The sequence below is a fragment of the Strix aluco genome, chromosome Z (genome assembly GCF_031877795.1).
Source record: "Strix aluco isolate bStrAlu1 chromosome Z, bStrAlu1.hap1, whole genome shotgun sequence".
NCBI lineage: Eukaryota > Metazoa > Chordata > Aves > Strigiformes > Strigidae > Strix > Strix aluco.
Window position 1 is genome coordinate 623,342 of NC_133971.1, and position 143,441 is coordinate 766,782.

At 45.8% G+C, this 143,441-nt stretch overlaps 3 protein-coding genes and 1 long non-coding RNA gene across 14 annotated transcripts; 2 read left to right on the forward strand and 2 right to left on the reverse strand.

Moving 5' to 3' along the window:
- Positions 1 to 14,817: 14,817 nt before the first annotated feature.
- MELK (maternal embryonic leucine zipper kinase) lies at positions 14,818 to 36,735 on the reverse strand. The gene is made up of 19 exons (XM_074812532.1): positions 36,714 to 36,735; positions 36,177 to 36,278; positions 35,790 to 35,875; positions 35,202 to 35,318; positions 34,600 to 34,743; positions 33,096 to 33,164; positions 31,886 to 31,978; positions 30,853 to 30,951; positions 27,969 to 28,037; positions 27,345 to 27,443; positions 26,287 to 26,373; positions 24,812 to 24,940; positions 21,754 to 21,897; positions 21,205 to 21,207; positions 20,804 to 21,029; positions 19,043 to 19,136; positions 18,407 to 18,575; positions 16,312 to 16,415; positions 14,818 to 15,192 (listed from the first exon to the last, which is right to left on the reverse strand). Exons 2-19 carry the CDS (start codon positions 36,238 to 36,240, stop codon positions 15,015 to 15,017), a joined length of 1,974 nt encoding a protein of 657 aa, XP_074668633.1. The 5' UTR covers positions 36,241 to 36,278; positions 36,714 to 36,735; the 3' UTR covers positions 14,818 to 15,014.
- Positions 36,736 to 37,134: 399 nt separating this feature from the next.
- On the forward strand, positions 37,135 to 51,001 carry ERAP1 (endoplasmic reticulum aminopeptidase 1). Its single transcript, XM_074813597.1, is given in 10 exon segments — positions 37,135 to 37,382; positions 39,027 to 39,604; positions 40,768 to 40,807; positions 41,329 to 41,501; positions 41,850 to 41,990; positions 42,029 to 42,174; positions 43,021 to 43,152; positions 43,665 to 43,796; positions 50,277 to 50,333; positions 50,495 to 51,001. Coding segments are annotated over 9 exon segments (927 nt in total). The 5' UTR covers positions 37,135 to 37,382; positions 39,027 to 39,564; the 3' UTR covers positions 50,561 to 51,001.
- CAST (calpastatin) lies at positions 48,373 to 107,135 on the reverse strand. Of its 10 annotated transcripts, none has more exons than XM_074813586.1 (29): positions 106,980 to 107,133; positions 101,297 to 101,362; positions 92,154 to 92,225; positions 75,299 to 75,352; positions 71,219 to 71,269; positions 70,383 to 70,499; positions 69,578 to 69,664; positions 68,973 to 69,074; positions 68,128 to 68,208; positions 67,982 to 68,035; positions 67,310 to 67,405; positions 67,075 to 67,170; positions 66,297 to 66,395; positions 65,070 to 65,153; positions 64,056 to 64,103; positions 61,523 to 61,627; positions 61,147 to 61,248; positions 60,373 to 60,474; positions 59,703 to 59,786; positions 58,871 to 58,918; positions 58,602 to 58,697; positions 57,948 to 58,046; positions 56,929 to 57,030; positions 55,318 to 55,410; positions 54,483 to 54,536; positions 53,990 to 54,079; positions 51,402 to 51,481; positions 50,238 to 50,304; positions 48,373 to 49,587 (listed from the first exon to the last, which is right to left on the reverse strand). In XM_074813586.1, the coding sequence occupies exons 1-28, from the start codon at positions 107,028 to 107,030 to the stop codon at positions 50,247 to 50,249; spliced, it is 2,271 nt and encodes a 756-aa protein (XP_074669687.1). In that variant the 5' UTR covers positions 107,031 to 107,133; the 3' UTR covers positions 48,373 to 49,587; positions 50,238 to 50,246. The 10 variants fall into 10 exon arrangements, with proteins under 10 accessions (XP_074669687.1, XP_074669688.1, XP_074669689.1 ...); XM_074813587.1 differs by having other exon boundaries at positions 57,948 to 58,043; positions 75,299 to 75,355; XM_074813588.1 differs by having other exon boundaries at positions 51,402 to 51,476; positions 75,299 to 75,355; positions 106,980 to 107,132.
- Positions 107,136 to 107,229: 94 nt separating this feature from the next.
- Positions 107,230 to 111,564, forward strand: LOC141918881 (uncharacterized). Of its 2 annotated transcripts, none has more exons than XR_012621819.1 (3): positions 107,230 to 107,370; positions 110,412 to 110,612; positions 111,423 to 111,564. It is a non-coding gene; the product is annotated as an uncharacterized LOC141918881 (long non-coding RNA). The 2 variants fall into 2 exon arrangements; XR_012621820.1 differs by lacking the exon at positions 107,230 to 107,370 and adding an exon at positions 108,020 to 108,406.
- Positions 111,565 to 143,441: the final 31,877 nt, after the last annotated feature.

Sequence of the window (143,441 nt, forward strand, 5' to 3'; positions counted from 1 at the left end):
TCGTTTGTGTGCAAAAGGCAGGCAGACAAAGCTGCTACAACACGTGGAAACCGGTATTTATTAACCACGGAGCCATGGCCCCCTCAGGAGATAAAAACACGCATCAGCAGGTCAGGAAGTGCTGGCTGTACACTCGAGTGTTCCGGCTCCCACCCCCATAAAGTCGGGGTCTTTGCCCGCATTTAAAGATGGCATATGCTGCAAGGTAACTGTCTGCTCTCTCTTGCCTATTTTTAGCTGCTTTCACAGGACAAGAATTGTAATTTATTTTGCAGAACACCAAATGTCACATCCTATGAGTACTTTGTTGTACAAAATGCAATATAGTAGCTGGAGAAAAGTGACCTTCCATAATGGAAGTGTCCTATAGAACTAATAGAAAATGATAACCAATAGGTTTTACCAGATAATTATATCCCTCTTCTAGAACAGTTTTAAAAGCCAAGGACATCTCTCTCCATAACGCTGTGCAGTTCAGGCTTGTTTGGTGTGGGCTTTTTTCTTCCCCCCCCCTTCAATTCTGTTAGAACCAAATTCTTTTAATCTCTGGCCATGTCTAAGAAAATTTGTGCTAGTGTTGTGCGGGATTCAGAAGCATAACTTAACCCTTTAACTCTGACGAACCAGCCCATCCTCTGCACATACCACAAGCTTACAAGATCTACGCAGTCTTCCAAATCCAGCTTAAACGATCTTAAACCTATTACGTTTTATTTTCATGGGAATTGGTGAGCAGGTAACAAGTACAGACTTCTTTATATATGGCTACAGCCACACGTGAATGCAGACTTTATTTCTCCTCTACCGCTGTGGGGTGCCATCCTGAACTGAAGCGTCTTTTGTGAGGTCTTTATGGTTTTTTTTTGAAAGATGTTAGCAGCTGCACGAGGTAATGATATTGGTGGAAGTGCTCTCCTCCTGACACACGATTATCCATATCAGAACACACTAATAATTTATTCTCCGGGAAAGTACAAAACACTTTTAAGGAAAAAAACCCCACTGTTTAATACATGTCCACTGTTCAGTCCCACTACACCTCACTGAAATAGTAAACATGTCTTCGCATAGCAGCAGAATGAGGACAGAAGAACGAAGGTGCTCACGGCATCGTGACAGAAATGGGCACTCTTGCTTTGACAAGCTTAGCCAGGGGATGGAAACAGATTTCCATATAGACCTCACTGGAAATGTTTGTACATTTTCCAAAGAAGGGCCAGAATAACAAAGTACAACAGGTGTCAACAGTCTCATTTTTTCCATCACAAATGTGTGCGTGTCCACGAGCACAAAACTTGGAGAGGCCCCTGGTTTCTGTCACAGATTTTAATTTTTTTCATGATACTTAGTACTACTTTGTTTTGGGGGAAAAATCATTGTTTTCATAGAACTACCAAGTATTGTACACATATTCTTTCTCTCAGCAGTCTCAGTAACCCACAAGTTGCCCCATTCCTGTCTGAATCAAAGTTTTTCTATTCCCTTAGAAATCCCAGTAGAGTTATTGCCTCTCTTGTAGAAAAAGGTTAAAGTTTCCCTAAATTGATCTTTCAGTGAAAATCCAGGGCAGGATCTCAGAATGCTGGAGGTTGGAAGGGACCCCTGGAGATCGCCCAGTCCAACTGCCCGCTCCAGCAGGGTGACCTAGAGCTGGTGACCAGGACTGTGACCAGTTGGGTTTTGGACATCTCCAAGGATGGAGACTCCACAGCCCCCTGGGCCACTGCTCCGTCACCCTCACAGTGAAAAAAGTGTTTGCTGATGTTCAGGAGGAACCTCCTGTGTTTCCACACAGTCCTGTCTCTGGGCACCACTGAAGAGAGCTTGGCTCCCTCATCTTCATTCCTCCAGTTACATATTTATACATGTGGATAAGATCCCCCGGAGCCTTCTCCAGGCTGAGCAGTCCCAGCTCTCTCAGGTTCTCCTTGTAGGAGAGATGCTCCAGCCCCTTCATCATCTCTGTGCTTCGGGGAGTCCCAGAACTGGACACAACACTCCAGATGTGTCTCACCAGAGCTGAGTAGAGAGGAAAGCTCACCTCCCTCGACCTTCTGGAGACACTGCCCACGATGAGTCCTGCCTGCTTTGCTGGCGCATGGTCAGCTTGGTGGCCATCAGGACCTCCAGGGCTATTTCTGCCATCTGCTTTCCAGCTGAGCACATACTGGTGCCTGGAGTTGTTCCTCTCTGAGGCAGCACTGGGCATTTCCCTTTGTCGACCTTCATGAAGTTCCTCTCTGCCCATTGGTCCAGCTTGTTGATATCCAGACAGAATAAAAAAAAAAAAATCTCTAGAGAGGGATTTAATAACTGGAACTTGTGTTTGTAGCAGTCAGTGACAGAAAGGTGGTTCTACCTGAGGTGCAACACTGTACGGATAGGATGAGACGTATCAATCTGCACACTCAGAAGAACACGCGTGGAGCACGTACACATATGGACTGTATAAGGTCACAGCCCCTCACTGGGCCCGTGGTAGTATATCCTCCCTGTGTACGTACTCGGTCCTCCGTCAGTGCTGACCAGCAGCTGAGCTGGCCCGGTTCCACGGGAAGGAGTTGGGCAGGGACGGGAGGTGCTGGTGCCGTCGTCTCCACGGGGAGCCAAGGCTGGGGGCATTGAGAAGCGTCCCTCTGAGCAGCTGGGAAGTAGAGCAGAATCCAGAGCTCCTCTTCTGGCATGTGGGTACTACCAGCTGGGTGTGAAACAGGCAGCTTCAACATTTTTCTACCCTTTACACCCAGAGGGGTCCCAGATCTTTGTGTTTCCCAACAGCTGACACGTCCGGAGGAATGGCCTCTCCCAAATGGACCTTGGCTGGGGTCTCCATCCGCAGACCTGGGCTCAAATCCTCTCTGCTTGGTGTGCGTCAGAGCTAAAGCCTGGGACCATAACTGGTGCCAGGAAGTGTTAAGAACCAAACACTTGGCAGTGTTAGCTTTACAGCTAGACTCGATGATCTTAGAGGTCTTTTCCAACCTAAATCCTACGATTCTAAGAAGGCTGGTCTTTCAGGAGTGGTACAAGAGATGCCCATACCAGCCCCTAGTGACCATCAAAGGAACAGAGAAATAGAAACTAAATAAAATAACAGTTATGGAGAAGAGTTTGCAAAGGACATGGGAGTTGCATTACCATTTGGATTCTGTCACAGATACAACACCTAGAAACAAGAGGCCACTGCAAACCATTTGCATGGAAAAAACCTGCAGCTTCTGCCCTTCTGGCTGCTGTGGGCATTTTGCAGTCCTGTAGCCCAGCACCTGATCTCAGCCCCCGGGGCCGTCAGCCCCTTCCCCAGCGAGGCTGCAGGATGCTGCTGCCTGGCACTGCACCCTCGGTCTTGGGAGAAATCATGAGCTGTGGGCTGCTGGGAGATGTTAGAGACGAGCCAACAGCGACGGACGTGCTCTCGGGAGAACCACAGCGTGGTGGAGGCCTCTCGGACAAGCACGAGGTGCACACGGTTGTCCCTTCTCCCCATACCCACCACAGTTGTCCCCAGGTGTCAAGGAGCGTCTCCAGCCTGGAGCTTCCCCAGGTCTGGCTCAGGGGGATGAAGGCCACAGTGGAGGATGGACATCTCACACCTCCGAGCCAGCGCAGCCTGACCAGCCGGGAAGGGACAGAGCACGTGGAGATAATGATTCTTCTCTTTGAAAATGCAAAAAAATCCATTGTAACTTCAAATGTGACAAAGTCCTGGTTGCCTCCTTTTGGCAGCGAGCTCAACGATGAGATTAGAGAAGCTGTGTCCAAGGCAATATTCAGAGAGCTGGTTGCAGAAAATACAACATATTGCTCAGCATCCTTTGGGGCAAAGGTTTGGCATGCTGCTGTTAAATGAAGTTCTACTAATTATTTACAAGGCATATCCTTAAAGATCTATTCTATGATTAAATTAACATAAAATGTATTAATACATGAAAATCACCAAACAGGATGTATTTGCAAGCAATTTTTTTTTTTTTTTGTTTACATTTGATAGGACATAATGAGGCCATCTTGGTGCTAATTGTGTCTCTGCTAAAGACATGATTCAAGAGCACAGCCTACCATTGTTGAATGAAATTGCCCAGAAAAGTAATTGCTTTTCAGGATGAGCTTGTGCTCATTTATATGATTATGATTTGTTGATTAACCTTTTTTTCTTTCTTTCTGTTCTGTGCATAGTAAGCAGGATCTTCTCCTTTTGTAACTTTATCATTTTAATAAACCTTGGCATGCCAGCAGCAACCCAGAGATCATCGTGACCTGCCCATGACCACCTGAGCCCTACTTAATCAATTTAATTAATTTACCTTATACAATCCTTGATATCAAGTTTAATCAATTCCATTTGATACACCAAAAACTCACTGGCCACTCTTGTTACAGTTTGGGGGTGGGGAGGGCATGGGTGGTAAAAGCTCTTGAGTTTGTCTTTTTAAGAGGAAATTAGGGTTTTCACAGAATCACAGGATCATCTAGGTTGGAAAGGACCTTGAAGATCATCTAGTCCAACCGTTTTCTCTAAGACCATTGCTAAATGAAACAGTATACGTGAAAAGCAGTTAAAACAACTTCTCTCAGCAAAGGAAAAAATAAGAACTCTGTTGCAGAGCAGGTTTCCTTTAAGTATTTGGGTAGTTTGATTTTTTTATTATTATTATTAAATCACCCACTGTAGGTATATTGAAATGACTTCTCTCCTGCTACTGCGTCAGCTCCTTTCTGAGGGAGATCTGTCTGGAAGTCAAGATACGCATTTCTCTTCTGGTTGAACAAAACATCTCCCCTGACCCTGAAAACAAAGTCAAGAAGAATCATGTTCTGCTTCCACCCAGAATTATCTGCGGTGGCTCCTGGCTAGCTTTTCACGGGGAACCAGCAGACCAGGCGCTCATGAGCTGCACGGAAATCCTGCCAAGGAGCGAGTGCCGGCACTGGAGGAGCCCAGTGACCCACAAACCCTCTCCCCACTGCTTGCCATGTCACTTGGCCACCCCCGTTCCACCACAGCCCGAGCAACCAGCGTGCGGGCAGCGTCCCCCGCCGTGGTCACCACCCCAGGCTCCGAGGGGACAGGTCTGAGCTCAGGGTTCACGACCACGTGCTGGACCCCTGTCCTGGTGCCAGCTCTTGGCGAGAGGGAGAAGTTATTTTATAGAAGCTATACTATAGCAACAGTCTTAGAGAAAAAGCTAATTTCTTCTTAAAAAGGCAAAATTCACACCCTTGCACAGGCATCGCATTGGCTCAAAGCACCATTGCTGCCATGGGGGCCACCGGCCCCTTCTCAGAGCTGTGTGCCAGCATCAGCTCGCCCACCACGTCACCCCCTTGGCTTCCCCACCCCTGGGGACCCCCCATCAGCAGCACAACCCTTTGCCTCTGGGTGAGCGGAAAAGCAGGATCCTGCTCCCAGCTGCAGGGCACCCCCTTCCCCTCCCACCTTTCCTAAAACACCTGTCAGCCCCCGAGCGAGGGGGGAGCCCCCAAAACCCCCAAACCCCATGAGCTCCTGTGAGGGGATGGGGGGGTTCCACGTCGGAGGTTGCCCATCTGACTCCCCCCAACGCAGCAGGTCGGGACCCCCCCAACACCCCGTCAGGCCCCTCCCAGTGCAGTGTCCCTGTCCTTTCCGTACGCTCCCGGCAATCACCCGTCGCGGGACTTTTTCTCTAAAACGGATTATTTCTGCGTAGCGGCGTCCTGATTTTCGCTTTAGTTTTATTACGTAGGTGCGTACTGAACAGGATTTTATTACAGCAGCCCAAATCCTAACGTTAAACCTCTTTTTTATCGCAAAAGTTAAACAAAACTGAAAATCTATTACTACACAATTAATTAAAAATGGATGAGTTTCTAACTGCTGAGCTTTTAATTAAAAGAAAACCTGTATTATCCTGAACATTTTCATTAGGAGGCTGTAAAGTACCACTGCGCAGCGATACTGAGAGAGTTTGGAAGATTCAGCTGTGGATCTCCACGTTTCAAAATGAAGATGCTGCTACCAACAGCAGGAAGGCACCTCGCTGTTCCCCATTTGGGAGATTTGCTTTATCTTAGCTAGATTTCCCTTTGCTTGCGCTCAAGGCCAACACATCCAGCAACTCAGTTACTTTTTCCCAGCTGGCCTGTGAAGCCGAAACCCTGGAAGTGACTTCTGGAGCAAGGCTGAGTATTTTCCACTGCTTCCTCCTTTCACAGATAGCTACAGGTTTTCATGAAAACCAGTTTTCTGGGGAATTTCAAATTGCAAACAAATATTTAATTTTCACAATTGGTAGCACCGTTTTGCAAGGCAAATCTCTCACGCCGAGACAAGATTTATTGCTTTTCCTTCTGCTGCAGGGGCATCTTGACCTAATCACGCCAGCTTCTGTGCTTGCTCCTACGCTCCTCCTCGAGCTCTTGAAACTCCTCAGAATTTTTGTGGCGTTTCCTGAGTCCTGTGAGCTCCCTGCCCTGTGCTGACAAGCACCTGCTCTGAGCCTGAATGCTGGGCATCCTCCCTCTGTCCAGACCTTTTCGGGGACACCCAGCTCTCTCCCTGCAGGGAAAAGCCTGGTACAGGTCGAGAGGTCCCACACTGTCCTTCAGCTCACCACTTCCACTGATGTTCATCACCCATGCACATGAGCAAGCCCCATCCTGCCCTGGGACAGACATTGCTGCTCACATGTGGTTTTATGAGCGTGGTGGCACATACCACAAAATAAGGCTGTAATACTTCCCAGCGTCAGCAGCAAGACACGGGAATTGCCTCCTGTAGGGAATCGTGGGGTAACTGGTTTTCTTTTTACAGCTTCTGCAACCCAGAGTTGCTCCTTAGGATTGTGGTGTCTTCTAGTGATCTGAAGGTTCAACCTCACCTTTCTATTGCAGCCAACAGTCTGTCCGAGACAGCAATTTCTCTTCCTACCAGCAGATAGAACTGAGATTTTTGCCCTAGAAAGGATGGTCATTATCTCACTTTGTGACTATCCTCTTCAGAAAAGGTGGCAACTGCTTCAGAAGACTCAAGCCTGGGACCAGGGGTGTGGGCAAGGGAGAATGAGAGCCTGGGAAACTGAAATCCGTGAGAAGCGGCAGAGGATGCAGAGGGGACGTGGGGTGTAAGGGGCATCCGGGGAAGGGAGCGCAAGAGCAGGATCCATGGGGAGGCTTTGGGTGGGGGTAAAGGAACTCAGAGCTTCCACAGATGGAGAAGGTCAGAGACTTTGGGAAGAAAGGGAGAACTGCTGGAGCAGGCAGGAGGAGGAAGAAGGTCATACAGGTGTGAAGGGTCTCAAGGCTGTGGGGCAGGATGTGTTTGGAAGGAAAAAAATGCATTTAGTGGAAAAATAGTGCTGAGGGGGGAGAAAGCAGAGTGTAGCCTCTCCAGGGCTGTGATCACTGATGATACCTCAAACCCCAAGAGCTACCCCTGAGGACAGGGATCTGCAGGTGTTTCTGTCTCAGAAGGACTTTGAAAACCAGGGTGACCCCGTGTGAACCCAGGGCTTCCCTCGGGGGTCTCCGACTGGGGCGGGCACCATCTCCCCGGGGCAGGAGCTGCCCCTCGGTTCTTCCTCCCCACACCCCAGGGCTGCCCAAATCAAATCATGACGTGGGTGATGCAAGAGACAAACTGCTCGACCAGTTTTTGGGAGTTGCTGGGTAAAGGTTTATTTTGTGTCACGATGACTCAAGGCAGTAGGAAGGGCTAAAGAAAGGCTGCTTGTTAAAGCACGATTATTGCTCCTCTGCTATGGAAACGCAGTGAAATTCTCCCATTACTCTCAGTGAGACCTTTTTTTCCTCCCCTTTCCTGCCACAAAAAGAAGTTCCTTGAATTAATGTCATGTCAAAATATAAACACACTTTATTTTCCCAACACTTGAACAGGCTTATTGTTTCCACCATTTATATTTAACATTAAAGTTTAATCATGAAGTTGTTAACCATAAAAAACTATTAAATGAATACAGAACATTAAAAAAATTACTAAGTATTTCAGAATGAGCACTTGAAAAGAAAATTTATGCATAGAAACAATGGAGAATTACAATTAAGAGCTCTAGGGATCTGAGAATGATTTGTCCAGCCATTACACAGTCATTTCAATTTAAATTAAAATTGTAACTATTTTCTAGTCTACTAAAAATATGTGGTGTCACATTAAGAGTTTTAATGGAGCTTTCTCTAGGGAATGCAGAAAAGCTAGTTAGTAGCACATAAATAACTATATATTGGAAACTGAATAAATTCTCTGCCAAAAACATAATATGATAAAAACAAAAATGACGGTGGATTATTCTATTTTCTCTAACGAAGTGCAGCCCTCGTATTAAACCAGAGAAGCAGTTCACAGGGTGTCTGAGTCTACATGGTTTTGCCAGAGCTGACTGACAAAAATGAATAAATGTCTGCCTGATGTATTTTTTTAACTTGATGAACCCCTGTGTGAATTACGCTGCGTACTTCACAAACTGTGACAGTGTCCTCTAACAGCACAACCCTCCCTCCTTCTCCCAGAACACAGGGAATAAGTTGCTATGGTCTGTCCAATATCCCTGACGTTGGCAAAATTAGCTTAGTCAAAGTGTTAACCACTGCAAAACATTTTTTTCAGAAACAGGGTTTTTTAGCGAGTCATTTTATTCAAGTCTACTTAAACACAAAGATCTGACAGAAAAAAATGCACCCGTGCCCCAAGCCAAAACCAGCTTTGCTGTGCACCTGGAGGGCTTTTGCAGTTCAGAAGGTACCTGAGGTCTGGGAGCAGCACGCTGCTATGCTGGAAGTGAAAGCCAGGTTTAACAAAAACCAGGACAATGTGTTTTGCTTGCTTTGCTCACCAGAATTGTACCTGGATTTCAGACAAACACAAAGAATCTGGAACTCCCCCGTCCGACTCTCAGCGGTGCTCAGGGACAGGAGAAGTCCTGTCCCTCGGACTGCACAGAGTGCTGCCCACCTTCACTCCTGTGCTCAAAACGTAGAGGAATCCACCCAATTACCCTCCACAGCTGTCAGACCAAGCTAGGGACGGGTCCGTGAGGCATCTCTTCTCGTCCCATCGGCAGCAGATGGGTGCAGATGCCCACAACCGCCGTCCCTGCACCCTCACAAGGGAGCGATGTGCCTGTGGGACGGGTGGCAAAACCCCTCTCTGAACCTGTGGAGGTATTTTGAGGTCGTGGAAAACATCTCCCAGGGGTTAAGTAGGTTTTGGGGACAGGACAGTGTAATGCAAAGCTGTTTTGAAGCCCGTTTACTATTACAGCTCTCAAGCACCCAGAACTTAAGGCTGAAGGATCTGGCAGCTACTGCCAAATATATTATAATAAAGCAACTAAAATTTTGTTGTCTGTCCCTCCCAACGAAAGTTGGTGGTATTTAGACATTTGGTAGGTTTTCTACGGCATTCCTGCCTGTTTTTTCAACTTTTCACTATTTTCATAAATTACAGATGTCAGAGCAGTAATTCTCTTAGTTAGCATTGACTTTAATTAAGTAAAACAAAGGGCAAGGAATTAAACTAACAGCCTCAACCCTGACCAAAACCAGGTCTGTGTGTTTTTATTTTGTTACATCTATACTGAATCTCACTCTATAGACTCAATAACTAGCTTAGCTTCAATATGTAAACATACTTTGATTTTCCCTTAAAACGTAATTGTTTTTGTCTGCTCAGATTACACAGATCTGCTTTAATCTTAACACCGACCAGCTGCAGTTTCTCAGCCGGTTTCCTATTACCCTCACACTCGAACTGTCCACCAGCCTGCTCCTCCGCAAAACCCCCTCCAGGACAAGTTCTGAAGAAAAGAGGCAGGGAGAACAAAAACAACGAGAGCGTGATATTCTCTATGAAAAATATCTGCTGGGTTATAATTTTAAAGCAGGAGCTTTAAAAAGGATCTTTACATAAAGCTTTAAATGGAAAAATAATTTAAGCATGTGAACAGATGGGCCGCAGGGGTAAAGCTTTGTTTTCTGCTCCTCAAAATAAAATCAACATACAACGTAGTTTTGTTAAAATATCAAAACTCATCCAGCCCTTCTTTGGGAGCGGTTTTTCTAAACAATACTGAGCAGAACTGCAGTTCTGAAGGACACTTCAAACTGCAACAGATAAGAAATATGCTTACTCTGGGAAGGACAGGGATTATTCCATGAATTACAAACATAAGGGAGTCAAAGAGATGGCAAGTGATCTGCTGAAGAGGGGAGAGCTTCTAGGAGGTTTTTCAAGCATTGGTCTGTGACTACTCTTGTTAAATAGCTTTATTCGTGGCCTGGACGCCATTTGTAGGTGGTGTTACAGAAATTTGCTGATAGCATAATGTTAGAGAAGAACGATGGGGAACAGAAGGGAGGAACTGAGAACACCTGCAATGGGAAGAACATGAATACCCATAGCACAGTACCAGGAACAGTAGTTCTGGCAGAAAGAGGACAAAGAGCGCTGCTATTGCATGGAGTCCATACAGGGACTTATAAGAACAGGGACTGTGTGATCCCCTGCTTTCAAAGGAATTGAGATCAGTCGGGGGAGTATTCAACACCAGGAGGATGAAATGGGGAGCCAAGAGGAGGCCCCAAAAGCTTGGCTAATTCACAGCATCTCAGAACCATCTGGGTTGGAAAAGCCCTTGAAGCTCCTCCAGTCCCACCATGAACCTCACCCTGACCGTTCCCAACTCCACCAGATCCCTCAGCGCTGGCTCAACCCGACTCTTCAACCCCTCCAGGGATGGGGACTCCCCCCCTGCCCTGGGCAGCCCATTCCAACGCCCAACAACCCCTTCTGCAAAGAAATCCTTCCTAAGAGCCAGTCTGACCCTGCCCTGGCGCAGCTTGAGGCCATTCCCTCTTGTCCTGGCACAGGTTCCTTGGCTCAAGAGACTCATCCCCCCTCTCTGCACCCTCCTTTCAGGGAGTTGCAGAGGGCCATGAGGTCTCCCCTCAGCCTCCTCTTCTCCAGACTAAACCCCCCCAGTTCCCTCAGCCGCTCCCCATCAGACCTGTGCTCCAGACCCTGCACCAGCTCCGTTGCCCTTCTCTGGACATGCTCGAGTCATTCAATGGCTTTTTTGGAGTGAGGGGCTCACAAAATCTCACAAAACACATGTCAGCAAGTCGTGGCTACTCATACACTCAGACAAATGGTAGGGTCATGGAGGAGTAAGACTTAAGCTCAGTGGTAGCACCAGGAACACATTCATGTACAGTTGTCGTGGGTTAACCCCCTCTGGCAGTTCAGCCCCATGCAGCTGCTCATTCGCTCCCCCCTGGGGCAGGTGGGGTAGAGAATCAGGAGGATAAATGTGAGAAAACTGAGGTAAAGACAGTGTAATAAGTAAAGCAAAAGCTGTGCAAGCAAAACCAGGAATTCATTCGCCATGTCCTGTGAGCAGGCAGGTGCTCCCCCATCCCCAGGGCAGCAGGGCCCCATCACACTTAACGGTGACTTGGGAAGACAAACGCCATCGCTCTGAATGTCGTCCGCCCCCCTCTTCCTCCCCCAGCTTTACATCCCAAGAGTGGTGGCACACGGCAGGGACACCCCTTTGGCCAGCTGGATTCCAGCTCCTTGTGCACCCCCGTCCCGCTCACTGGCCGGGCAGCAAGAGAAGCTGAAATGTCCTTGACTTAGTGTAAATGCAGCTTAACAAGAACTAAGCCATCTGTGTGTTATCAATGTTATTCTCATCTTGAATCCACAACACAGCAGCGTGCCAGTCACTAGGTAGGACAAAAACTATCCCAGACAAAACCAAGATAATAATGAACATAAATGACGTTTAAACTCTAGAAGAGGTTCCTCACCAACAGAACGAAGTTAGGACAGCCTCATGGGTGTGGCGCAGCAGTTGGGCTCAAGACTGACCGATGACATGCACGACTTTGTACAACCTGGCTGCCTGCCAGAGGAGCAGTCTGCGTGCGGGGAAGCCAGACAAACCTCCGGGCCCTGCGTTCCTCAGTGCAGAGGCTTCAGCAAGCTTGGCACACAACCCGTGCTCCTCGTTATCCACACAGCTCCTTTATTTATTAACCCTTGGTTTTGCCTGCCTCTGAGTTCCACCTGAGATCAGCTGAAATAGACTTCCAGCAATCTCAGTAAAAAAAATTACTGATAGTGTAGCAGCAGTCTGGTTTCAAAAAAAGCACGAACGAATCTTGCTTCTTGCCCACTCTGATTCCTATCACCAGCTGTCATTCATTCACAGCAAGGAATATTAGCAAAAAAAGTCAGGACGGCAGCCTATGAAGAGGAACCTTATTTCACACATCAGAGCTTGTAAGACAACTTGAATCAATTATCTCCCAGTTGTTTTTAGCTTAAAAAGAAGGAAGGAACAAGACATCTTAATTACTGTTTGTCCTTTCACAAGTCAGTCTTGTCACCGTGGGGAGGAGATAGTTACTCACACAGAATGTGCTTCTAAACAGCAGCAGTTCAGGTATTTCAGGATACTTTTGTAGTCATTCCTGAAATTAAAACTCAAGGAATGCAAAAGCAAGTGAATGTTTCAATTCTTCAGCCCCTGGGCTTTGCAGTTGCGATTGGTGATGTAAAACACACATCATGGTAGCGATCAGCTAGGCTGTTATCAATACGCCTCGTTCAACCAGCCCTTCCATCTCCTACCCTTATTTCAATTCAGATCAAGTCCCAGGCAGAAGCCAAACTCTCGGGGAAAAGTTTGTATTCAGACAAGAAGCGAAAAGCACCAGAGCTCGCAGGGTACCGCAGCGCTCCGGCGTCCGCAGCTGATTTCCAGGCCGTGTTTAGCAGACTCAAATTTCAACATCCAAACCCCAAACGAGTCTCACCCTGCAGCTAAAGGAGTTGGGTACAGACAGTATTTAAGTGCTGATATGAAGCTTTAAGCCATAATTTGTTAGAACAATAGGTCAGGTATGTTTTTGTCGACACAAACCCTTCATTCACGTGCTGGTCACGTACCCCATGTAAGATCAGGGCTGCGCCGGCGTCACCATGTACATTTTTCTGTATTAGCAGTTAAGCCTCCTCCAGCACCCCTGCCCAGCCCTCTGACCCCCCCACGGGTCCCCTGCTCGCTGCACACCCATCCCACGGGCACCCCACGCTTGTGGGACCCCCACAAAACCTGCCCAGACCTGGGGCCTCCTTCTCCATCGGGGTTCGCCAGCGAGCACCAACGCACACCCTGTGCACACCCGGCCTGGGGAGGACACAGACACTTGCCCCCTCCACAGCCGGCACTGGGCACTGGGCTGTGACCCCTGCGCAGCGCCTGGTCCCTCCCCCCACTCCAGCTTGGTCCCCCCAGTTTCCAGCCTCGTCCGCTGCAAAGTTCTGGCTCAATGCAGCTTCTCCAGAGCCCAGCCACCACCACCACCAACCAGGTTGGTTTGTTGTCTTTCTGTCTGTTTTGCATCCCTCTGTCTTTTATTTCTTCCCTCCCCCTTCTCCTGAGATCCCATTTGACAAGGTCCTTGATCAGATAACCTTTCCAAAACAAACCCGACCACATTCCACACACCCTTATCAATTAAAGCAAGTGACCAGCTCTGGTTCTGTTACTGCCTCTCTCACCCTCTGTCAGTCAGGTTTGTGTCATTCTGTTGGTGTTGATGTTCTCCCTCTTTCCTTATTGCCCCCTTCTGCATCTGAAGTGTTCTTGACCAGAAACCCTTCCAGGAACAGCAGCGCTCTCCTTCCACATACACTTCCAAACATTTCTACCTTTTCTTGAAATTCTCTAAAAATGTCCCTATTCCTTCGCCTGTCTAAAGAGCAGCAAAGGGACAACTTGGCATTGGGAAAAAAAATGACACTTCTCCTTTGGTCAATAACTGCTTTAACAAACAAATCTCTCTGGTTACTGCACTAAGGGTCACAGATAGGAAGCAGTTTTAATTAGCAGCCGTATCTCGGGCCTGTTGCTGGAAGTTTCGAACAACACTCAACTCTTCACCTACAAAACCCTTCGATGGATGAGCCTCAGGCTTCAGTTCAGGAGCAACAACCTGGGGTTTACGTACAGCACAGGCCACCCTTGTTCAATAAGAAAAATCCACAGCACATTGTCAAGTTGTCTAGGACATCTCTTGTCTGGGCATCTCCTCCAGAAAGGCTTCCACAAACATTCACCCCAGGGGGGTTGCTGCTGAAGCAAGGCTAAAGGTGTAAATAGTGCTGCAGGACAGACACGTGCCTTTCTCTAAGGGGACACCCCAACACCCCAGCCAGCTCTGACGTGCACTTACCAGTTCTGCATATTTCAAGTTTTATTTCTAGTGCTTAAGTTCCGTGCCCGGTCCTGTTCGAGGTGTCACTCTGAGCTCCCTGCAGGCAGTGAGGGTTGCAGATGCCTCCTCCCTTCACAGCAGTTCAGAGGTGCTGCTGCTCCTAACACCTGGTCTGATGATCACTTAACACAAGAGCATCAGAAAGCACACACACTTGTTAAGTGTTACTGAGGCTCAGTAATGAGCTACAGCGATGTCTTGTATGGGATCACAGTTTAAATCCTAGCACTCTTGACTTCACATTTATTGAAGACAGTCCTATTTTGTACCACATTGAGCATATAGTGTAACTCTGGGAACCACAGCTGTGACTTAGTTAATGATCTCAATAAATCCTACTTAAGCAGAGACAAGAAGAGAATTATGCAAATGACTATTTCTGTACCAAATGTACTTGATAACTGGAGACATACCAAAATAAGCTTCAGCATACAAACACAAATACTTTTTTTTAACCCACCTACATGAAAAATATGCAAGAGGGGGAACAGCTTACAGAATTCCACTGCAGAAGAGTTGTAGTTGCAGAACATTTATTACAAACTTGATATTAAAGGACATACAGAAAGAGGCACATGTACAAAGAGGAGTGGTTAAAAACCCAAGAAAGGTGACAGATTTTTCAAATACAGCTGTGAATGTGACACAGAATTACTTTTCTGAACAGACCTTTCCAAAACATGATGATTAAGGCCTCAGCACAATGCTGCTTTCTCAGCACGTGCATCAGCCAGTCACACTTGGCAGCTAGATAAGATTTCTTCCATCAGTCTCTTGTAGACCCAGGCATCACCTTTAAGCCGCTGTCGCCGGATACCCACCACTTCAGATTTACCGAGTTGACACACTTCTAACTCAAACTCCATAGTTACTTTGCCAAAATCCGACCGTGTTCGACACTTCAGGGCATATCTGTACAAAACAAAGGAGAAAAAGAATAGTCACTGAACTGTTTAACGTTTGTTTTGCAATGCAATTTTGAATTAGTAAAAGCACTTCACAGAAATTATCCCACTGCTACCCAGAATACTGCAAAACAACCTAGAATTTAGCAAACTGAGAGCCTTGAATACTTTAGTCCCAGAACACTATCGTTATGCCCAAGTACCAACCTCCAACCCAGCCATAGGAACCACTGCTAGCCACAGACCCCCCTTCTCAGGGTGCAGAGCTGGAATGATGGAGATGTTCCTACATTTCTCCTCGACAAGGCATCGCTGCTGAGAGGCTGGCTATAGTTCAGCTGGTGTGAAAAGTGGAAAAACTGAATGGAAGGTTTAAATCATTACAATGGGAGAAGGTACTTCTATGCAGTTCAGTATCCTTCCAGATTCTGAGCTCAGAAATGCATCAGAGGTTGAAGTGTAATCTGACATTCTACAATGCCCATCATTTAAATATTCAACAACTTTAGAAAAATGCGTATTCATAAGTGAACACATTTCTTTTCGTGCATTATGAAACTAGGAAACAGACATTAAGCTTTGATCAGAACTGGGAACCAATCCTACTAACTAGACTAAGGTACCTAAAGTAAAGCCTACAAATTAAAGACAAATCCTATAAATTAAAATAATCTCACAAAGGTGTGTGGCTTCCGAGAAGCTTTTAAAATATACCGATCTCTTGGCTACATGTTAATGTCTTAGCTGCCAAGAATGAGGGTTATTCCCTCATTGTCTCCCAAAATTGTCCGAATTGGCCATGTGACTGTACTCTAACAAAACTTTTGTGTTTACAGCTTCACAAGAGATGGGCAAAATTCATATCAGCCTCTAAGAGCTGCCTCACTATTATTGGATCATATCTGTCAAAAAGCTCTATTTATTAGACCTCACCTAACATTGTTCTGCACTGTGTGGACAAGTTTTATTGCACACATTCATGCTGTGCTCTATACACTTTCTATACAGTTACTGTATTTTACAGTGTGGGGCTAAGAAAGTAAGTTTAAAAGCTTCACTTTATCAAGGATTGGAGTACTGACAATTTAGACAAATACAAGTTGAAGTCATCATATTTTACACTTACCCCTTCTGAACGTATTCCACATGCTTCTTTGAAAGAACAGTGATTATTTCATTCAACACTTGGTCTGGATTCAGTAGCTGAGTGGTGGTAACATTATAGTGTGCCTAAAAGTAGTTAGCTCATTAAAAAGAGTCAAGAAAAAAAAAAATCATTCTCCTAAAACTGAAGACACTACAAGAAGACTTCATAAAGAAAGCTTTGGAGCAGCCAACCATAGGGACAAATGCTTCAACTTCCCCATATTATCATAATTAAGACATTGTAGTGGCAACAGGAACACTAAAGAACTGCTGGGCAATTAATATCAAAGCATGTCCGAGCTATAACCCGTCATAAAATGTGGAGTAGCAGTGATGGGCAGGGCAGCACGGAGGCTATTGGAACTCTCTGGTGCAGCCAGAGGTGGGTTCTGGAGAGGTCAGCAGAAGACGGGCCCGCGCCGGCAGCATGTTGCCTGGCTGAGGCTGAGCACTCCCGTGTCAGGGAACAGGCATGGCTTTTCTAGGACCATGTTTGAAGAGAAAAGGTAACTTACTACTCCTAGGTTTACTGTTATAGGGGTTTTATATCACATCTAATACTTCATATCGCAGACTTGTCCAATAAGTGACTTCTGGAGCAGCTTTCAGACACCCATATGTAACGAGAGAAAGGTGTGTGCCAACTGAGATATGCCAGAAACGCTCTCTGAAGTCACAGAAGCAGATGAGAGAAGACAAGGTCATAAAACAGCTTGAGCAATGAACATCGGTCAAGGATGCAAAGTCAGAGTAAAAGACTGGCTCTTACAGCTCTTACTCAGTTTAAAACATACGCAACTCCCTGCCGTAACTGCTGCAGCCCTGTGAAACAGTTCTACCTTCCCCTGGTGTACCCCAGCGTCCCTTGACATGCGTCAGTCATTTTGCATATACCACAGACAAGGGAAACTGCTGCAGAAGGATAAAAGCTTTTAGAGACAGAAGATCAAGCTTTTGTTTCCAATCACTGAATTATTTGCACAGTCTGGACTCCACTCCAATCAGTTACTTGGGCTTGTGGCCCAACACACACCCTGAACTTGTACGACTGCCACCTTGCCCCTGACCAGTGCCTCTGGGAGAAGCTTCCAACTGGAATACAGCTGCTGAATCCCATTTGCACAGACTGCAAAGCACAAAGTGGTGCTTTTACCGACAGGCAGCTCTCCCTGCACAGCAGCTGCCCTGACCGTGGCAGCACCAGGAAGCTTCACTCCTATGGAGCTGGTTACGCCTCAGTAACAGACTTCCCTCTTCCTCCATAATCACGTTTTTCAAACATCATCTACACATTCAAGTACAAACTACTCCTCGTGTAACTTCTGAAGTACACCAGTTGCTTTGGAGCAACAGACTGAATTCTGCTTGGTGCACTAGTATTACACCAATGACACTTGATGTGTATCCCACAAAGCTGATATTAACCTCATGAGTCAATTTTGGCAGGTACAATTTATTAATGTAATTTTAATGCACTGAGGAACTACTTTTTCTATGGCTACTTAAAGAATAATTAGCCCGCTGGCTCGGGCGCAGTGACATCAAAACTTTAAAAATCAAGATTATGCTGACAGTGTCAGAAATTCTTCCATGAGGTGTAGCTGTTTAGGCTTTAAGTTTAACCTCAGGTTCTCTTGACATCTATAGACTACCTTGGAACAGACATATCACTCCCAGACTACACCAATCTAATCCAGGAATGTTATAAAAATTTTTTTTTTTAGTGGGAGAGCTAGCAGCATCTCTATACAAGTTACATGATTAAAAATTTTCACCTAGGGTTCCTTTAAAACCATCCTGCTTCCCTCACATTTGGTTTAGATGGGATATAAAAAGCAATGGCCAAACTCCTTCCCTTGATCTGTTGGTGACTTGCCTGAGCCCAGATTAAAATGACATCTCTTGGTGATAACCAGGACATTGTCATATTGAGAGATGCCATAAGAGCAACTGCACTTTACTGCAGAACGCAGGCAAGTCAGATCACAGAAGTTTCCACAAGACCATTTCTAAAGGCATTGGATGTTTTCTATAATGACACTTCTTTTCACGTAAGATTTTTCCAGCAGCTATACCTTAAGTTTCCTTGGGCAATCTCTTGAGAACCGTTTCCTTTTATTCGGCGTAAGCATTGTGATCACTTTGTCTAGGCCTCTTTCAAGACTTCCAAATATTTTGGCTTTTCTCTTCTTTTGGATGCTATCCACATGAGCTAGGTTGAGATCTAACTCCAGAGAATGACACCTGTTACACAAACAAATTAATCAGTTATTTTTCCTGAGTGTTTAGAAATTAGTTATTTCAGGTATGAAATATTACCAGACCTGCCAGAATGAAGGAAACCAAAGCAAGTGCAGTGTATTATGAGAATTTCTGTTTGAAAGTTGGTTGAGATTTAAACCCAGAGATATATATAGAAACTGCAGCCCTCTGGGAAACTCAAATAAGAAGGAACTTACATTATGGAAAACAGGAATATATATTCAGAAGATAACAGAGTTACATAGTTTTAAAACATTTCTTTGCCTTCAGTATTTACTGAAGAGTACATTCACTTCATATCTAGTGAATGTAGAAGGAGGTTTTAGGAAGGTTTTTACCAAGAGAAAGGAAATCACAGCTTGCTGTTGTAACAAGGCTTTCTAGGCAGTACATGGGTTAAGGTAGTCCTGATCTAAATAAGGAGTATACACAAATAACTGGACATTTACCTTGTTTCCGGAAGAGTCTCAGCTGCTGTCAATTCATCTGTGTTTGTTGGGTTTGTGGGTTTCTTAATTGGGGTAACTGTAGTGAACTGGCTCTCTGAAAGAAAGCATCCATGCCGAAGCAGGTATGTTTTTGCATACAGAATTTTCTTCATCAAGGATTTCTCATGATTAACATTTCTAAAACCAGCCCCCTTTTCCACCTCAGGTCTGTATCTTCAGAATGATAAAATATGTTTTTAATATAGCAACAATACTACCCCTACTCTGCAAAGAAAACTGCAACTGATTTCCCCAGGGCTCTACAAGTCAAGCCTTAGAGCAACCAATGTAGTTCAAGATTAGAAATTCGGAAAGGAAGAGGATTAGAATTGCTTTCTGGCTCTTATTTTGGCCCCAGAATAAATACTGAGCAATTCAGTGTGTTGAATAGTTGTGTTCTTCAACAAGCCATTTCCCTTAATACACACCACGTAACAGCCTGTAAAGTTGTACTACCCACACGTGGAGGAGTTCCACAAAGCCTGGTTCTGAACATGCAGAAGCAAACACCAAGTGAAACAGTCAAACAAGTTGTTATAATTAAACCCAGCTTCAGTGTTCAAAGTTTCAGCTCTCTACATCATCTGGGGCCAGGTGCAATTCTGATCTCAAGATTTCCGGTGGATACTTCCACTTTTCTACTGCTAAGAAAGTAGTAATACTACCTCTCCAGAAGCAAAGATATTTCAGTGAAACAAAGAATTAGCTTTCAGTTGTTTAATTCTCATAAGTCTCACTGAAATGAGCTAAAGGTATTTAAGCATTTTCCCATTTCGGAAGGAGTACCTACTTTTCCTTTTTAAATCTACTATCACGTCAGACTTCACAAGTTACAGCAGCAATCTCAAGACAAAAATGAAACATATAAACAATTGCTAGTCCCTTTACTGAGGATGTCAGTGCACAGCAGCATGTTCAAGGTCCCTTATAACTTGAATCAGCCTGCAAAGACTGTTTCTGAACAGTGTTCCTTAGCATCTGAACAGAAAAGTTTTCTACCATAAGAAGTCCTTGGCATTTGAAGGACAGAGTTAGCATTTACGGTATCAACACCAAAACTTTTGTATTAACGGTTGAAGGGAATGATAATGTACATACAGGAGCCATCATTTTTCATCAGAACAGACTAGACAGGCTGAGGACAGAAATTTCTGGTAACTCAGAAAAGCTGACGTAGTTTAGACAGATTTCTGTGGTCTATCACATACCTGTAAGATCTACACATTGGTAACAGAAGTATTTTCACAGCCACACTGGACTGTTACTGTGAAAACACTGATACACCACCATGAGAAATCCAAAAGTTAGATTTCTCTTAGAAGCAATAAAAGCTTGACTAAAGACTTGACTAAAAGTATACCTTTACTTTCGCTCAAGGTAGTTACAAATGAAAAACAGTGTTGAGGAAATCATGTTCTCAGCCTTCACGGAAAAGTGGAACCAGATGCAAGTTTTAGGAGCACTAAAACTTGTCTCCATGTCGGAGTGTGCCAAGAGGCATGCCTGTGTGATCCTGGAGGCAGCAACAACTTCTGTAATTAACAGACAAGTGACGTGCCCTGAGGTAGGCTTAAACCTCTTGCAGCACCTTATCAGAGGCACCAGAACCACCAGGCTGGGGAATACGGCAAAAAAAGTTACGTATTGTGTTCATATTTGGATTTACAATAGCACCTATACGTTGCTTAGGAATTAAGTTTTCATTAGTTACATTCAACGTACCTCTGGAGGGAGGTGCCTGAGGCGGTTTGGTTTGTACTTCACTCTCCACCTGACTCCTCACAAAAGGAGTCTTTGGAGTGGGAAGCGCAAAGGGCATTTCATTTCTTAAAGCTGACGCTGTATCAACATTCTCTTTGTTTTCATGCTTCTTTGATGCCACTTTTCTTGTCACTGGAGTTGACAGTGTGAATTCTGTATCATCCAGTGGAGCATCACGCCTTGAATGCTACGAGAGATGTAACAGAAAAAAGAGACATCCTTTGCTGTATTCTGATCACATTCAGGAATGTTACAGACAAGGAAATTCTAAAATTGAAGCAGGTTAAGAAATACTATACAATGCTTGCTTATTGAACAAAATAGTTAAAAAACTCTTCAATACTTCTGATTCCCTCCATAACTTGCTAATAAACATCTCAAGTCATTTGCCATTTCTTTATCTGCTCTTCTAAATTCTTCAGCTTGTACATTTAAGACTACTCCTCACCAGCTCACCTAAATGCAGCTAAGATTTTTCATTTGGTTTAATTGTATCATTTTAATTGCTTCACTGGATTTTCTTGTCCAATACAGACAGGCTGAACTTCTTCAAAGACTTGTCCAGCCTTAGCCTAGCTCTGAGATCTTGTCTGCTGTACCGTATTGTTTTCCCGTCAGCTTTAGAATCCTCATTGCCTCATTTACCCATTCCCTAGATGCTGTTTTTATGCAAATCAAATGTCAAAGCTCAAGTTCTCATCAAATGAATCATGACCTACAGCTAGAGGAAGCCACAATTTATATTCAGCTATACATTTAAAACATTTCTTTAGTCAGATTGTAACTCCTCTAAGCCAGGATCCACCAAACATTTAAATATGGAACAAGTTTTATGCAAAATGAGAATAAGATTTTTTGGATTAAGAACAGCATATCTTTTTTTTAAGGAACTATATTTATTTTTCAAACACCTTTGTTCCGTGAGTATTTAGAACAAAATCTTCTAACGGAGATTCTTCAAAGAGTGAAGCTGCATCAGAAAATTCCACAGATCCAGACGCATGTGGCACTTTACTGCAGTCTGGCACATCTTCATGCATCATAGTTTTTTCAGACTGAAAAGAAAGATTCAGTTGGGATTCCACGGCACGATTAAAAGGAAGATTTAGTCAGAAAAGTGTCATTAAAATCTAAATCTTATTTCCTTCTATGTTGCTAATTATGGTTAACAGCTAATGGAAGTTCCCATGCTGGTGACCTAAGTTTTATAATATGACTTTAATATCCTCATTGTGGATTTGTCATTTGTATCAAAAGCAGATGTGAAATTATTCTCAAAGCACCATTATCAAGTCGTCGTTCATGACCTGTGTCAAAAAGAAGCAACTTACAGAAAAATGCCTGCCTTTGATTTCAAGACTTGGAGCACAAGCTCTTTTTACCAAAAGCCAAACAATAAGCTGGAAAGAACCCAAGAAAATAATGCAGTAAAGTCTGAAAGGGGGCTTAAGTCCAACACACATGATTATGGAATCTGTAACAGTACTTGAACTAGTACTCAGAACCCTTCATCTAACTGCTAGCCTGAGAAAGTTGTCATTTATTAAGTCACAAGATCCATAACTTCAGCCAAGACTGCTAGCCTTCACGGCTCACACCACACACCATGAGATGTATATCACAGCATCCTGAGTTTCTAACACCTTTTGTCACTTTCAGGAAACTCTTCCCAAGGACTTGTTTCACACCACTTCAGTGAAACTGCATACAGTTATTTTAAGTTATCGGTCCTCAGCTGGAATGGACGCCATTTTAGGAAGCTGTGTTCTGCTGGCAGGTAAGCTTCTCTTGGCCTGTGACCAAGGACATTTCAATGATCAGATCTCTCATTACTACTGGAACTGAAATGGAGCTTTCTGGTACGTCACCAGACCTACTACAATGCCTTACTAACGTGCTCACCAGAGGGCTGCTGGCTGCAGCCAGAAGCTAACAGCCCGATACTGCACTGAAGGCACATTCCAATATGAATGCCTGAACAGGATTCCTTGGCTACCACGTTCCAGAAACTCATGCCATGGTGAATTTTGTGGAATATCCTTAAGCTGCTTGAAATAAGGCAGTATTATGTACAAGCTTGTGCCACCAAATTCAGAAACTGGCTGAGTTAAAGGTTCTGTTTGCTTGGGTGTCTTCACATTAGACCAGCTCTAGCTAGACAACTTTGCTAGTTCACTATTTCAGCAAATTCAGTTGATATTCACTCAGTGTCTACATGCAGGTAACTTAAATGTGTCCTGAGCACTGTAGAAGGACTAATGGATTGTTGTGTTGTGTAGACATGATTTTCAGTCACCTGTGAAGGTGTAATGTGTTAAAGAGTAGCATCAGTCAGATCAATTTACCCAGAACACCACCAGAGATGAAGTAACTCCACAGCCCCAGCGCTACTGAACTCAGAGAACCTCCACCTTAAAGTCATCTGAGCGTAGAAGACTGACCCACCATGACCATGGAAATCACATTCAGCTACACTTATGTTTCATGATTTGTTATGCAACACTGGTAATCTCAGAATTAACACCTGCGTTTTAAAGTAGTTGTATGAATGAACTGAAATGATTTACATGCAGCTGAATCAGATACACAAGGAAGTATTTATTTTAAGTGCTTGTCTCTGTGCAGAGAATAGCACATTCACATAGCTAGTTAGCAATTTTACATGGATATCTACAGTTTGAGGGGGAAATGGCTAATAGGAAGTCTGAAATTTTCCTGAATGCTTTTGAGTTTGTCAAACACAGACTAGTATCACTGACATCACTGTGTGTTAGATATGATATTGCAGTTTGGCAACTTCAGACAAGTTCAGAAGTGCCCTATTTGCACTTTGCTATCAAACCACAGGAACAGAAATCACCATAAGATATTCAAAACCACTTGAGAATCCAATCAATCAGAAAAACATCAGCAACATGTTACCTTTACTCAAAATACACAGAATCCTCTCTGGGATTGTGTTCTAAAAGGAAAGAGATGAGGAAGGAACGGGTGTCTCTGATGCAGTGTCCACATCCCCTCAAACCAGGCCGCCAAGGTGACATGACAGCATGTTTCAGAAGACTTTCCTTACTAAGTCATGTCACAGAATCCCAGAATCATCTGGGTTGGAAAAGCCCTTGAAGCTCCTCCAGTCCAACCATGAACCTCACCCTGACCGTTCCCAACTCCACCAGATCCCTCAGCGCTGGCTCAACCCGACTCTTCAACCCCTCCAGGGATGGGGACTCCCCCCCTGCCCTGGGCAGCCCATTCCAACGCCCAACAACCCCTTCTGCAAAGAAATCCTTCCTAAGAGCCAGTCTGACCCTGCCCTGGTGCAGCTTGAGGCCATTCCCTCTTGGCCTGCCGCTGGGTCCTTGGCTCAAGAGACTCCTCCCCCCTCTCTGCACCCTCCTTTCAGGGAGTTGCAGAGGGCCATGAGGTCTCCCCTCAGCCTCCTCTTCTCCAGACTAAACCCCCCCAGTTCCCTCAGCCGCTCCCCATCAGACCTGTGCTCCAGACCCTGCACCAGCTCCGTTGCCCTTCTCTGGACACACTCGAGTCATTCAATGGCCTAAAATGTTACATGCAACTTGCGAGGTACAAAAGTGTTCAGGGGCACCCCGAAAGAGTGAAGTGAGTCAGGCACCACAGAGGAAAACCTGGAATGATCACAGGCCAGACAATGGGCAATTTTGAATTTTAGCCCATTTCTGTGAGCAGCCAAGGGGAGATTCTGTGCAGTACTCATGGTGCACCATGTCCTCCCAGACAGTTATTCCAGTAATATCAATTCATAGAAGCAGCCCAGCTTGCTAAAACATGTTCATGAGGAGACTGAACTGTTTAATGATGAAGACTTTGGCTGACTGCACACGTGCTGTCTTACTGATGTTCAGGGCACCAGTCTGTGTTCCCAGGCAGAGCTTTGTTAACACAGAGCAGCATTTTAATCAGTATATTGTCCTGCTGAATTCAAAAACCCACCTTGAGGCCTGCTGATTGCTTTGTACTGGCATGTCCTGTTGGACCTGGAACCCTTAAGCGAACACACTTGCCACGAGCCTTCCTGGATTGAAGCAAGAGATATGTTGCTGACATTTGGTCATATTTCCACTAGGAAATAAAGAAAAAAAAAGAGTATTTTAGTCTCCTCTTTGGAAACATTGTAAGCACAAAACAAGTTCAGCCTTCCAAAAATTTCTATGTTTCTGCAAGTTTTTCTACCTGATGTGCACCCCTAGTCACCCAAGTATAATTCCAGACTTCAGTTGATTCACAATATGTGTTTGAGATCAAGAAACACAGTATGGTGGTTGTTCTTTCCAAGTTAGTTTGTAGTACACTCACAAGTGTGAACACAAACACAGGGGCCAGAATCACCTACTGAAGTGACTGGCAAAGCTATTAATTCAGCTTGGCCGATATTTCAACCAGAGTCTCGATGTTTTTGGAAGTCCCCCCATTCTTCCCCCACAAGCAGCACCAATTTTTTGCATGATTTTCAGCAATTCTCCTTGTGTGAGGAACATGGGTACAATGCTTGACAGGTTTGCAGCATAGTACAATTAGTTTGAACTAGTTATAAGGGATTAGAAGTTCTCCACTAAAGGAGTATGCAAATGCCACAAACCTATTTGGAAGGACTTTTCCCCTGCGTAGACAGATTATTCAGATTATTTCCTGTAACTGAAGAACAAGGAGCATTAACTCCACAAATCCGTCTTGAGTATCACACACATTTTAAAAGTCTGTTTCTACTGCAGTTATGTGAAAAACCTAACAGTTTTTCCAAAGCAAAAAACTGTCCTGTTACCACGTACAAAGAAGCAAAAAATTCAATTTGAAGGGAGAATTTTCAGGTTCAGGTTAAAGCTGGAGTACACATCATGTTTTAAGTCTCCTCTACAGCTTGCAATGTCATTACTAACATTTGTACAATTCTAGAAGTAGTCAGTTCAACTTTTGCTCTTTGTATTCAAAAGTGACTAAATGTAGTCACTTTTTAAAAAAAACTGTGAATAGTAACTGCAAAAAATGTATTTTATAGTCTGTTTGGGAGATGCTCTGATATTTTCCTCTTACTCTTCTTCTTACTTATTGAATCATTTGAAAGCAAAGAGTCAACCCAGCAAGTGGCATCTGTTGTTCAACTATAAATTTCTGTTGAGTCTGTTGTGAGTTGAAGACATTTGGAAAGATTCTACCATGGTGGGAAATAACAGTAAGTTTAGGAAACATCACAAGCACAATCAAAGAAGGAAAAGGAGAAAATTAAATTTGAACTTCAGAACAGTAGTTATAAGCTACAGCTAGATTTTGGAGTTCTGCAGGGGCTCCTTAAATCTGAAAGGTATTAATAATTTCATACTGGAGATCAAGTGAGTGTTAGTCCGTTAATACTGTAAGATTATACACAGTAATACAGTAAACCATTACTGTAAATTACTGATACTTCTTACCTCTGATATTAGTTCCAATATACTCTCCCTGCTCTGTTTATGAAACGCAGAAAGCTCTGTTATGCAGTCTTCATCGAGGTGTCCCAGCTGCAAGAACATGACAGATATTGAAGCATGAGGCTTTCGAGTTGTCTCATAAACCATATCTGATTGTGACAGTCGTGAAACCCAGTGGGCTGAGTCAATGACCAACCACAATTTTAGACCTTGTATTTTAAATAGTTAGTATCATGGCTAAATATTGCAGGGAACAGACTGAAAAAGTCATGCAACTCCAACAACTTCACAGCCTGGCCCCTGCTTGGCGAGAGGTTGTGAATTCAAATAAGAAAGCCTGACAGCAGATGAGATTCTTACTAGAATGGAAGGTACACTTTCATCTCTCCATAAATATTCAGAGCTATCAGAAATGCACATCTTTTCTAGAGCCACTTAGAACAGGTGCTGCAAGCACAGTTAATCCGTTCTTTATCTAGCAAAACAGTGGCACCCGCTGGCCAACGGGAAGCACTGGCTGCGAGCCTGCTCAGGACTTAACTACTGACAGCTTGATTTTATTTTTTTCCCCTCTCCATACTGCCTTAGCCTCTCACACAAGTAAAACAAGATAGCGACAGGACAAACATACTTTCATGAGGTCAAAGTTTTATTTCAACTCTCAGTTTTCAGTGAGGACTAGATACAAGATAGGCCATAACCACGTCTAACACGCTCTCCAGAACATTTGCACTTCGCACCTTTAATAAAGTATTGACCAAGCAGCCCGGAGGATCAACTGGTCATTCATATGGGGAAATACTTCACATTTTAATGAGAAGTCTGCTATTTTGCAAACTGAGCATCAGCTGCAGAACACAGTGAAAACACATTTGAAATTCCTCCTCAAGAGAAATCGAGAGAAAGTAATAACACTGAGAGCAAGAAGAACCAAAAGGAACCACGACCATCTCAAAGTTCATCTCAGGAGAAATGTCTTCACACCCCCATACTGTGAGGGTGGTAGTAAACCAGCGAGATCATACTAAACACTTTAGTATTCATCTGACAAGTGTACTTACTGGGCATTTACTTTGCCACTGAACAGCATCAGAATAACCTTGCATGAGCCAAGGGTGACTCAATAGATGTTTAACCGTAATCCGCTTCTTTGGGTCCACCTAGTGGGCAATAGAAACGAAGCTGATACTTAAGCCATTGGGAAGAACCAGATAAACTGCTTGACTTCTACTCAGAATTTCAGGGCGGTTAGAAGCTCAGATAGAAACCAATACTGTTTCACAGCTTCACCAAAAGGAAGGTCAAACACGTGAGCTGTGAAGAGCAGTTATAGAACCTACAGTTACAGTACGTGTTCCAGGAATATTTAGCATTGGTTAGATGTAGCCCAAATGCATATTCAGTATGTTTAGCTTCATTTATATAAAAGCTCCTACTTATATAGCACAAATAAGAACCACCACACAGGCTGCTCAAAGGCTTCGTTTAGTCATTTAAGCTTTGCTTAATTATTTCTATACCCAACCATTCTTCTCAAAGAATTTTCAGCAGAAGGCAATATTAATCTTTTCTTCAAAAATTTGTAAGAATTAAACTTCTTGGCTTTTTAAGTATTTCATCGAGGTCGTGTTTTGACCTAGGCAGTAGTACTTCACAGACCTATTGAACAGAAGCAATACCTTTACCTGCAGCATTTGGTTAAGTAGTAGCGTACTGCTAGGAGAGAGCCACTTTGGAATACTGTATTTTCCTTTCTGCAGAAAAGAAGAGGATTTAGAATGAACGATGAACAGCTAGCTTGAGAGGAACTGCTAAATTACTTGGATGATAGTGACATCTGTATTTGGTCACAAAGGAAGAACAGACACATGCAAACTTAGCATTTTCCTTACTAACACAACTGGGTTTAGTACTGCTGTTACATCTAGAGTCATTCTTAAAGCTACATTATCAGCTGCAGTTTCCATCCACCTGGCACACATGACATTTCCATCTCAGCCCACTTTCGGAGCTAACCTGCTCCTTATCTACTGCTTTGTTTCATCACATCAACCTGACACAGAAATTTTAGAAGTGTAAACATGTTGGAGCATGAATGACTGATAGTAGTGCTTTGAAATGTGAATATTCATTGAAATCACTACTTTTTGGACACTAAAAATAAACCATCCTCAACATTTAGCTATTCTTTTTTTGAATAGGTTACAACTAATGCTAGAGTTTTGATCTCATACCACAGACAGGAAAAACGTTATAGATCTAATAGGTAAGTTTCAATCAAATTTACTTCTTTAATTCTTGATTAGAAGAAAATTGAAAATGGCTTTCAGATGTGAGATACAACAGTAGCTAAAAAGCAAACCGAATTCACCATTAAGGATCATTTACTTCTCAGTGAAAATGGAGAATACATACATAAAAATCAGTAAACACCCATCGTGAAGTAACATAAGTACCAATTCTACAGAGAAATGCCTCCATAACAAAACGATTGGTATCTTATGCAACGAACATTTCTAAGCAGAGTATGTATTGCTTTGACATCACAGCTTAAATAATTTAAGTTACAACTTTACCGACACTACTAATGAGCTATTTGTAGTTTGCAGGCTGTTTCACAACACAGCTTAACTATGAAACTAGGCCAAGTCAAGTAACACATGTTGTCTGCATTTTGGTTTTAATATATTGCTACTGAACATGAGACAAGGAAAAGCAAAATTAGCATCTACTTGACTGAGAGCAATGCTGGAAGGTAAATAGCTTGCAATAGCTACCAGATACATAAAAAAATCCCAAATTATTTCTGGTGTGGTCTTGTTTGCATTTTTTTGTTGTTGTTATTTTGGGGGTTTGTTTTGTTTTGGGGTTTGTTTTTTTGTTTTTACAGAAGTCACATGCTTGATTTTTCTTTCAAAAGGTAAAGGCTTATTCAAGTATTCCCAAATGAAGAGATGTGGACCATTCCAGGGAAAGAAACATTGCATGTAAGTCACGTGATCCTAATTAGATTCAAGCAGCAGATCATTACATTGACTTGGAACAGTAGTTCTGAGTCAGGATTACAATAAATTTCAGGATCTATAATGTGTGAAATTAAATTCCACAATAGTGCATAAGTGTCCTCATTTCAAGCAATTTCCATGTCACAACCACATAAAACTAAAACAAATTCAGAGTGGAAATGGCAAGCTTGCCTCTTAACACCTGAGACATTATCAGTTTTTGACTGCACCCAGACTAAGTTTTAAAACTTGGTCATCTCTGTTCACTTAAACAAGTTCCACTGACCAACCTTCTGTCAGTCCAAGCAACTCATCTCCTACTTCCTGTGCACGTTAGACAACTATATGCAGAAATCACCTCTGATGATCTTAAGATCTCCATTCCACATCTCAGTTCTCTGCTCACGTTTCAAGTACTGACAAGTTTAAGAGAATTAATACCTTAAGCCAGTAGGTCATTTACCAGACTCTGCATCTTGGCCTAATGACCAGCATAAAGGATTTTGTCGTCCTACAAAAGAATGCTTACAAATGGACAAGTTCTCAGTGTGTACTAACCTTAGGGGTGGACTGTTATTCTGAATATCAGCACCTTTACACAATCTCTCTGGATCAGTTAGCCATTGTTTCCCCTTTTTTTTTTTTTTTAAAGTTCTTTACAACAACTCAAATTGAGCTTCCTACAGATCTCCTGTCAAGGTTCTCAAGTCCACTCCAATTCCAGACTAAAAAGCCAAGTTGTTTGATGAACTCATCCTATCCTTTGCGTCAGCTCTGATTGTTATGCACCCCAAAAACACTCCCTGTGTAGATCAGCTGTCAGTTGCCTCCCTCCATAGTCCTTGTATGCTCTCAAGAAGTTTTCTGGGTTTAAGACATATCAGACTCTGGGTGAGAGAAGGAGAAAGAGGTAGAGGAACCAAAGCCCTTATCCAACACAGCTACTCCTCACCCCACTCGCTTACTGGAAGCTTTACCAGCATAAATTTTATGGCAACTTAGAAGTGGTTGGTAGAGGTGTGTGTATGATTAGCTGCATCAGGAGGGGTTTACAGTGAAACAGCATCAGCTACTGAGTTCTATTGCTCTGTATTCAACTTTTTCTGTTGATTATGGTGTCTGACATTTCCTCCTCATTTTGGAGGAGGAAAGTATAACAGCAGATGCAGAATCCTGCTTTTCCTAGATGTGAGAATAGCTGACATTTAAGAACATTATTTTTGGTGAATCAAATGACGTATTTGCAATTCTATTCCATACAATACAGGGAGAAGCCAGATAAAGTCTCAGATACAAAAATCCAGCCCACCAGCAAGAAAACACTTCTCCTGAACCTAAGTTCCTGTTGTATTATAGGACCAAGCCAGAGCACTGCGAAGGCAAATCGGAGATGGAAACAATCCACAAAATATTGACAGAAAAAGTAGCAAAGTGTAACAAAATTAAGCAGATACGTCTTTTTACCCTAGGCACAGCTCAACAGGTTCTGCCACCAGAAAAGCAAAGGCCTCATAATGCTTGGCAATGCCTGTTCCCAGTGTATTCTAGCACCATCAATACCTACTGTTATCTTCCTGTAGAGAGCCATGATGTTTTCATCATCGAAGGGGAGAAAGCCACACAGCAGAGCGTACAGCAGTACTCCCATGCTCCAGATATCTGCCTGAAAAATAAGAGTGGAAGTTCATGAACCCAATCTATCTAAAACTCTACCTTAGAGACAGGTAATATTGTCCCCCTTCGGCAAAGCCCACTTAAAACTCATGAAGAGTAGGCTCCTTAATTCTTGACATAACTCTTATATTCCAAGTGAAAGCACACAACACAAATTCAATTTTCAATTCACTCAAGCTAGAGCACTAGTAAAACCAATATCCTCTCCTTAGGTCACCAAATTGCTGCATTACCTTCAATCTACAAGGATTTCACTGGCAAAAATGAAATCAAACTCATCGCAAGGGATTTTGTACGGTAACATATTACTGATTATAACAGCTGTCAGCACAGTTACAATCAACTTTAAAGCCCCACTGCTTCTCCTCTCTATAAGCATGAGAAGGACCCCACGTGCCTCGTACCGCTTCACGCTGTAATTCCCACTTAGACCATAAGGAAAAATGAGGCTTGAAAAGTACTGGACTTCATGGAAAACAAAGCACACCAAATAAAAAAAATAAAGCAGGAGTTAGAGGCCAAGGACAGGGGGGCAAAGGTATGTAAAAAAAATCCAACAGCGCAGCAATTTAAGAAGCTTGAGGGGATTGCAATTACAGCAGTTTGGGTGAATTGACAACAGCAAGTAGCAGGTCCTGGCATTCTGGACATGGAATCAGAGCTGGATAAACTCCACTTTTTCTTCTCTTAAATTTTACTACACTGCACAGGACAAAGAGAGCAAGTTTTCATACATGAATTTCAAGCTAAAGACAGGCGTGGTAAAGCATACAGGATACTGAGACTGCACAGAAATTTGCAGCAAGAGTTGGATAGTTAACAAATCGCCGCTTGAAAGAAACCAAGTGAGCGTATCTGAACCTCACCACCTTTAAATACACAGTGGGGAAAAAAAACCCCTAACCCAGAAGCGTGTGACGTACCTCTGAGCCAATATATGCTTTGCCCTGAATCAGCTCTGGTGCTGCATAAGCTGGGCTTCCGCAGCACGTGCTCAGATGGTTATCAAGGCCACCCTAGAATAACACAGAAAACCCATCACACAGAAGCATTGGCTTTAACAGAGCTTAATTCTTCTAGCAATGGCCTATTAGAGACCTCAGAGGCTTCATTTTTCTCTGCTGTGCATCTACATTCACCTTGTATGTTGCTTTGGTGTAATATATGGCTTCACTAGGCAAAAATTGTCTAAGACCGTGAATATCCTATAAGCGTTCAGGTCCCAAGCTGCTCATCCATCTATTATCCTGACAGACTTTTCTGCAGCTCATCCTCTGATGAGAACAATTCCCTTCAACTGTGGAGATGGAACTTGGGAGGAAGTGATCCAAGAGCTACTGGGCATGTGGCTAGCTGGTTATTTATACCAATATTCAACGCAATAATTCCATGAAGAATCACCAAGAATACTTCTTATTAAAACCATGTTCTTACTCTGCCTGGGCTTTGTTCTAAGCAGACCAGAATTAGATGACATTATACCACCAAGATGATGGTCTAATAGTCCTGGCTGCCTGCAAGAAGCTCCAACTTGAGTGAAGTAAAACGATCTGAGGGCAAGTCTGTGGATCAGTAAGACCTTCTTCTCATTAAATGGTTTCTTAACAGCACCCCCCTCGCATGTTAAACTGACAAATAGAAAGGGCTCCTAGAAACCAGTTTTAAACTCAGGAAACAGTACAAGCACATGGAACCAGAGGATTTATCAGTGGAATAAACTATTTGATTTGATCCACTGTCTCCACATACACACAAATGTTTTGAAAAAAAGTCATACACCATTGAAACTTATCAGGGAAAAATGCACACCAACATAAGCTTTGAATTACAGACTTTATATGTGACAGCAGGTTGCTACATGTAGATGATCTCTGCCTTGGATTATGAAAAGGATGAAGTGTAAGAGGAGAAAACAATCTAAGTCTGGTCATAACATGCAGTTAACTGCCCTCTCACATAGTTAAGGCCCTACCAAGTACTTAGTGATGGATGAGAACTATGCAAACAACTTGAATTTAGGGTCTTTGGGCAAGTCTCTGCATTGCACTCTGAAGTCAAACATGCTTTTTTTTTTTTAATGCGCCTGCAGTAACTGATTTAACCCTATTCTGTGAAAGCAGCCGGTACTCTTACCTTTGGCTTTGCACAGAGCCCAAAGTCTATCAGCTTCAAATTATGTTCCTCATCAATCAGTAGATTTTCCTGGAAAAAGAGAAAGCACTAATGAATGCTTCTATAACTTAAGGATCCAGAGAGGCACGTTTTGTTTCATCTTATTTCTTCTTGTCATCATCAGCTATAATTTATCTAATCAGATCAGTTGTTAATGAATATATCCTAAATTCCAGATGGGGAACACTTCCTACCTGCTGAAAAGGACTGGGGGCAGTGGGTGATAGAGAGCATGTTGACCATGAGGCAGCAGTCTCCCCTGGCAGAGAAGGCAGCAGCAACATCACAGACTATTAAAAGCAGCACAGATAGTAGACTGGGGAAAAGTTACTCTAGTCCTGTGTTCAGCACAGCTAGAATAGTGTGTCCAGTTCCTACCGCCCAGCACAGGAAAGTCAAAAAAAGTAAACTCAGTCTGCTCAGGGGGGAGAGGTTGAGTGAAAGACTTTTGTTCAGCCTGCAGGCAAGAAAGCTTTAGTGGAGATGTCATGGCAGCCTTTTAATACCTACAAGGAGGGTATGAAGACAGAGTTAGTGCATGGTGGGATAGTGACAGACAACAGGCATCAGGAGACCTTCAGACTGGAAATAAGGAAAAGCCTCTCGCCTCATCAGGACAGTGAAGAGCTGAACAGGCTGCCTAGAGGGATTGCACTGCCTCATCCTCAGGGGAGGTTGAAAACACAGGTGGATAAAGCCCCAAGAAGCCTGGTCTGACACTGCTTTGAGCAAGAGGCTCGAGCAGAAGCCTCTGGAAGTCACTTCCCACCTATGAATCCGTCAGCTTTCTAGCTACAAGCCAACTCCTTCCAAAAGGTACATACAACGCTTCGCTTGGGGAGAAGTCCTTTAGAGACAAAGATTTCATGAGCTGTCTAGGAAAATGCTTGCGCACTAAGAATTTGCTTTTCTCAGAGATGTCAGCATCTCTAAAAATGCAAATTTCTAACCCCTTCAAGGGGAAATGGACTCAAGTCTTCCATTCCCTAAACCTACGACAGCAGAGCCACAGGATGGGTCCAGTAGCACGCATCTCCCCTTACATTCCTTGTCTGGCCACCACTTGTTTAAACTGTTGGTGTCACTTTTTCCTTTGGGCATGAAAACAGAACACTTTGCACAACAGAGCAGCACCATAAAGACCCTTTCCAGGTACAAAGTGGAATAAAGGGGATGACAAAAATGTCTATGCAACATTCAAAGTCAGCTCCGTGTCTTTGCTCCACTCCCAGCTGGAGCGTGTTGTTCTTCTCTTTCAGAGGAAGCTCCTTCCTCGGGTATAACCCCATCCAGCCCAGCTGAGAATGCTGCAGCAAGTAGAAATAATGCTCTTTCAGACAACGTTATGTAAAGAACTCTAAGTACAAGAGAATGGAGAAGGCATAGCTTACCCCAGCTCCTAACTGGGAAATAAAAGTGGGTGTTTGCTATTATTTATGCAAATCTGACTACTATTCAGGCTTACCGGTTTGAGATCCCTGTGGGCATACCCCTGACTGTGGATATAAGCAATCGCTGACACAATCTGCCGAAAAAATACGCGAGCTTCCTCTTCTGAAAGGCGGTCCTTAGAAATGATGTAATCAAAGAGCTCTCCTCCAGGACAGTACTGCATGAAGACAGGAAAAAGAGAATACATTTAGAATAATGAAGTCTAAAGAACAGCAAGAGCACTGGACAACTGGAAGACACTCTTCCATTCCCTCTGCTCTACCACAGCATTGCCCCAGTGCCCCCCAGGCCAGTGCTTCAGCACACCGTCACAGGGGGTACAAATTCCCCAGGATGTGACAACCACATGGGAGTTCCAGGGTCCCACATGTCCTGCTTATGTTATTTTAAACTAGTTGAAGCATAAGGTAGGAAATAGTGTTACTTCACTTACTGTAAATGGTGAAGAGCAGCTTTTACAAGCTAGAGCTTATCACCAGCCTCCTATTTAAACTAAAGCATCTTGAACATGCTCATCATTGAGATAACTTTTTAATAATTGCTTCATTTCAACTTTTATCTACCACTACAGCTAAACCCAGGAACTTTTGCAACGGCAGGAACACCATTTCTTACCTCTAAGACCATGAATATTTTATTGGATGTCTCTATCACGTGATACAACTGGCAAATGTGCTGGTGACTGAGGTTCTTCACGGCATCAATTTCTATTTTAACACGATGCAAGTCATCCTAAGAGACCACAACAGCAAGCTGTGAAATTGCTGACTACTTTGGCAGCCTGTACATCACAGTGAGCATCAGACTGTCGTGCAACACAGTATTTCACAGCACATGTATGGCAGCGTACAATTCAACTGCTCAAATTCCACCCAGCAACAAGCTCTGCCATCGCTCCCCTACAATTTTGGCACCTTGATCAGCAAAACCCAAAGGGGCTGATGTAAAATAGCTAGTATTCTCAACAGCATTCTGTTTGAATTACTGTAATAACCTTCAACTTCCTGAATTTTACCACCAGGGAATGCTGCCCTCTCCACAAGAGGGCACAAGATTTGTGGTCTTCTGTTAAAATTCTTCCAAGTCTACAGCATCCCTCAACAGTCAACAGGCAGCATTCCAAGGCAGCGCACACCTCTGATCGTGAGAGCTCCACAACAACAGTAGAGCACGCCACCAGCTTTTAAGTATCTTTTGGCTTACCCCTAGAGCCAGCTTGTCCATGATTTTTATTGCAACTTTTTCACCAGTAAGGAGATGTCGCGCAAGTTTTACCTTTCCAAACCCACCTAGAATTCAAAAAAAAAAAAAAAAAAAGACATTTAAATGTTTAAAGCTCAGCATGATGATGTACTTTTTTGCCTATAATCTCACAGTTACGCTGGAGTATGTAGCATGCACAGTGTGCAGTGTCTTCATTAGAGTTAGAAGTGATCACTGCTACCCGCTTCCAGTGACATTTTCAGAGATCTGCCACCCAAAACACACACTTGAATCATGACCTGCAGCGACAGTTGATCTGTACTCAGGTAAATACTAAAGCGTTAGACAGATTGCACACATCTGTTCACCTTCCCAGCTTAATCCTACCTGTCCCAATTGTTTCACGTAATTCATAGCAATCGAAAACTTCCTCATAGTCACCCCCAGGCATTCTGAGAGGGACGGGGATTTTGCAAGTCTTCTCGGTACCTGCAAGGAGACAGCGTAGCCGGTGTTCATGCTTTTCCATTCTGAGCAGACTCGTAGAAACAGAAAGGACATTTGCTGCAGCTCCGGGGCGGGGTGTGGGGCTGCTTTCATTAGCAGCAGATTCACTAGACGAGCCTGAGCGCCCGGAGGCTACGGGCACAAAACGCCAGCACCTTTCGGGGGCCCCTCGGTAACTCTGGGCAGCGAGAGCAAAGCAGTCGCTTTGCAGAGCAGCGATAACAACCCCCCCCCCGTGACCGTTTACCTCCACGGGGCCACCAACGACACCCAACAGGACGGCACAGCGGCCTCCTCCCTCCCTCTCCGGCTCCCCATGGCCTTTGCCGCCACAGGAACAGCGAGAGGCTGCCCCGGCCCTGAGGCCAAGCGGCCCCGGGGTGAGGGGGGGTGAGGGGGGGTGAGGGCAACACTCACCGGCTCTACAGCCACGGCCCCGTGCGGCCGTTACCGTTTAAATCTCCCCGCCGCGGCGCCCACTTCCGGCTACGGCGCTGAGGGGCCAGTCAGCGCGCAGCAACGGACAGGAAGAGGCTGGACCACGCAGTGCATGACGGGAGGGAGGTCAAAAGGGAATCGGGAGAGTGGGTACCACCATGGCGGGAAGGTCTCCGTGACTGGGAACGGCCTCGGCCGTGCCGGGTCCCGAGAGAGGCGGTGAAACCGCGCCCGCTCGCACCGTGAGTCCCGCCGGGGACTGTGGCGGGACGGGCCGCCGCGCCTACCGCCACGCACAAGATGGCCGCCGGCCTGCGGCCCCGGGGAGGCGTACACCTCCCAGCATGCTCCGCGGGCCCGCCGTCCCCTCAGGGGCGGCCTTTCCCGCCACCGCCACCGCCCTCAGAGCTGCCACCAGCACGGCCCCGGCCCCAGCAGCCCGGGGCGGGTGAGGAGAGCGGGCAGAAGCGCGGGGTTTGCGCTGTTCGGGCCGGGCTGGACGGTCTGGGATTGTCCGGGCTGCCGGGGTGGAGCCACAAGTGGCTGGTGTTAACAGAAATCCCGCAGCACGGCAACGAAAGGGGGGACGCCACGATGCCCTGAGCTGCCGACGCTGTTTCCTTAATTATGCTAAAACTGCGCTTCATGGTAATTTTTAAAAGAATGGAAAATCTAAGCATTTTAAGCGGATGAGTCTGTCCGGGAATAGCAGCAGAGCAGCAGGGCTTGCACCCGCAATTTTGGCGTTGTGGACAATTGCTAGCCCTGCTTTCACCGTGCCTTCTTGAAGGTGTTTCGGGGGTGTTTCGGGGACAGTTGGTTTTCTCTGAGCCGCAACTCGGGACTGCTTATGGCATCTAGGTGTATTTTCACTGCTCTGACCCTGTGGCAACCTGTCTCTGTCTACCTGGGGGTCCCCATCCCATCCCATCCCATCCCATCCCATCCCATCCCATCCCCCTGCAGGTCCCCATCCTGGGGACGATGGGCAGGGAGGTGGTGTGTGACATCATGAGGCCACTGTCACGGGAGTGCCATGCATGTGGCTGACAGTGTCATGGGTGGCCTCTGCCCCTGCCCAGTCCCCCACTGGTGGGACCCACTGCGCACCCCTCCCAGCCCCTCTGCGTGCCTGAGGGAGGAACGGCCGCTCAGCAGGAAGCAGCGGGCTCTGACATGGCCAATTTCATACCTGGACACTGCGGTAGGGCTTGGCTGGGCCCACGCAGGGCCCTGCTGCCCTCCATGGCCTCTCACAGCCCTTTCAGGGGCACACGTGGGGCTGAGCAGCCCCTCCAGAGAACCCCAGGGGCTCTCCTCGTCCTTGCAGGATGCCGTGGAAGGTGCTGTAGGGCCGCTACAAGGGCCTGGGGGGCAGAGCCCTTCCAGCCGGAAGGTGCTGCCCGCCGTGCCCCTGAAATTTCTCTCTGCTCTGCCCATGCTGCCCCTCGCCCATGCAGGCAGCAGAGCCCTCCCTGGCCACGGCGGGGACCGATCCTGGCTCCAGTCCACTGCTCCCTACACAGGGTGTTTCCTCCTCCCCACCAGCCCCCACAGACACCCCACGGCCCTCTCTAACCCTCGTAGATGACCCTCCCATCCCTCAGCTGCCACCTGGGCAGATGCAGCCCTTCAGATCCTGCTGGCCTGCCTGCCCCAGCAGCCCAGCTCCCCTGCTGTGTCCTCCTCCCCTTGGGCAAGGCTGAGCCCAGGGTGATCCTCTGCCAGCTGCAGAGAGCACAAGGGTGCGCCCCGTGTTCTCCGGAGAGCGGCCTTGTGCTGCCGTGCAATAACCCGATCCGAACACGCCCAGGACAGATACTGTATTTATCCAGGCCTGGGCACTTGGGGCACTTTTCCACAAATCAAGCACCCAACAGCAGGTTTTCATGCTCCTTTTATACACAAAAATCAGAGGTTAGTGCTTTTCCAGACATGCCTGTTAGATACTGATTGGTCAGTGATTAACGTACAATTATAATGCAGCTTATCTAATGCTGCTACTACTGTGTGTGCTCAGGGGAAGGGTCTTTACCTGGGCAGAGGGCTTCTTGACCTGTAGGAGGGATTTTTAGTATTATAATGAGGGCAGTTCAGTGAAGGATACACGGACTTCGAGTTTGCTTGCCCAGTTGGCGCTGTACCCTCTGCAAGCTCTGCGATGTCCTTGCTCAAGGCTGTACTTGTCTTGCTGATGAGGGGTGGCTTTGGCTTTAACATAGACAAAGAACATCTATTTTGACCTAAGCATAGTATTGGTATGTTGCTCTAAAAGTTTAATCTTCAACACAGGGCTGAGCCTTGCTGAACCCCCTGCCCTGTGCCCAGCCGGGTCCCACCCCCCAGCCACCTCTGCTCCGTTCCACCTGCTCCCCCAGACATGGCTGCGTATCCCTCTCCAGGAGGACAGGAGCCTCGCGGAGGGGCTGCGCCGGGGAGGCTGGGCTGCGGCCAGTGGGGAGGCCAGAAGATGTGAGCTTCAGGGCTGGGCTCACAGAAAACCTCAAGGACAAGCTGTGGCTTAAGGAATGTCCCTCACGGGAGCGGGAGTGTATGGAAGGATTCACCCACTCCCTTGCAGTTGCATTGACAAACTCCTTAGATAAAACTCAAAGGGGGAGACATGGACTGAGCTAACCCCTGTTGTGCATGCTTGCCTTGCTAATGACTTGATAATGACTATGGCCCTTTGCCATTGCAGTAGCAACAAGAACTGATAAGTGATCATTTCTGGAATGACTGATAAGATCTCTGGGAACAGAGGAAAAACCAAAGCTGGTCAACCACCGACTCAACTGGAACCCCTGTTCCACCTTTTTCCTCATCTCTCATGGAAATGAATTTGTGGAATCCCTGTCCCTCCTTGTCTAGTATGCTAATCAGCTAATAAAATGAACTTTAAAAGGCAACAGAAACTTTAGACACCGCTGGAGTCAGGGGTGGTGATCTGGATTGCTTTGACGCTCCCCTTCCCCTTTCCCTTCCCCCTTCCCCCTTCCCCCTTCCCCCTTCCCCCTTCCCTTTCTTACAGATTTATAAGAGACCACATTGCTTATTATCCTTTTCCAAGTTTAAATTGTTCTCTACCACAAGTCAAACATTTTACAGGACTTTTGGTGTTGTTTCACCTTAATTTAACCCGAGGGGATCACAGAACCATTGCGATTCTCCGCGCTTCCAGTCTGGGTCATGACACTGGGGCATGCATGGTCCAGAAAGCCATGTCTCCTCTGGGTAAATCAAGGAGGAGACCCCCTGAGCTCTGCTCCCAGTGAGTGCCTGACCCGCCAGATTTTCTCCACACTCTGGATGCTGGAGCTCGGCGAAGCGCCGCGTGTCAGCACCTCCAGGGCACGGGCTGGGGCTCCCAGGGTCTGTAAGGGGACAGAGCTCGTGGCACGCTCGCCTTGGCCCTTCTCGCTGGAAGCTGCCTTCACCCGAGGTGGGCCTGGGGAGACCTCGGGGTCTCCCTGGTCTTCCTTCTCTTACCGTCTTCCAGTCGTCGATGGTACCCGTACGAGGTGGGGGAGGGGTGCATGGAGGTGTCTCCTCCCTCTGCTGTGCGGCCCCACCAGGGACTGAGGGCAGTCCAGGCCGGTGGAGCCCGAACCCCCGTCTGTCTCTGTCACAGCCCAGACTGGGAGCCCAGGGAGTCGCAACGGTTCTGTGATCCCCTTGGGTTAAATAACAATGTTAAATGGGCAGTTGAAATGTTTTACTTGGGGTAGGAAGAGCTTAAACTTGGGAAAGGATCATAAGCGATGTGGTCTCTTATTGATAGATCTATAAGAAAGAAAAGAAAGAAAGGAAAGAAGAGGAAGGGAGAAAGTCTTTAAAGGTGGTACCTTCAGAAGGTGGCATCTTTAAACTGAGAAGAAATGCAACAACAGTTGCTGCCACAGTCCTCACAGGCAGGCAGTGGGCTGCGCTGGGTTTCTAGGGGAAGTCTGTGAACGTGACTCCCTAGCTGTTGAGGACTGTTTTGATACCACTGTGGAGGTGAGTGCTTACCTCGTGGCCTTTCTCATTTCAGATTTTAAATCCATCAGCAAAAGAACCACTCACCAGTTAAGGTAACTGTCTCATTTTCTAAGAGCTTCTTTGTAAGTCTGTGTGAATACATAATGGTTTACTTTTCAGTTAAAGCACTGGATTTCTGTATCTTGACATTTTGCAGGAATGAAAGAAGGAAATTTGGTTTGTAATTGGATGATTAGTTTACATTCTGAGCTTTATTAGTTTCAAAAGTTTTGGAAATGGGCTTGCTTTTTGTATAATTATATCCATTGGTACTATAGTTGTTTTCATGTAAGATTATATTTAACTGCATATATATATATATAAAAATTAAAGGCAAATGAAATAGAATTTTCGTGGAGAATCAGCACTACAATAAAGCTGTGTCAGTTGAACGACTCTAACACGGTGCGGGTGGAAGCTGTAGAAGTCTTTGTAGGGGCTTGGCGGTTCTGCTGCATAGGTTTTAAAACTTGTATTCCTAATTCAGATCGTGTTTTTCGGCAAATGTTTCGGTAACTCACGTATGTGAAGTGTTAGGTGTGTGCTCTGGTGTCCCTTTCCATGGTCACTCAAGAACAACCTCCGCAAGCTTTTGGGGCTGTGTTGAAGCACTGCCTGCTGCTCCGCTGAGGATTTCGCTGTGCACAGACAGGATCAACCAAGCTGATCACGCGTTGGATGTGGCAGCGAAACTTTTAGATTTCTAGGAAGATTATTTCAGCACTCCGTATCCTTCACCTAAACAAGGTAAGTGTTAAATAACTGAACTTATTTGAGGCCTTATTAAGCATAGAGCGCACAAAATCGGTGATTTAGAGTATTAAGAGAGGGCCAAGTGTGGTTCATGGGCTTTTAAACCGGCTGCTTCAGAGAACTCAAGGACAGATTGAAAAGCTCCACTGGAAACTGAAAACCCTGGTCTTCTCTGTAGAGCTTTTTTTTAGAGTGTGTTTTTGCAATTACAGTTAAGAGAGCCCTTAGAAGGGTGTGTGATACGTCTGCCGGTGTGGGACCAGTCATGAAGTGGGATGAGTGGGTGAGCAAGTTCTTTGTTGAGTAAAATGATACAAGTGCTATTTTATTGTTTTCTTCTAGATTTAGCAGCTCTTCCCGATTTTCAGTCTGGTGCTGGGGACTGACTGACCACATACTGGGAATCTCTGTTGTTGCATGACCCTGAAAAGCCCCCAGCTTTTTTTTTTTTTTTTTACTATAAATGCAGTTTCATACAGGTGAGTAGCAGCTTTTATGATAAATTGCGTATGTAATTTCAGAACCGTTTTTTTTTTCCCCCTTTTTCCCCCAGTGGTTTGGCAGCGGCGTTACCATGGACTGGTGGAATGATCGGTGGTTAAATGAAGGGTTTGCAGAGTTTATGGAGTTCATGTCAGTCAGCGTTACCCATCCAGAACCAAGAGTCGTAAGCAGCAGCTACTGTATTTTGATTTTATAACTGCCTTCTAAATCCACTAATTAGCAAGGATAAAGATAAGGCAGATTTGTGCTGTGAACCACTTTTAAATTTCTGTTTGAGAGGATTATCTGATGTTAACTCTGAAGGGGAGTAATGTTGATTTAACTATATGTAAATATTTTTCAGGAACTTATAATGGAACTTAATTATTGCAGTGAAAGTCTATTCTTTTTTTAAAGGCATTTAGACTTCCAGAAATGTAAAGAAATTATTTTATCTTATTTCATCAAATAGGGTCAGACTTGAAAACACTAAAATCCTTCCATGAGCTTTAGCAGAGGTCTGATATATGAAATTTTTTACCAGAGTGAGACAAATAATGCATCTGGGAAGAATTTTGCCATAGCACTACAGTGGCATGCCAATGGGGAAATACAGCATTTTAATTCTTTAAAAAAATGTGTTATGGTTACTGACTACTCTGTCATCAAACCGTTGGGATTTGCAGGTGTCTTTTTGGAGTTATTTTTAAGTCTCACTAGCTCGACTATTTAGAATCATAGAACCACAGAGTCGCAGGGCGGTTTGGGTTGGAAGGAACCTTTCAAAGCCATCTAGTCAGGAGCATCCTCAAGTAGGTCCACTATTTAACTTAATTTAGAATATCAGAACTCATTCGGCTGTCTATTACTGTTTTGGGGGTTGTTATGCTCTGCAGTAAAAAGAAAGATAGGGTTTGCTTTCTTGGTGTGATTTAAAGATCGTGTGGAATGGACTGAAAAGTGAATGAATAGGGATTCCGTGGTCACTGAGCAAAATTTAGTAGTAATATTTGGGTTTGCCTCCTGTCAGGAAGACTATTTCTTAAGGAGATGTTTTGATTCCATGGCAGTGGACACGTTAAATTCATCACATCCTGTATCTACTCCTGTGGAAGATCCAGCTCAAATTTTAGAAAAGTTTAATAACGTTTCTCACGAGAAGGTAAAACACGTGACTGCTGCTGCTTTCAGTTGTACTGCTTGTACTATACAATTGTGCTTTACTGATTTCACCCCTACACCTGAAGTTCCTGACATGTTGTTCATGGTTTTGTTACTTTTGTGCCCAAAACACCAAAACAACGGCAGTTGCCTTTTCCATTTCTAAAATGAGGAAGCCTTTGCTTCTTCTACCTGTTCTGTATCAATTTAGTCTTAAGCCATTTTGGGGGCTTCTTAACCCAAGGACTGTCTTTCACAGGGGGTTTAGATGGTGCTGGCTCGTACAGTAATCAAAAAAATAATAACATCACTTACTTAATCATGATATTTTTAAGAGTAAAGATCACAAAAAACCAAAGTACTGTTTCAATATACATAAAACAGGATTTTTTTTTTAAATCAGAAACACAGAAGTGAACTGCTATGTAGATTAGTGGCATGAAATTTTTCTGACACACGTATCTTGCCAGCTAAGGAGTAGTTTTGTGAAGTCTTTGTTGCTCTTTTTTTCAGGGATCTCGTATATCAGATATGTGGAGGGACTACCTGACTGCTGACGTGTTTGAAGCTGGGCTTGTCCAGGACCTGCAGAAATACAGCTCTCAGGATACAAAAAATGAAGATCTGTGGAACAGCATGACAAAGGCAAGTATTCCTTATTCTATTTTTTCCAGATTTTGCAACTTCTCATAAACAATTACTGAAACTCATAATCTGTTACTGAAGGCTGTGACCAGTACTTATGATTAGGACATCAAAGAGAGAGGACAAAAACATTTTTTCCTTTCAGATTTGCCCTACAGTAGGTACTGACAAAAAAGAACTTTTGCAGAAGGCACCATCACCTCCAAATGCAGTAAACATCAGTTTTTTCACCCGTCAGGATTGAGGCGTTTGTCATGTACCTGTGCCCTCTCACGTTGCTCTTCCCTGCTTTGATGCGTGCCCCTGCCAGGCGCATTCTTTGCCACTTGAGCACGGTTCTAGGGAGAGCGTAAGGTTCTCCACTTCCACTGGAAATCTTGTTTTTTCTGAGATTGGACAGAAATCCTACTCCTGTGCCCAGGGCTGTCTGAAAACAGCAGTACTTCAAGAGATGCCATTAAATATATTAAAATCTCCACAAGAAAACCAGCTGATACCTGCGTGGAGCTGACGAACAGCCAGCAGCCTGTGCGCTGCTCTTGCCTGCCCGTGTCGCTGCCGTTACGCTCCCACCTTCCTCCTCTTTTTCTCCCTTGCTGCCGACCAGCACTGGATTAAAGGAGAGACTTGACGGGAGGACTTCGACACCGCAGAAAGGTTTTCCGTGGTGACCGTCTGCCTGCAGCGGGAGCACTGCGTGCTGGGAGCGGGTTCTCCTTCATCCCCAGGGTGAACACAGTGGGGAAATCTCAGCGCACAGACCAAAATACTGACCAAAATACTCCCCTGTGGCAAACTGTGACATACACGGAGACCTTTTGCAGAACACTCACTGAGCTCTCTGGGTGCGAGTCCTTCCCAGTGTAGCTGTAGTACTCGCCAGCAGTGGTGGACCCAGAGTGCCAGTAGCTGCAGAGCTGCTTCCAACCCCAAATCCTACGATTTTATGATAAGGCTTTACAGGGTTAATACGGTCGGGGTAAGTGTCTGCACCTTTTTAATTTCTGTCTTTTGGTGTCAGGAGTCAACGCGCTCAGAATATACTGTACCACATGAGGACAGAACACAATGAAACAGCTAGTCACACGTCTTATCTCTGCTCGACAGGCACTTCTTGATTTACCTTTGTAGTTACTTGGATTATAGGTACATACGCTCTACATTTCTTACAAAAATTTGAGGTTTCCTGCTTTTAAGAGAGCTGAGCACCACGGAGGTTTCCAGGCATTAGCTTCAAACCCTGCATTCGGGGCACCTGGTTTCTGCCACTGGTGCGGTGGCAGCATGGGACACCGATTTAGCTGTGTTCAGATATCACCGGAGACATGTTTTAGCTGTTTTGTAACATTTTTATTTATTCTTCGCATTGCTCTGCTGTTTGGACACCTCAGTCATGAGCAGCACTTGCTGGCCCACATTTTGCACCAAGACAGTGTAGAACAAACACCCTTCTCACAGGGGGAGGAGAAAGGTTCATATTAATGTGGAAATTTTGAGTAGGAGCAAAACGTAGCCTTGTTTTTATCCTTTTTACTCAGGGTACGGGTCTGCCAAGGAACTGTAATTGTGAAAATAATAGAAATGGGGACGATGGAAGCAGCCAGGGAGCAGTTGGAAGTAACCCAGCAAAAATGATGTGTCAGGATATTCAGAAATGTGAACTCTCAACCGCAGAACCAGTTCAAGGTTGTAAGGGAACAGTAATTTATCAGCTTTATCTACCGGTCCAAACAGCTTCCATTTCTGTTATTAGTTCTTAGGTTAATGGATCAAGGTCTGCGTGGTGACATCGTAACTCAGGATCTTCCATATGTTACTGTGCTTGTTGCCAAAAATCTGTCTCACTCTCGTCTAGCTTGGATGTTTTTAAAAGAAAATTGGGAGAAAGTTGCAGGAGAGTAAGGAAAATCAGTTGTTTTACTGCTCTCTCTACGCAATTGTATTTTCAAACTCTACTTTCTACAAGACCAGCCGTTTTCTGAGTGTTGGTGATATGTTTTTTGCCAGATTGGAACTCTGTTTGAATTCTGTAGCAGGCACTGTCACTGGGGTGACAGGTCGGCACACGACAAGGTCACAGCTCACACAGGTAAAGCCGACTGGGTTCTGGTTTTGAAAAACAGTCATGGTAAAACTGAAATTAAAGTCTGGATTAAATCCTAACACGGTAAAAGCATGACCAGTTATGGACCATCCGGGTCAGGGCCTCCTTCTCCTCAAAAAAAGATCACTGTGGTGATGAGTTCGGTTACGGATGGGGAAGCATTAAGCCAGTGGCACAGAGAAAGTTGTCCTTTGTTTGAGCAGAGGGCTTGGATGTGGAGTATGAACCTTCACCTGCCAAACTGTTCATGGTTTACCTGCCTCTATTAATATCTTCTACCCGTTCTGGAAGGTAGTGAGGAAGAAAAAATAAAATAGGTCTTTTCACTGAGCAGACGGAAGGAAAACGATGAAGGAAGTGAGACTGCACCACTGTTCTACATCTATTCTGGGGGAAATTCTCTGTGTGAATCATTTTGTCTGTTTACTCCAAAACCTCTGTCGGCGGTAAAAAACCCAGAGTGGTCCATGTGCAGATTTAGTGGCACCCTCAACAATTTCTTTCCAGAAGCTTTTGTTGCCACTTTAAGCAACTTTTTGTTCTTTAGGGCAAAACACAGCCACAAGTAATGCAACGTACTGAATATAAAATAAGGGTCTAGGGAGCAGTGCATTGCTCTGGCTTAGTTCTTAGTCTTCAGTTTAAATCTGAGCAGGCTCTCGCAGCGCCGGGTCTCTGTAAGGCCGAGAGAGAAAATCCAGCAACTCCCTTGTCTCCTGTTTGTGTCTTTCTTGCACTTTGTACAAGTATTTGCATCTCGTGTTGGGCTTGTCCAGGTAAACCGTGGGAAAGCCGCTGTGTCTTTGGAAAGTATCCGTCAACACCCAGCTCAAGGCTGAGGTGGTGTTAAGCTTCCACGATGAGCCCTGTGATTAGTAACACCTCCTTTAACAAAAAAAAAAAAAGTTAAAAAACACCCCTGAGGAAGGCAGCTTGCAGCAGCGCAGGGAATGCAGTGAATTTACAGAGCAGGAGCAGCCTCCAGGTTCCCAGTGGCTGCGTTCCCAAGCGCGTCAGGGACGACACCAGCGGCTTCTTTCACATTTTTTGTCAACGGGTGAAAGAATCCATCAGTTCTCTGGAGGAAAAAAGCACACGGCTGTGCTGTGTCCAGTGACCTATTGACGACAATATGCAACGGATGGGTGGAAATGTTGAGAAAGTCGAAACACGGCTGCGAAACAACCATCTGTAAATGAAGGCAGCTTGCTCGTATTTGTTGGAAATAGCACTGAAAAGCTGTGAAAATTCAGGGCTGGAGGGAACACTCAAGTGGATGAATTCGTTTCTGCGGAAGGAGCCGTAAGGCCGCCTAATGCTGCCACTGCTCAGTGTTTTAACTCGTAACATTTTGTCGTAATGTCAGACGTGTTCCTCAGCTCAAGCACCACGCAATTAAACGACCCCCCAAGCAGCAACTGTAATTAAGATGGCATCTGTCAAAGTAATTACGAGGAGGACTGCGTCTACTGGTTGCTGGGGGCTGGCGGTTGCTTCTGCCCCCTCAGCACCAGCCTGGCCCGGAGCTCGGCCCCACCAAGCCCTGGTCCACCCTGAGGAACTGGAGGAGTCGATGCCTCAAACATTCATCGCCAGGAAAAGCCTCAAGGACACGGGGTGGCCTTTGGGATTAGTCCGAGGAAGGAATTCTGTGCCGCAGGAGGCGCAGGGCGGATCGAAGGGCGAGGGAGCGGAGCAGCCACATCCCCCAGAGGAGCCTTGAAGGGGGAAGACAGAGACTAAGTAAAACCAAACGTTCGGGTAAGACCCACAGATTAATTTGTGACTGTAGCTTGGAGGAAGAGCTGGAGGACTGGTGAGAGAGAGAAAGAACCGACAGCAGCTGGAGCTGTAATTGTCCAAGAAACAAAACCTGTGGAAAAGGTAAAGGTTTGGGGGGGAGATAGCGCCCACCAACTCAACTGGGCTAAAGGGTTAATGTGCCCCGGCCCCCCTCAGCGCACACAGACCCGGCTCCACCTTTTCCTATGGCATGGTGGAATCTCCGCCCCTCCTCGTCCAGTATGCAAATCAGCTGGTAAAATGAACTGAAAAGGTGGTGCTGACATTGCTGGGTGTGCACCCCCCACCCAAGATCCCCGGACCCGAGACAACGCTGGGTGGGGGTCTGTGTTCTTTTTCTCCCTTCCCCTTCCCCTTCCCCTCTATCAGTAGGAGACCACATCGCTTTAAGAGTTTAAGCTCTTCCTACCCCAAGTAAAACGTTTCAACTGGTTAATGTCGTTTCACCTTAATTTAACCCAAGGGGATCACAGAACCGTTAGGACTCCCCCGGGCTCCCACTCCAGGTTGTGACTCACAAGTATTTTGCAGATTTTTTAAACACGCCATATTCAGTTTTAATATGCCCGACAAGTTTGGGGCTTTTTAATTATTTCCGGGGTTTCCTTTGTCTGACAACAGCTGTTCAAGAGAAGAGCTGTCGTGAATGAGAAGTTACGAACATCATCGTGCATGCTTAAAAACTTTATTAGTGTGACACAGGTTCTCAGTACAGACTGCGGAGTACAGTCAAAACTCTAAATATCCCCAACTGAAATCTCCGGGCTGTCTCTGTCTGCGAGGCCACGCGCTCCAGGCAGGTTTTGGCGTCGGTACAAGCGTTGGTGTGACCTCCCTCTGCAAGCTGCTGGCGAAGCTCGGCCCGTGTCAGGATGTGCAAAGGGATGTTCTGCGGGTTACGGAGGGGAGGAAAACGCAGGGAGGCCCTCGGGAGGCCTGGGCCATCCCTCGCAGAGCAGGCGGACGCCATGTTGCTCCTTGCGGCGTGAGCTCCTGCCCTGTTCCTACGCTCCCTCTGGAGCGCCAGGGACAGGCGCAGGACTGGGAACTTCTAGTGCAAACTAAAAGGAAAGAGTCCACCTGTTGACCTGAACTCCTCGGTCATCCCCACTAAGGCTCGCGTTCCTTCTCCACCTCCTCTTCTGTGACGGTAACGGTGTCACTGTTACATTAGGATTTGGATTTGTTCAGTCCAGGAGACTCCTGAAATTACGAGGTAACAGTACAGGTACGACTGGAAATAAAAAACTAAAATCCTTATCTGGTGTATTTTGGTTGTTTTAACTACAGTTAAGGCAGCATCCAAAACACTGTTCTATTACTAAATGCACTTGACGAAGCGGCTCATCCCCAGTTTTTCATTCTTCAGCTGCTCACAGCGTACCTGTGGCTTCCTCCCAGGAACTGGCTCGAGGAAAGACTGCACAGCCAGGCTGAGGAGAGCTGAAGAGAACTAAAGCTCATTATCTTCCAGAACACTTAATGCATTCACTGCAATTTTAAAAATGCGAGCACATACATATTCTGAGATTTACAGGCACTCTGTGGAGATTATGTGCAAAAGTCTGCAGATTTTTTTTATTTTTTTGGCATTGCTATTCATTTATGAAATATATTTCTTGCAAATATAAAGCATTCTTTCCCTCTGAAAACTGAAGAAAATTGGAAAAAAGTATATGAGTATAATAAAATGAATGGCTAGGAGAAAAAAACCCAAACACCTTAGCCTACTACTGGGAAAAAAGGAAAGAGGAAAAACGTCCAGCAAGTATCACTCTACAAAAACCACCCAGAATAACCACACGCGTTTGGGATCAGCTCTTGTTCTTCAGGAATAATTATCCACCAACAGAAAGAAGACGTTTTACATGATGCTCCAAGATCCTGTGGGGAAGAAAAAGAAAAAAAAAAAGTTAGCGTTTACCTTCTTCAACTTAGGAAAAAAAAAAAAATAGGAAGAAATGCAGGAAGGCTCCATGCCCAGAGAGGCGAGCTCCTGCTGGGAAGTGTGGTGCGGGCAGCAGTCCCTGCCACGCCGCTGCCTGGCCCCAGGCCAGCTGCCAGACCCCAGGGTCAAGCATCCAAGTGTAGGTACCTCTGTGAACTCTTACGTTAAGGGTGTGATCTCCAATTCATCTCAGCACAAAGAACGAGGGTTTTTGTGTCTGTGACCTACACTCACTGTCCTAAAGAGAAAAGCCACCACTTGAGATCTGCTTGGACTTCATTAATCTGCAAAAACTTCTTACGAGGGGGACCGTATGTCATGCCTTGGAATCCTTAGCTACAGGAACCCAACGGAATCTGGCTACATGAAGTAATTCTGAACAAACTGTACAGGAAACTAAAAAAAAAAAAAAAGGCCTTTTCTGCCTAGGAACACTGAGTTCAAAGTCATTCCTAGAGTTGTGCCTAACAGCGTCTCCAACCATGTCTTGGCTCAGTTAAGAGACAGTCAACCAAATTTAGCTTTCAAACCACGAGCGTGAGTTGTCTTTGTGGCAGTTCAGAGAACAGGGAGGGAGACAACTCACCCCACAACGTTAACGTTTAGCCTGTTTTCTGCTTCTCAGATTTCTTGCTGGAGGACTCTCCCTTTGCCTACGGAGCAAGAGAAGAAGCACGAGAAGGTAAGAAACTGTGAACTCTGCTAAAATAGGGAATAAAACAGTGACCTCAGAAGTCGCAGTTCAGACATAAACATGATCCGCACTTGAAACACGAAGTTTAGAAGCAGTATTTGTCATTTCTGTTGTGTCTATATTTTCATTTTTCCATCACTTTGTTTCAGATAAAGAGGGCTGTGGCTGACCTCTTCACATCCCACTTCTCAACATCCTCTTACCCATTCCAGTGATCCAGTCACAACTCAGAACATTAAAAAATACATCCTTCTGACAAAGACTTAAAGACCCCCCAGTTTTACACTGAAAACTGTAAGACAGTTCTGCTGTTCCACAAAAGGCGTGTGCAGCAATTTCGTAATAAAGAAAAATCCCATCGCTTGGAACGTGAAACGTAATGTTTCCAGAACAGATGTTACCACCTGGTTCAGGCATCTCCCTGCACGTCACCTGCGAGAGAACAACGTGACGGGAAATGTCTCACCCTGACCTAAATCCATTTTCTGTAGTTCTGGATGACAAAAGCCAAACCAGCATTTTTTGTTGTTGCTTTTTAAAATACAGAGGCAACTGCCTTCCTCTTCCCACCAGATTCATTCTGCAGACTTATTTATGAACATATGTAGGTTTTCATTCATTTTTTTTAAAATAAATTATGTTCATAACTTGACAAATGGACGTGTGGTTGAAGGAGTACCTTCTCACCACTTTTAGAATGCTGTGGTTTAAAACTGTCAAGAAAAGAGAGAAGTGATGGGGATCCCCAGCAGCTGCAGGCACGTGGAGGGTGACTCTAAGATCAGCAAACGCCTGTGGAGGAGGTGCTGAGCCACACACGGAGGACCACACGCTCATGTATTTTAGCCCCGTTTATCAAAAATTTCCCTTGAAAGACAGCTGCTTTTCTCCTATGTATACGCTTACAAAAATGGATCAAGTTTGACCTATTGATGTAAAATTCTCTCCAAAGGAATATCCGTGCAGGATGAACCCCAAATCCAGCTGGCCATCTTTCGAGTTTATTGTTTACAGTAGCCACGACTGACTGTACATATAGAATAGGTATGTTTATACCGTTTTAGAGTTTTTGCGTTTTCCTTTATCCTTTGGGGTTGGTTTAGTGGTGATGGTTTCCTTTCCGCTTTTGTCCTACACTCCAAAGAAAAAAACATAATTACAGTTACAAACAGAAGAGGGACCGGGTGTCTCCCCCGGTGTCAGCCGTAACAGATGACTGTACCCGCGGCTGTAAGGCAGGAGAGGCCCGAAGGCTGCAGCTCAACCCTGGGGAGACCCGTGTGCCGGGGAGCACACACGGGTGAAACAGCTGGCAGCTACCGGCAGGTTTTGCATTTATGACAAAGCAGTAACGTTGCAGCAGAAGATTTAGCTCTGAAGATCATAACCAAATAACACAGCACTTAAAACACCGATAGTTTGTCTTGAGCCGTTGGGGATTCGGTGTCCCAGGAGGGACTTGGGGAAGCACTGCAGTGGTCACAAGGGCCGTTGGGAAACAGCTGTTTCCCCCCCAGGAATAACTACACCTGATCTGAACTTCAGTTTCAAAGCTGCTGCTTCTCTGCCCCACAGGAGAGGAACAAACAGCAGAACAGCCCAGATTATCGTCACCAACATTTTAAGTACAAACTTGCAATTCTCTCTTGGCTGTAGTATAAGCTTAAGGAATGCAGCGCTTCACTTGGGAACTGGTTACGGTTCCACAGCTGTGTCCAGCCACGGGATTTAATTTTTGACTGCTAATATATGGTTTGGTCAAAGATTGTGTAAATTCAAGCTTTGTTTTTCCATCTCTCCGTGCAGGAAGCAGGCAGGTCGCTACTGCAGGGAAACGGGAGGGACAGGCCAGCAGGAGCCAGCAGCAGAGACCACCCAGATGAGCGCAAAAACCAGTCACCACTCCCAAACCACATACCACTCCCTTGGCCTGCAGGTGGGGACCACGGCACGCCACGGAACCACAGAGTCACAGACTGGTTTGGGTTGGGAGGGACCTTAAAGCCCATCCAGTCCCACCCCCTGCCCCGGGCAGGGACACCTTGCACTAGCCCAGGTTGCCCAAAGCCCCGTCCAACCTGGCCTTGAACCCTTCCAGGGAGGGGGCAGCCACAGCTTCTCTGGGCAACCTGTGCCAGGGCCTCACCACCCTCACAGGGAACAATTTCTGCCTTAGATCTCATCTAAATCTCCTCTCTTTCTGTTTAAAACCATGCCCCCTCATCCTATCCCCACACCCCTGATGACGAGTCCCTCCCCCCTTTCCTGTAGCCCCTTTCAGTCCTGGGAGGCCGCTCTAAGGTCTCCCCGTAGCCTTCTCTTCTCCAGCTGAACCCCCCAACTCTCTCAGCCTGTCCTCACAGGGGGGTGCTCCAGCCCCCCGAGCATCTTCGTGGCCTCCTCTGGCCCCGCTCGAGCAGGTCCGTGTCCTTCTGCTGTTGGTGCCCCCAGAGCTGGACCCAGCACTGCAGGGGGGTCTCCCAGAGCGGAGCAGAGGGGGAGAATCCCCCCCTCGCCCTGCTGCCCACACTGCTCTGGGTGCAGCCCAGCACACGGGTGGCTTTCTGGGCTGCCAGCGCACGTTGCTGGCTCACAGGCAGTTTTCCACCCCCCAACCCCCCCAAGTCCTTCTCCTGGGGGCTGCTCTCCAGCCACTCCTCGCCCAGCCTGGGTTTGTGCTGGGGATTGCCCCGACCCACGGGCAGGACCTTGCCCTTGGCCTTGCACATGAATCTAGCTAACACCAAGCCTCCTTTCCGCTCAGCACACACTAGAGGGTAAGAGAGCAAATGGTGAATAAGAGGGACTCACTGGTTCTTAACTCATTTGAGCACTTGCAGAAACCAAAAGGAGCCCACGATTTCCACACCAATACCCCACCAGCTGCCCCTGAGCACCCTGGGGCTCCTTGGCCAAGGACACTGTGGTGGGTGTCTCAAAGCCACACAAGACCCCTCCCGGTGTCTAAGCTCAAGGCCACAAGGTGACGAGCAAGGAGAAACCACATCTGACGGTGATTCTTCTCTCGTGTGTTCCGGATCTCAGTCCCCTTCTTCACGCTCTTTTCCAGCACAACCATCCTTCCTCAAACACCATCATGTGCAAAACTTTGCTGGGAAAGGTCTGGCGGCTCTTTGTCAGCTGTGTATGACAAACAAACGCTCCGTTTCTCATCACAACACCCCTCCAGTCCATTCCTCCTTCATCTCTGTCAGCTCTGCTGTTTTCCCTAACACATCTAAAACTCGTTTCTGCTTTTACCATTTCTCTCTGCAAAACCCTCCTGGGCTGTTTCTCGGTTCCAGCCTACAACTATCACTAGGTAGTGCACGCAATCACTGAAGAAAGATTTCTCTGCCTCTACCTTTTTTGGACGCACTAATCTGTACAAGAACTGCTAGCACAATTCTCTGCTCAGCTTACTTCTCCAAGCCTTTACCCCTCTAAAAGAGTAAATACAACAAACCTTCCTTCTTCCAAGTACTTAGTACACAGCAAGACACAGCATTGTAAGACACTCACCACACCTGGACAGCGCCTTCCAAAGATGCTCTAAACTGAGCTACCACAAAGAAAAGTGAGGAGCTTTCACACAGTGGTGAAAAAATGTTTATTTTGCAAGTTATTAGCAGAAAATGTCCTACCTTTGAGGGCTGTGGTGTAGCAGGAGCCTTTGCACAAGTATCGAAGTCACCTGATAGGGCATCGATAGCTGCAGAGTCATCTGTAGGCTTCTGCAATAATTTTAATTCCAAAGTCACGCAATATGCAGTACTTCCCACAGTCAAATTAACGTTTCAGGAATTTTTGTCTGCCTTAATTATCCCTTTAACAAAACCCACATACCTGAGCTCTATACATATGTTAGAACAGGGATGTCTGTCTGAGATTTCTAAGATACGCAATTTCTTTGAATACTGGACCTGAACATTCACAGCGTTGTTGTGCATAAAAACTGTATTTATGGTGAAGAGTTAGTCTTCACAAAAGTACTGCTGCCCACACTATTACCTACTGCGTTCAACAGCATTTATGAGGATTTGAAATGCATCACACCTTGAGCCTACAACAACAGTACTTCAAAAAAAAAGATCCCAGCCCACAGCATGAAACAAACAGAAACAGTGTAGATGTTACCTTTTCTCCTTTGCGTTTCACATCATCCTTTGCTGCTGGCTTTACTGGTTTACCCTTGGGAAGAAGAAAGATTACATCCTCATGTTGAACGGGTCAGATCATTTTTTAGATGCAAATACTTCCGTATGACACCAGGAATTTACAGATTACCAAGAAGTCGCACCGTTCTGAGCTGATTTATTTTCTTTCCCACGCTGGGTATTCAAAGAGTTCACGATGTGCTTTCAGGGTTTGCTACTCTGACTACATCTGCAATATCATCTTTCTATCCTTGTAGTCTACTGGAAAAACAGTTTCCTGACCCAGAGCAGATCAAATCACGGTCAGAGCAGTCCCGTGCTCCAGCTGCAGGGCTTTAGGAGCACCACCAGGGTCATGCCTGTACAGACACTTTGTCCCCAAACTTGGAACAGAACTACTGGTAATGAACAGGGATTATTACCCACAGTGTGCAACTATCTCTTGTTTCAAAGCAGAGTATAAAGCCAAACTGTTAAAAAAACACCCTGTTTTTTTCACCTGGTTTTCTGGAGCACCTAACTGAGCCAGGCCAGGTTAACTGGAATCCATATTCCTAAATCTCCAGGACGCTGACTGCTACTGGCTGCTTCAAACTGACTTATTTGTTCAAGTTGCCCAATTAAAAAAAGAAAAAAAACCCACCTAATTGGTTTGTTTTTTTGAATTAAATGCATGCAAGAATATACAGAGCTACTCTAAATAGCAGATATTTACATGTTTAACCCTAATACAGAACTATAGTACACACACTTATTTGTTCAGCTTCCCTTTCTGGTGGTGCAAAAAAAAAACCACTAACAAAGCTTTTCCTTACCTGCTCCCCTGACTCCAGAAGTTTTTGATAGTCAGGGGGGATAGTATCATCTCTTTCTCCAAGTTTGTCTCTGTGTTCAGATTTAGCCTTTTCCTGAAAGTATGTAATTTTTTAACAGCTTTAGTACTTATGTTAGACATATTAGCAAACAGTAAGCCAGAGCGCTCATTAAATCTGGGACTGGTGCCTTTTTTGAATTTAAAATTTTAAAACTACCAGAAAAAACCATGGATTTGTTTCACTGTGAAGTGTGTTTCAGGCCTGAAAGTTTTAAAATTACTAGCTCTCAATAAGTGTACACACCTAATAAATTAAACATCTATACAGACAGCAGCATCCCAACACACAAAAAAGAGTTTTGTCAACTTTCAGTTCTGCTTTTCGCCAGCGTGACCGGGAGTCGGTCCGCACTTGTGCCTCGCATCTCACCCGGGCCCCGCAGCTCTAACACAAACCTGACGTTCCTGCCGCGTCCCACCCGTGAAGGGATCCGAGCCCCTGTAGCAGGACCCGGGGTACTCACTCACCCACACCCAAACTGATCGGAGCAGCCTACGCTTCTCCTCGGCCTTCGCAGCCAGGGTCAGGCTCTGACCCAGCACCAGCTCCTGAAAACTGCCCCAAGGGGGGAGGTGTTCCTTCCACTATGTGTCTTTTTCAAGTTATGCTGCTCTGAGTTCTGGCAAACATACCAGAAACACGCCAGTCAAAACACCTGGTTTAGAGTCAAGCAGGTTTTTAAGCATATTGTTGAAGAGTATTTTTGTATTTGTTCACACAGACATTTTATGCATCTTTTTTTTCCCTCCATTTTGGAATATTAAGTGGTTTCCACGCCTTTGTGAAGAGCAACACATGAAGCAAGCTGTGCTCCTACAGCTCCCCTGAAGCAGAGGGGAGCTGCTGAGACCTCACACATCCTCGCTCCCTTGCTGTGGCAGGGGACACCCGCACCCAGACCTCATAAACCTGCTCCTACGGCAGCCACCAACCTCCACACCCCAGCCTGGCCTGAGATTAAAAATCTCCTTCCAGATTCCAGCCTAAATTGATTCATGGGCACCTTATGGTAGTTTATTTTCTCCAGTAAGTCCTTTACCTGAGGTATTTCAGCTTACAATTTATTATTACTACTGCTATTATGCAGAAATGAGTCTAATTTTCTTATTAGCAGAAAGGTCTTTAGACAATTACACAAAGAAAGACAAAACAAGCAGAAACAAGCATAGAATAATGACAGTAACAGGCACTGAAATAAAATTATCGCAAATTTCCTATAATATTTCAACTCTTATCTCCAAGTGGCTAAAATAGAGAAACTAATTCCACATTTTTCACAAAACACACAAGTAATCCAGCTGACTGAAGAGTGGTTGATATGCCTATGTGTAGCACAACATCAGAGTATCTGTTTTTTTCTAGTAACCTTACTCCTACATCTGAAAATCACATGCCATATACTCCTATGAGTATGTAAGCAGTACTGCAGTATACCATTTAAAAAAAACATCTTGAAGAAGTAATGTAAGTATCTCAGATTTTGAGGTCTTTTGGTTTGGTTTTTTTCCGCCCCCCCCCAGACTGCACATGTTCCAGAATGTTTTTTGTTACCTTTACTTTATCCACAACTGGTTTGTTCTCATCAGGGTCCGGTTCCCTCTCTCCCAAGGAATCAGACAAGAGATCCAAGGCTTCATCCATCTCCTTTCCCCCCTGACAAAGTATAAACACACTCGTAAAAGCAAATCTGCTGTAAAAATAATCTAATTCATCAACGTAATTTGAGTACTGACTAATGAACTGTCAACTTCAGCAAACAATGAACAATCAGCTCTTCCTCTGCAGTTACAATGTAGTGCAATAGCTGGGGAAAAAACTATAAAAAAATATTTAGACCTACAGAAAACACAATTTCAAGCGGGGGTTATGGAATATATTTTAATGGCTTTCTTTTGTTACACATAAGCCTAACTGATCTAATGAGAACACTTCTATGAAAAGCTTGGGTTTTGGTGATTGCCATTCATTTTGCCAACACCATTACCGCTGCAGATTAGCTGCTAAGGAAGTGTCAATCTGAATTAAAACGTATTAACGTTTTTATCCTTACAGTATGTATGGTCTTTTGCTAACTCACACCAGTTTTACTCAAACATTGGTTCGGAAAAAAAAAAGCCCTTAAAACCAGCTAAAAGCCAGGTGGGAGCGGCTTTACAGTCGCAGTTCAAACCAGGCTGGAAACACTAGAGGGAGCTCCCCCCGCACAGATCAGAACGAGACAGCGTGAGCCAGGCAGCATCGCCACTCGTTCTCCGGGCACTAAAAGGAGGTCACGGCGCTGCCTGACCCTCCGTGAAGCTTGAACTCCCCCTTTTACAGGCTTTAACGCATGACTTGGCCACTACGGTAATGACCACACTATTTTTATTTTAAACGGTGCCACCACCTAGGCAGGAAAAAGAAAGGTGTGGTTCGGCTAAAGGCCCAGGCCCAACATCGAAACCACCTGCACAGGCAACGACCCGCCTCGACCCGAAGGGAGGGAACGCACCCGCCCGCTGACATCTCCCGTCCCTCGTCACTCGTCAGCTCTCAGCCTGAGCCCAGGACCTACCGAAGGGGTCGCTTACCGAGGTAGGAGCTAGAGGAGCTGCCGAGTGCACTGAAGAAACTGTAGCAGCAGAGATGACGTCCGAGGAATCTGCGGGCTTGTCACCCTTCCTGGTCTTCTGAAACAAGACACAGCATTGTTACTAAGAGAAAAACCTGCATCGAATTCCACGCATCTGACACGCGATGCCTGTACAGCTTATTTCTAGGACTTATCTTTCTTAGAAGCTCTACTTATTTCAGATTGAAGCCCCTTCCCATGAAGCACTCTGCAACCGTTGGGCATCTCAGTGTGTTCACACTCACCCTCCCACCTCAGCTCCTGGGTTAAGCCTAGCTTATGTCAGAGGCAGGTTTAACGTGACCTCAGAGGAGCTAAGATTTCACCAAGCCCATCCAGAGTCCCAAGTAACACTTTTAAAACTCTCAACTGCAAAGCATTACTTATGCAAGAAACTGGTAAAAAGACAATTAACTTACTAGTTTTTTCTTATTACCAAAGTCCTGCTCTCCTATTGATTTATTGCAAAAAATATTTTAATTACTGAATTTTATTAAGTTACTGGATTTTATTTAAGAAAGTTTACATAAACTTTAAGGGAAACAAATAAAATATCCAGATTATTGAAATAATTTGAAAATAAACCAGATTTTCAGAAATCAAATATACTTACCTTTTTTACAGTTGGTGTAGGTAATGGTGCTGATTGCGATGGAGAAGAGGAAAATCCTTCTGTCAAACCCTCTAAAAGTTCATTTTCGCTCATAGGCTATCATTAAAAAGAAAGAAAAAAAAAAAGAGCTTTCAGGCCTTTTCATCTATTAAGAAGTCAGCAGGTAACACAGTCTAACTCCATTTTTAAACCGAAGACTGGGAAACCTTACTGACATCTGGGCAAGTAATTCACAAATGAAACATTTATCTGAATAGTCACTTTTTTACCTGGGATTTTTCTTCCGGTTTTGCTAAGAGTGGTTTTCCATCTTTATCCTACAAAAGAAAAATCCCCTTCTATTAAACCAAGCAGCCCTTAAACGGCCACGGAACACAGGAACTCCGAGAGCATCCGCTGAAGGACAGAGTGTTCCCCAGGAAAAGGATCTAACTCGTCACCTCCAGCACGTTACGCCAAGTGTCACTGAAAAAACCCAGGTCCTGTAACTGAAAAACATCTGAGTGCTGAAAAGCGATTCAGTGTGGGGTTCTGAGCTTCCCTACTTCGTGTTTCAATTTCTATGGAAACAGCACAATTCATAGAGAAAATCCCAATTTCCAGGCCGGTAACGCAGCCCTGACCAGGGCCCGGAGCAGGCGCAGCTTTTCACAGCGGCAGCATTGGCGGAGTTGGGCGAGTCTTGGCTAGACCTGAGCAGCCCGCCTATGCCAAAGGAGTCGCGTGGAGACGTTTGATTTTATTTGAAAATATTTGAAATCTTTGAAAATACCACCTTGAAGTGCTGGGTTTTTTTAGCCGCTTTGACCAATCACAATTTATTAAGTTCTAAAATACAAAAAGCTAATGAAAGACACCAGTGCACTAATCTCAGCCCAAATTGTCCATGTGCAGGTACCTGCAGCTAAACCACTTCTGTGCCTGTAGGCACCTCACGACAGGTGTCAGATATGCAGAAACGACAAACCGCAATTTCTATATACTATAAAAATGGCTGAACTAAATGTCAACATTTCAAACTGAAACGGAGTTTCAGTTTAATCGACACATTCTGAGGAACGAAAGGGAAGCAAGACTAAGACAGCACACGAAAGAAATTACTTTTGCTCCTGTTGATCTGTACTCTGGAGGAATTGTTTCTTCATCTTCACCCAGTTTTTTGCGTTGTTCCTGTTTGGTTTTCTCCTGTGAAGGCAAAATAAAAATAGCATTAAGAAAAAGAAATAACTACATCCCAACAGAAATGCCTATGAGCAAGCGTTCAAAGTCTTCAGTCTCCTGATTCAAACTGGTCTTCCTAACTCAATCCAACTGCCAGATAAAAACCTCCCCCCGGGGCAGGGGAGGGCGAGCGGGTGGCTGCCTGGTGTTTGGCTGCCTGTTGGGTTTAAACCACGACACCAGATCAGTGACAAAACCCAAAATTTTACATATCATTCCTAATTTAAACAATTCACCATAAATTTGTACCCTTTTGACAAAGGAGCATGCTGTATTCACTCTGCTTTAGTTCAGCAGTAAGACACAACGCAAAGGCAGTTTTTAGACACTGAGGGAACTACTGTACTGCAACAGGCAAAATTATTAAGAAAAGGTACTCGGTGTGTTGAAATCCTACTAGCACTTCCAAAGCAGAACACAACTGCGTACAGAATTAACTTATGTTTTTTTTAAAAAGTGAAAATATTATTTCTGAATTGTTTCTAGCCTCAGTAACGCTGAAGACAATGACGTCAACAGTCCACGCTCACAGGTCTGTTTGTTTCTCTACCTTAACTTTGTCCACAGCAGGCTTCTTTTCCTCTGGATCAGGCTCCCTCTTTCCCAGGCTACTGGACAAGGCTTCCAGTGCTTCATCTGCCACGTGACCAACCTGCAAGGATACAGTAAAAAACGAGTCGTGGTTTGGAGATCAGCTGCAACTGAAGAAACCTCTTCATACCCTACCACTGCCAGCCACACGGTACTCTCGGAAAACATCGAGAAGTAAACTAAAACACTGTAACGCTTCTCTTCCTAACTGTCTTCACATACTCGGGATCTGCTGAGTTCAAGGCATAAGGAAACTTTGACAGAGGTTGCTCTGGGAACAGGCTTCTCCTTTCCAAAGCCTTACTCACAGATAAAATGTTCCACAGGGGGGCTGGCTGGCTGTTTTGTTTTTTAATAGAAGCGTATATATTCTGAGCAGAGATGCAAGAATGTCTGCCATTAATGCAATCTTCCAAAACACTCAGTAGCACAATTTGCCTCTTGAACTTTTCTTTCCCTGCAGTACTGAGTTCACAAGCGTCCCTTTTAGAGCAGTAAGAGCTTGAGCAGAGCACAAGAACTGTCTGTTTGACTTCCTCTATTAAGAGGGTCACTGACCTTCCCCATTCAGTTTGTGCTTGACTGGATTTTTTTTGGAAAAGCACTCAGCCTTTGTGGCTTACCTCTACAGAGGGAGAATATACAACACTGAAATAAGCGTCTTGCCAATACACTACACAATTGCACAAACAAAGCACTGAGTTTTGCTTTAGCTCTGGCTAAGACAACTCACTGAGGACACGGCTGATGGAGCTGACGACTGCACGGTGCAAGCTGCGGCACGAGGGACGACTTCATCCTGGGTAGTTTTTGCAGACATGGGATCTGAAGGCTTCTGAAATGGAGCAATTACATTGCATTTTACTGAATATGCTCACTAACCCAAAATGTACCTGCTAAGTAGCTTTTTAAAATTTTTAAATACAGTACAAAACAAGAAAGACAAGTCTAAATTTAAAGGTAGATGCCCCTCAGCTAAGGACCAAGTGCCAATACTGCATGTTCCACTGAAGGCAACAGGGCGGGAAAAACAGAAACGGAAATATTTCTCTTGAAAGAACAGTAGCATTATCCAGTCTTAGCATCTTCAATGAACTAGAAAGACGTACTTTGGACGTGCTGCTGGGCTTCGATGGTTTGGGCTGTACTGCAGGCTGTGCAGGGCTGGCAAAATCTTTCGAAAATTCATCAACAAGATCAGATTCGCTCAAAGGCTGCAAAAAAGACAGATGTGGTGCAGGTGACTCACTGCCTGCTTTTGATTTTTTTTTTTTTTTTGAGAACTGTATTTCAGCTACTCAGAAAGCAGGAAACTTTTGTAGCCTACACCAAAATAACCTTTCACATTTACGTGCAGCAAAACAGCATGAATTTCAAAGCGCATAAAATTAAGAAAAACACTTTTCAGAATGAGTCAGTTGCTTTGTTATCAAAAGTCAGTATAATGCAGAGAACATTATGTTCAATACTGTTTACAGGGCTACTGAAAAGGAAAATACACCCTCTTAATTAGAAAAAAAAAGAATGCTAATATTTAGTAGGTAGTATTCACTATAACAGCATCATGTTCTTATAATACTTCAAGTACACATTACGTATAGGTAGTGGAAAGCAGAAGCATCAGATTACGATTCTCCCATTTTTTTTCACTTTTCCCAGCAGAAGTAGAGCTCCCTCAGGGTGGTGTCACCCAGAAGTCCCCTCAGCTCGTTCACTCACTGACTGCTGACACTCTGTGGCTTTCACTGTGCACGTTTCAGGGAAAAGTGAATAAACTGCAGTTTTAGTTCCCTACTCTGTGATCTGTTACAGTCTGTTGGTACTATGGGATCTAGTACTGTGTGATCTACACGCTTCTGTGGTCTGTTGCTAATGCTCCTGGGACCCTTCAAACTACTGCTTACACCTAAATGTTGAAATCTTTGCTAGCAGTGATCACCATTCACTTGCTAGGTTAGGGCTTATTTGGTCAAACTCATCATACATAAAATGACATTTCTAAACGAGAGTCTCCTATTTCCCCTCTGTCCTGGTTTAGCCAGGATAGGGTTAAGTTTCCCCAGCAGTGGGGGGGAGCTCTAGCCGGGTTATTCAGATACCAGGCTGAGTCACATCCTGGCACCGAAGCCAGAAGGTCGGTGCCAGAAGGTTGGTTAACACGTGCGTTATGCCATTGCGTTTCTCACTGCTGTATTTGTAGATATTTTGCTCTGTTCATTATTATTATTGTTACTGTTATTGTTATTGTTTGTTGTGTTGCTGTCGCACTGTTGTATTAAACCTCTCCTTATCTCAGCCCCGGGGCTTTGTATTTCACTCCCTTTGTGGGGGAGGGGCAGCAGCCACCTGGTCTCAGACCCCGGCAGGGATTAAACCACCACACCCTCCTTCTTTCCTTCCTTTGTGGATCAGAGCCCCTAAGTCTTCATAAAATGCCTCATCATAGAAGGCCCCACTTTTCATAATGTCTGAATTCCTCTTTCAACCACTGAATCAAAAATGCATTTAGGCTTTTTTCACAAAAGTAATGCCATTGCATGTGCTTAAGGGTCTGCAGAGTGGCTGCCCAATGGAACAGAAGCCCTAGCTGAAATCACAAAGGAAGAACAACTTTGCATTCACCAGGAATCAAGGAAGAACTGTAAGCGATTGAAGGTTTTTTCAGCTATTGACACAACTTCTTTTTTTTCCTGGATTTGGTTTCACAGATGTAAATTACTGGTGGTACCACAACAATACTGGCAAACACATCTTGTTCAAAATCGCCTTCTTCAAATGATAAACAGTGAAGCAGCAACACATGACTTTGATACCCCTGCGATTCACTTACAGACCAAAGATTCAATGACAGTTGTGTCTCTGACTGACAGAGGTGGAAGAGCACAGGAATACTGACTCTTCTACCAACTGCTTAATTCTTTTGGCATAAGCCTTCATGATTCTGAGCTCATCTTCTGCTTGGAGTTTGTACTGGACCTTAGTCAAACTATGAACCAACCTCCCTTAACTCATGGCACGTTTCTCTTCCAGAGGTGTGGGTTATTTTTTTTTTTTTTTGTGTGTGACATCTCTTTCATGCTCCCTGTGGAAGAGGAAGGCCTGTCTCCTAACACCAGTGCCTGGTCCCCTCAGAGCACAGCTGCTCTCTTCATTCTATCTTGCACTTTCTAGGCCACGACAGATACTTTTTGCAAAGTCCAAGTTGTTCTTTGTGATTAGGAAAACGTCAACAGCAGCTTTTTCCTTCTTTCCAGTCGTGTTCCTTTATGTTTGATGACTAATGAGAGGAAACGGTCGAGAAAACAACGGATTTTCCTGCCTCTCCCTGTCCTTCAACAGCTCCAACAGACTTCTGCAGAACACCCCATACAGCTTTTGCTTGTGTCACCAATCACTTCTGTAGCTCTCCCCTATCTCAGTAGTCTCCAAACCTTTTCCTCACTATGAGCTCCTCATTCCCCGCCAGTGAATTTCAATACAGCCAACTTTCACCTGACAATTCAGATCAGCAGGTTTTGCACAAGGAAGCAAAGCACACAGGCAGAGCAGGAGACTTACTTAATGGCACAGAGAGAAGTGGTGACAGAGAGGGAGAAAACAGGGTATCAGTTCACACTCCTACAATACTGTCAGTTTTCTAACCTTAGGTTTTTCTTCAGGCTTTGGCAATATTGGTTTTCCATCTTTATCCTAAAAGTAAAGTAAACGTTATTGACATCTTTCCTTTGTTACAAGAAGCGCCATACTCCAAAATCACCAACAAAATATAAAATAAACGATACACACAAAGTGAAATCAGTGACACCGTAACAGGGATTTCCCTAAACAGGGAAAAACTGTACATGGCCAGGTAAGTGGATACAAAAATCAAATGTGATGTCAGCACAGGGCCAAGAGGCCAAGAATTTTCATTCCTATCAGTCTCAATATGCAGCAGGAATGATTTCCATAGTGAACGAGCAGGAATTCACCCAGTAGGAAAATGAGCTTTGAGTGCAAAAGACAAACTTTTAGACTTGAACAAACAGGGGGTTAAATCCCAGGTTTGTAGTCAGGCAGTCTTGAAATGTCTAAAAAGAGGGGCAGAATTGTTGCTTTCAAAACAGAACGTTAATATACAGCTCCAGCTAGGCCAGTTTATACAGCACCCTTGCTAACGTCGGTTATACTAACAAGCGTCACAGAAACTTTCAATTCTGAACTTTATGGAAAACACATCTCGGTTCTATTGTTGTTTTGCTTAACCTTGAAGGCATCTCCATCACCTGAAGTGACAATCTGAAAAAAGGAGTGTCATTTTCACACCATTTTTCAATAGTGTTTCAAGGTTACGCTGCAAAGCGATTCCCAAGAGCACTTCTGTACAGGGATGGATTTTACAACACTGAGGTTTAGTATTAGAAAGGAGTAACACCACCGCCGGAGGAGAGGTGTGTGACCTGGGAAGGTCAGATCTTTGCTCAGAATGCCTGAAACACTCGGTTGTGCCCACAAAGGAAGGGAAGGAAGCTAGAGATACAGAAATCACCAGCAGGAGAAAGCTGTTGATTCAGTACTAATTTTGCTTGTTTTCCTCATGTTTTTCCCCTCTCTGTGAGGAGAAAGTGACAGACGCAGTGCCCTCTTTACACAGCAATGGGGATATGAAAAACTTACCAACTCTGGTGTTAACCTGTATTCTGGAGGTATTGTATCATCACGTTCTCCAGCCTTTTTTTCTTTTTTCTCTTTAGCTTTCACCTTAAGAAAGAAGAAAAAAAGCACCTTAGAGAAATTAAAATAAAAACGCAAAGTACGCTCAGCTTCACTATCAAGATTCTTCAGCCTACTGTTTGAAGAACTACTATCATCAGACAAAATTATTCATGTATCAAGATATTAAAACTCCTCAATTTATTCCTATCGAATGTCTGTGGTAAAATCACCATGGTTTAAGAATCAATGCTGTATGTGAATATGGCTATCTTATTTTAAATTCTAGAAAACTTCAGACACTGTTCAGAGCCACAACTTTGTGGCAGGTACTTTTAGAATTTCTGGGGTGTACAAAATCCTCAGGCTTCCTTGGATTTCATCACTCTGATTCTATCAGCTGTTAATTCTGTATCTTTTTCCATCACTGCTACTGAAACACGGCTTGTAACGTTCTCGACCTCCTTCATGAAGCAATGCACCCACTAAGTTATCTGAAGGCCCAGAGTGACTGAAGCTGCAATACAACACCCTCTTTTTTGTCAACATTGAGCTCCAACATCTTCTCTCGGCAACAAAAGATTTTCTGCTATTTCCCTGACATTTGTTTGCTCTGAGCTGTAAGGGGAAAATAACTGGTATTAGTAGGGTTATAGGGTGAGTTTGCAAAACTAAACTAAAAAGTCAAAATTTAACATGGAAACAGAGGGCTACTGTTCAAATCTACCTGTTGAAGAAAAACAAGTCTTGGAAGACACAGTGAAAGGCAAGACCCAAATAAGAAAGATAATGGGGTCTGATGGGAAAGGGAGTACAGGCACTAAAACCTCAAAATGTTAACTCAAAATCAAACAGCAAATACGTGCAGAACGGAAGCTTGCTATGAACTGTATCCAGTGCCTGGGAGAAAGAACAGAGCAACTACAGCTAACACAGGGCGAGGTGTATGTGTGTGTGCTTGGACAGCCAAATGAAATGCTTATCGTTTTCCAGACCATCTCACTACATCCTCCTCCACCTGTACCCACTTGGGATTTCTTCATTTTCTAATTTTCTAATTTTCTTAATCACATAAGACTCAGACATTCCTCAGGCCTTTGATATGAACACACTGGTACAGTGTCTAACAAAGAGGACTCGGGATTCCACAGCAGAGTCCGAAAGCTGCGGAAAAAAGGAGTGAGATTATACCTCTGACACCTCCACAACAGGGGTAGGATCTTCTTCAGGTTCAGGTTCAGGTCCACCAAGAGTATCAAGAAGAGCTTCCACGGCATCCTCTTTAATTTCCTGTATTTAAGAAGATATGCAAATCATAACTTCTTCAAACTGACACAGGCTTTACCTTACATACATTTTATGCTGTGTGTGAAGCAAACTGCCAGCACCAGACTGGCCATTTCTGTCTGGCTTTACCCAATTTCCTTAATACCACATTGCAGGATATGGCAAATTATGTACTAAGATTTGCACAGTCTAATCTAGACATATCTCCTCTTAAGGAGATGGGGAAAAGAATAAAAAAAGAAAGTGAAAAAAAGCACAGTATCACATAACACAATTGTCATTTACTTTCACATGGCAAACCCAGAAAGTGTAAGGTCACACTTGCTCTCTGCAGAGGGAAAAAGAAAGGTTTGTAAAACGTGAGAAAATTACATCATAGCCAAGTTTTAAACACACCTCACATAGCTAAGAAAACACATTTTTCTATTCTATTGCCTCTAGCCAGAAGAACCGCAGAATGCAGAAGCAAAATCATCTCAACCACTAAGGCCAGATCTTTAAGGTACAGTAGTCCGAGCAATGGCAGTTCCTATTACACCTACATTTTCTACCATAAAAACAGGTTTTACAACTGCAAATGAGGATGATGAGCATCTTTACAAGACCAGGCACACATAAAACACGACATGTGCTTGTAAATTTTAATTAGAAGTTTACTAGTCGAAAGAATGACGATGCATACCTCTTTTGATTTTGTTTTCTTCTCCTTAGGAGGAACTGAGGTCTTGACTGAACTTGCCGCTTGTGCTTGCACGATTTCTCCTTCCTTACTTGGATTCTGGGAGAGAGATGAAATTACAGGCAAGTTTGCAAAAATAAAAAGAAGGGGAAAGGTCCTTTCCAAGTAAAATATTAGGATAATAATGGCAATGTTTCACTGCAATAAAGGCATGCAATGGCAGGAAAAATATCAATACCTCTGTCAGACTTGTCTTCTTCTCTTCAGCAGAAGCAATGCTACAGGTGAACTCAGACGACAGGGCCTCTGCAAGCTCATCATCTGTCATCGGCTTCTGAGCAAGAAATCACAAACCAGGTTATGATTATTAAAGTGCAAATATCAGTGCTGTCAAACTCGGTTTAGAAGCTGAGCATGCTCCACGCTTACTCACACAGTGACCTCATGTCACTGTCACAGAAGAAACAAAGTTATTTCCCTGCACTGGCTGATCCCTTGTTCAGTAACCTTTTATTGCTATATGTTAAAGCTTATAAACAGTAAAATTAAGCTGTCTTACAGAATTCTCTTCCTAAGTATAGGAATTCAAGTAATCTTCACTAAAGACATTACGAAGAGACTCCTGCCTGCATAGCTGCTATTTCTTCCCTTTGTTATTACTATGCCAAATACCTCTACGAGTATTTATTTGACTTGTCCCAGCTTCAGTCAGTGTCCTGAAAATTCCTACTTCTTTATTAAAAACATCTGAGTCAAGTTCTATGTAGTTTTATCAGTATCGATGTCATCTGGCACCCCACAGCCCTCTCCCACTTCCTGGGATTTTTGGAAGACAGGCAACATTTAATTTTTTCTAGGAATCCAAAGATAATTGAGTTATTTTCACCTAATATAAAGAAAAAGGTCTTACTTCATCGCGTTCATCTACTTTTGGTGGGACTCCATCTTTGCGATCCCCTTTGCCCTAAAACAAGAATAAACTTTGTGGTAAATGGGAAGCAAAAACATACAATATGAAAGAAAACACGCATGAAGAATTATTCTTAGCTCACTAACCTTCAACAATTTAACATACTCTGGAGGGAGACTACCTTCCCGTTTACCCATTTCTTCCAAGTATCTTGAAGATATATCTTCCTATGAAAAGAATGCACACATTCATGTTTTTGCAGTCACTTACTGAAATGAATTTCTAAGGTAGTGATACTTCTGGAAAGAGAACGCGCGGGTTGGGTGGGTCAGAGGGCCAGTCCTGGACCGTGTGTCTCTCAGAACCCAGCGCCACGCACACGCATCTCGACCAGCTTCAGCAGGGCACATTCCCCCCGCCGAACCCCGCACCCCCACGGCCAGACTCCCTCTGCATTAACAGAAGCCACTTGAGTGTCTCGGACCATAGAATATTGCTGCACCCAGACTGGATTTCAAGTATTTATAAATCACAACATTTTTATCATGGCTGAGTACTGTGCTGAGCCGTTGAGCTTGTTATCTTAATCCTCCTTATGTTACTCTCCATTCTAAGTCAGAAAAGTATGCATTCTTCCCCAAATTCTCAACGTTTTACTCTTTCTCAAGTAGAAATGAAATCTCCTGGGTTGTTTAGGCTCTCTAATACCTCCATCACTGCCTTTTGTGAATCCACTGGAGACCATGCTTGGAAGTCAGTTCAAAAAGCAACAAACTTCCTCTGTTGACACTTTACTGTTTTCTACTGCATTACATACAGAACTGCTTCATTTCTGGGTTACCAAAAACAACGTGAAAATGCAACTCTGCAAATTCTATTCCACCTCTTAGCAGGTCAAAGAGACAAATACTGGATCAATGTAGCAGTGAGCAACTACAGACCTATTTTAGAGATGAATCTTCTAAATATTAAAAATTTAAAATGTAAGTACCGTAACTTCCGGACCAGTGTAAACAGGACTAGTAGGCACATCTTCTTCAGGTCCACCTAGAGTATCTATCAGGCTATCCAGTGCCGACTCATCCATAGCAGGCTAAAATAGAAGCAAAGCATTATGGAAGTTATCACGCTGTACGAAGAAAAAAAATTCTGAATCATCTGGTGAATCTGTAGAAAACTCCTGGAAACCAAATCAAAAGCTTTCTTTCAGTAGGTCCTGCACTTGACAAATTTTTCAGTGAGAACTGTTCTTAAACTCGTTCCCCAGCGTCAGGAACGAGATAATTTGGATTTATGTACCAGCTGATACACACGCATACATACGCAAACATTACTGAAGATAAAGAGTAATTAATTTTATGCTAGTTGTGGTAAAAGTGATTCTAAATAAATCCTGCTTGACAAAACACAAATGAGACGCCACTAGTTTGTTACTTATTCTTTCAGATAGTCCGTCACCACCACATGTTAACTACTGCACAGCAATACTTCAGCTGTTACCGGTCTATTTTTTCTGAACCTGAAGTGTTTCAGAGACAAACACTCTCCGAGACATCTCTACAAGGGAAGCATTTGTCTGGGAACGTGTTTACCAACCTCAGTGCTCGACTTCTCCGCTGCAGCAGTGACAGTTGCAGCAGCTGCGCCTGCACCAGCTGTTACGGACATCTTCTCAGACTTGGGCTGGAGAAGTAAGAGAAAAAATAAGAGATGGCTTTATTATATGGCTCTACGTTAAAAATTCTACGGGTAAAACCAAGTACAACAGATGTTCCACTCAGGCGTGCCTATACTGTCCCTCTTCATCTACTTTTTGAATCAAAATGATAAGCTGGTTCTACCTAGTGGCTGAATGAGCAGCTGCAGCTTGCACAACACTGAGCCCAGCCTAAAACACCCAACTCTGAGGTCATGCATATTTTTTTGGACTCAGCAACTGCCTAATTGTGATCATCTTAATGTCACTTGCTTGGCTAACAGCCAGACTGTGCTGGACAATGAAAACAGACGTACGAAGAGGACCACAAAAGGTGGATGCACATCAGGATCACCCAACAACCAGCACCAACCAGCGGTACCATCCGGCTGGGCAGCTCGACCTGCAGCTGATGCTTATCCACCAATGCTGTCATGGGTGGGCTGGAAGTGGTATCTTCAGGACGTTGTTAAGTTAATTAGCGGGTAAGGCGTGAAGTTTCTAAGTCCCACATTTTAGAGCAGCACAAGGAGGTCTGTCATACACACCTTCAAACACAAGACAGCTTCTGAGCTTTCCTACATTATGATTTCGGGGGGCCCAGTCTCACTTTACAATATTCAGCATGAGAATCCATCTTGACGTGAATTTCTAACCCCTACAATAACATAAATAATAAAAATTGGATTGCTACTTCTACTATACCTTTGCTGTCTCTACGGAGGTCGTTTTTGGAGGCTGGTCAGCCTGAGTTGTAGTTCCTTGTCCTGTATTATTTGGTTTAGAAGTTGTTGCCACAGAAGGTGAGGTTTGGTTTTTTGCCTGTGTAGAGATAAACAGTATCATTAGATAGGGAAATATTTAAGGGCTGACTTTGTTTGGTTTGGCTTTTTAATATTTTCTTTCTAAACAAAAGAAAGAAAGAAAAAAACAAACAGGGAGAGAGAGAAAAATTATACAAGTTACACCACCAGGTTCCTTTTGCCTCTCCTCAGACAGCTGTTTATTTTGAGAGTCTGTTGGCTGTCATAAAATAAAAAATTGGGATCATTCACCCTTACCACCATTCAGTGGCAATATTCCCTCAGCCAATCCAGTCCCACTGCTCTGGCCATGCTCCCCCCCAGCTTCGTGTGCACCCGCGCACAGGCAGGACATGGGGAGTTGGAAAGTCCTGGATTTCTGAGCAACAACTGAAACCATCAGTGTGTTATCAGCATTCTCATCCCAAGTCCCATGATGAACACAGCACTATTCTGGCTACTAAAAAGGAAAATGAGCTCTATCCCATCCGAAACCAGGAGATATTTATTGATGGTTAACAGAACCCTTCCTAAGCTGCTGTGAAGCAATCAAGCACCCTGACTGTCCCACACGCTGCACGACCACACTGCTCAGCCCCTTGCTCTTCCACACCAGGTGTGTTACGCATCACACGGCGGTTTCGTGTGGCACACTAGTAGCAAAGAGTTCAGCCTCTTTTTTCAATGTCAGTCCAAGACCAAAGTACAGCTCGCTGAAGGTGAAAGAGAAGTATTTACCTGGGTCGACTGCGTGTTTTTCCCAGATTCTGTTTCGGTTGTTGGTGTGGACTGAAATATAAGCAACATACATTCAGACAGAGATTAATACGCTCGGTTACTTCTAAGGGGTCGACTTATATAAAGAATAAGAGACAGGTTCACACTTGTGAGCACAGATGCTGTGTAACTACCACCCAGCACTTTGATCTTGCCGCTGACAAATCCTGGCACAGACCTCTGCTCCAGCAACCTGAGAGAGCTCACACGTGTGCAAACACACACATACACTCCTCACAGGAAGGATTGAAAGGGGAGGGAAAAAAGGTATTAAACAAATATAATGGACAGTTTGATTTACACCTGAAATTTTTTTGCAGCTGTGCCACAAAATTAATTCCTGTGATTCACATCAAGTCAAGGTGCAGTAAGCAATCAATTACTACTAGTAGAAACACGTAAGAGCAAACACTGGAAAACTAAAGAATGGCGGCATCTGGTTAAGAAGAAAAATGAAAATGCCAGCCTCCTCACCATATTTTTCTTGCTACTTCAGCTGTGCTACGATCAGCACAGAGCCAATGTAGCTACTGGAAAGTCATCTGGAGGTGCCAAAGAGAAGGTGGTGCCACAGACAGAGCCCTCCTTATCCCCTCTACCCTACTAGTACACCAAGAATACTGAAAGTTACTAAGAGACAAATAATAGGGCTTTTTCCCCAGCAGCTCATTAAAAGTCAGTGAACAACCAAAAAAAAAAAATCTATTAGGCAGCAATTTAAAGTTTTTCATTGCTTTGTAATGTTTTCATTTGAGCTGTCAAACACTAATTACCATTTAGATCTACCCGGCTTCTATTTGCTAGTTGACCACGTAGGGAAATTTGCTCAAGTTGTTTACCATTTGTTATGCAAGTACTCACACCCACACACTGAACCACAGACACTGGGTTGGGAAATCCTGAACGTGCACAAAAACGCAGATGCCTGGGCATAAAGCTGGCAGAGGCCTCGAAGCTGTAGACCACAGTAAAGAAGTCTCAACAGGTAAAATCTTGATAGAGAGGGAGGACAAAAATTTCCCAAAGTGGGGAAAAAAATTTTAAACCAAAACAGAATCACGTAACCTCTCAGATTCCTCACTTTGGATTTTCTCTTATGTTTAACCTGATTAAAACACTGTAGTTCTCAGCTGCAGTCATACTTTATATGCTCCCACTTGTACATCCTCCTTACGTGATACCCTACGGTTAACTCAGAGACACACGCATCCATTTGTGTACCTGTACACTAAACAATCCTATACTGAAGAGGTAATCCTAAATTTTCACACTTTTAAGCTAAAAAAGTTTCAACGTGTTTATGTAACATCTAAAGCAAAGAGTCAGTCAGACACGAGATGTCTTTTGGCAGCAAGGCTGCACAGAAACGTAACAGAAGTGCAAGCATGAGGTTCAGGAAACATCCAGTTTGACTCTTCCTGCGGCAGGACTGCTGCCTGCTCAGGACTTCAAGGACCCCGCTCTTAGAGCACAAATTGAAGTTTTCCTTACATGCTTTTCAGAAGAAAAGTAAACACATCTTTTCTGTAAGACAATAACATATATTTACTCTTGTTTCTGTCAACAGCTGACAACAGCTGTACAGAATGTAACTTCCAATTCCCAGCCTGCCAAAGCAGTTACTGGCAACTGCATGCCTTTTTTTTTTAATATTGTAAATATTTATTTACTAACTACTTAACGTATTTTTCGCGTACAGTATGCTGTATTCTTGTATATCTTTTAAAAAGTGCACAATCGCTCATACTATGACTTCACCTATGACAACGCTGAAGAATATCCAGACTCACAAGGGCAACGCTTTGCTTCAAGACTTTGGCACATGTGAAGATGCCAAGGCCACGTTAAAATACACAATCCTGAACATGTATGTGCTCCCATGCACAGAGACACAACTATTTAGACACGCACATTTTTAGCAATAACAACGTTCGAATCCAATTTAAAAAAAAAAAAAATATTTCCGGGCAAATCAAACCAAGAGTTTTAGCACGAGACTGTACATTCAAAGGCCACTCTGGAGTCCCCCTTGAAACTGAGTCAGCTGTGAGCACTCGCAGCCTGAAGACACAGTTTACAGCACACACTGAACTTCTACAGAGAAAAATATGTTCCACCTCCCCTTCCACTGCCTGCTTCCACCTGCCCCGTGCTGGTATCTGAGAGGCCACATTTCAAACTGGCTCAGGAAACTGAGAAACAGCCTGGAAGAGAAACCCAGTATCTTCTCACTAGCTCCCCCGTTTGGAGTGCGGTGGCACAAGTGTGTGCAGAAGGGAGAAACCTGCATGGGATGTGGTCTTCTTGGTGGCAGTGGCTGTGTCCTGCTCCTCCAGGCCTCCAGCCAAAGCCACAGGGCGCCGGCAGAGTGAATTTGAGACAAAGGATTCACATACGCAGACCCGGAAGGTAAGGAGGGGTCCAGAGCACACTGAAGAGTAGCTGCACACTAGAGGGACTCTGAGAAAGACAAGTGAGACGTGGTTACAGCAGGCAGCCAGGACAGGGCTGTTAATCTGCAAGAAATTTAGGACGAGAAGTGAAAGTGACTCAGCAACCTTATTTCTTTTCAAAGAAGTCTACTGTCAAAATGCAGACGACCTGCTTAATCCAGTAGGAGGAAGACATCAATAATGCAGCAGACATTAAAAGAAAACATTAATTGCCTTACGCATGCAAATGCAGGACATTGTTTCAAAGGGATCTGTGTTTACCAGTCTCTGCTACTCTATTTTTGTCTCATCTTGAAAACACCAGTTTTAAAGGTCTGATTAGAAATTTACCACATTCTTCTGAGACTTATTTCAAGTAGGGAAAAACTGAAAATATTTTCAGACAGCTGTCTGGGTTAAACCACATGGAGAACAGCATCAGTGAGGAACACAGATACCAATGAGTTTGCTCACAAACAAAACAGGAAGGTGAGACTGGGGACTTGCAGATACCTTCATTTATGATCGGGCACAAATGGAAAAGGTTTAACTGTCGTCCAGCTCTCTGCTACCAGTCTAAGTCTTACGTGTGCGCACGGAAGTAAAGGGTTTTGAAAGGCTGAGGGGAATGTAATGGCTAACTTCAGACACAGAGAAGATGGAGCGAGGCTGTCTTCAGAGACGCGCGCTAAAGCGACAAGAGGCAGCAGATACAAGTTGCAGCAGAGGGACTTCTGGTTTGACAAAAGGGGGGGGGGAAAAAATCATCACGACGAAGGTGACCAAACATCAGAACTGTCTGCCCAGAGCCCTGCAGGTGGCAGGGCAGGGTCTGCCTGGCACGGCTGTCCCTGCTGAGCTGGCTCTGCCCGACCAGGCGACCTCCAGAGGCCTCGTCTAACCCCAGCACCGCCCGCCACGTTCTTTATTCAGGTTTACCCAAGGTGCAGGCAGGCCCAACTTCTACCACCACCCAACTCCCTGCTGGTCTGGTTTGGTATTCGGTATTCTTGTTGGTTTCACTGTTGCCATTATGGAAGATGGAAGAGGGAGAGAACCATTAATCACTTGTTTAAAAAATATACGTAAATTCTGTTAGGCAACGAAGGCATAAGGGAGGATTATGACTCTCTTCTAACAAGTAAAGTACGTGATTGATGACACAGCTTCCACAGCGAAGTTCTAGTCATAAGGCAAGACAGAACAAGCGTAAAGGACAAAGGCGAGGAAGCTGCCAGACAAAGATGCGATTAACGAGAAGATGCGATTGTACACACACTAAAAGCTGAAACTTGTCCTGAATTCTTTAAATATGTGAAAAATTATCATCAGGTAACTAACCCTGTAACTACACTGGGGGAGCTATATACGTGTGGCAAAGTATGACTGAGCTAAAATTAAAAATTTTGATTAAAATTTTTTATTGCTGTCATAAAATCCTCTGAGTGCTTTACATATCATTTTTCAGGTCTTTTTTGAAGAAGAAACTAAGCTGCAGACAAGAAATACGCAAAATAAAGTTACTCAGTAGCAAAGTCTTAAAAAAGAAATTCCACTGCTGCATGTGTTTGTGCTGAACTGCAAGCATGAGTTCCTCAGGAATTCATACCTTTGTTTCAGATGGCTTCATAATTTGTGTCTTTGATGCATCCGCAGAGGGCGACTGCTTTCGAGAGGAAAAAAAAAAAAGGCAAATTAATTAATTTCACCTTTGTTATACATACTTCTATTAAGCAAGCATAAGCAACCTGAATTCATTAGCTACCCAGCTAAAAATTAAGAATAAATTATTACTGAAAATGAGAGTTACCGTTTTAGATCCTCTGTCTTGCCTGCATTTCTACAGTACACAAATGTAGGATTTCAAGTGTGATGCCCTTACACCTTCTCACATCAGTTTTTTCTCTGATGTGAAAGCAAATTTCACATCAAGTATCAAAGCAAACTCAAAACCTGCTCCCATACTGAAGCGTATGGACTTACTGGGCAGGATTTGCCCGCATTTCTTTTTTCCTTTTTAACAAAAATTGTACTTTTGGATTTCCTAGTTTATCATACAAAATATTTAATACAAAATCAGCAAACTCCAGTATGTTCAGATAAAAAGGAGCAATTAACCTGGGTGTAACGCAGACACAAGTGTTTCTACATACCACGCGACCCTTTGGAAAAGCTGCAAACGACACGGCCTGCGTTCCTACCTGCAGTGATGTTAACTGGAGAACAGCGTGTTTCCATTCTGCTGTGACTGTATCGAACTTCAAAGCCCAGAAATTAATATTCTAATTGCCTCATCAATACTTTATACAGTTGTAATACTACCTCTCTATTCCTGCCTCACGTTCCTCTGCTCAAAGCTGTATTTGCCAGCTCGATCACAGCAACACATTCATAGTTTACATCTAAATGAACAGCACAAGGTATCGATTTCTCTAGACTTTCTCTTCATGTTCACCATGCCAATTGCTGTAGGAAAACACACGCTGTCTGAATGAACTCAGAAGCCATATGACTATTCCATACCTTGGGTAAGTTCTTCCACAGGGAAAATTTTCTCATTTCCATAACATTTTTAGTACAAGCCTTTCTCAATGATAAAACAAAAAATGCACAGAATTTAAAAGGTATGCTGTGACAATGACAGCCTGCTCTCCCTGCCAGCGTGTCTGCACACCTTAGTAAGAGGTTTGACTACTCTAAATATATACAAGAGAGAATTTGCAGTTGTCACACTGCAGAAATGTAAGCCAGTTACACCTGCTTCCATACGTACAGATTGAGTACATAATGGATGGGAACTTTTGTACAGGTGGAGACGTACTCAGGAATGTACAGATCCTCCTACATCAGGACAGGGAACAGAAGTTTGTAAACAACCTTTTTAGGTATTTCCACTACCACCACTGGGTAATCTGCAAGCCGTATTCTTAACTTGCTCTTTCATAGTTTTTCCTTTCCTTTTCCTTCTTCTCCATGAAAGTCACCTGAGTACCTTCTACATGACTAACAGGTAATCTGCTCTACACCTTCAGTCACCCTAGTCCCTGTCCATTTAACAAAACCACATTTATCTGAGCCCTTCTCTCTTCTTCCCCTCAGAAAACTCCTAGCAAGCCTTTTTCTTACAATACACTAAAAAATTCTTTCCCAACTCGCAGCACAGCAGCACTACTACAACCTGCAGAGATTAGTGAAAACCCCCCAAAGAAACCAGCTGCTGCTTCTTTCTACCCTGTCCAGCTGATGGCAGTAACTACCAGAAAGTAAGAGACGGAGGAAGAACAGTAGTTTTGGGGACAGAAAACAGTTTAATGCACGGCTGCTGATCAGTGGCTACGGGGAATGCCGAGCCGTCCTCCCCATAGACATGAGGGTTGATCTGGGGAAACAAAACCCTGTCCTGGGGATCCGGAGAGCACAGGACACCCCCCTGCAGACCACCTCTGTGTGCACAGGCAGTGCCGTACCACCGCCACCTTCTTGGGGCACCACGTGCCTCGCTGCATTTACAGCACTTTTTGCCTGAATCCTGCAATATTCCAGACCTCCGATTTTCCACTCTTGTCCCCCAAAAGAGTCACTACAAGGAAGAAGGGGGTCCTTGTCCTTCCAAACCCTTTGGTGTGCGGGGTCTGCAACCATGCTGAGCCTCGCAGACTGACAGCACAAGAAGTGGCGGCGGTCCAACCCCTCGTTGGCTTGCCAACACCAGCCTGACTCCCTGGGACTACTTTTTATGGTGGGTTATTCTGTTTTTTCCTCTTCCGAAGGCTGTGCGCTGCGGCCAGCCATGCCCAGCTGTTAACTGGCTGTATTTGCTGCAGCCCAACAGTGGAACTGCAGAAGGGGTGAAGCAACACACGGACGGGTGTCAGGCATGGAGGTAAATATTAAAAATGCTGCCTAGCAACCGGCATAATAACCGCCTGACACAGAGCTTCCGCAGCGGCTGCGGCCCAGGGAAGGCACACCCTGCTCGCACCCAGGGGTGTCAGAGCCCCACCACGGTCTGGGCCAAGCACCGAGAGTTACGCTGCCCAACAGCAAAGCAAGAACCAGGAGAGTCTGACTCACCTCAGAGGCTGGGGCTGGGCAGAGAAAGCCAGTCGCTCCCGCGGAGAGAGCGAGGGTTTTGTTGTGTTATGAGGGATGCCCCGGAGGGCAGAGCTGACAGCGGATGGAAAAATGAGCGTCACCGGTGCTGACGCCTGTTCCTCCTGTGGCGGCACCCCCGCGGGTCCTGCCCGGACAGAGGCATGGGTGCTGGAGGATGTTGCGCCAGCCCCGGTCCCAACCCGTGGGGAAGGTGCCCTGTGAGTGAGGGGAGAGCTTTCCAGGGAGGGCTGGAAAGAGAGTGGCTTTATAGGAAGGGCTGATGATCTTGGGATCTGATTTGGTAAGAGAAGGAATACCCTTAGAAACTAAACGGTCAAATTAGCGGGACAGTCTTCATGCGACTGTTGGAAGAGAACAGTCACAAAAGCCGAAAAGTGCGTTAGTAAAACAAAATAAAACAAAAAATCCTACCAAAAATTGGTTACCTAGTCTCACTGTATGTCCCTCAGAAATTTGGAAGTAAAAGGGAAAGTGCAACAGGATAAAAAAACGACAGCAAAGGTGACAAACATCAAAAGAAAATATTTTTAACTGTTCAGAGAATGGGATGCAAACGCCCTTCGGAAAAAAGAAAACAGCAGGTGAAGAAATCCACGAGAGCTCTCAGTTATGGAAATTTGAAAATCACTGAAACCACCCCATATGCAATGCAGCGAGAGCAATCGTCAACTAAAACCATGCATTTTGGGAATTCATGGAGAAGATTCATCAGACTGAGGAAGGTCGTTGCACACCCTTAGAAAGGAGCACAATGCACCAATCGTCTGCCTTCAAAAACAGAAGAGATGCTGAAAACATTCGCCAAGCAACCAGTACAGAAACAGATGATAACAAGAGAATAAATAAGAGTCAACAGGCCTGTCAAGAATAACACACGTAAAGACAGCGCAACACTCAATACGCTGAAACATGGAAATCAGCTTGGTGGGTGAGAACGAACAAAGCTCCAGAGGAGGACAGGCTGTCACTGCAACTCTCAGAGTACCTGAGGTGACATTTTCTCGAGTGAAAACAGGGAAGTTGGTGTGCAACACTGGGTTACACGCTTGCCTTCAGCCAGCCCACAGCCTCAACATTTCAGCGAGCTCCTGAAGGGATCTCTGACAGGCTGGTGGTAGGTTGGAGGAGATGAGACACAACAACACAAAACCCCAAAAGCTAGGCAGGCAGCAATACGTAAGGTTACAGTGCCACAGGCTGAGATACTCTTGCCAAAAAAACAACGAAGGAAAGAGGAATCCAAGATAAAAATCTGTTACCGTGACAATGTAAATATAAATGTAAACTACAAGAATAAGTCTCCATCTTTGTGGCTTGAGCTTCTCTAGGTCAAGTGCTAGGAAAGTTTTGGCGAACACACCGCATTACAGATGAATAAAGAAAGATCTGAGGACAGGTTTAGGAAAAAAAAAAATGAAGAAAAGGTATGTATGAGGGACTTAGTGACAGAGGAAGCAAGTCAGCACCTGATGTTTTCTCCTCTGGTCAGGGAGCCAAGAAAATGGGAAAAGAAGAAGAAACTGCTTTATTCTATAACAAAGAATCCCTCGAGTCAGAGCTCAGAGATCTTCCTTCCCAGGAGAAGAGCTGCTCTGTGGCAGAAGCCACCCAGACGAACCAGGCACGTCCAGCCCTGCAGCCTCCGGGCTAGCCAATGTAAGTATTTTGAGTGACGTAGCTGTACTCAGTGTAGGGCAGAGGACTGAAGAGCCACCTGAGCACTCCTTTGGGATTACACACCATACACATGAACGAGCTGGGACTGCTTCTCAGGCTTAAAGCTAACGCCAACTTTATTATTTTATTATTACTAACTTACAGGGTTACTTCCATACAGCTGTGTAAGGCAAGGCAAAACCCAAACTACCTGGCTACAAACGGTTGCTTCCTTACATGGATGGTTCTGTTACTAAGCTTTAATTAACAGCACTTGCAAGGTGTGGGCAGCAAATGCTCTCCAGAGAACTATCATGAAAAATAATGGGTTATTTCACTTAAGTGTAAAATACCACTTGAGCTGTCACAGGCTAAATCTCTCACTTGCTTTGATGGCATGTGGTAATGGCTTGGCAACCCTCTCCTCCCCAGACCCACGGGCGCTGCCAGCAGGCAGGAGGCCGGGCAAGGACGGTGCTGAGCGGCCATTCCCGCGTCTCCCATCGCTCTTCGGGAGGAGGCAACGCACAGTCCCCCAAGGACATTTGCACTGAGAATCGACGCTGTGGCACACACACAATTCCATTTGTTTTCCATGGAGCCAACTGGAGTCGCAAGGCACAATCTGAGCCAACACCTCTGTGTGTGCATGTACAAATACATATACATAAAAAAATATAAACATGTATATTCAAAGCTACACAGCAGCCAAGAGATGCAGTGATTTAAAACTGGAAAAAATGACTGATACTACCTCTCTACATAAATTTTATCATTACAATATCTGTAATAGCTAAGTTAAAAATGACAAATTTGAGTGCCTCCGTGCCATTTGCCATCCTAAGTAATTCTGGAAATACCCTATTATTTTGTAATTACTGTTCTTATACATAGCTCTGCTATTAAGTTGTTTAGAAAACACCTTTTTAAAAGAAAGATGAAAAACCACACACGACCAAGAGGACATTTTTTCCAAGACTTCAGGGTCGCAGTTAATTTTGTGGAGGTTCAGCATTAAAAATTTAATGAAATGGAATAGCAGGATACAGGTTTCCAGTTAGTACCTGTATATTATCCAGACACTGGTATATTTACATAAAACATTCCTACTACATAGGTTGCTCTGCTGTCCTGTAGTGATGAGTTTCTTTGTAGAAGTAATCAGCATGATTTATTTTCTAAACAATTTACACTGCAGTTTCTAATGACTTTGCCACACGTGACTACCCACACGCCTCTTTGCTTTCTAAAGCCCTTTATTGTTGGAATTCACAAACACTGCAGGTTATAAACAAACCCTGCTGCCCACGCCAGCTACTGGGGGGGGGTGGGGGTGGTGTGCAGGAAAAAAATCCTTGGAAGACAGTTACTTTTTCAGTAGCTGAATTCTAACTCCATCTAAAATTCTTTGCTGATGTCATTATTGCGATGTCACTGAGCTCATTACAGCCCTGACTCAGCAAAGCCCCCCGACTTTGCCCTGGCTGCCATAAAGCAAACCAAACCAAACAGGATTTTAGTATGTAAGCACAGAGATTCATTTGAGCAGGCAGTCTGTTGAATTCATTCTTTTGTGGTTCAATTCTTCAATATACACGGTTTGAAATGCCCATCTTAAAAAGAAAACAGAAACAACAACCAAAACCCCCTCTCTCTAGGGATGCTTCCGATGCTTTTAACACTCATGAACTCAGCTGGTGCGAATATAACCTAAAAATATTACTATTATTATAGTTTAAATTTCCACAACTTGACAAAGATAACAAGAAGAGTAATGTCAGAGATAAACTGACTCCCCTTTAGAGCTAAAAAACTCAGAAACAGATGTGCTCTGTTCAAATGAGCACTCCCAGCTCAGAGCAAACGCGAAGAATAAACCCGAGTAGAGCTGAAGTACATTTACCTGCAGAGGACAGACAAACCTCAACGGGCCTCAAAAAGGAACCGCATGGAGACCCTTGGTACCGACGCTGCCTGGGGAAGGGCTGGTGTGTGAGGGGACTGGAGGGTGGAGGACTCAACTGTCAGGAGAGCCTCAGCAGGACCTTCCTGTCTGAAGCGCGAGCTTAGGAGCGCTCCAGAAGTGGATTTGCCATGGGGCGAGCTCCAGACTGCACACACACTCTCCTAAACGAAAGTAGAACTAGTAACAAATTGAGGATTATTTGGTGCTGCTTCTCCAGATCAGAAGGTTGAGTGCAATAAATCAGAGACAAAACCCGAAGACCGCTGGTAACACAGGACCACACCTCTCTGCAAAACTCAATTCAAAAGATGGCCTGGGTTACTATTCTGGAAAGGAGCAACCCTGAAACTTTATTCTTCCGCAATTTTCTCAGCACACAGAGCAAGTCTTTACAACAAATATTAATCTATACCCAGGAGCAAGATCAACCGTCATTTAAAGATGCTAAAAGAGCACATAGGAAATAAACCCATTTTCTCATGAAACAAAAACATGACAGATTCTTTACAGAGACGGGTTTGAACCAAGAAATTGAAAAGCTGATTAGCTCATAAAGCGTTTTTACAGCCTCAAGTGCTGCTAAATTTATTGATGACCGCAACGCACTGAGCCAGACAACTTCCATAACACAGACTCACACTTAGTGCTTTCTTCTATTTTGATTACTAAAATAAAATTTCTGCCATTTTGGACAAGAAAAGAAACTTGGCAACACTTAATCTCTGGATTTTCTGTATCAGCTAAACATGATTCACCATACTACTGAAATTTAAAGTAACAGGTTTTTAAGCAGTGTTTTTTGAGATTACCTCCTTGCATTTGAATTTGGTCACACTAAATCAAGAGTTATCAAGCACAAGCTGTGCACAAGATCAATATTCTATTTACCACAGTGTAGAACAAGGCTTCATCCCACCTAGACACTAACTGACCTGCCAAACCACCTTTAAGTTAAGACGTCTGTTTTCAGATTTCCGGATTTCATCAACCTAGGTCAAGTCCAAAGCTTAATACTGGTATGTTTTTCTTTATTTTAACAACTATTAAGTCACTATTAAGACTCCGAAACAGCTTTATGCTTGAACAAAAAACAACGAAGGGCAGTGAATGACAACTGACCTTAGATGCTTTTTGTACCACCTGACTCTTTTCTACAACTGCCACGACCTCCGTTTGGTCACAGAGCACGCGCAGTACCTAAACACGAAGAACCTCTACATGCACACAGTTCAGTTTGTGGCCAGAAAGAACTTATTTAGACTGAAGTATGTAGCCTGGCTACTGCTCTATAACCTCTACTATACAAGGGCAACTTCTATTTAATGTCTTTTCATGAGTATTGCAAGTGATCTGGAAAAAAAGCCAGTATAGGCCGAGCAGGGTAACAGAGTTCATCTGCTGCCTTCAGATTCCGCGTGTCGCAAACAGACCACCACTTCAGTATCACAGGCTGAAGGCTCATCGTTTCTTTTAGAGTTAAAAGCAAAGAGTGCAAGAAAGCTCTGGGTTTGTATCCAGATTATACCCCTCCAGCATCAAACAGAGGCTTTGTTTCACTGGAAAAGTTTTTCAACTCACAGCATCAGGCAAGTAAAAGCATTTTATTTTCAAACTTAGGTTTCGTTGTCAAAGATGTTCATTTTATTGTCATTTTGATGAAGAGTGATCTCAGTATTTCCACTTGATCACAGAATGGATTACCTAACTTGAAATTTCTTTCAGCTATGCATGGAGAAATACTCAGAAAAGTCATTCTTTTGAGCATCAGGTAGAAGTCCTCACTGGGCACACAGAAGTGTCCTGAAAAAAGTTCTGACCTCAAGAATGTGTTTCCTGTTCTTATTTCTTCTAAAAACGTGCTCTTCAGGTACCTCCTTCTGGAAACTTCCTGTTTCCATCACAATAAATTCTACGAGTTGGCACACACTGAAATTTCATTTTCATCCAGCCATATGCACACATCAGAAGCAGCGCAGCAGGACTGCTGTCGCTCTTCTCGCGTTCCCCCTCTGCACAGCAAAGTACTGCAGGAGCGTACGAGCTGCTCACCGTACCTTGTTTGTAGAGAGCTCAAAGATCCTCTTTTCACTCGCACGTCCTGCAGAAGTTAGTATTTAGCTGTAATCGCTACAGCCGGTTCCATTTCTGCCTGTTGTTTTAGACACCAGAACGTTCCAAAGCTAGCTGCAGCAGCAAACTGCAGGCTGATAAGAAAACCCCAGGAAAACACGCGACGAGGTGCCAGCCGCATGCCAGGCAGAGCTGCTGAGCTCAGCTAGGATTTGTGTCACTTGGTCTGCAGGATCACCGACGCACAGCACGCAAAGCCCTTCTCAGCAGGGCCGTGGCAGAGGCGGGAACTGCACACAGAACCAGTATTCCTTAAAGAGGGGTTGAAACAGGTAGAAATGTTACGTCAAAGAGGACTCCCTCCTAAGACTGACCATCTCCGAGGTTATGAGCTCGGCTATTTTTATTACAATAATCAAACTAGGCAATGCTGACAATGAGCAGCTGGCAGTCACAAGAGCTAGTGAGTGATAATGCTGAGTTAGAAATTGGATTTTTCACCCCCAGGATGCAGAAGCAAAAAATTATTCAGGAAGCCACATGAACCGATACACACACTGTCACACTGGTGTTGGCTACCAAATGAACAGAAAGTAAGATAGGAGGATAACCAAAAATCACCAAGTCAAGGACTTTTAAGAGAATTTTCGTTGGAAAACACAAGCTAAGGATAACACCGCGTAACCTTTGGGTGTGTTGTTGGGTTTTCTTCTTGGTCATTTTACAAAAACTCAATAGTGTTTTATTATTCCCACTTAAAAAGAGACAGATTGGGGCATTTGTTGCTTCAGCATTGACTCTTAACTCAGTATCTCTCAAAATTGCTCCAGAAGGGCCCTCTGCATGCTCTGGAGGAATAAGCACATCATTGTTTGATTAAAAATCACAAAATCTCCTCCTTCATGAGGCCTTGTCCTGCCTCTCAGAGGCTTCCTTCCCGGGGATCAAAAATGTGAGTTCTCTAGTTGGTTCAAGCACTTCTACTGAGCGAGGCATAAAGGCAGGCACAGACCTGACTTATTCCACAACCAGGAACATTTCTGAGCCTTAAAGAGCTCCCCAGGAGCTCACAAGGCCACCGACCTCCCCGCCTCCCTACAAGTTCTTCCTCTGGCAGAAGAGACTCTGGACAAAGCCCCAGGCTTTTGTGAGTGCAGGTTGTCCTCCCTCAGGAAAACAAAGAGCAGAAACGATGAGAATTAACCCACTGGAGACCAACTCACTGAAAAGGCACGTCCTTTACTTTCTGGAGACAGAGGTTTCTCCTCTACCCTGCGTCTGCCAAGAGCCACCACCTCCAGGGCAACGCAGCTTTACCTAGATTTCAAACTGGGAGTGTCTGCTCAAGGTGCAAAGCTCCACAACTACAGCTGTGAGAAACACTGGCCGAGGAACTTGTCCCTGAAACTCCAGGATCAGGAACAGAATTTTCAGCGAGCTCTACGTACCCACATATCTAATCACTTCTGTAAAAAAAAACCACAAAACGCAGAAAAGCACCGTTTTATACAAGAGGCTGACAGCAATAAACACATTAGTCTAGAAAAGAAAATGTCTTATGTAGACAAAATCCATTATGTTTTATGTCCATTTTAAAAAATGCAGCATTGAGAAAAGCAGATGTCAAAAAAAGATAACAGATCAGGAATGCAGCAGAGGTGTCTGCAATGTTCAAGAGCTGTTATTTAACTTGCTATTTTCACTTTCTCCAAAGAAAAAAAGAGGAGTAAATATACTAGTAACAATAACCAAACTGTGGCATAACTTAAGCAACACCTATCTAATTTCTACTACTACAGAAAGAACAATAATACAGCATTTACTGAAAAGTATTATTTTTTCCATATGTTTGCTGTACCTGAAACTCTTCCTGTCAGTAAGTTATTGACACCAAAGCACACTTCAACCAAGAAGTTGCTCTTACAGATCCCCACACCCTGACTACGCAATATTCTGTAGGTGCCACAGGCATACCGAGCTCTGCATGTGCATGCCAAAAAAATTATGTGGGTTTTTTGATGCAAGAACAGCATGGGCTGTGAGCAATGAAAAAAACAAAACAAAACAAAAACAACAACTCAAACCAAAAATATAAATACAGAACAAGTTAGACACTACTTTAAAAGTCTCTGCTCCTCCTCATCTCTCTTTTTCAAGACTGCTTATGTCATGTAAACGACTCGTTGTGTAATGTGTAAAACATGCAGTCTTACAGTGTCTGAAAAGACTGTTTCCAGTATGTTAAAATAATTTTAAAAGGCAATTAACTCCGCACAGCTAGCTCTGGAGTGCTTCAAGCCTGCCAGTGACAAGATCACGCCAAGAGCCCTGGAAGTCAGCAGCTTGTGTTATTTCAGCTCACAAAATTCCCGGAAGAGATTTTTTTAAAAAAAAAAAAAAAGGACTGCAACACTAATGTAAATGAGCCTAAAGCAGAGGCAGTAGGAAAGCAAAGCCAGCAGGAACAACAAAACTTACTTGGTACACGTGTGCCTCCCGATTCCAGCAGAAATGCTGTTTTCCTCCCCAGCGCCGCAGCGGGCTGTGGTTTCGTTTTTCAGGAGGTGCTGGCCAAGCCCTGGGCGAGCCGGTGTGCCGAGCAGCGCGCTCCCCACCCCGCACGGCCGCCCCACCTCCGTCACGGCCTGTGCCCGGGGAGGGCACCCCCGTGAGCGGGGCCAGGCCCCGGCAGCGCCCCGAGAGCGCGGAGGCGTGTGCCGCAGCCCTGCCCGCCGTGCCGCGCGGCTCTGGGCGTCCGGGGCGAAGAGGCCACGAGCAAACCCACCCACCCACCGCTTCTGCGGTCGCTGCTGGAGGCGGCCTGACCGGGTCCCCCCGGCGGACTGGCACCGAGGGTCCCGCAGCAAGAGCGGGGACAGGAGGCTGCCAGGGCGGCACAGCTCGGGGACAGAGCGACTTCTCGCCTCCAAAAGGCAGTATTCATCCTCCACCTCTCGAGTTAGCACCAGGACCGAGGGCAGGAACCTGCTCGCTTCCCCTCAACAGACTCGTATTTTTATTAGAACCTTATGGGACAGCCCCTCCCTCCGCGTGGGCTGATTATCCAGCACATAAATGTTATTAAACAAAAGAAATTCAGATGGCTGGACCAGTTAAGGCCACGGAAACTCGACTGATTATGACTACTTTTCAGCACAAAAAATCCAAATAACTTATATTAATTTAGAAGTCAAAAGGTGCTTCTTGAAATACCAAATGACCTGCTCTTGAATTTTTAAAATTTCTTTTCCTATAGAATCAAATTCTCAATACCTGTAGCAGGGGAGGGTGTTGGGTTTTTTTTGTCCATTGCTTCTTTTTTTAAAGAAAAAGCCCACAAGCCACTAACAAACCCTTCAACCATTTTTTCGTAACAGCCTGTATGCCACCCTGCATCTCAAGGGAACACAAAACAAAAGTCAGCTCTAAAAGGGAAGTAGAAAGGGGAAAACGCCCAAAGATACAACACAGACTGATGAGGAAAATATCCCATCTTTGAGGGAAGGACAGATTATTTTTTTTTTGTGAAATGATGGCATTATTTTGACCATTGCATACCTTTACAAGTTGCAACTTTTGCAGCGGTCTCCAGATCTGAGGCGTCCTTTTACAGCCCTACTTTTCAAACATGAAGATGACCTTGGGTGACAGGCACCACATCCCATAATGTTACACAAAGCCAGCTCTTCCACGCAGGAAGCAGCTTCTGTGCTCCTACAGCTTCCAATTTTTAAGGTTTTGGTCTATCTTTAGCACGCTTCTGCTACCAAGAAGATTAGCACTGTTCTCCTCACGGATTTTCCCGTGCGGGGCTACGTGCTGGCAACAGCTCTGAGGGCCACTTGCAGGAGCAGCCCCATGATTTGCCACGGTCTTGCTGCAAAACAACTATAAATTGAGGATCTGTGTGCCGTGACACACATCTACTCTAAGGAGAACACGAAAAGGAAGTTCTCAGATACCCCATTTCAATATTTTTCTGAATAACCTCAAAATTTAGAGGTAACCTTTCCAGCCTTGACAATACAACTGGTAATACAGGAATAAATTTACACATTTCCATGGACATTCCCAATCGGTACTGTGACTTCAGATGCCTTCTACTCAAAAATGCCTTCCTTTGCAATCAGGTGTCTGTGCAAAGCTCACAAAATAAAAATTTAGTGACAGTTAAGTAAGGTATGTAGCTGGGAAAAAAAAAAAATCCAGTAAAGATACTGACAGTAGGAATCACTTTTGATGATAATCTAGATAAACTCGTGACAGACTTTCCAGTCTGCTGCAGAAATAGTACGGACTTCACTCAAAGATATGTAGTAATTGCTCTTCTTTTTCTCGCTTTCCTGTTTGCTGCACAAGAAAGCAGACTGAATCCCCCTTTCAAACAGTGTGAATTTGGATGCCAGCTGAAAGTAACTAACCTTAAATTTCTTAAATCATAAAGATCAAGAGGCTTCCTCTGAAAATATCCAAGATCTGTCAAGTCTGAAATGAAAATAATAATCTTACTGAATTTCCACTGTTGTTGAATTCTTTCAGCACCAATTCAATAAATCGTCCATGAAAGTAATATGGACAAAGATCCTCACCTCGCTAAGCTATAGCAGGCAGCAAGCAAAAGAAAATAATTACTCAGAACTCATTAAGAGCAATCCCAAAAATGTGCTACACAAAAAGCAGCAGAACTTCATTTGAGATCAACAGAATTACCATATAAGAACACAAAGATCCAAGAAAGATTGCTGGATCCAGCTGTGTTCAAATATTAGTGACTTCTATAAATAGCTATGATTGAACACTGAGCTAGAAATTGGCTTTCCTGTTGGCTGTGGGACTGGCAAAAACAATTGAAAGGGCTGCAAAAAGAAAACAGCGGCGCTGGTAGGGCACCTTCTGCAGAGGAGGGAGGTTGGTTCAGTTTTTCCCTTCATTGCTGCCTACGAACACCAGTAGCGACAACCTCCCTGTTTGTGCATCTCGGCAGCGAGTGTACAGAGGGAAGAGGTGGCTGGTGAGCAAATATCAATATTCCTGGTGACCACAACCTTACGTGAATCCAACTTCCCACTCCACTGATCTGACAGGGTACCACGAGGCACGCGCTTACCAAAAAGGCCCTGGTACAAACGAACAGTCAAACAGGACTTCCCATCAAAAAGGAAAGAAAGGCTTGTGGTAGACAGAAGTCAGAACTGCTGCTTCAGTTAAATATCTTTAAATTATTCATTTAGATTTGAGTCATACAGAAGCTAGGGACATCAAGGCTGCCAATTAAACTTCCTAGGTGCCCTTAACACAGAGAGCACAAAAGCCACGCAGATATAAAAGAGAGGAGACAAGAGAGGCAGCACTTACTGCTTAGACCGCACGGACACACTCGCAGCCGAACAAAATCCCCCTGAGAAGACACTGAGCAGCAGCAGCGAGTGAATACTGGCTGCAACGTCAGGAACTAACGAGCACAGGGATAAAATTAAGACACAAAGAATGTCAGTTCAGATACACGGCGCAGTGAAAACGAAGCCAGACAGCTAAGTGCTTGCTCTTAGGAGCTGTCGGCGGTACAGGACGCTGTCACAGGAAAATTAAACTACCCAAATATTAGCCAGGCATTAGGCAATGACAAGCAGTCATCACACACAAGTTCCTGTATCTCAGACTCAGAAATAGAGGCGACCCAAGCAAAACACAAATTATTATTATTACTTACTAACTGAAGGAAAAATGGCTTGGGCCATAACAGAGAGGCAGCAACCCCCCCTCTGGCTATTCAATTTAGAGTAGGTAATTTCACCACAGGGTAGGAGTAGGTGAAAAAAATGAACAGCTCTAGCTGGAGCAATTCAACTGCCCCACCTCACCTGCCTCTTCAAAGAAGTTAGAAATTTATCTGGGGTAAGGTACACGAATGAAAAGCTTTCTCAACCAACAAAATGATTGAGGAATCGAAAGGGATTTTGCACAGTAAAGCTAAAGGAGGGAAAAAAATTAAAGGAAGAAGCCACAGTCCTGAAGTGGTCTAAAAACTGGTGGAGTATTTCTGATTGTATTAAAAGTTTTGATGTTTTGCAGCAAAAGAGAAAACACTGCCTTGCCTTTTCAAGAAATGATTCCTTTCCCATAAAATTCCTGTAAAAAAAAAAAAATCCCTGCAAAGTTCTTCTTTTGAATAGGTGTTTTTAGAGACAAAGAGAAAAAGAAGGGCAGAAAAGGATACAGCAAGCCAAATGGCTTAAAAAAAAGTATGGGTGGCACAAGCTACAAGAACATAACAATAAATCTCAGAGTTTTGCTCTATTTTAAATAAAAGTACAGGAGATTGTTAAAATTAAAAGGTATAATTAAGAGAAGGTTTAGGCCAACTGAAGAAAGGTAGTCGTGGCCAAGTGGGAACTAAAAAGCTTAAAATAGCCATTGATTAAGAGTTAATATTAGACAGCATGAGGTGAGTATTTTCATAGTACATAATCTTTACCAATAAATATTTTGGAACATCACAGAAACTGGAGAAGCACCAAGTACTGAATAAAACACATAACCTAAGTGGCCATAACCTAATATAAAGCAATTCCTGGCAATTACATGACATTGCATTTTTTTCATGACACTGCCTTCCAGTTCTTACGCTTAATAGCATCACCAGAAATTGCACCCTGCCCACTTTATGAAAAAGATACACTTATAATAGAACACATGTAGAAAAAAAGACTTAAAGATGTGTTAGTTAGCAAATTAGACACGAGCTTCCACGGTGTGTAGACTGATATGCAGAAAGATTATACCAGAGATCACCCCACCCTGTAGAGCTGTGATGGGAACTACGTGTGGATGACTGCATCCTGCTGAACTATCCGGAGAAAGGCCCTGGCAAACCGCAGGGAATAGGAAGGAAAGCAGCACAAACGTTGGGATGTCTTTAGTGGTAAGACATTGGAAGGAAGGGACAACAGGATTTGTATCCTTGTGTCCTCCTTCACTGAGTAGAAAGCAAAAATAGTTACTTAGGTAGCACAGAGGTATCTTTATTATTTTACAAAAGCACTGATTAAGAAAATTAAAAAAAACATTCAAAAGCAGAAACAGTTCCTGGCGGAAGGATCTTTCAAACGACGGGGTATCTCCAGACGTGGAATCCTGTGGCGGATTCCGCTGACTCCTCACTGTACCTCGGTTCAGGCTGACCAAGGAGCCACCGGCCTCGTGTCCTGGGGGTGAACTGCCGAGCTGGGACACTCCTGGCTCACGTACGAGGGCGTGAAGGTGTCTTGATAAATATTTCGAAAGGAAAGGTGGCTTGGAAACCCAAAAGTGCAAGATAAGCAAAAGTACAGGACAAGATACCGGAGCTAAAATGAAGACACCTCTCCTGTCTATAGCACTGACTAGCAGCCAACTCCTTCACCTCTAAGTATCACCATCAGGGTGGGCCCAACTGAGCTCTCCCTGAGCCACAGCTGGGCAGCACGCCCGGCGACTGCCCCCTCATGCAGGGACACCTCCCAAGGTTTGAGAGTCCTCACATGAGACTAAGAGATCCTTCCTCACCCAAGGCAGAGAGATCCTCCACCCATGACAGATCCTCGGTAAGCAACCGACAGCACAGTACTATAAAACATTACTGATCCATCTAGCTACTCAGTATTATTCTGTACACTGTATGGGTAATTTAGACATAAACCATTGGCCAAGTCTGAGATTAAGATTGGATCAGCTGCCCCTAGGCTCCAAAAGGACTTTAGAAAGGAAGGGGGTCCACTCTGAACCTCGTGACTCAACGGGAGGACCCTCCTTCCTCTTTGCATCTCCGGTCTCTCTGTGAATCTAACTCAATTCTAACTCTACTTTCCTTTGTACGTTTCTTCATGCAGTCATTAATCTGCCATCAAACTTACCGAACCTTGTCAAACCACTGTTCAGCTTTGTTAAATTCCATCGAACTTACTGAACTCTGTCAAATTATTATTTTACCTCAATAAAACACACTGCTGCTTCTCTCTTTTGAGCAAGGTGCATTCCGTTCAGCCGTGACAAACATGCACCAAGCAGCAGTTACCAACGGCAGCCATCAGTTCACGTGTGGCCACCATCAGAAAGTGCATTTTTGACACCACATTTCAATACTTTGCAAGACCTTAGCACGCTTAACATGATCCCTGCTTCTTGTTGTTGAGTACTAACTGCACTCCAGTATGCAAGTCGCCTTGGTAAGGCCTCTTACACCACCTTCCCGAAGGACCCAACCGCTTCAGGGGCTATGAAAGCAAATAGAGTTACCAGTGCTTCCATCTCATCAGGACCCGCTGAGTAAACAGAATCCAAACATAAAACAATACCCAAGGGTGAAGAAGCAACCATGGCCCTGTCAGTCAAATGAAGTTTTCCACCCGGGTTTTTTTAAGTAACGTGGAGACTAACAAAGAACAGGTGAAAGGGGAGAATGTTACCCAGCCTATTTCTTCAAGAAGTCAGAACCGGCATTCTGCTGACTTGTGTTCCTGTTTCATTTCGATTCACCACCATTTCTAGCAAGACATGAAGAGCCTCCTAGTGTTGCTGAATGCTGGCAAACAAACCGTTTTCTATCCTGTTGCAGGAGATAAAGTCGTATCACATCCTCTTTCTTTTAAAAGAGATCACTTCCTTAAGTATGGATTACCTGAGCAGCAGAAGGTGCTCCACTCGTCTGTGTTTTGGGGGGTTGGCTGACATTAGCAGATGCTGGTTTCTTCTACAAAATAAAAGAAAGGCATAATAAACATCAGAAACGTTTATGAAGAAAAAGAAAAGCCAAGTAAAACTGTAAGCCAAAAAAAGTATAAAAAAAGGTACGCAAAAGAAAATGCCCATTAGAACATTTTATTCAAGCAAGTCATCCAAAAATAAATTCTCCTATCTAGCTTTAATTCACGCAGACTCCTTGCAGACAGTTTTGCCCAGCCCAGAACAGGCTGAGTTCTTTTGTACTGTTTTATGGACGATATATAAATCTGTGCTATTTCCTGTGGCAGAGCAACTCTGTTTTAACTAAGACAGTAACCACACATACTTTAATGAAAAGCATCAATGAAAGTAGGATGGGTAAGCTACTGCTGTACAGACACAGAAGGTAACATTACACCTCAGGCAGGGAAGGAAAGATACAAAGTTAAGGGCACTATGATGGCTTCCTAGGTTATAAAAATTCTGGCAACTGAAACAAAACCAGGACATCACCTTTGAACCTGCAGTTTTCACCCAAAGAAATGCCATTATTATCAAGTACCGCTAAGTACCACTGCAAAAACTCAGCAATTGCTGAAATGACATCTAACTAAGACTGGGAAAACAAGCCATTAGTAACAAACACAGCAAAAAGCATCAGGTTTTTGGCAGTGGCAGATGGGTAAGACCTATTCATTTTCTCTGGTAAGTGGAAGCTCGAGATTCACAACAAATAAAGCCTTCACACTTTAATTAAGAGCAGAGTAGTCTGCAGAATGACCAGATTCAAACTTGTACACAAATTCAGAAGCACCAGTTTTCAGTCGATGGGGCACCAGGTACTGTAACGGACTGGGAGGCTCAGAGACCTCTGTCATTAAGGTAAGTCCACCTCCCCTTCCCTTTCTGATTTAGCCCCCAAACCAGGACAGCCTCTAGAATAAACAAAGCTGCCCACTCAACAGCCAACCTCCAGGCAGAGCCTGGGGCAGCGGGCCACCCTCTGTGGCCATTTAGAGAAGATTAACATCACAGAAATGTGGTCTGAGGGCAGAGGCTGACACAAAGGGGAATATTCACATCACTGGCCAAACTGGAAACAATGACATCCACCTAAAACGTCACAGTATGCTGCAAAAATCAAGTGTAACAGTGATTTTCCCCCTTAAAGGGACTTGAGGAGTGTGGCTGCCTCTGCCAAACACTCCACCCCAGGATGCTCCCGCACCGCTGCTGAAATCCAGTGCTGCCCAGTATAGACCTGACCAGCGCTTGGGGACCCGGGGTCTCCACCAGGCTGAGGGATGGTGGTTGCAGGTTCAACCAGCAGCACCCACAGACACGTCCCCTCCTCTGGGGCTGGTGGGGGCAGGAGGTCACTGGTGCAAGCACACACCCGGCACCCTCTGGGCTCGGTCGCGAGTCCCCCGAGCGCCAGCACGGCCCCTCTGTCCCCCCAGCACCCCTGCCCAGCCCTCTGACCCCCCCACGGGTCCCCTGCTCGCTGCACACCCATCCCACGGGCACCCCACGCTTGTGGGACCCCTCCCAAAACCTGCCCGGACCTGGGGCCTCCTTCTCCATCGGGGTTCGCCAGCGAGCACCAACGCACACCCTGTGCACACCCGGCCTGGGGAGGACACAGACACTTGCCCCCTCCACAGCCGGCACTGGGCACTGGGCTGTGACCCCTGCGCAGCGCCTGGTCCCCCCCCACCCCAGCTTGGTCCCCCCAGTTTCCAGCCTCGTCCGCTGCAAAGTTCTGGCTCAATGCAGCTTCTCCAGAGCCCAGCCACCACCACCACCAACCAGGTTGGTTTCTGGTTGTTGCCTTCGCTGAGGCGAATTGCTCAGGTACTACATCCCCCCTTTCTCCCTCCCTTTTTCTCCCCCCAGCTGAGAAGACAAAACATCCTCAGGCTCCACACGCCCAACTAGTGCCACTGACCAGGCCTGGGCTCATCACAGCTTCCCTCATCACACACCAGTCAGGTTTGTCTCGGCGTTTTCTTGTGTCTCCTCTGACCAGACACCCTTATGGGAGCAGACACGCACCCTTCAACCTGCTTTAGAATGAACATTTTTAACACCCCTAAGCAAGCAGCAGTCTTCCAGCCCTAGGTGGCAATGCTCCTGGAGGCAGGTGGCTTTGTACAGACAGACCGAGAGGCAGAATGCCTTGGGTTTTATCTCTGATGTCGGGCATTAAAGACTCAGTAATAAGCATTACCCACAAACCCTTCAGCTTTTAAATAAGTTATTAAGTTGCTGAGGGAACATAAAATTTTAAGTGCTACCTTCCATTTTCAAAAAGAAAAGAAAAAAAATAGTCAAGGAAGAGCAGACCTCTGAAGAGCAATCAGTATTCCGGGTACGTGTTCTGTATTGGAGCTCTCCACTTCCACCTCACGCTCAGCCTTTGGTTCAGGACCAAAAGATTCCAGGACTTATCTCTGGTTCCTAAGGCTATGTCTAACATAACTGTGAGGCTCTCAAAAGACACAGATACAATACTGTGTTGCAGGATTTTTTCTGACATTTATCAACATATTAAAATATTTCAGGCATGAGGCTAGCCTTCCTCCTGCCTTCCCACCCCCCCAGTCTGAACTACAAAAAAAAATAACAGAGTGAAATAAATCCTTGTTCTGAGCATGAACTTATGTTAATCAATTTAAAAGTACAAATAAAAAATCGTTAATGCAAACATTCCCCTGTTTCATGGTAAGCAGAACAGCAATAAAGATACAGGTAGGAGAGCGAGAAGAAAAAGAAGCACATAAATTCTCCTCTGGAGTTGAGAAAGACTACCCAGAGATAAGCTACGTGTGAAGTTAAGCCACCACATCAAACCAGTATTCTTTACTGAATACTAACCACGATAGGCTGAGAAATACATCTTAGTTCCCAGGGTCATCTTTCAATGGTAGCTTCTTTGGTATCTACCCCTTAATGCATTTGTAAAAGCAGAAAAATTGGCCACATCATGCTACTGGGTTCATCCTTCTTTCACGCTTATCAAAATAATGATGTTATGTGCTTCCCAGCATCCTCCCCACAATGCTCCCTCCAGGCAAACCGGCTCTGACACCCTTTATCAACAAATCCATCAGAGCTGTTCCCATCTTCCCCGCTCAGAGAAGAGGAAGAGTGTTTTTTTTCTGTGACAATCTCAGACACAATCAGCTGAACAATCACCTTGCAGCTGTACTCCCATCTCGCTTCCCAACCTGATAATAACAGAGCTAATGAATTATCAAAACATAAAGCTTCTTTATGACAGGAATTAGAAGAATCAAGAGCCTGTACAGGATTGTGTGTGAAGGACTAAAAGCTGTGGCATACAGGCACTTGTAACCTACTCTTCATTATTAGCAGTGGCTTCAAAACACAAAGCCAAAACACTGCTTCAGAGTGGAAGATTAATTCCTCCATGTTTAATAAAGGGGAGACAAAATATATATCCCTTTGATAAATAAATTTTCTGAGGGAAGACGTGCACTAAGACTGGTGTCTAGAAATATGGATTAAATGTTCATTTTGGACTATAACACTCAAGTGTTCATCATAATATTGCAATGAGAATGCATACAGTACAGGTCTTTTTAAGAAAAAAAAAAATCACATTAGGAAAGAATGTGCAATCCCTGTCCTGGAAATGCTTTTGCCAACTGTAAGCAGCGTTTCAGCCTCCACCTTTCAATCTCTCATTCAAGAACTGCTTGAGCAGCAATCGTGCTGTACCTCTTCCTATGGTGGGAAGAGCCTCACATCTCAACAGCTCCCAACGACTACCAAAACTTAACTGAGAGAATGCTACTTTTCAAGCACTTTTCACATCTTAGCCAAAGAAGAACCAAAACAGAAAAAGAAGATGGGCAAACAAGCCGGTGCTGCACTCCTCAGAACCCCTCTGCTCCCTCCACCGAGGATGGATCAGGTCCACGCTCCCCTGCGGCCACCAGCAGGTGCAAGGGGGGAAAAACCAACCAACCAAAAGCGTTTAAAATAAAAAATTTGGTACCAAAGCAGAAAGACCTCACAACACTCCAATCAAAGCTACTTACGCACCTCCGCCGTTCAGACCAGCAGGGGGCACCCCAACAGATTTTTACCATTATGCCCCGGGACTCTTGAGTAACTCGAAGGCTTTTTCTGGGTAAGGAATCCTGCACAACAAGCATCAGGATTAAAAACCATCACAGAAATCCTGATGTCAGAGCGACGAATCAATTCTGAAAGGATAGTAATGCTTCAGCACCAATTATCACCATCATCCTTTCAAAGTAAAGAATGTATTTCCTGCTAAGTAAAGAAAAACGGGCTGAGCAAGCAGCACGTATTTCGTCCTCACGGCTGTAAAGCATGACTCGAAATGGCAGGACGCGTTAGGGAGGGTCTTGTTTCATGCTGTATCTGCTAAAACATGGCCCCGCCCTAATCTGGAGCTTCAAATTCCTACAATATATGGCTCCCTCTTCCTTCTAATACCACCTTTTTACACCAGCAATGCACAGGCTCCATTTTCAGACTGACACAGAGGCTCTCCTTGGTTATTTCCCACCATGACAGTAAAAGGAGAACAGGTCTTTCCAGATTACGTGCAGTTAATGACACAAGCGTGAATGAACTCAAAACAGAGCAGGGGGTTTTTGGAGCAGAATCCTCCATGATGGGAGTGTTGAATTACATGGTTATGGTGCCCCCAAGGACAGCCCTCCGAGGGGGCAACACTGAACATGGTGTTCAAGAACACCACCGCAGGACCACGCTGCTCATTACAACACTCAGTTACTGAGTCTGGATCAAGTTTCGCATTTCCCATCTCCCTGTCTCTAGCAGTAGCCAGCAGCAGATATAAAAGAAAACAAAAAAATTGATGTAGAAACAGGTCAGGTAAGTGTTGATACTCCTCCCGAATACTCTCACAGATTCACACTATTTGTGGCCAGGGGAATTCTTAATTTCAGTGTATTTTATAAACTGTCTTGGGTTTCTCTTGAGTGATTTCGTCCCATCCCCCCTTGAAAGTATTTATATTTTCGCATCCAAAAGCTTCCAGAGCACAAACGCCTCGATGGCATACAAAGCGTGAAGTGATCCGAAATTAGTGGGAGGGCACACGTACACAGCAGATGATGTCGAGGTGAGGGGTAAAGGAAAACCACAGCAGCTGTCTCTGAGTCCTAACAGTACAGACAAAACTGCTAAAAGCCTTGGAACCTCAGGAGGGAAGGAGAAGAAAGGAGATTTCCTATTTCATACACTTTATGACAGCATGCTGCAAACATGTGGACTCAGGACTGGGATGACAAAAGACAAGGAGAGAACAGAGGGACAGGTATGGGAAGAGAGCAGCACATCGCTCACTCTGACCAGGTGGCAGGTGCATCCCAGCTGCAAATATACGTGACAGCTTCGAGTGCACAAGCCATCGCCAATTCCAACAACGTTCCTTTCTGTTAACATCTACCATACAGAATGAAAACATTTCATTAAAGCTGATTTAGATACTCGAGAAGTGTCTGATTCTCCTTAGAATGTGAATTCAACGAACGTGAGGTTCTGAAGACCACGACACAAGGAGTTAAGGTGTATCCCTGGGGTTGACCTTTGTCCTTGAGTGGTGTCCAATACAACCACGAGACACCCAACACCTGCACTGTCAACTACAATGATAAAGAACTGCCAGTAGCATCTTCTGGTTACATATTCTAACACATCTGCAGTTTCCAACTCCAGCAAATCTTCTGCCATATACAGAGGCACATTCAGTTGCTCATCATTAGACTGACAGATTATCTGTATCTCAACTTAAAAGCTGACCATTCCTGTGGCGAGTAGATCCCCCACTCTGCCTAGACGTAAAGTTTGAGTAGCACCACTGAAATGAGGCCAACCAGTATGGTACCCTTGCTCTTCTAACATACACTAGGTAATGAAGTAGAGATCAATCTCTCCAAGAGCCACACGGCCCTGTGAAGCAGGGTATCACAGTCCTCTCCCTTCCAAAACCCTTCCACAACACCCTTCTGTGCTGTGCTAGATGCAGTGGCACCATCAGCAAAACCAAAGGGCTGCCAAGGAACTACCACAGGCTGCTGTGAAGGACCAGGGTTAAAGTAAAACGGGTATAGAACCTTGGTTTTCGTTTTCAGGTTGGTTTTTGTTTTCAGAAACTGAACAGATCGAATTTAGCATCCTAGAACTTTAGCTCTGCGGTAGGCTTTATGTTTGTGGCCACCGAGCAGAAGAGGCAAGAGCGGACCCTCGGGAAGAGAAGCAGGGAAGGATTCTGTGCATCCTTTACTTTCCAAGCTCGACAGCAACTAAGCAGAGCGGAGGCTGCTGGAAACTGCTGCTGGACTCACCGGCTGCCTCCTCCAGCCCGACCGCAGGCTCTAGCTGCGCGCCTCCCGCGTCAGCCCCCCCGGTGCAGCACAACACCGTGGATCTCAGAAGTGTCATTTTTAAGCGAGGGGCTGACACAAGCTGCAGCTGCCGGCTCTGCTCCCGACACCGCGAAGCCCGCTGCAGGATGCAGAGGGAAGGGCTCGGTGCCTGCAGTGGGCTCACGGCTCCCCTCCGAGCGCCGAGGACGCTGTTTATCACACAGCTGCGTGGACCAGACTGCTACGTGGTTTCTCTTCTCTCCTGCAGAGCAGCCCCAGGAGAGCCATTCCAGCTGTGTGCTTCAGCACCTCCCCTTCCCCACATTTCGTCTGTGTCACCCAGAGAACGTGCCCTGTCTCCTTCCCACAAGGCTTTACTGGAAGTACTGCATGGCGGCTGAGCAGCAAGTCACTGGGAACTTGAGAAGTAAACACTTCCTGAGGAAACGATCTTACAAACTCACGTCTGTTGGCACATCACAGACACACTGCTATGACTGTGTGCAATTCCAAAACTACAGTCTTATTAAACATACCAACGTCACATGGCTAACTCCTAACTCTTTTAAAGCATTATTTTATTTTATTGTGTTGTGACACTAGAAAGATCTTAACGAGCCACTGAATCTCCTCAGCAGCTCTGCGCAAGTGCGTGTGTCACCAAGCAAGTTTCTATTTAAAGTAAACACTCTGTGGTTTTTTTCAATCCGCTTTTAAGTCTCCAAAAACGAAAGGCTTAAGAAACCTATTCTACACCTTAACAGTACCCATTCTGATGTTGTGGCTAATGAGCATCTCCTACTCAAACCTGTGTCAGACCTTTCCTACCTTTGCTTTTCAAAGCTTTACTCTTCTTCTCCCACTCCTTCAGGACTATACACACAAAGAATCTGAGAGACACAGTAATTTATTGTTATTTTTAGCTAAACAATGAGCATACAGGCTTTACAATTTTCCCTTCGATATGATGTTGAACTCTTCAAAGACCTTTGGTACTTCCTTGTCATTTTTATAACACATCACCAAACCTTTTTCTATCAGGGAGGCGAACAAACTCAGTATTCCAGACTAGACTGACACAGCTATCTATGGATAGATTATAAATGTCAGTTTTAAAAACTGAAGAGTACAGGAATAACCTCTAACTTTTAAACAAAAATATAACACTGAAGACACTTGGGAAAGCTGTATAAAAATTTTGAGTTGCTGCCTCAACTGCTTAAAAAAATCAATGTTTTGGAGGTAGATGTGAACCATGGTGGGGCTAACCCTGTTCAATGAGCCTAAAGAAAAGTGTTTTGATCTACTTTCACTTTTAAGCATGATAAAGTCAATGGAACAAGTCAAACACACAAAGAAACTCACAAGAGGAAACACACGTTCAGTATTCTGAGGAGTCAAAAAGCAAAAGCATCAGAACAATAAACTTAGTAACAGCCTTCTCTTCTAGCTAGAAACCTCTCCTTGGTGAGAGGTCAGAAATAGTAAGTCCACAACCCAAACCACAGGCTTCACCTCCCGCCCTTCCCACGCAGAAGTCAGCACTTCCATGTTAAAGAGCAACAACGTGCAGTCAAGGAATCTGGCACTGAACTGACGATGTATAAAAGGACAATGCTGTTTAAGAAAAAGCTCAACTGTCTGGAGAGGAAAGGAGGAACACGTTCCCAGGCTAGAGAGGTATTTGGACAGGAAAGGAAGATAATTGCTTTAATCATCTACTTCAGAGGACAGTAATAAAAGCGCTCACTGGCCTTGATTTGCAGTGCAGTCAGACACACTGCAGCTTAGACAAAGTTATTTTCCAAACAGCTTCAAGTACCAGACACACCTATTCCTGGCCTCCCCGTACCAACGACTGGCATTTGAAGCCAGCGAGTAGAAAAGCAGATGAATTCTCCTGTTTCTGAACCCGCTGTCAGCCTTCCCTGGGGAAGTGCTGCTCCCGCCCGCGAGAGCGGAGGCTGTGGGGGAACCAGAGATCAGTGCTGGCACCTTCTCCTTGCCACACCTGCAGTGCCCAGGGACCCACCGCCGAGTAGCGACCAGGGCTGGGGAGAGGGGACCCTCCCGAGCGCCGCCCCTGCACCGCCTGCAAAACAAACGGCTTCTGGCTGTTAACAACAGCCGCTGCGCCGGCTGTAATGCTGCTTCTGCAGACTCAACGTTCTAACCCAGCAGGGACTCCTGAACTCCTAAACGCCCGTTCCCGAGGAAGTGGTATCTTGAAAAATCAGTGGTTTTTCTAAAATACAGCCCTGACCACCTATTTGCAAGTGTGTCAGGGGGTGGCCCAGGCATGCAACATCTATGTATGAATTAGGGTTTGTATCTTTGGAAGAAAAGCCGGGATGCAGACGGGGTGGGAAGTGTCACGGTGCGCTCTCTTCATCCATACTTCCGGACAATCGAAAAACCAGGATTGTTGGGTGTGTCCCACAGTGTGTCTGCAGGACAGACACATCCACTGGGACCATTTCCACCGATATTAACATGAAATATTTGTGGAAGGATGAACAGAGCAATGAAATAATTTCACTAGGCCGCTCGAGCAGCACAAGACAAAACTATACATTCCTGGAATGAATAATGAGTGACTACGGTCATCAGTTAATTATCTGAGAACCACCACTTTGCTATCAAAGCACAAAAATCTGTATAGGAGGAAATTCATTATCAACTTCTCTTCTTAATGTGTTGAATTTACCTCTGCCGCTTCTGCTTTTTTCTCTTCCGGTTTGGAAGAAGCATCGCTTGCCTTCTTGTCACCATGCTGTAAGTAGAGAAGATGGATGGGTAGTTATTAAGATCTTAAATTATAAATTCTATGTAGAGAAATTCCAAAACATCTTAGTGCATGTGTGATTCCTTTCACCTGCCACAATACAACAGAAGAGAACATTCTAACTTTTCCTTCTTGCTAACGGATTTCTAAATGACCTGTGGGATAACTTCACCCAAAATCAGAGTCAGGAAGTCATGACCTCCCGGGCAGTACAGGTAACGTGATGGTTCTTGTGAAACGTTCCGGGAGATACTGAGCTTATCGCTCATTCCTCACCAGCACAGCACTCTCTGATGCGTGCTTTGGCAACGCTGCCGGTCCCACAGGCTTCCGCAGGAACTGGACAGCTCTCAGAGAGCCCAACGCAACATCGCAATCACGAGCATCCACACCAACACCTCAACAACCTTCCGCAGAGACGTCAGGATGCTCCTTATGCCCGGCCCCCCCTACCTGGGAGAAACCTGTTACTACAATTCCTAGAACTCTGCTGCTGACATACAAAAAATAAACGCTGTAACCGTTCAGGCACAGGCGCACATTAGGAAATACAGTTCTTCCAGGTTCCCCAAACCTCCCACAGCTTTCATTCCCTCCAAGACTTTAAACCTCTTGGTTCCATCAGACCTGACGTGCCATCCCATTTGCTCCCCACGCGCGACAACGTACAGAAAGACACAGCTTGTTCAGAGTTTAACTCTCTGCAAAGTGCTGAGTCCCTCAAAAAACATTTTTTTCAAATGCATATTGTTTAACCTTTAGAATTTAAAAAAAAAAGCAAAAAGCAAGACATTTTACCATGATCGTAAAAGGCAACATAATACCACTATTACCTAATAACTCAGCTAGTGTAACCTCCCGCGGCAAGCGGGACATCTGGGAACAAGGGCTCCTGTCTGGTTTGTTTTGTTAAGAAAACACAGGAGATGATCTGAGGCCCATTTATTCCCTTCTGCTTTGAGGGCTGAGCAGCAGGAGGTGAAGTTTGCTAACCCACTGAAGTAATGACTTCCTACAGATTTTTCTTTACATGGCTATAGGGAGAAAGTAATGATCCACGTATCACTGCACCTTCTTCAAGGGACACGTGTTCAAACTCATCAGCGGACAGGCTGGGAAAATACTATAGCTGAATGAAAAATAAAACTAAAAGTAGCAAAATAGCGTGTCTCTAATCTCTTCCCATTATGGTGGTACACAACAAAAATGTTGAAAATTGTTTCAGACAACCTCTAATAATTCAACTTTTTAAAACGAGTTTGGGCATGGCTAGGATACTTGACAAGTTTTAAAACTGAAAATGCTATTCTCATATTCCAATCGTGCCTCTTCAGAGGAAAAACAAGCCCCGTAGGTTGTCTTTTCAGGTAAGAGATGAATTGATTCACTGCCCCATAATAGCACTTTCAGTATAGACACAATTAACCCAGTTATCTGTGCTTTTTACTGCTACAATAAAAGCACACCACATACATCCCAATAAAAGCAATGCCGGTGAGCGTGCTCTCGCTGACCAAGGGGCAGCCCCCGAGCCTGCACTGCTGTAAGGCTCCTGCCCAGCAAAACTCGGCTGTGCAGAGCGGGCTCTCTCCTCAAGCAACGCCCTCGGCATCGCAACACTCTGAAAGCCAAGTGCCACCCCAAATCCAGCTAATTCACCTCATAAAGTGAGCACATCTTCCTGTTCATTGCACGGATCCTACTGCTTCTATTCATTTCCTTCTTCAAACGTGGACAGAGCTTTAAAAGCAGCAACACCAATTAAAGCCCAGGTTTGTTTAATTTTTTTTTCTTTTATTAAACAAAGTTGCAGAATGCAGAAGCCTTACTTAGATCCTACTGAGTGTGCCGGACTTTTACCAGGGCCAAATCCAGTGTTGCCCTTCCTCCTCCCCAAGCCCTCTCCTCGCCCTCACACCGCCACCAGACAGGACACCATACTGGTCCCAGTCCTGGGACTAGGAAGACGGGGACAGGCTGTGTCCCAGTGGGCGGATGGAGCTCGGAGTGTCCCCTCCGGGGTGTCAGGGCTCCTGCCCTTGCCCGCCGTGTTTTCCCACCCCCAGAGCAGACGGTCGGGTAGGGCGGTCTGTGCTGGCTGTGGAGGGCAGAAGGGGCTGGCAGGGCTCTCTCCAACACCCTTCCAGCAGAAGATCAACTCCACATCCCTGAGAGACCCCAGGGCAGCTTCACTGCCCAGAGAGGACAAGGAACGGGCTGGGACAAGGACCACAATGTTGTCACTCAAGTTGGAGAGAGATTAAATGCCGTCTTCCCTCCAGAAGGCTGTCAAACCGCACCCAGAATAACGAGACTTTGACTAAAAGGCCAAATACTATTTTGACCGTGAGAACAAAGCACGTATGGCCCGACCAAAGTGATTTTTTTTCCAGTAAGTTGGAGTCAGGCACTATGTACACATTAAGCACTGACACTCTCTGGCCTCAGATAACGAAACAACCTACGAAAGTATCACCTCACTTGAAAGTCTGCCACCCCGAGGAGGTAACCTTGGGAAGCACAACTTCCCAAGACTCCTTCCAAGAAGACCACGCTGGTTCCCTGAACAGCCGATGCTTAAGACAGGAGAGGGACCTTGTTTCAAAAATGCCCTTCAACAGCTAGTTTCTGCTCTGTATTTCCAAGCTTTGACCTGTCTAGTAAAGAAATAAATATATAAATAAGACGAAGCCGATAAATCAATCTGCTTAGCGAGAGTCTAAGCTCAGGTTTTTTAGGACAGTACGCGTGCATTGCTCCGACAGGGCTGGCTTTTCCTTTGGGCATGCTTCCCTTTTTCTGTCATCTTTCCTTACAATGCTGAAGAAATGTATCTGTAACCATGCCAGTGGACATAGAATCACAGAATCATCTCTGTTGGAAAAGACCTTGAAGGTCATCTAGTCCAACCATTAACCTCACACCGACCATTCTCAGGACAGGAGCAGCTCCAGCTCTGCCACACAAACAGTGGGTGTGAAGTTACATTTCTAGTTTAACTAACGAGCTAACAACAATTCCTTAAGTTGGCCCAAACTATCTCCCAACTGTACTAAAAACAAAAAATGCAAGCCCACCCTTAATGACAGGTCCACAAAATACACAAGTATCATGAACAAGAAAGTTTATCCTGAGATCTTCATCCTGTTCTTCAGTACACAAGTCTCCCGACACTACTGTTTTATGGACACACCTTTAACTTCTGATTCAAAGGGCATTCATAACTGAGAAAGTAACTGGCCTAGGTGAGAAGCACAGAGCGAAATACCAACAACTGAACACACAACTGCATTCTCAGCCCACGCTTGCGAAAACCAGACCTCAGCTAAAGGTCTTGCTTCAAGAAATTCCTTCTAAACCTCGGGAGGCCTGCCAGCACTCACGAGCCTTTGGTTCGAAGCTGTTGCGCAGCATCTCGGAGGGCTGCAGCGACGAGACGCTCGGTAAGTGGGTGAGAAGGGACGTCTCCTGGCCAGATTCTGGGCTGAAGGCAACCAACTCCGCAGTACAGATATTAAAGGAGACGTGCCATTTGAGGCGGACAGTGGTCTGACCGTCGTGTTCAGTTGCAACTGGGAAGAAGGTGGAGGGAGACCTTTGATGCTGCTCAGAAAACTGCCAGATGGAAAGAGGTGTCAGGGGAACTACAACCGAGCTACGTACGGGACAGAAAGGTGAGATCTAGATTCTTCTTACAGCCATCCCATTCTGCTTTAAATACACCAGCCTGTAAAAACCTCAGTAGAACAACCAGTGAATCTCTTTTGGGCCCGTCCCTTTCTTTCACCTCTCCGGCTTCACTTACTCATCCTCCAGACCATAAGGTCTTCCAGGATGAAACCGCCACGTGTGATACAGGTGCACAGGATGGGGAGGGCTCCAGCCTCACGTGGAGGCCCGCGGGTGCTACTCAGGTGCCAACAACTGCAGCGACGGGTTTCCATCGGAGCATGCGGAGGAGTGGTTTCCTCACCTGATCGCAGGCAGTCACCCCGTACCTTTTCTCACCCTGGATTCAGCGACCCAGGACTACCGAGGCCTTTAACATTCATGTCATCACTTAACGCAGCAATCCCCAAACTCTCCTCCTCGTGACTCTGTTGTCACCTCCACCACGCCGTATCACTGATCTGACTTGGTGCAACGAATGACACTTGAAAACATCACTAAACACCGATCCAAGCTACTTAAACCACTTTAAAAGTGCAGCTGTAAATTCAACAGATTTCATCCACCCGATTATATGTTTAGGAAATACATTAAAGCGATGTCTTCTCTGAAAGCTACCTTGCACAACGCCTACCTTCTGTAAAACTTTAACAGAACGCCAACTTTTTTTTTCTCTACTCCAGAGAGGCACCAACCGTTTCCTCATATGACTAATAAATTATAAAGAAGACTTTTTAAAGCAATTGCAGGTTCGTCACAGTAATGAGTAGCGACCTAAGTCCAGCCAAACCGCACGGAGCCATCAGAGAGCTGTGGTTTGCTTGGGGGGTATTTAGCAAGCGACGACTATTCCTGGCAACTCCACCACCTACCTGCAGCTGAGAACACGCTTCTGAAAAGAGGCGCTCTGCGGAGTTTTTTCCAAAGCAGAAACAGTCCCATAAAAATTCTGCCTTATGCCGCGACTCGCTGTGTTTTCACCGAGTGCCAGCTGCGTCGGCTAGCGACTGAGCTTGTGTTATTCAGAAGGTGACGAAAACCGGCAACAGCACGAAAAAGCCCGTTTTTCCGTGTGGCTCGCAGGAGAGCGGCGGAGGGATGACGGAAGGGCACCCCCAGAACACCGTGTTCTCATCTGGCCTGAAGAACAACTACGCGAGAGTTTAAAAAAAGCGCCGATTTGCCGCCAGCCACCGCAAAATCCTTTCCTTATCCCTTCTTAAGCCTCAACGCCAGCGAGGGGAGGGAGCCTTCGGGGCACCGCACCCCGCCCGCCGCAGCCCTCGCCGCGCCGCTCCCCCGATCGCCCCCCGCCCCCCGCGGGTGGCCCAGGCCCCCCCCCGGTATTTACCATGGCGTACCACCACCGCGCGAAGGCCATGGCGCTGCCCGCTGCTCCTCCTCGCCGCCCGGCACGGCCCGGGACGCGCCCGGCAGCCGCCTCCGCCCCAGGGCGGCTCCCGCCTCCCGCCCCCACAGCAGGGCGGCGTCCGCGGGCCCGCCGAGGCCGTGGGGCGGCCGGGGAGGAGCGTCGGGGCCCGCCACGCCCGCACCCCCCCACACTCCCTCTTACAGCAACCCCCCTACACCCCCACACCCCCCTACACGCCGCCCCACACAGGCCCACACACCCCCTCAAACAACCCCTCACACCCCCATGCCCTCACACACACCCCTACACCCCCTCACCCCCACCTCCTCGCCACCCCACACAACCCCACACCTCCCCAGCCCCACACCCCTTCACACCCCCATACCCTCACACTGACCCACACCCCCTCACACACACCCCTGCACAGCCCCACACACCCGCTACACCCCCCCTCACAGACTCACCTCACCCCCCCCCTACACCTCCACACCCCCAGCCCCAGCCTCACCCCGTCCCGCACCCCCCCACGGCCCCGCCGGGCCCCGCACCCCCGCCCCACCTTACCCCCGCGGGCGCGGCGGGGAGCGGCCGCGGGCCCGCCCCGGGCTGCGACATGGCGGCGGCGCTGGGCTCCTGCCGCCGGGCTGCGGCCGCCGGCGCTGCTGCGGGACCCGGGCGAGCGGCCCTGGGGCGGCGGGTCTGGGCGCGGAGCGGTCCCGGCGCCACCGCCGCCTCTCCCGGCGGCCGGTCCCTCCCCTTCCTGCCGGGGCCGGGGGGAAGCGGGGCCGCCGCCGGACGCCGTGACTCGGGGCCGGGCTGAGGCGGGGGGAGGCGGCGGCCCCCAGCGCCCCTCGCCCCGCGAGCGCCGGCGGAGAGAAGAGTGGCTTTTCTTCAGAAAAGCGGGTTTTTTTGAGGGGGGAAAAAATGCACAGACACTTTCCTTTTCCTCATGAAGGTCGGTCCCTCAGCCTTTCCGCTTGGAAAAGCGCCGGGTGTGACCCCGGCCCTGCGCTGGCGGCCGGCGCCAAGGGGCTCCCGCGGGACCCGGCCCGGTCACGGCCTCCCCCGGGATGGAGGCGGCGGGCGGGTGCCTGCAGCTGCCCCGGCACCCCAACTAACTCCTGTGGCACCCCAACTAACTCCTCTGGCACCCCAATTCCTCTGGCACCCCAACTAACTCCTCTGGCACCCCAACTCCTCTGGTACCCCAATTCCTCTGGCACCCCAACTCCTCCAGCACCCCAACTAACTCCTGTGGCACCCCAATTCCTCTGGCACCCCAACTAACTCCTCTGGCACCCCAACTCCTCCAGCACCCCAATTCCTCTGGCACCCCAACTAACTCCTGTGGCACCCCAACTCCTCTGGTACCACAATTCCTCTGGCACCCCAACTCCTCCAGCACCCCAACTAACTCCTGTGGCACCCCAACTCCTCCAGCACCCCAACTAACTCTTGTGGCACCCCAACTCCTCTGGCGCCCAAACTCATCCAGCACCCCAACACCTGTGGCACCCCAATTCCTCTGGCACCCGAACTCCTCCAGCACCCCAACTAACTCCTGTGGCACCTCAACTCCTCTGGCACCCCAACTCCTCCGGTACCCCAGTTCCTGTGGCATCCCAACTAACTCCTCCAGTACCCCAACTCCTCCAGCACCCCACCTCCTCTGGCATCCAAACTTCTCCAGCACCCCAACACCTCTGGCACCCCAACTAACTCCTGTGGCACCTCAACTCCTCCGGCACCTCAATTCCTCCAGCACCCCAACTTCTTTGGCACCTCAACTCCTCCAGCACCTCAACTCCTCCAGCATCCCAACTCCTCTGCCACCCCAACTCCTCTGGCACCCCAACTCCTCCACCTGCCTACAGCCTTGTCCCTCACCGCATCCGGAACTGGCATAAAATTCAACGGACACCTTCATGCCACGGGAGTGCCCTCAGTTTTGAAGTGGGTCACGTATCCTGTGGGTCAGTGTGGTGCTCACGGTCAGTTTATTTCAAGGTCTGATGTTTCTTAAGAGTAAGTCCCAAATGTCCCTGTTTATGTGAGTCTTTACACAGACGAGCTGCCCGGGATGTACTGGCAGCTCGTTCAAAACGCCACAGGAACAGGCAATGGTCAGTGAAAGCTGAAGGAAGATTAAGCACGACCAAACCACCCAGGTCAACAGCTGGAAAATCATGCATGAGTAGGAATGGTGCAATCCTGAGCCTGGTTTGACCACGTCTCTCGTTCGTGTGGATGTGTAGATGGAAGGAAAAATACATTTACCAAGAGCGGTTCTCCGAGGCCGCCTCGGTGAAGAAACAAACTGCGGCTGAAGCGGTGCGGCAAATGACAGCGTTACGGCAAGGACGGCGTGGTGAATGACATGAACTCAACCTCCAGGAAAAAGGGGTTCAAACGCACTAGTTGTGCAGCTGTGTGTAGGTGCACGCACACGCAAACCACAGAGGTTGTGTGCAGGGGATCAGCAGGGCTCACCAGCTTTGTCTCGCCCAGGTCTTGTTTGTGCACGGCTTAAGTAAAAGAAATGGGCGTTTGGGGTGCTCTGGGCTGGGGGACCCCAGGTTTAGGCTGGCTGGGTGGTACAGCCATCGGATAGGTTGTATTCCTCCGAAGAGGCAGCTGCAGCAGCGGTTCCTGCGCACGGGCAGGAGGAAGCAAAAATGTCTGAGTCTTCAGGGAATGCTCGCCGCCTAAGCAGCTACGCCCTGCTTCCTCCGGGGAAGAGGCAGTGGGACTCAGCTACTTAGTGGGGAGCCTGTAAAGCCAATTAGTGCTTGTGCTTGTGCTCTCAGACAGGGGGTGGGGGTGAACCCCTCGGGGCCTCGGGGAATGGCTTTAACCTCCGGAGAGGAAGGAGGGTTCCCACGCATCCTCTGCCTGAGGCAGTCCCTGCTCCTCCTTTCTGATTAGCTCTGCACAGATTTATCGCTGGTCTCTGAAGCGTTTCAGCCTGCGACAAGGACGGGTTTTGCATTCCACTCGATGGGTCACCTGCCTCAGATTTTAAGCACCCAGCCTCTACCCAAGCTCTGCGTTGCATCTGGCCATGGAAGTGTAAAGCGGTTCCACAGGACCATCTTACAGGGCTGTGCAGCGAGGCGAGGTGCTCCGGAGGAGGTGAAAGCCGTGTGTAACGTGTGGCTTTTACAGCTGTGTTACCCGGGGTCGCTCTGACAGGTCTAACAGATTGTCCTGCATTCCTGGGCTGCTGGCAGCAGACCCTCCCTGCTGACACAGTGCCGCAGGAAGCCTTCAGCAAGCTTCACCCCTCTTACTGCTACGTGCCTGGTGACAAGCAACTGGAGCTGACAGTAATTGAAGCTGTGGAGCTGCACAGTAACGAGGCAATAATACATCAAATCCGTGGTGATGTCGGTCTGCATCACGCTGGGCGTTGAGGGTTCTGCTGGTCCAGAAGCACGTCATCAATTCTGAGCTCTCCTAGGAAGAAGTTAGGCACGTAAATGGGATTTGGACACTGGGTAGGTGCAGGGAGGAGGAGACCCGCACGCTTACTCCACTTCCCACAGCTGCTGGGGGTGTCTGCGGTGCTGTGGAAACCGGCTGAGCTCCGGCCTTGCAAGGAAATCTTGCTTTGGGGCAAAGGGCACTGTTGTTTCTATTAGAAGGCTCCTCTAGTTTGCCACTGCTTTAAGAAACCATCGTTTATTGGCAATGTCTGCATAAATTTATTCTTAACTAGCTTAGACTACTTTTATATGTAAAGTACATAGACAGCATGAGTGCTCGAGTCAGCTCTTGAACTACTGCGGGCCTAAACACCACTCCAACAGTTCGCTCATTTGGGTAAAGATCCGGGTATCTGAGTGGAAGAGTTGCTAGTAATTATCCAAGTCAGTCTACTTATTATCTGCAATTAGGAAAAAATAAGTTTTACTTGCGTCTTTCAGTGGCGTACAGGTGTGTAATTTCAAAGTCACGTTGTGTTTTCTGTTGCTTTTTCTGCTTATTCCTTCACAGCATCTGCAAGTGAACAAACCCACTGAAGCCTGCTGATATTTTATGTGGCGTGGGCAGTGGAGTTCTGCACAGGGCTGACCAGAAACTGATGCAGGAGACGATGGATGGTCCAGACGGATGGTTTGTTCAATGTATATTGGTTGGAGCAACAGCAGGTGGCCACGTCAGGAACACAGGTTCTTTACTGTGGTAATGTGCAAGGTAAACAACTACTTAAAAACATTTTTATATGCTTTAATAGTCATTTAGAGATATGTTTCATGGATAAGTTTACATGTAATTCAAGGTACTGGAGTCTAAAATTGGAATCCAGAATCACAGACTCATTTTTCCCTACCATCCCCCATCTCCAAAGGGCACCAGTTGACGTCAAATGCCTCTGAATAAAAAGGTGCTCAAAATTCTGGCAGGATCAGATGAAATTTTTGCCAAGCATACATATTTTATTAGTGTAACTTGCATAATGGTACTACTGCAAGCTTATGAGTCATTCACCAAATTTACAAAACAAAGTACAAAATCTCTTGTGTAATTGGATTTTTATCTAGGGTAGTTAAAAAAAAAGCCTAAAAGTAAGTATAAAAACCAGTCAAATGAGTTGTTTCTTTAATTTCTTTCCTCCTCTTCTTCTGGTCTACCAGGAAACTCATCACAAGTTTTTGTTCTGTTCTGTCCCTCCCAAAACCAAAACCATCAGGATTTACTTTTTTTTTTTTTATTTTTTTTATTTGATGCATGCAGTCCCACCCTGTTTTAACACACCAACAGTAACAAAGACGGACAAGCTCATTTCATTTCTTCTACTCTTTTTGTTCACAAAATGTTCAGGAAGTGGGAGTTGGAGTTTTCAGTTATGGAAATCCTATTTGTTGATAAGAGCAAATAGTTTGATAACATTCTTGCTCTATAAAGCAATAATTCAAATCCTTACTATTGAAGGGTTTCTTTCTGTATATGTTGATACCCGTGTTTTTGTACATGTTATAAACATGTTCTCTTCTGCTTGTTTAGTGTGAAGATCTCCTGCTGGACTCCATCCCACTGCCGAATGGAAATTTCCTTTCCACAGGCAGAAATCCCAAGCTTTGCCACCAACCAAGAGAAAATCAGAGCTGATTCCATAGTCTTCCTTGGGCTTTGTTATTTTGTAAATCCCTCAATACTGAGCTGAGCTTTAATTAAAAAAATTAACTTTGCAATTGACTTTGAGTAATTACTGGAGCTGAATTTGGGTGATATGTACAAAAGTTTTTATTTATCCAGATGTTTATTTCATTACATTTCATTTATTTCATTACACTGAAGCAGAGCAAATCCCAAAGCTTCAGCAGAATGTAACACATGCAACCATCAGTGAAAAAAATGTGTGTTGGGGCCTTTCTCGTACAGGACTTTGTTACACTCCATGTGTCTGGTCCTCTCTTTTCTCCACAGCCAGTTCCTGCTGGGGAAGCCAAACCGCCGTCAGCTCTGGGAGCCAGCAGCGACTCGAGGCAGCTGAGGTGCGGCCGCCCTTCCCCAGAACAATTCTGGCTGTTGGTTTGGAAACGGTTCAGGAACGTGCGCTTCCAGTCATCGATTCGGTTCAGCACAGATTCAGCTTTCAGCCGATCCCAGGCGTTTCTCTTGAGGTGGTGACTCGGAAGTGAGGTGGGCTGGGCAGGGCAGGGGCGGGCTGGGCGTCACCCCAGCGGGTGTCAAACGTCGCAGCTATGTGGGAGCGGCTGACCTGCCGCCCGCTCCCCGCTGATGGGTTTATCTGAGAAGAACTTCCCTGAGATGAAGTATATTCTCTCAGGTGTAAGCTCAGTGAAGAAATTACAGTAAAATGTACGTCCTAGACATTTCTGATTTTTATAAACCTGATTTATAAGGACTTACACATACAAAAATTACAATACCGTGTCTCTCAGACTCTCCAGCTGTAGGCTCAGATTGCTCTGTAAGTAGAAACTGCAGGTAAGGAAAACTTTGACGAGCTCTGTGCAAGGTGAGACAAAAAAAAATCCATGTGTTTAGAAGTAAACTTTAAAGTCTTTATACACCAGAAAGTTTCAAAATCAATAATAGTGCTAATGAAGTAAAATACATACCTTTTAAGCACAGTTTACATTTTCAACATGCAGAATTTTCCAAGTGTTTTTATCTGTGTCAATGCTGTATCTTGCAAATCATAAAACCCATGCAACAGATTAAAACTTTCATGTGTTTCTCAGACATTTTCTCACTTAATCTCCATTTGCCACAGAAATAATGCTTTCCTTGAGAGTAATACCATTCCCTCCAGTGCAAGGCTGCACTTATTCCTAATCATCAAGGTGCGCAATGGTCCCCTCAGGGCAATATTCTCCTTCAGATGAAATTAATCCTGAGATTCTTGGTATTAATAGAGACTTCACAGGGGAAATGTTATGAAAAATAGCTGTGCTTTTCTCAAACGCATCCGGTAAAACAGGGGGAAAACTGTTTGTGTTGATTTGCGAAGATGCAGTAAATCATTTATGTGGGTGACTTTTGATGAGTCATCCCAGGGTAACAAAGAAAAGGTTTTGCATGACACCGCCTCTTTTTTCTGTTTTGTTTTATGTTTGCTTTTTCTCACTGTCTTACAGATGCACAGATACACAGGCACTTAGGGCTGAAGAAGCCCAGGACAGATCAAAGTATAGTTTACTACTAAGCCAAAACCAAAAATAGAACCAACACTTGACTACTTTGTATGCAGTATGTATATACATTCATACATACACACACGTATGTCTGTCTCACAGCTGTTTTGTATATGATGCAATGCACTGTATCACTAACCAGTGTTCCCATGACTCCCAGGTAAAATAAAAGACTAGTGTCTGAAGATTAAAGGATAACAGTTTAAAGCAAAACAGCACTGAAAGGTGTAATTAAAAACTGAACTTACACAGCAAGATATTAAGAATTTTGATAGAAACCTTGGAGAATCTCTAGGGTCAGGAAAGGAAGAAAAATAGCTCCTCCACCTGCCTCTACTCAGCCTTTGTAAGGGGTAGCCCCAGCCTGTAGTTGGGTATCACCTGTAGCTACGAGCCACAGAAGCAGCACACAGTGGCCACAACTCTTTTAATACCACCAAAGACGGTAATTTCTGCGGCCGTCCCTCGGGGCCCTACAGGAGCATGCTGCTGGGAGAGCGCTGGGCACTACCCCTTGTTAGACAACACAAAATGCTCTTTTGCCAACCCTGCTAAATACCTTTTTTTGCTTCCTGCTAGGATTTGAAAACTCTTCCCCAATGCTGTGCTGGCTGGGCAGGGATGATGCTTCTCACATACTTTCAGCCAGCAGCTGCCTGTGAAACAAGATGTCGGTAATTACAAGAGCACTTCCACAGTCTTTCCCTCTGCGCTTGTGGCAGGTTATGAAAAAACCTCTGGCAAACAAGAAATTCGTGTTGAGGGAGATGGAAATTATAGTGCTGGGCTCTGTCAGCTCCCGTGAGCTGTGGCACGTCCGCCATTCCTACGGGGATGCAGCCCCTGCGGCAGGGGGGTTTGAGCACCCCAGGCTTCCGTTCGTGTTTCTGGGGGGTTTGCTGCTGGTAAACTGAGGCTCAGGAGGCCTGAGGGATGTCTGGGGTCACACAGGTAAAGGCACTGACCCTGAGTTTTCTTTATGCACAACCCTTTCAGTCACATTTCTGATCTGATTATTGAGCTTAAAAATGGGGCTATATCAACAGTGAAGAAAAGTTATTACAAAGCTTTCCTCTCCAGTGTGCCGACCATGAGAAACCTCACTGGGGATTTTGTCTAAGCACGCACTCGTGTGTCATGGCACAATTACGTCTGAAAGGTGTTTGTCTGCAGACACACGCATCCCTGCAGTCACATACACATTTTAAAGACATACACACACCAATCATTTATTAATTACACTCTAGAGTTAGGGAAAAACCCATTGTCAAATACTTTGCCAATCAGAGTTGCATGATACGCCTGGAAACAGGGATGAGAGCGGATGACACTGCTCCTGGGGAGAGCATCGCCTGGCTGAATAATTGCAGATTGTCTTGGTCAGGGCTGGTGGGTGTTGTGCATTTAGCAGTCTGGTTCGTCCTGTACTTAACTTGGTTGACTAGTGCTTCACCTGAAAGTGAGACTAACATGTTAAAAGCTGCATTAATATTAATAACCATGTCTTCAGAAAACTTCTCTGCTTACAGCCTGACATCCCTGAATCCATTACAGCCATCTACTGCTTTGCCATCACTTCCCTGCTCAGATGTTTTCTCAGCTGCACGGTTCAAGCTTTTCTTCATCGCCGGTGACTGTATGCTCTGCACAGGGCTGAGCCTCGCGGGTCTCTTCTTTGATTAACGCTATAGTTTGTGCCTTTTAACGAGCACAACTTCCAGTCAAAACAACAGAGAGGAAGTCAAAGTAAATGTGGGCTGGTACAGAAACGTTTTATGGAAAATTGCAGCACTGCTTCACAGGAAAGTCTTTCCTGTTTCAGAAATGTGAGAAAATAAGAACCTGGGATTGGTCGGAAGGGAAACGTGGGTAACATGGAAAATATTTTACAGCTATATGCTGTTTTGAAGGCAGTATACATCTTTCATAATTAAAAAAAGAAAGCATGTTGAGCTAACGTTGAGCAGAACCAGAGATAAGCGACCCCCTGGACACAGGACCTCAGCACTCCATGCAGCTTGGCCCAACATTTAGTTCAAAGCAACCTTAAAAAAAAACCCAAACCCTCACCTTTTGCATGCTTCACCGCACGCTACACGGATCTCTCCCACCCCTGTCATGGATTGCAGCTATTCTGCAGCTGAAAAACAGTGCATTAACACAAACCACCGCTTCTCCTGAGCGGCCGAGCAGCAGCGGCGGGGTGAGAGCCTCCGTGGGCCATTGCTCGGGGACGTCCCCTCACACAGCAGCTGCCCTTCCTCCTCGCACTCCTCTGGGAACAGACGCGGCGTTAATGGAGCCAGAGTGCGGGTAACTTCCTCTCAGCAGGCGCTCCTGTCCCCTGGGCGTCGTTCTCATTTCTATTTTAAGCCGCACATTCATTCCGTTCGTGCCCCAAGAAGCGCGGTGGGGCGGCCCTACATTGCAGCAAGACCCATTTTCAGGGCCTGGTTTCACTGTGAAACCTTTGCTGGTTGGAGCAACCCAGCAACATTTAAACGCGGCCGACGCGCCAACCACAAGGAGAGGGAACGAGAGTCCCCAGCATGCCACAAAACCCCAAATCTGTTGTTTCACACAGAATCACAGAATCATTCAGGTTGGAAAAGCCCCTCGGGATCATCGAGCCCAACCCTCAGCCCAACTCTACAAAGTTCTCCCCTACCCCACATCCCCCAACATCTCACCCAAACGACCCTTAAACACACCCAGGGATGGTGACTCCACCCCCTCCCTGGGCAGCCTATTCCACTGTCTGACCACTCTTTCTGGGAAACATTTTTCCCTCCTGTCCAGTCTGAACCTCCCCTGTTGCAGTTTAAAGCCGTTCCCCCTTGTTCTGTCACTAATCACCTGTGAGAAGAGACCAGCACCAACCTCTCTACAATGTCCTTTCAGGGAGCTGTAGAGTGATGAGGTCTCCCCTCAGCCTTCTCCTCCTCACACTGAACAGTCCCAGCTCCTTCCATCTCTCCTCACAGGATTTATTCTCCAGGCCCTTCCCCAGCCTCGTTGCCCTCCTCTGCACTCGCTCCAGCACCTCGAGATCTCTCTCATCTGGAGCCAGTCAGCCCCTCAGCCCAGGCGATGCTCCTGCCCTTTGCCGGGCTCGTGGGCGACGGAAACTCCATTTGCAAATACACAACGACTGTATCAAGTGCAGGTGGATGGCCAACGCGCAGCGGCCTCACAGGAGCTGACATTTTGTATACATCAGCCCCAAATGTTGCAAAACCCCTGGTATTTCGAGTCACCAAGGGGCAGCGGAGCAGCAACATCTGAGGGGAAGTATTCTGACTGAGGAAATGCACTTGTTGCGCAGCGACTTGCGATGACACCAGGACGGCTGCACCGTGCCCAGGCTTGTCCGGCTAAACCCAGCCTGGCTCACGACGGCCCTGTGCTCTGCCCCTTCCCCAGCCGCCTCCCCGGCACCAGAAACATACCCCTGCCCCCCTTCCAAAACCCGAGGCACCCAGGCTGCCTCTGCATTTCCAGGACAAGGGGCAGAGAAGCCCCGTGCTGCTGCCCTCGTGCCTCTGCTGTGACTCACCGCCAGTGAGCGATGACAAATTTGTCCTGTTCTGCTCTCGCCAGGCCCCAGGCCAGTGGCACAGCAGCTTCAGGGTGGAGTAATAAGCTCAAGAATTAACACATAATTATTAAACATGGCAAAAATAATGGCCTGGAGTGAGAAAATAAACGCTCCCTGCCATGAGACCCTGCAAACTGAGATGAGATTTTTTGCAAAAAGCGTATGAGCACAAGTGGCTACCTCCTCCACCAGGCACTGGGGAAATAAAACTCCTCCTCCACCCCTCAGAATTTGGCATAACTGGAGGAAACGCGGACACTTGTACTTGCCAGGGACCTGCTTCAAACCTCACTGCAAATAATGGCTTCCCACTGCTGCAAGTGGGTTTTAGATCAAGCCCAGAAAGTGTTATTTCTGCCACATTAGTGTTCAGAAAGAGTACTTTACATGAGCCAGGTCCAGATATCTGCATGTGTGAAAATCCCCTTCCTTCTTGTAAGGGAATATTTGGAAAAAAGTGTATAAATCAGGACGCCAAAGCCCATTATCCTTTTAAAAACTCCAGGAAGCTCTGCCAGCTTTGCATGCTGCTGCCAGAAGATAGGGGATCCTTTTTAATAGACCGATTACACCCAAACCCGCCGTCAGCAGATTGCAGGCATCCTGATATTTGTGGTGAACAAAGAGTTAAGTGCGAGTGTGCCTGTATCTGTGCTGTGATGCCAGCGCAGACATTTCCTCCACATCCTCAGCCTCTGCTGCCAAAGCATGTGGTTTGCAGCTAAAGGCAGGGGACATGCTTCACATGCCAAGGAGAGATAATCCCCCTTCCCTGGGGAAGCAGGACACCCCGGGGAGGGGGGGGAAAAATACACACAGCCCGTAAAGCTGGAAATGTGAAAGGGGCTCCCAATGCACAGAAGGGCTTGGAGAGATCGTGAGGGTGGTCTGAGCCAGGGCGCTGTGCTCGGCCCAGCCCCGCTCGTTCGGATGATGTCTGTGGGGAGAAGTTTGTTTGCGCCCCGTTTCCAGGGTTTTGCCGGAGCTGGTGCCTGGCTGCCAGTTGATTTTCTTCCCTCTGACCGCAATCCGGCCGTTCTCTGCTCCTCGCTGTCTGCGCTCTGGCGTGTTTACTGACGGCAGGCTTGCAGACCAGATCTTTAAGAGATGCACAAAGCATGACTCACCCACGGCCCTGCGGAGACTATCGCAGCGCTGGGTGGTTAAACCCGAAACCTTCCTTCCCCATCCCTGACTGCCGACGAGCTGGGTCCCTCTGCACAGACCTCTTGACGTGACTGTGCTTGTACGCCTTGTTTTTCTTGTTCGGCTTCCCAGAATTCTGGCACAGAAAGGTTCGCAAGAGTCATTAGGGGTTGGCTCTGAATTTCCGAGCGCAGAGCAACAGCACGTTTGGGGCACGCCGGGCTGTGCTGCGCTTGTGCTGTCTGGGGAGGGATCTCCCACCCGTCGGTGGGGCTGGGCTGCCTCCTGTCCTCGCCCTCTCCCCGCTGTCTGTACTGGGGCTCTGTAAACCACCCGCACAGCCACCAGCTGCACCACATACCCACAAAATCCCCATGGGAGGCACCAGGGTTTATACCCTTGGCTTTCACGGTTGCAGCTGTCCTTTAAGACCCTTCCGGACTTTGCCAAATAAATTTCACCGCAGTGCTTTTCACCTCTTTTTTGGACTGTTGGATGCTGTCCTGCCAGCAGCACAGGTTCTCTCGAGGTGACACACACCGTACACGGGCTTGCTTCTCCTCAGCCCTTACCTCCTTCAGAAGCGGTCTGTGAAGTACCTCGGTTTCAACCACACTGGGAATCAAAACAGCGTCAACTAAGCATCATTAATTAGTTTGGTTAAATGAGATTAGTCAATGCTTTTTAGGGATTGTCTGATGACATCTGGGAGTGTCAAGCACCCCCTCTGTACTGAGAAATATGGAAGGATGTGGCAGAAAGACAGAATCTGAGGAATTTAAGCTCTAAGACCTTTCTGTCACTCAAAATGGCTCCGAGCATCAGTTGCGTGATGGCACCGGGTTCTCCTCGTCCCGTGGCACATTTAGCCCCAGCTCGCGTCTCCGCCTCTTCAGGATGCCCCAGTAGGACGGCAGGCTTTGATTTTTTGCTGCTTTTTCTCTCGGGAACTCCCTTCGCCCCCTTGGGGGTGACTCATTTCCTCCTATGGCTCATCTCACACTGCCTGCTGCCGGAGCTTACGGCTCGCTCTTCTCCTCTGCAGCAGCAAAACTTGTTACAAAAACAAGCAAAGCTATCACGTTGTCAGAAATCTTGCTTTTTTTTTTTTTTTTTTTTTTCCCTCTGCAGCACACAGAGAGCCTTGTCTGTAGGCACCTCAGTGAGACTTTGGATACAGTCTGAAATGTAAGGAAAGGTGGGGAAAAAATCCAGTTATCTGCACATAGAGCCGTTTTATATTCCTGTTGTGCAAAGCTGCAGGGAGGCACTGGTGGCAATGACTCAAAAAGTGAAGTATCCTCAAACTTCAGTCTCAAAATCTTAGTGTAAATTAGCATCTTAAGTGATGAGTGAAGGCAGAAATTGCCGGGTTGGCAGTGCCACGAGCTGGGGTGTGCGCGGTGAGAGGCACGCTGCCCGACAGTGAGCTGGCAGGGAAATCGGGGGGTACATTTCCCTGCTCCGTGCGTGAGACCTTTCCCTCCTACACACGTGTCACAGCCAAAATTCAGTCTTTGTATTTTTCAAGATATGCGATCCTTTATTTGCTAGAGAAACCTGACCTTTCTGGGATTGAAAACAAGAAAATTTTAGTTATCCTGCCTTTCTTATATTGATTTTCACCTGTCACTCAGGTAGTTTGTATCATTATTTATACCAATTTTAGGACATAAGGCAATGAAACCTCAGTGGTGGGAATCTTAAAATAATGCAGTCTCCATTTTACCATATCTAAACCCTGGCATTTAGATTCTTACCACTGTAAGGGAAAATAAGGATTTTTAGGGTGTTTTTTTTCCAGTTCTTCACCTATTTGAATAGCCCACTGGTGATATGCCGATGAGTTTTTGGGCTTCTGAAAAAGTTATATTGAGTTTTAACAGATAAAAGATGGCACTATCGCAGCGATGGTTCACTGCTATAAATAAACCCCCCGGAGATGTGGTCAGATGTGAGACTGAGGCCGTGCGAGCTGCCGAGCTGCGCTTCAGCGTGGGTGAGTTTGTGCAATTTTGTGCTGCCTGGGAGAATTAAAACTTTCCAATTGGAGCACGGGGCACCTCAATTCCTTAGGAGTCATCCAAATAAATCGATGGTACTTGCAGGGTGCCTTGGAGGTAAACAAGCCGCGTGACATCTGACCAAAGGCAGAGGAGGGGTTGTCAAGGTTGGTAACTCCCTGGGGCGGCATTTGCGCTGGCGTATTTATCTGCAGGGTTCCAACCTCGAGAGTGATTGCAATTAAAATCTGCTGCAGAGAGAGAGGCAGTTCTCCCAGTACACACGAGAGGACACAGCTGAAACGCCACTAATGCAGAGCCTGTTTCTTTTTTAAATGCATTTACAAATAATAATAAGCAGGAGCTGAACTGGCAGAAGAGAGATTAGGTCATGCTGGCAGAGTCTGTTGTTTCATTCCTTATTTTTTCTTGAAACACTGAAATGTGTGCCATCTGGTGAGGTCATGGCTTTTGTTTTCTTTTTCTTTTTCTTTTTCTTTTTCTTTTTCTTTTTCTTTTTCTTTTTCTTTTTCTTTTTCTTTTTCTTTTTCTTTTTCTTTTTCTTTTTCTTTTTCTTTTTTCTTTTTTCTTTTTTCTCTTTCTCTTTCTCTTTCTCTTTCTCTTTCTCTTTCTCTTTCTCTTTCTCTTTCTCTTTCTCTTTCTCTTTCTCTTTCTCTTTCTCTTTCTTTTTCTTTTTCTTTTTCTTTTTCTTTTTCTTTTTCTTTTTCTTTTTCTTTTTCTTTTTCTTTTTCTTTTTCTTTTTCTTTTTTTCCATCTTTGCCTTTTCTCCCTTTCTTTTCCTTTTTATTTTCCTTTTCTTCTTACTTTTCTTTTTTCTATTTTTTCATTTTTTTCAATTTTTTCAATTTTTCTATTTTCCCTATTTTCCCTATTTTTCCTTTTTTCCTTTTCCTTTTCCTTTTCCTTTTCCTTTTCCTTTTCCTTTTCCTTTTCCTTTTCCTTTTCCTTTTCCTTTTCCTTTTCCTTTTCCTTTTCCTTCCCCTTCCCCTTTTCCTTTTTTTTTCCTCTTTATTTCTTTCTTTGTCTTTCTCTTTCCTTTTGGAGACAGGGTAAACAGCTAAAAATGAATCCATGGCCAAGAGATTCCTACATGCAGCTGTGTGTGTGCACGCATTTCATCCCTAACTCGATGCTCTCAGTTCCTAGGCATCCTAGAAGTGAGCCAAGAGGAAGCATTTCAGCCGCGGTGCTGAGCCTGCCGGGGCGTTCTGGGGGGCGAGGCAGAGCTGGAGCAGCTGTGGGCTGGCCCAAGGAGACCCTCGCTGTGCTTCTGCTCCTGCGGTGCCCAGAAGATCCAGTGAGCAGGTGGGAACAGGCACTGCTCTTCCAGCGCCAGGTGCTGGCCAGGGAACCGTCCAAAGACAACACATTTTAAAGAAGTGCTCAGTTCTTTCTCTCTTTGTGTAATAGCACAGGAGGACTTCCAGTAAAACCCATATTTCCTTCGCAATGGCAGCTAAGACATATCAAGAGGTTGTTTTCGTTTCTGGGAGGAGGATGTCCTGGTCTCCCAATCCAAATAAAAGTGATCACCAGATCACCAGGCAGATCTTTTCGTAGCGACCTGACCACTCTTAGTTACCATGTTAGAAATGTGGCATTATACTCTTGGTCTTCTCTTAATCCTTTTTTTTTTTTTTTTTTTTTAAATTAATCACTGCTTCAAACTGTGGTTGAGAGATGGGGTCTTCTAATATCTGCCCCATGTAATCAGTGAAGAGGAGAGCTTGTGAAATATAGATTATATCTGATTTTTATTATTATTAGTAGTTGACATTCTATGTCATGTTGAGCACCACAGCAGAGTGTGGTGTTTTCTAAAGAGCCTGTGCTTACACCATATCCTTAAATGTAAAAAGATTATTAAAAGCCTCAAACTGGAAAACACTTATTTCCAAACAATTTAAAGATACATACAGCCTATAGTTTGCTTTAGATTGTGTGAGTTCCTACGCAGTATGGCAACAAGGAACATTTTTTCAGTGCCATGCCTTCTGACGTGACTTGCAGCCCGTTTTGAGCATTTGCCCAAGGTGACCAGCAGCCCTGGAAACCCTCTGACCATGTTGTCCTTCCTCTCTGTGTGCCTGGAGGACTTCTGGGGTTGTATTCCCCAGGGCTCTGCAGTGTGATCATCAGTTTCCCCATCGCTCTTTATCAATAGATCAGGGAAAAACTGCCCATCCCCAGGACCTGCCCCCCAGGAAGGGATTCTGCGGAGAAGTCGAAGCTATGGGCTGTTCGGCAGCGGAGGCATGGCCAAAGGATTTCCAGAGGTGACAAGCCAGGAGGTGACTAGCTGAACTGTCAGCTAGTGCGAGCCCAAGCTCAGGAGTGACACAGAGCATTAGTGTTTTGTTGTGATGCTTTGTCAAAAGCAGCAGACTGCTGTGCCCAAACCTTGTCCCGTGTGACCATTAGAGGAGCAGAGGCAGGGACTGTCTACGTGATGTGAATACGAGGAGAAAAACTGTGAACAAGAGGGAAAAAAAATCTTCTCATCCTAGCTTAGTGTCAGGCCTCCGTGGTACTCCTGCCTTCTGTGGCTTAGGATTATTTCTGTTTGTTGATATGCAGGGAAACATCTACCCTGGGTCAGTTCCTGCGTCGGCAGGTCTGGGTGAAAACCAGCCAGGGAAGCATGGGATGAGAGGCGAGGGTGCACCAGCTCCCAGCTCCTCCAGTCCTGGGTCAACGGGCAGCTGGAGGTTCCCAGCTGCAGCCACCCTCCTGCCCCGGATCTGTGGGATTTCAGCCACACGACCTTCCTGCAGGTCACACACGTACACCGGCATCCACCCAGCCGGCGTGAGCCTCATGACCGGCGGAAGCAGCAGGTCTGGGTGAGAAACACGTGTTTTGCATCACTTGCCACCCTCCCTTTGCATGCAGCAGCGTGTCTGTCACCTGCCTGCTCTGTGCTCAGCGTTAATTAATTTCCAGTAAAATGAAAATTAAACACACGTTACAAAAAAATCTCGAGCGTGAAACAAATCTGTGTAGACTTTAATTTGACACATCATAAAGTTTTTCAGGCAAGACCAGGAAGACAGCGTCTGATTAATCTAATATGCAAATATAAGCCTGTTAGCAATTCATGCTATAAAATATGAATAAGACAATGACAAAATTGAGGTTTATTCCTGGGTGATGTGAAGCAATCCATCTCAGTCCTTAAGAAATACTCAGGGAGTCACTGGCTCTGCTGATGAAAAACCAAGAGGGGTTTTCAGAGGGGAATCTCAGGGTTTACAAAGAGAATATGTAAAGACAACATGTCTGCTGGACAGGTCGGAGCATCCAGTCACGAGTGGTGTCCCCCAGGGCTCGGTTTTGGGGCCACTCCTGTTTAACATCTTTATTGATGATCTGAACGAGACGATCAAGTGCACCCTCAGTAAGTTTGCAGATGACACCAAGCTGGGTGGGAGTGTTGATCTGCTCGAGGGTAGGGAGGCTCTGCAGAGAGACCTGGACAGGCTGGAGCGATGGGCTGAGGCCAACTGTAGGAGTTTCAATAAGGCCAAATGCCGGGTGCTGCACTTGGGCCACAACAACCCCCAGCAGCGCTACAGGCTTGGGGAGGAGTGGCTGGAGAGCTGCCAGTCAGAGAGGGACCTGGGGGTGTGGATTGACAGCCGGCTGAACATGAGCCAGCAGTGTGCCCAGGTGGCCAAGAAGGCCAATGGCATCCTGGCTTGTATCAGCACTAGCGTGGCCAGCAGGGACAGGGAAGGGATCTTACCCCTGTACTTGGCACTGGTGAGGCCGCACCTCGAATACTGTGTTCAGTTTTGGGCCCCTCACTCCAAAAAGGCCATTGAATGACTCGAGCGTGTCCAGAGAAGGGCAACGGAGCTGGTGCAGGGTCTGGAGCACAGGTCTGATGGGGAGCGGCTGAGGGAACTGGGGGGGTTTAGTCTGGAGAAGAGGAGGCTGAGGGGAGACCTCATCGCCCTCTGCAACTCCCTGAAAGGAGGGTGCAGAGAGGGGGGAGGAGTCTCTTGAGCCAAGGAACCAGCGGCAGGACAAGAGGTAATGGCCTCAAATTGCGCCAGGGAAGGTTTAGACTAGATGTCAGGAACCATTTCTTTACAGAACGGGTAGTTAGGGGTTGGAATGGGCTGCCCAGGGAGGTCGTGGAGTCCCCATCCCTGGAGGTGTTTAAGAGTTGGGTCGACATAGTGCTGAGGGATATGGTGTAGTTGGGAACTGTCAGTGTGAGGTCAATGGTTGGACTGGATGATCTTCAAGGTCTTTTCCAACCTAGATGATTCTGTGATTCTGTGATCTTCTTCGTCCCACTCGCAAAGGACAAGTAACGGCATGAAAATATGTGGCTGCACACGTGGCTTCCAGCCTGAGTAGAGGTGGATGCTCTAGGACAGCCAGGGTGCTGGTTAGGAACTGGTTAGAAAAAAAGAGGAAAAGGGGAAAAAAAAGGATTGAAAAGCTGCTATGGAATTATAGCATTTTGCATTCCATTTTCCTTCATCAGATGAAAAGAATTTTACCTCTTTTTTATTGCTGACTGATGGATGTTAGTCTTGAAATCTTTCCCTCGAACAGTTTTGAATCCCCGCAGCTGTAATTTTGGTATCTTCATGCTCCTCCGCTTTCTGCCCCTCGCCCGCAGCAGAGTGGCAGTGATCTCCCATTGCTGCACTTGGTTGTGGGGTTCCAATTCCTGCCAGGAGCCCTGGGTCGATTCGTGCTGCTCTGCGGGGGGTTGGGGCTCTCCTGCACCAGTCCTGACATCGATGGTGTTTTACCTTCAGCGCTGCTCCTGTCCCACGCACTGGATGTGCCCGTTCTGTACTGAAAGGCTCCGTGTGAATGCCCTGACAATTTTCAACACGCTCAAAAGATTTTAAAAATGCAATATTAAAACCAAAAACCAAACAAAAAAAAGGCAAATACAACATGACAATCTTGAACGTATGCGCCACTGAAGAGTCAGCAGCACGCAAGTCTTGGACACCCACACAGGGAAGGAGCAGGCTCTTCCGATACGGGGGCTGATTTTCCCTTTTTGTAGCACAAATTCTGCTGTGAGGAGGATACTGTGGGCTCCCCTTGACAGCGTAACCTTTCTACCTCCCTTTTTCACTAAGTTTGAAAGGCTAAGGAGTGCACGTGAGGCATGGGAAAATGAATCAGATCTGAATTAATAATTTTTTCCTAGGGCTCCCTCTGTGTCCAGAAATTTGCGTTCGACCTGCCCTTGTCTTCCCCACACAAGGTATCACCACGGCTCCGGCTCGCAAGCAGGGCAGGCTGCGCACTGGCAGCCCTGCCAGAGTTCATCTTTTCCTTTTTTTCACCCAAAGTGGCTCACCTTGTAGCCATGGCAACTCTCTGCCAGGCGCAGACAGGCCCCGGAGCTGGTGCTGCCTGCAGCTTCCCACCCGCCATGAGCTGGAGCATCCCTTCATGGGCTACAGCAACCCTTCGTGGGCCAGTACATGCCTTCGTGGGCCAGTACATCTTCTCGTGGGCACATCATCCCTTCATCTGCCGCAGCATCCCTTCATGGGCCACAAGATCCCTTCATCCATTTTTGGGCTGCAGCATCCCTTCGTGGGCCACTGCACCCCTTCATGGGCCAGTACATCCTTTCATGGGCACAGCATCTATTCGTGGGCCACTGCACCCGTTTGTGGGCCACAGCATCCCTTTGTGGGCCAGTACATCCCTTTGTGGGCCTCAGGATCCCTTTGTGGGCCAGTACATCCTTTTGCGGGCCAGTATACCCTTCATGGGCAGAGCATCCTTCATGGGCCACAACATCCCTTTGTGGGCCAGTACATCCTTTTGTGGGCCTCAGGATCCCTTCATGGGCCAGTACATCCCTTCAAGGGCAACTGCATCCCTTCATGGAACAGTACATCCATTTGTGGGCCACTGCATCCATTCATGGGCTGCAGGATCCTTTCATACAACACATGCAGGACAACCAGGGGATCAGCCTCAGTCAGCATGGGTTTATGAAAGGCAGGTCCTGCTTGACAAACCTGATCTCCTTCTACGACAGAGTGACCTGCTTATTGGGTGAGGGAAAGGCTGTGGATGTAGTTTACCTTGACTTTAGTAAGGGCTTTGACACCGTTTCCCACAGCATTCTCCTGGTGAAACTGGCTGCTCGAGGCTTGGATGATCGCACGCTTTGCTGGGTAAAAAACTGGCTGATGGCCAGGCCCAAAGAGTTGTGGTGAATGGAGTTAAATCCAGTTGGCGGCCGGTCATGAGTGGTGTCCCCCAGGGCTCGGTTTTGGGGCCACTCCTGTTTAACATCTTTATTGATGATCCAGATGAGGGGATCGAGTGCACCCTCAGTCAGTTTGCAGATGACACCAAGTTGGGTGGGAGTGTTGATCTGCTCGAGGGCAGGGAGGCTCTGCAGAGAGACCTGGACAGGCTGGAGCGATGGGCTGAGGCCAACTGGGGGAGTTTCAATAAGGCCAAATGCCGGGTGCTGCACCTGGGCCACAACAACCCCCAGCAGCGCTACAGGCTTGGGGAGGAGTGGCTGGAGAGCTGCCAGTCAGAGAGGGACCTGGGGGTGTTGATTGACAGACAGCTGAACATGAGCCAGCAGTGTGCCCAGGTGGCCAAGAAGGCCAATGGCATCCTGGCTTGTATCAGCACTAGCGTGGCCAGCAGGGACAGGGAAGGGATCTTACCCCTGTACTTGGCACTGGTGAGGCCGCACCTCGAATACTGTGTTCAGTTTTGGGCCCCTCACTCCAAAAAGGCCATTGAATGACTCGAGCGTGTCCAGAGAAGGGCAACGGAGCTGGTGCAGGGTCTGGAGCACAGGTCTGATGGGGAGCGGCTGAGGGAACTGGGGGGGTTTAGTCTGGAGAAGAGGAGGCTGAGGGGAGACCTCATGGCCCTCTACAACTACCTGAAAGGAGGGTGCAGAGAGGGGGGAGGAGTCTCTTGAGCCAAGGAACCAGCGGCAGGACAAGAGGTAATGGCCTCAAATTGCACCAGGGAAGGTTTAGACTAGATGTCAGGAACCATTTCTTTACAGAACAGGTAGTTAGGGGTTGGAATGGGCTGCCCAGGGCAGTGGTGGAGTCCCCATCCCTGGAGGTGTTTAAGAGTTGGGTCGACATAGTGCTGAGATATATGGTGTAGTTGGGAACTGTCAGTGTGAGGTCAATGGTTGGACTGGATGATCTTCAAGGTCCTTTCCAACATAGTTGATTCTGTGATTCTGTGATGGGCTGTTCCCACACCCCGGGTGCAGGCCCAGAGGTGCTGGACAAGACTCCCCAGTGGACCTGAGCAGGGGGCTGGGTCCATTCTCCTCAGAAGGGCCGTTACCAACACTGGGGTTTGCTGCTGTCACTAACAGCCCTGTGCCACAGCACACGCTCTCTGTCTCCAGAAATGTCCCGTTAGGATGTACATTCTGGGGTGAAAAAGGGATTTGATCCTGCTTAAAGGCATTAAAGGGATGGAGTCACACAGCCTGGGATTTTGCTCCCAGGCTTTTCGCTGTTGTTTGTTATTACAGACATTTGTTACACCCTGCACCAGTCGGGTTGTCCTCTAAGATACCTTGTCATTACAGCAGCAACCTTCCTGAGCGAAAATTTCTTATTGAAGATTTCTTAATGGAAACCTTTAATTAAGGCTTCCGATAGTTTTCTCTTCTTTATTCAAACAGGCAGCCCAAACCCTTTACTTTCCTTTCCTTTCCTCCTCCCGGGGGCCTGAGAAAACAAAGGGCGGAAGAGAAAAGCAAACTCACGCTGTCTCTTGATCCTGGCAGCACCTTCGTAGGGCTGAAGCGGAACTGGGGGCAGGTGCCTCGAGGAGGCCTGAGGTGATGGGTGGAAATCACGGGGTATCCCGACCCACGCCCGTGCGGGAGTGGCCTGGTGCGAGGGATGGCTGCGTTCGCCGTAATGAGGAGCTGCAGCTCCAGAAGCCTCCGCGTTGCTCCCCGGGGAGCTGCTCCGGCTTTGCTTTCCAGAAGCCAGCGGAAAGGGCTGCGCAGGAGCCTCAGATCTGCATCGCTCACAGCCTGCAGTACTGATATTTCTGTATCAAGCACCCACCCCTGCGTTTCACACCAAGCTCTGTTTCTGATACAACGACATCCCCAGAAAAGGGCAAATCTCCAGAGTCACACGTCTGTTGTGACAGTAGAGATGGGAAGAGTGGACTGGACTCGTTGAAAAAGAGATGACAGTAATAAACCAGATAACAGTCCATAGGGTGATGTTGTACCAGTCCAAAGGTAGGAGTCTGTGGGCTGATTGTCAGTGCCATAGAGCAGAAGAGACGTGTGCCTTCTGCCATGGCTCTGTTTGTATCTTATGAAGGTGGGCAAATGAATCACACAATCGTTTAGGCTGGAAAAGACCCTTGAGATCATTGAGTCCAACCATTAACCCCACTGCCAAGCCCACCACTAAACCCTGTCCCTACGCGCTTTTAAACACCCCCAGGGCTGGTGACTCCACCACTCCCCTGGGCAGCCTGTTCCAGAGCTTGACAACCCTTTTGGTGAAGACGTTTTTCCTAATATCCCATCTAAACCTCCCCTGGGGCAACTTGAGGCCGTTTCCTCTCATCCTGTCACTTGTTCCTTGGCTCAAGAGACTCACCTCCAGCTCTCTGCACCCTCCTTTCAGGGAGTTGTAGAGGGCCATGAGGTCTCCCCTCAGCCTCCTCTTCTCCAGACTAAACCCCCCCAGTTCCCTCAGCTGCTCCCCATCAGACCTGTGCTCCAGACCCTGCACCAGCTCCGTTGCCCTTCTCTGGACACGCTCCAGCACCTCAATGTCTGTCTTGGAGGGAGGGGCCCAAAACTGAACCCAGTCATCGAGGTGCGGCCTCATCAGTGCCGAGCACAGGGGGACAATCCCTCCCCTAGTCCTGCTGGCCACACTATTTCTGATACAAGCCAGGATAACGTTGGCCTTCTTGGCCACCTGGGCACACTGCTGGCTCCTGTTCAGCCACTATTGACCAACACCCCCAGGTCCTTTCCTGCTAGGCAGCTTTCCAGCTGCTCTGCCCCAGGCCCGTAGCGTTGTGTGGGGTTGTTGTGACCCGAGCACAAGACCCTGCACTGGGACTTTCTGAACTTCATACAGTTGGCCTTGGCCCATCGCTCCAGCCTGCCCAGACCCCTCTGTAGAGCCTTTCTGCCCTCAAGAAGATCAACACTCCCACCCAACTGGGTGTCATCTGCAAACTGACTGAGGGTGCACTCAATCCCCTCATCCAGATCACTGGTAAAGATATTGGACAGAACTGGTCCCAAGTACTGAACACCACTCGTGACCGGCCGCCAGCTGGATTTAGCTCTGTTCACCACAACTCTTTGGGCCCGGCCATCCAGCCAGTTTTTTACCCAGCAAAGAGTACACCCTTCCAGGCCATGAACAGCCAGTTTCTCCAGAAGAGTGCTGTGGGAAACAGTGTCAGAGGCTTTACTACAGTAAACAATATGCACAGCCTTTCCCTCATCCACTAAGCAGGTCACCTTGTCATAGAAGATCAGGTTTGTCAAGCAGGACCTGCCTTTCCTAAACCCGTCCTGACTGGGCCTGATCACCTGGTTGTCCTGTACCTGCCAAGTGAAGGCACTCAGGATGAGCTGCTCCATAACCTTCTCCAGCACCGAGGCCAGGCTGACAGGCCCGTAGTTCCCCAGATCCTCCTTCCATCCCTTCTTGTAGGTGGGCATCACATTTGTTAACCTCCAATCAGCTGGGACCTCCCCGGTGAGCCAGGACTGCTGGTAAATGACGGAAAAGTGGCTTGGTGAGCACTTTTGCCAGCTCCCCCAGTACCCTTGGGTGGATCCCATCGGATCCCACAGACTTAGATCATGGGGGCTTCATTCTGCTCCCTGTCTCTGTCTTCCAGCTCAGGGGGCTGGGTACCCCGAGAACAACAGGTCTTGCTATTAAAGACTGAGGCAAAGAAGGCAAGAAGGCATTAAGTTCCGCAGACTTTTCCTCAGCCTTTGTTACCGTGTTTCCCCCTGCATCTAATAAAGGATGGAAATTCTCCTTAGCCCTCCTTTTGTTGCTCATGTAATTATAGAAACATTTTTTATTGTCTTTTACAGCAGTAGCCAGACTAAGTTCTAGTTGGGCTTTGGCCCTTCTAATTTTCTCCCTGCATAACTTCACGACATCCTTGCAGTCCTCCTGGGTTGCCTGCCTTTTCTTCCAGAAGTCATAAACTCATTTTATCCTGAGTTCCAGCCAAAGCTCTCTGTTCAGCCAGGTGGGTCTTCTTCCCTGCTGGCTCGTCTTTTGGCACATGGGGACAGCCTGGTCCCATGCCTGGAAGATTTTATTCTTGAAGAACATCCTGGACTCCTTTGCCTTTCAGGATGCCTCTCAAGGGACTCTGGCAACCAGGCCCCTAAACAGGGTGAATTCTGCCCTCCAGCAGTCCAAGGTGGCCATTCTGCTGACCCCCCTCCTTCCTTCTCCGAGAATCAAAAACTTTATCGTTGCATGATCGCTCTGCCAAAGACAGCCTCCAGCCATCACATCACCCACATGTCATCACATCACCAACCATCACATCACCCCCCAGTCCTCTCTGTTCACAAACACCAGCTCCAGTGGCGCCGCCTCCCCTAGCTGGCTCCCTCACCAGCTGTGTCAGGAAGGTCCCTTCCACACGCTTCAGGAACCTCCTGGACTGTTTCCTCTCCGCCCTATTGTCTTTCCAGCAGACATCTGGTAACCTGAAGTCCTCCACAAGAAGAAGGGCTGGCGATCGTGAGACTTCTCCCCTCTACTTATGGAATATTTCATCTGCCTCTTCAACCATGAAATATCTGTGTCCATAGTCACCAGAGCCATGCAGTAGTGTAAAAACATTTTATAACTATATCATTCCAGGAAATTAAGTCTAGTCTCTACTTAGTGCAAAATAGCTTGTGGGTTTTTGTTTTTTTTTTTTTTTTAAATCATCAGTGAGCTTGATCCTTGTTATGTTTTATCAATAATTTCCTTTACACTCCTAATCTTTCTGTGGCATTACTTCTGTTCAGTGATCATTAAGAGATATATCTGCTCACTGATATAAAAAACAAGGGGAGGAAATCATAACCACATTTCCAGTGTGAATATATTGATTCAGTTTCAAAGATCGATATTAAAAAATCAGATGAAACCTGGCATTTTCCCTCCGAGGCATTTGAGCTCAGTGGGTACAAACACTATGCCCATCAACACTGGTCCTTAATATAAAAATGGGATTAACACCTGAACTAGAACCTCACAGGATGTTTGTTTTCTGAATGGTTCAAAATAATCCAAATGAGGTCATTTTTTAGGCATTTTTTCCTTGTTGAACAAAAGAGAAAACAGCTGTAGCGATGAACAGCCACACACATTGTCAATACTAGGTGATGCCAACGCATCATTGTACCACCCTGAGCGACTGTACCTGTCCACCGTCACAGTTCTCATTCAGCTCGTCAGTGCATTGAGACTAAATCTGCCTCTAATTTACATGAAACAATTTGCATGCAATGATGAAGCCGACTCTTTCTCTCTGGTTATGTTGTGGTTGCACTGGAGCACCCATCACCGCAAGTGACACCCGGACCTCAGTGGACACATGGCAGCTCTGTTGGGTCGTGGTTACAGGCCAATGTGTTAAGTGTTCATCCCTTTCTTGCAGTCCATAATACCTAACCTTTAATACACGCTACAGGCTTTTATTGCAACTATTCGGATGCTTTGAGGACAAGGAAGTGTTGCTACATGTAGGTAAGGACTTTTGAACTCTTTTCCAGTGTTTTCATGTTCTCCCGGAGAGGAGAAAAGCCAAAGAGAGCCACCCAGCCAGCCATAGGGAAGGTCAGATTCCACATGAAAGCTACTCCCCGGCGCAGCTGATTCACACCCCTTTCTAGCTCCTTACAAGTGCAACCCAGCAGAGTAACACATGGAGCGAGGGTGACACTCTGTGATAATCTAGGAGAAGTACAGGGGCTTTTCTTTTGGTTTGGCTGTTCTCTCCTCGTTGGCCAGGGCATGAAGTCCACCATAGATGGGCTTCCCGCACTGTGGTTCAGGGCCGGGCGAATGTCCTCCTCCCAGTGTCTGTGACTACCTCAACAGTTCATCAGGACACGATAGGTCCCACAAGCAACTGAGAAGGCAACGTGCTGGCCAAAACACAAGCTCTGTGCATGTCAGCAAGACTGCGTGCTCTCTTAAGGAATAGAAAAAGTAATTTTAAAATTTAAGACAAATTTTCCCAGGTAAAATCCAGTAAAACAAGTTGCTCCACAATCCTGGGAGTGGAAGGTGCTTTGTTCTCTACAAATTCGTGCCTTCTAGTTGATTCTCTCCTGCTGATTTGTAACAAGGTTGTGGCAGAAGGACCCGCCTTGATAGATATCGTAGGATGTGTCTGCTGGTGAGACGCATCTGGAGAGGCTTTGGCCTTTTAGATACCAAAATGCCTCTCTGAACATCAAAAAAAAAGTTAGGAGAGAAAGTAAGCAGAGCATTCTCTAGTGCCTAACGAATTGCCAGCTCCGAAGGAAGATTTCCTTTCAGCCAATACCAGTTATAACGACAACTGAAAACAGCCAGGCTTTATTCCTAGTATGGACAGTCTATATGGCCTTCTGCCACTGGGTCTGTTGTACTTCTTGTACAAAAAGACCCTCAAAACAGAGTATCACAGGATTCAAAGCTCTTTAGCAAACTAGGCTTAAAGCACAAAATAGAATTTGCCTTAGGAAAATAATATCCCAGGAAACAAATATTTTTAGTAATGATGAGTATCTTGGGCAAGACTCAGCTGGTTTCCAGTATTGTTTCCAGCGTCCAGTGTGGTTTCCATCATTGCTTGGGGTATTGGCTGTCTTTTAGAGGAGGCTTAAACTGGCATTTTCACCATACGTGAACTCCCCGTGTCCTTAAAAACAGCAAGTCACGGAGCAAGGCTTCTGTGACCGAGGGTGTTGGGGTTATGTCTGGAGATCCAGCAGCCCCTGACCCTGAGAGTACGGACAGTGTGTGCCCCTCCTCCCCAAAAGGGGCTGTGCTACTTCTCAGCATCCTTGCTGGGAAAAAGCTGCTGCGGGTGGGTGATGATGAAGTAAAGCTGCTCATGTCTCAGAGAAACAGGAGTCTGAGCTCCGTCCTGGAGCTACGGTGGAGCGATGTTGCCTGATTTCTATCATCTGCAGAAAATGATGCCTTTCTGACATCAGTATGTGGGAACTCCTTCCCTTGCATAAGCTTAATTTTTGAGAGGTTTAGCTCAAATCAGGATGAGAAACCTGGTATTGGTTCTCATCACGCCTTCCCCTGGAAAGCAGAGGCTTTCCCAAATAATGTGACAATTCATACTGACCGTACAAAGAGCTGCTGTGCCTTTGCTCTGGGTCAGCTTTGCGTTATTTATCACTGCAGATTTTACTGTGACGCTTCATTGATCATTTGCACCTTACAGAAGGAACACAACTGGAGACTGAAGGAATTTCACCACTGGGTCTGCAAGTGATTTGCATTTTGCAGCTATTGGGACAGGAGTGCAGAATAAATTTTATCCTAAAATCCTTTCCTCAGGGCTCCCCACTGTTACTGGTGCCTTTATTTCTTTCAGCACCAAATGTTTCATTGACCAATCCCAGCTGATGCTATGCTATATTTCCTTTCCAACTTCACCTCCACTTTTAATATCTCCCATTATGTATTACTATTTTGAGTGGCTGATGCCAGACTGTAATGATTTTTCTTTATCCTGCCCTGGATCTTTGCAAAGGCTCCAGACTGTTGTTAGAAATACACCTTCAACTATTATTTTTTTTCTTTTTTTTTTTTTTCATAGAAGATGTTATCCTGGAAGATTGACGCTATTACCCCCCTGCTGTGATATCTTTGGAAAGAATAATCTGTTCTATTCACCAGCCTTTTTTAATCAGTGGGTACGTTCATGGCTTGTTAGCAGAGCCCAGGCTGCCTCTCTGCACGCTGTCAGCCTGCCACAGCGTTCTCTTCCCCAGCCCTTTCCCTAAACCGCTGTGAGAGAGCTGTTAATTAGAGTGGTCGGCTGTCCCGGAGGTTGTGTGATGAACTTCTCTGCTGTGTGTGAGTCAAAGGACCCGGCTGTGTCACAGGGGTTGCAGCAGCCTTGGATACAGCCAGGAGGATGTGCAGACAGCTTTGCTGTTAAAAACGTGCCATTGCGTTCCCTTCCCTCCCGCTGTACTGGCAGCCAAACATCTGAAAATAAATCAGACGGATCAGAGGGATTTCAGCAGCTGGCAGGGGAGGTGGGTAACATCGGGGCAGCCCTACTCGTGGTCAGACTCCAAGGGCCAGGCTCATCCTGGTGTCAGCAGACCCGGCGCTGCCGAGTTTCAGTGGGGATCGCTGGCACCGTGGAGGGACCTGGAGAAGCCCCATGTGAAGTTATGTGGGTTTTGGTCCTGCCATCTCTGTGTCGGTGCCAGTGTAAGCACTGAGCAGCCCTGCTGGCTGTAGCTGCATCCAGCCCTGACACAGAGATTGCAAAACTCAGTTTCTCCATGCTGAGAGTGACTTACCGAGCCCTGTTATTCTCCTAGCTAAGCCTGGTTTAAAAAGGGAGTCTTGGCCCGGCTGAAGCCAGTGAAAGGTTTACTTCTGAACTCGTGGAGGCAGGATTTTAACGTTATCACTGAGATAAGCCTTCCAGCACTGCCTATCATTTCTGCTGTTCTTCTGCTAATATACCTTTTGCCCCAGTTTCATTTAAGGTTTGTTCCTCTCTGTGCAGAAAATGTTTCTGCCCAGTAATCCTATTTCATAATCCCTTCCGTGCCTGTTTGATTTATATCGCCTCAAATCTCCTGTGATCTTCTGCAAAGCAGCAGTCAGATGTCTGCCGGCTTGTCCAACCCTATTCTCTGTTCTGTCAAGCTGCAAACATCTCAAAAACATCCGTGTCCTTTTCTACCCTTTCCAGACGCGGTTCAGGCAGAGCTTACGGAGCACAGCCAAATTGTGCCGTGAAAAGGACACCCAGTGCTTACCACGGGGTTGTAAACCTCGAGTAAAACCGGCTCTGTGAAATCCCCAACGCATGTCCCGTTGCCTTTAGGAGGACCCAACGGGAATCACCGCTGCATTTCTGCTGATGTTTTCTCAGTGTTTCCTCTGAGACGTGGTGCTGAAAGACCGTCCTTAGTGTTTTATAAAGATGCCTGTAGAAAATGAGGTTAGGAAAGTTGCTCTCTCACGTGAGATGGTTTATTCCCCGCACGCTCTGCTAGTGAAGGTACCGCTGCAGCATTTTGGAGAACCTGGCCAGAAGGGACTGCATTGTTTTACAATCACTAATTTTCCTGATTTGTGCCTCAACAGCCCAGACAAGCTGTTGGAGTTGTCTTTCCTCCCCGGGCTCTCTCAGGAGGGGGAAGAGCAGCAGCCGAGGAGCTCTCCAGCCACAGCCCCGACCCTGCTGTCCCGGCCTGGGGAGGGGGCTGAAAATCCATCTCTTGGCTGCACCCGGGAGCGTCAGTCTGCTCCTAACTGCAGGGGAAGGATTCCTGCCTCATTTGAATAATGGATTAATTAGTGCTTCTGTGTCTAAAATTGCTCCATTTCTGAGTCCATCAAAGTCTGTAAAAGCTTTGCCACATGCTTTAAGGGGATTAGGAGGAGGCAACATTTATATAAAATAAGGAAAAACGAGACAGGAAAAGGAAGAATTTATTCCAGAACAGAAGCAATTGGTACAACCAGTAAGAATTTATGTATTTTTTTAATTTCTATTTTAAGAATGTATGTATTTTAAAAATTTATATTTTAAGAATTTATATTTTTTTAATTTCTATTTTAAGAATTTATATACTTTTAAATTTCTATTTAAGAATTTATATATGTCTTTTGTGGTCTCATTTTCCCTCCTAGCCCCACGCAGCGCCACGGCAGGACCCAGCTCCGTAACAGGGTGCACTGGGCTCATGGCACCAAGGCTGGCGTAGCCTGGAAGAGGTATAATCACCGTTACCCTCTCGCAGGGCGGGTGGATGCAGCCGGGAGACGCCTGGCGAGGGGGTGGATGTCTCTGTGACTTTGTTCTGCAGCAGCCTTAGCAGGAGAAGAGAGGAGGAGGAGCTCTGTTTGAAGGGACGCTGTAGGTGGTGGGGAGAGCACATCTCCATTTTTTTCCCTGAGAAATAAGTGGAAATAAATAATTCAGCGAAGGGAAAATTATAGAGCACTGAATTTGTCACCATTTCTCATAGAGCTGGCTTTTGAAACACTTAGTACTTTCTGCTGGGACCAGATGGAAACTTGCTGTCTAAATGCATGAAAACATACTAAGAGTCAAAGAGAATGTATTTGTTGTCCAAACAGGATTTCTTCACATGAAAACAGCCATGAGCGGAGTCAGTAAAACGGTATGCTACAGAAAAGACCTTTTTAATCGGAAACATGAAAATCTAAAGATAATTTGTCTTTTCTAGCCCAACCATGACATTCCAGTGGAGCAGAAGAACTTTGCGAAAGTACGCTGGCCCCATTTCTTTAAAAAAAAATTACTTTTGAGCAGGCAAGCAGCAGCAATGTCCAGGGTCAGGGGGAAATTCCCCGTGTTCCCAGGTGTCACCCTGTTTCAGCATGATTATCACCTTTGCTATTCCTTTTTATGCCGAGGCTATATACTATGCAAACTGTCCAGGAAGTTTGTCATGAGAACAGATGTTCACTGGTAAAAAGAGAAGCATATTTAAATGCTTTCTAGGGGCTTTCCTCATTATTCAGCTCATTCACAGGTGCCTTACAGACCCGTTTATGCAGTCTGTAATGTGAAGAAGCAGAAACAGTGGGGAAACCTCTTGGTCCTGTCCAGAGCATGGGTCTGCCCAAGCTTTACATCTCCCTCTTTTCCTGGCATTGTCGTGGCTGCTGAAATTGGTACCCTGCACCCAGCAGCATCTGTCGCAAGGCTGGGCCGCGTGAGGAGGGACCCTGGGCTGGTGCCGGCTGCTGAGCTGGGGGGCGAGAGCGTTAATCGGAAGAGACACGGGAGCACCTCAGCCGTTCTCCCCCCTCGGCACGGGGTCAGAACACGGGGATGATCTCAGACTAAAGCACCTTCCATTACCTTGAAAACCCCGAACTGCCGGTCTGAGGCGTAATTCCTTGTTTGCAGAGATAATGTCAATGATTGGAATAATCATCGACCTGATCCAACTGGAAAAGCAAACACACTATTTCCATGGCTGGAGCCGTGTCTGCTGAGCAGTGGCACCTGTGACACATGGGAGGATGAGCTCACACCCATGAAATATTTCTGTTCCTACTCCTATTGTCCTTTGCAACGGAAGTTTTCACCTTTGTTTTTACTATAAATCCCTTGTAGGAGAGAGATCATCTGCAGCTCTGACTCAGACCATTAAGAGCATATTGAGAAATAACTTGGGTTTCCCAGAAGACTAATTTACGTCAGCAAGCAAAAAGATAATCACGGTCATAAATCTTTGTCCATGTCTGTATCTCCTGATTGCTTTAAAAATATCAGGACAATACTTCCTATACCTTAACCAGATGCAGTAATTTGACTTGTTTTTCCTAACATCTGCAGTGCATGGTAGTTATGCTGGTTTATAGCAGCCTCATTTCCAGCACGCTGGAATTAAACATGGTCTGTAAATTATGCATGACTTCTTAACATTCATGAGTCCCATCATTTTACTTTATTGATCAGTTCTTTCCCATAATTGGCAACAACCCATGAGGAAACGAATGTTCTACATCAGGCAAATGGGAATTTTATTGATGTAATATTGGGAAAGCAATAGACATGCTTAGCAAGCTAAAATGTTACTATCCTTTATGTTGTTTTCAGAGTGGTGTTGGTATCCTCCTGTCTGCATTTTACCTGGGCTCTTCATGGGAGTTAAAAAAGCTGCTCTATTTAATATTTATAGGGAAACTAGGATATCCACCTAGCTGTCTATTATTATTAATATTAATGAAGGTAACCATATACTTTCCTTTCCTTCTATTAATATTAATGAAAATGAACACATATGTGAATGTAGGGATTCTAAAGGCTTTCATTACACCTTTTTTCTTAGGGCTGGCAGTCAGCTTTTCCTGCTCCCGCCCACCCCATCTTCACTCCACAGACATACCAAGCAGGCACTTGTGGCCAACTGCAACACAAGGCTCTTCTGCTGACCCCCCCGTGCCAGAGGCACAGCAGTTCCCTGCACTTCAGCCTAAATAAACCTACCGTGAGTAATCTGGTTAATAAAGGCCGTGTACTGAAATGCAGCATTTGCCCTCGTGTCAGTTATAAAACACAAGGCGTAGGACACGTCAACAGCAACGAAAGTCGATGGCTGGAGAGGAGCCGCAGCCACACCTCTGCCATCCTTATGTTCAGAGCATGGGGGAGGAGGAACCGACCCCTTCTTATGGAGGGCAAACCCAGACTTGAATAAGAAAAAATTAGTTTTGTATAAAAATGGTTACTGGTTGAACACGATGGCACCAAACCCATTATTGCTCTTAACAGGGAGGGCAGCCGGTCACGTCACAGACACTTGTAGATGGTCCCATGAGGCTCCCAGAGAACCGTCACGATAACAAAACAGCCCCCATCTCGATCGTGACCTCTCGTGACTCCGTTTGTGTCTGTGGAGATACCGACTCATAGTTTGAGGGCAACTAAAGGAAATGTTATTCTCCACATGCACCTCCTAAATCATGTAAATGTGTGATTTGCATTCATTGCACTCTGCCTTGGGAAAACGCCTGGTGCTGTTGTATACTCTGATAAAAGTGATTAGTGCAAGAGAGTCAGCTCTGCGTCAGTTATTGGTGCACGTAATGAGATCAATTTGCTCATTTGGTTTCCTGCTCATTGAGGATCTTTATGCTTGTTGAGTGTTACTAAATTTGTGTCCACCAGGAAAATGAAGAGATTTAGATTTATTCTATAAAATCTTGTACCAAGGTGAAATTAACCTGCAGAGAAAAATGAGTACTGCTCTAAAACCTGATATCGATTTGAAGTGTGCGTACAGCAAAACTGCCCCTTGTTAAAGCACAACCTGCCTCTAACTCTTCATTTTTCTCCAGAGTGCACAGTAGAAGAAACAGAATGACCTCAGGGCTTTTTTTGGGGAATGCTTCAAAATAGTTGAAAAAACCCCCTTTAATTGTGCTCTCAGAAGGTCTTGAATGCCCTCACACCTCATAAGTACAAATCAGTGGTTTGTATTAAAATAATAAAAAAACTACTAGGAAAAAGAAGCCGTTTCCCACAAATAATCCCAAAAGGAAAGTACAGGGTGCACCTTGCAGCCACAATGGCAGAGCTGGTGTTATATATCAGGCAGATGAAGTATTTCTCCAAAGACTCTGGAAAACCACAATACAGTAGGTTATAATCCTAGCAATAGAGAAAAATGGCAGAGAGGCGTATAGCCTCTAACAGGTGCAAAAAACCTTTGTAGTCTGAGATATTTTAGCAAATAAAGTCTATAGTCCAGAAACAGAGGAGGGCTGCCAAGCAAACAAAGCAACAATCCACTTTTGCATTTTTAAGTTTGCAGGAGGGTATCAGTGGCCTCGTTTGGCAACCCCATGCTATGAGCGTGTACAGCCCTGGGCGTGGGGTCGTTGTCAGCAGCTGTATGCTGAAAGCAGCATTCTTGGATGAGCTTTGTGGGAGTCAAATTAAATATAACTTTGGCTTAAGAAACAAATGATTCTTTATTACATATGAGAAAGCATATGTCCTGATCTGTGAATTTTTGGGTAGCCAGGGAATGAGATGCCCATCTAAATGAATTACTGACCATCCCCTTGGATATGGGGAATTAAATCAATTTATTCTTTAGGAATACCCCTTTTTCAATAAGACCTGTCATTATACAACCACAGCATCAGAGTGTCCTCACCACGTTGTACATTTTTTCCAATATGTTTGATCTTTATAATAACTTTGTGACTATGCAGAGCTCTTCATAAATATTTCATTCAAGTTATTGTGCAGACAAAAGCACCAGGGAAGAGTCAGAAAGTGACTCACTGTTTCTTAATCAGAGATGAGTGACTAGGCAGCTCTGGCGTCGCAGTGGGAGAGGGTTATTGGTGCTGATTAAATCATCTGAGGATGGATCCCATGTGAGCCCGTGGGTCACATCCTGGCTTGAGCCGTGCCGCGGTGGTGGGCCCCGAGCGTCTGGTACCTCCCTGCTGCAGTTCTGGAGCAAAATACACAACTAGTTGTGTTCTTTGCACGCAAGGCTTTGTGATTTTTAAAACTTTTTTCTTTTTTTTTTTTTCTCCACAGCAGCGACCAAACCCCTCACTTCTGGCATAGAAAAAGAGCAATAAGACGTGTGACTTCTTTCTAGTGTACCATTTTCATTAGATAAATGCACACAGGTTAGAGCACCGTAGGTCTGAGCTATCTTTATAGTCAGCGTCTGACTCTGCAAGGCACTTTGCCACCGGAGCTCAGGTGCCAGACTGCCTACCTTCCTTCTAGGCACTTGGTTTCGCAAGTGCAACCCACAGACTTAAACCAGACAGTGTGCTCGTATCTGTTCAGGAAACAGAAATATATTTAATTTAAAATATCTTGTGGGATAGTAAAAATTTCTTGGACCATCAGCTAGAGTATTTGTGAGAAAACAAGCACAACTTGTATAATCTAAACTAGCACAAACCACTTTAGCAATAAAATAATGGTAAAAACCAGTAGGAGTAATTTATTTTGGCTTCCAAGAGCTTTAACCATGATATCATGGATGGAAACAAGAAATAAAAAGTGATCACACGTTAAAATGATTGATTGCTTATTAAACATTTTGTGCAAGGTACAGCCATTTCTGTGTTCTCCTGGTACAATTTAATTGACTTCTGTTTATGCTCACATTTTTCTGGAATTCATTTTCATTCATTTGGTGGCCTACAGTAAATTTATCATATTTGGTTAATTACAGGAAGGTTTTAAAATAATACCAAGCATTAGCTTTACCTTTTGAGCTAAGCTGGTTAAATGAGAGTGGTTACACCGACAGCTACAGAGGTGCTGCAGGAAAAATTGATGAAAAGGCATTTTCCTGAAATGACACTTTCCAGCTACAGCCAGTGTCCTCATGGCCACCTGCGTTGTTCCAGGTGGAGTTTCCTCAGGAGCTTTATGTCCCTTTAGATGTACATGGCATTGCTGTGCCCCCATTAAGGGATCACCAAAGCCAGCATGAGGGGTCCCACCTTATCCCATCCCATCCCATCCCATCCCATCCCATCCCATCCCATCCCATCCCATCCCATCCCACCCCATCCCATCCCCATCCCATCCCCACCCCATCCCATCCCATCCCATCCCATCCCATCCCATCCCATCCCATCCCATCCCATCCCATCCCATCCCACCCCACCCCACCCCACCCCATCCCACCCCATCCCATCCCATCCCCACCCCACCCCATCCCATCCCATCCCATCCCATCCCACCCCACCCCACCCCACCCCACCCCACCCCATCCCACCCCATCCCATCCCATCCCATCCCATCCCATCCCATCCCATCCCATCCCATCCCACCCCACCCCATCCCATCCCCATCCCCACCCCATCCCATCCCACCCCATCTCGTGGGTGAGAAGGTCACAGTCCACATTCACTTGAGCCAGAAGCAGAGATGGCTAAGCTGCATGTGAAACTTCTTGGGAAATGCTGCACTTACTGTTCATTTTAAAGTAAGCAAGAGCCCTTTTTTCTAACTTAAAACACAGGTCTGGGGTTGGTAGTGGGTCAGGGGGTGCTGCAGGTACAGCAAGACATCCCTGCTCATTGCTCTGTCTTGTGAATCATTCTTTAAACATTCTTGCAAATGACTTTAAGATGGTTTTAGCCATCTTTTTCCACAGTTTGTGAAAGTTTCCACTCTGAAACACAATAAAGATTTTATTGAAAAAATGGCGATGCAAAGGACAGCTGAAAAATGACTAATTATCATTATGTCAGTCTCCTTGACTTATCCTCATTACATGACACTTTACTTTTCCTGCATATGAAGATTTTCTCTATTTTACATACTCTTGTAACAAATTCTGCCTTCAAGCAAAAGTTGGAGCGACAGTCCAGGAAATAAATGAAACTATGGTCAGGTGTACCTTGCTAGAATAACCACGTATTTCTAATTTTGGATAGGCTACGCTCTGAGTTGCGACACTACCCTGGAAGTTACGGCTGTTGGGTGACAGTTATTGTCAAGAATTACTTTAGTGGGTCTTTCAAATCTGCAGGATGATATCAATCCTCAGGGAAAGCGCTGAAGGGTAAATTCAAAATCAGTTCCCGTTTTAATTTTAAATAAAAAGTATTGCCATTGTGGGGAACTGCACATTGAATGAGGCTCCACAATTTCGTGTAAAGTACCCCATTGTTTCCATTTCTTGTTGGTCCTACCATTGCTTGTGCTGCACCTGCACCAAGAGCCGGCCATGGTCAGTGCTGAAGTGTTGACCACTCTCCCTTCAGTGTGGATTAATCCTTCATGGGCAAATTCATCCTTCATTTGGTTTATATCTGTTAAAATCCTTATTTAGTCTGAGGCTGTAATTTCACCAAGACTTGTTATATAGCACTGTACAACCTGGATATATACTGCTATGTGACCTTGATGAAACAGCCACAGAAATCAAAGGGACATTATCCATCTTGGATGCATTGAAAATACAAACATTTCCTTTTCTTGTACCACTGCAGGAGGCAGAGGCGCCTGAGCAGGTAAAAAAAAAAAAAATCACAATTGCCTGGGCTGTTTTACCAGCCAAGCGGGTGGCACCTTTGGGGGCAGGTGGGTGTAAAACCTTCTGAGAGGTCGTGCTGCCGCAAGGGACGACAGCTGATGCCAGGACCAGGCAGGCGGAAACTTTGCATCCAATTTGTAAAACTCCTGTTTGGCTCAGGAAAGTGCAAACCCTGAGAAGGAGGCGGGTTTTGACCCGTGACTTTGCTGCTGAAGCCTGCGAGGGAAAACGTTCCCAGAGCAGCCTGGTGACACCTCCCAGGCGCCTGTGGCCTCACCGCTGTCCGAGAGATGGAAATTTATTTTATTGTAATTTATTGTAAAATTATTGTGAAGAGCGCTGTCTGTCTCATGCACATCGAGGTTTCCAAAGCTCTGCAAGATCCAAAGGAAGGAAGTAAGATATAAAGTCAAGATACTGCTGTTTTATTCCCCGAATCATGCCAGAGGGGGAAAAAAGGGGCATTATAAATAGCTGCAGGCAGAGGCGAAGGCTGTTGTGCTCAACGCCAGTTTTATGATGCTGAGGTGAAGCTGGTATGAGTCACTCCTATAACTTACATGGGCATGACACAGACTTTTGACATTCAATATTTTCTTTTTCACTTACCAAAAGTTATAATTACCCCTTGAAAGCTTGGATCCACTTTCTTCTCCTACCATTTAGTCCCTTTTTGTTTGGCACTTGGCCATTTCCAACGTGCGTAGCCCATCTGGGCACTTTTCTGGCCCTTATTGCTCTCGTAGCTGAGTGCTCGCAGGATTTATAGATTTTTTTCAGTCCGTATCTCATATTGTGTCCTTG

Coding starts and splice junctions, on each gene's coding strand:
- MELK (XM_074812532.1), bottom strand. CDS start 36,240: ATGCCTGGGGGTGACTATGAGGAAGTTTTCGATTGCTATGAATTACGT. Junction 33,165..34,599: donor CCCACAGGGATCTCAAACCG/GTAAGCCTGAAT, acceptor CTCTTTTTCCAG/GAAAATCTACTGATTGATGA. Junction 16,416..18,406: donor ATTGCCCAAGGAAACTTAAG/GTATAGCTGCTG, acceptor AACTACTTTTAG/GCACACTATAATGTTACCAC.
- CAST (XM_074813585.1), bottom strand. CDS start 107,030: ATGTCGCAGCCCGGGGCGGGCCCGCGGCCGCTCCCCGCCGCGCCCGCG. Junction 75,356..92,153: donor GAGCACCTTCTGCTGCTCAG/GTAATCCATACT, acceptor TCCTCTCGAAAG/CAGTCGCCCTCTGCGGATGC. Junction 68,036..68,127: donor AGTATGTTAAATTGTTGAAG/GTTAGTGAGCTA, acceptor TTCTTGTTTTAG/GGCAAAGGGGATCGCAAAGA.